General features: G+C 44.7%; 1 protein-coding gene across 5 annotated transcripts; it reads right to left on the reverse strand.

Annotated features, from left to right (window-relative positions):
• Positions 1 to 48,899: 48,899 nt before the first annotated feature.
• Positions 48,900 to 107,307, reverse strand: LOC122930277 (adenosine receptor A3-like). Of its 5 annotated transcripts, none has more exons than XR_006388113.1 (9): positions 107,179 to 107,307; positions 100,924 to 100,967; positions 85,471 to 85,515; positions 80,906 to 80,984; positions 74,703 to 74,794; positions 70,409 to 70,485; positions 67,061 to 68,105; positions 52,198 to 52,234; positions 49,482 to 49,554 (listed from the first exon to the last, which is right to left on the reverse strand). XR_006388113.1 is itself a non-coding variant. In XM_044283525.1 (7 exons), the coding sequence occupies exons 2-7, from the start codon at positions 100,949 to 100,951 to the stop codon at positions 68,052 to 68,054; spliced, it is 381 nt and encodes a 126-aa protein (XP_044139460.1). In that variant the 5' UTR covers positions 100,952 to 100,967; positions 107,179 to 107,307; the 3' UTR covers positions 66,798 to 68,051. The 5 variants fall into 5 exon arrangements, 2 of the variants coding, with proteins under 2 accessions (XP_044139459.1, XP_044139460.1); XR_006388112.1 differs by having other exon boundaries at positions 74,697 to 74,794; XR_006388114.1 differs by lacking the exon at positions 85,471 to 85,515 and having other exon boundaries at positions 74,697 to 74,794.
• Between the last annotated feature and the right edge of the window lie 36,872 nt (positions 107,308 to 144,179).

Here is a 144,179-nt window from a genome sequence, read left to right on the forward strand (position 1 = left end):
ATAAGTAGCAGGTTATGTAGGGCATAGTCCATGGATGTAAGATCGCTTAGTATTTTTTTTTTTTGCGCCGCTCTGTTCGCCCGCTGTGCCCCTGTTCACTTCTCCCGCCTGGTATGCTAATGAATAGCATCAGTAGAGGAAGGAGGAGACTGCCCTGTTTCTCAGTGGGCGTCTCCTTCTCCCTGGCTGTAGCACGGTCCAATCACAGCGGAGATCGTCACAGCCAGGGAGAAGGTGAGCTGTTTTTTCTCCGTGGTTGTGACGCTCTCCGCTGTGATTGGACCACGCTACAGCCAGGGAGAAGGAGACGCCCATTGAGAAACAGGGCAGTCTCCTCCTCCCTGTACTGATACTATTCATTAGCATACCAGGCGGGAGAAGTGAACGGGGGCACAGCGGGCGAATGGAGCAGTGCCCAGAAAAAATAGTAAGCGATCTTACATCCATGGACTATGCCCTACACAACCTGCTACTTATTTCATAATGTCTGGACTCACGAAAGGTCTTCTTTAATTTTTCCTTATACCATGTATCTTTAGCTTCAGGTCAAGGCTGTTGTGTGGTACAGTATCAAATGCTTTTGCTAAATCTACAGTAGATATATCATTTCTGCCACCTGACCGACATCCAGATTTGCATGTACTTCCTCATAGAAACCAATCATGCTGGTTAGGAACAACCTGTTTTGAATGAACCTACAGTATGCTGGTTATCAATTATTAATGTATTCACTGCTATATTATATTGCAACTCATCTTAGAATACCTTTTAAATATTTTATATAATGCAGATATCAAACTGACCTGATGGTAGTTACAGTTGTGTTCCACAAGTTTTAAGACTGACACAAAAATGTTAGTTTTCACAAAGTTTGTGTCACAGGGCGCCGGCGAGGCAATCTTCCTGCGCTTCACCGCCGGCGTCCTGCCTCTCTCCCTGAGCAGCGACGCATGCTGCGTCCTCGTCTCCCAGGTAACAGGGGGCGGAGCGGACCCAACTGCACTCCTGCTGTCTGTGTGGTCGGCGTCCTACGTTCCCTTGGCAACAGTATTAGGCTGAGCACCAAGCTGGCCACTCGGTGCTCGGCTTCTGTGTCTGAGCAGGTCACGTGACACTGGCCACGTCACATGACCTTAGCCTTTCACTATTTATGCAGGCAGCCTGCTGGCCACAGGTTGCCTGTGATTTTGGTCCTGTGCCTAACTGCTATTACTCTGTGCTTCTGCTACTCTGGATTTTGACCCTTGGCTTTTGTTCCTGACCCGACCTCGCCTGCCCTTGTGTACTGACATGACCTCCAGGTTTGACCCTCAGCTTGTACTCTGATCCGTCTGTTAACCCTGCTCGCATACGTTAGTGTTGATCTCTGGAATTTCAGTATTGCTCCTGACACTTTATGTGACTTCTGATCCATCTGCAGGGTTCCCCCCTACTGCCTCTGCCTGGCTATATTCTGTCTCTGTCCGCACTGCCTCTCTGCACTTATAGAGGTTAGGGACTGTCGCCCAGTTACGCCCCATCACCTAGGACAGGTAGTGTAAGTAGGCAGGGACAAAGGCGTGGGTGGCAGCTAGTGGGTGCACTTCCTCTTCCCCACTGCCTAGTGCATGACAGTTTGCTGCTTCAGTTTTTATGGTGGCAATTTGCATTAAAGGGGTATTCTGGTTAGATTAAGTTATCCCGTATCCACAGGACAGGGGATAACTATTAGAGTTTTACCGCTGATGCTCCCACGATCACGAGAATGGGGGCCCGTACTCACTATAGCCCCACTGAAAAGAACAGAGTAGTTAGTTGGGAATACGTGCAGCCGCTCCATTCATTTCTACAGGCATTCCAGAGATAGCCGAGCGCTGTACTCAGATATCTCCAGAACTTTATAGAAATAAATAGAGCAGCTACGCGCATGTGCGCTCCGTTCATTTCAGGGGGCTGCAGAGAGTACGGGGTCCACATTCTAGTTTAACGGTAGGACCCCCACCGATCTAACTTAATCTAACCAGAATACCCCTTTAACTCTAGGTTGTTACGAAGAAGGGTCAGATCAATTGCAATTAATTGCAAGGTCATTCCTTGCCATGAAAATTAATTTAATCACAAAAATCCAATTTCTACCGCATTTCTCCCCTGCAACAAAATGACCTGTAAACATAATTTCAGTGATCTTCTCATTAGCTCAGGAGAAAGTGTTAAAAGGGTTCCATTACTGTTGCATAAAAAACAATGCCATGAATTAAGAATAGTATCAAAACATCCTCCAAGGGCACCTTCTCTCAATGATCCAGGAGCAATTTGGTGATGAACAAGGCTTTTTCCAGCATGATAGAGCACCAAAAAGTGGCGAAAGTGGCTTGGTAAACAAAATATTGAAATTTTGGTCCACGGCCAGGCAACTCCCCAGATCTCAATCACATTGAGAACCTTTAGTCAATCCTCAAAAAGTGGGTGGACAAACAAAAACACAGAAATTGTTATAAACTCCAAGCATTGATTAGGTAAAAATGGGTTGCCATTAGTAAGGATTTGGCCCAGAAGCTAACATCCAGCATGTCAGGGTAAACTGCAGAAGTCTTGAAAAAGAATGGTCAACACTATAAATATTGAGCATTTGCAAAAACTTGATGTATTACCGGATCCGTTTTTCCTGATGACACTGGAAAAACGGATCCGGTATTGCAATGTATTTTTCAGACTGATCAGGCATTTTTCAGACTGATCAGGATCTTATTCAGGCAGTTTTTTTTTCCGGCATAGAGTTCCGTCCTAGGGGCTCTATACCGGAAAAGAACTGATCAGTTTTATCCCTATGTATTCTGAATAAAGAGCAATCCGTTCAGGATGCATCAGGATGTCTTCAGTTCAGTCTTTTTGACTGATCAGGACAGGGACTGGGATAAAACCGCAGCATGCTACTGTTTTATCTCCGGCCAAATAAACTGGCATTTTTTTCCATAGGAATGTATTAGTGCCGGAAAAAAATAAATGCCGGATCCGTTTTTCCGGATGACACCAGATAGACGGATCCGGCATTTCAATGTGTTTGTAAGACGGATCAGGATCCTGATCAGTCTTACAAATGCCATCAGTTGGCATACGTTTTGCTGGATCCGGCAGGCAGTTCACTCTGCCGCAAGTGTGAAATTAGCCTTACATAATTGAAACCCCATTTTAGAAACTGCACCCCTCAAGGTATTTAAAACTGATTTTTACAAACTTTGTTAACCCTTTACGTGTTCCACAAGAAATAAAGGAAAATGGAGGTGAAATGTCAAAATTTTCCTTTTTTTCCCTTATTTTCCATTATAATCAATTTTTCCTGCAATACAGCAAGGCTTAACAATAAAATATACCTCAATATTTATTACCCAGATTCTGCAGTTTACAGAAACACCCAATATGTGGTCGTAAGATGCTGTGTGGTCAAACAGCATTACTTCAAGGTAGGGGTTAAATGATGGGGGGGGGGGGACGATCGCTGTTCCTTGTCATTGCGCCCGTCCCATACAGTGGAAAGTGATTCATGACAAAGTAATTCATAACTAATTGAATTTCTTGATGAAGTTCAGTGAAGCAGCTGCATCAAACTTTTCAAAACTTTGCTCATCCCTATCAACCACAAATAGAGTTACTGTATTCAGGAAAGAATGGGGAGCAAATTGTGAGGTGATATTCTTCTGTTATCCCTTGTAAAAAGAAAGCTTGGACCTAAAGCATCTTTTTCTTGTAAAGAAAAAAATGTAGCTTCATTTTCACAGCCAAGTGTTTCTAAATTCTATAAATGCTTGGGTCAAAGTGCTCACTACACTACTTTGGGTGGTGTAGTGGTGTAGTTTTCAAAATGTGTTAATTTTTTCTGGGATTTTCCACTGTAGGGGTATCTCAGGGTTTCTTCAAATGCAACATGGTGCCCGAAAACCATTCCAGCATAGTTTCCCCTCCAAAAATCATATGGCGCTCCATCTCTTCTGAGCCCTGCCATGTGCCCATACAGCAGTTTACAACCACATATGCAGAGTTTCTGTAAAGTGCAGAATGAGGGTAATAGATATGTGGCATATATCTGGCGCAGATTCTGTCGCATGCCATGTTTCGGCAGAATCTGCAACTTCTTCCCTGCTCATGCCAGGTCTTAAAAAGGGTGTGTGGCATGGACGAGGAAGGGGGCAGGCCCATCTCCTTCATCAATTTCTACGCCTGGTTTAGGAGTAGAAAATGGTCTTAATGTAAGACAACAAAGAAGCTGTCTTACAGTTAGAATTGGCGTTGGATACGCCGAAGTTATGTAGAGGCCAGAACCTCTACATAACTTCACGATGCACCACCAGCACAGGACCTTATTAAGATTGGCGTCTAATACACTGGTCTTAATAAATGTGCCTTTATATTTTTGCATTTGAAAAGTGAGGGCCTGCGTAGCAACTTCATGTGGTATAAATGTATATAGAGTACAAACACTGCAGGCAAGCCATACCATAGCCTCACTCCATTGACTAAGTCAAAGTGCAAAGAACATCTCTGCTATCCTTTAGGAAGACTTGTTTTGCTAACCCTTGATGTGTTACAGGTAAAAAATTGATTAAAATGGAAACTCTACAAAAAAAGTTAACATTTTTACCTTCACCTCCATTTTGCTTGAATTCTTAAGGAACACATTGAGGGTTAACAACATTTCTAAAGTCTTTTTTGAATAAATTAAGGGCAATATATACTGTATAACATATGATGAATGTTAATTAATAACTATTTTATGAGGTATAACTATCTGTCGTAAAAGCAGAGAATTTCAAATTTAGAAAACGTAAAAAATAACCACAAAATTGCTTACTTTTGTGTACTTTTTTTTACTATATGTCTAAACATTAGTGATGAGCGGCATAGGCAATATTCCACGAATTTTGGGCCGAATATTTGCCATAAATTTGCAAATTCGAGAATTCGTGATCTCCAATCATTGTTTACTTATTTGCGAAATCGTCAAAATAATATATTCACAATAATTTTGCGATAAATTTGCGATTAGAGTATTCAACACTATTTGCGAATACGAATATATAGCACTATATTCTAAATATAAGCAAATTCTCGACCTGTGATATTCATGATTAAAATTCGCAATTCAAAAAGTCACGCTCAACACTACTAAACATATCCCAAACCATAAAAACTGAAAGACGAAGGACGAAGGCACGGCGAAGCGTGCGTCGGGGTAGCGACATCCTAGTCCTCACAATCCGGTTGTTTAGTGAGGCTGCCTTGTTACATTGTTCTGTTTGGGATCGTGTCCTTTATCATCTTGGGGCCTGTGTGTACATATGCGTTATTGGTCATTGTGATGGTAACTACTGTTCATTATCATATCACTGCTGATTCATCGTGATATTGTTTTACTCAGCATCTTTTCTATATTGTATTCAACAACTAGTGCGGTCTGTGCAGAGCCGGGATGGTGCTTTTTTTTGTCACTTCCTCCTTTTTTAACGGCATGATGTCTGTTATATATTGTATATGTAATAAATATTGAGGACTGCGATACACCGGCTTCCACAAAATACTGATTGAGAAGTGAGATATACCTACTTCCACAAAATACAGATTAAGGGGTTCTATATACCTGCATACAAAAAATAGTGATTGAGGGGTGCGATATACAAGCTTCCACCAAATACTGATTGAGGCCTGCGATATACCTGCTTCCACAAATACTGCTCCTCTCTAGGGACTTTGGCACAGGGTCATTTTGAAAATCACAGGCAGATGAAGAGGCTGGCCATTCCGCAAGGGTGGTAGGGGTCAGGCAGGTGGACCAGGTTGGAGCCTAAGTGGGAAGTTGGAAAAGGTTTGTGCGATTACGTCAAAGGATGCCTTCCGCTTTTACACCCTCCGCATCCTCTGTATCTGCACCCTCCTCACTCTCTGCTGTGTGCACCCCAAAGACACCACCACCACCATAGCCCCTCCACTCGAGTCAGAGGAATTATTTTTCCATCCATTCCCAGACCTTACTGATGCGCAACGATTCTTGGCATTGGATGAGGAAGAGGAGGTAGCAATGGCCGCCACCCAGCGATCTGACGACAGTACCCAGATCAGCCCAAGATGGGTGGTCCCTGCTGTTGCTGCCTACTCCAAGATCTCTAATGTCAGTGGTGGTGAAGGTGACGATGAAGACATGTCGATGGACGTCACGTGGGTGCCCACAAGAGAGGAAGAGGGGGGGAATTCAGAGGGAGAGACAGAGCAGCAGATAGGGAGGAGAAGGAGGAGAAGCAGGCATAACTCACAGTGCACAGGAGGCAAAAAGCAGACTGCTAACGTATCTGGAGCGAGCCATCCACCATGCATGGTCACATCTTGCGCTCCCAGGACGCCGACACATGACTCCGCAGTGTGGGCTTTTTTTAACGTGTCAGCTGCTGACAATAGTGTTGCCATCTGCAGCCTGTGCTGTCAACGCATAAGTCGCAGTAAGCCCAACACTCACCTAGGGATGACCGCCTTAAGAAGGCACCTGGCCTCCCATCACAAAGCCAAGTGGGAGCAACGCTGTCAGAACCCAAAAAGCCACACTCCCGGCGCTCCACGCCCTGCCTATTCTTCTTCTCCTCTCTCCTCCCATTTGTTCTCCACTCTACCTTCCACCATGTAATTATATTTCCTCAGACCAGCTCACACATATCCGCCACCACCCAAAACAAAGAATGATCTTTGTCTTATTTATATACAGTGGCATGAAAGGCATTTTCTGTCAGGTGAATGCCTAATTTTTAGGGCCTCTACTCCAGTGGCCTATAATAAAATTTCTATCCACTGACTACCTAATGTACCTCCAGCCACATAATCACTTGTTCTTTTCTGTGCGGTGAATGCCTAACTTTTGAGACCTGTACTGGCCTACAGTAAAATTGTTATCCAATGACCGTCTAATATACCTTCAGCCACATAATCACTCATTCTTTTCTGTCAGCTGAATGCCTAATTTTTGGGACCTATACTCCACTGGCCTACAGTAAAATTGTTATTCAGTGACCGTCTAATATACTTCCAGCAACATAATCACTTGTTCTTTTCTGTCCAGTGAATGCATAATTTTTGGGGCCTGTACTCCACTGGCCTACAGTAAAATTGTTATCCACTGACTACCTAATATACCTCCAGCCACATAATCACTTGTTCTTTTCTGTCCGGTGAATGCCTGTTTGTGGCCTTTACTCCACTGGCCTACAGTAAAATTGTTATCCACTGTCCGTCTAATATACCTCCAGCCACATAATCACTAGTTCTTTTTTGTCCATTGAATGCCTAATGTTTGGGGCCTGTACTCCACTGGCCTACAGTAAAATTGTTATTCACTGACCATCTAATATACCTCCAGCCACATAATCACTTGTTCTTTTCTATCTGGTAAATGCCTAATGTTTGGAGCCTGTACTTCACTGGCATACAGTAAAATTGTTATCCACTGACCACCTAATATACCTCCAGCCACATAATCACTTGTTCTTTTCTGTCCGGTGAATGCCTAATGTTTGAGGCCTGTACTCCACTGGCCTGCAGTAAAATAGTTATCCACTGACCGCCTAATATGCCTCCTGCCATATAATCACTTGTTCTTTTCTGTCTGGTGAATGCCTAATGTTTGGGGCCTGTACTCCACTGGCCTGCAGTAAAATTGTTATCCACTGACCGCCTAATATACCTCCTGCCACATAATCACTTGTTCTTTTCTGTCTGGTGAATGCCTAATGTTTGGGGCCTGTACTCCACTGGCCTGCAGTAAAATTGTTATCCACTGACCGCCTAATATACCTCCTGCCACATAATCACTTGTTCTTTTCTGTCAGGTGAATGCCTAATTTTTGGGGCCCGTATTCCCGTGGCCTAAAATAAAATAAAAAAATAGGCTCCAGCATGGCACATTTTTGAGAGTTTCCCTTTAAGACGCATAAAAATGGCCCCTGATTAAAATACATATTTTTTGTGGGAATTTTTGCCATTGATCCCCCAATGGTATGTCACTGTCCATGTTGTGGGACTATTTGTGCACTTCTAGTAAGTATTTTGTTGCTGCAAAGATGACATGAAGGTTTTTCAAATGACTGGGGCCCGCCGCGATAGCGCGGTTCGCGAACATTTGATCGAATGTGAAACGTCCCGGATGATGATGTTCATCCATCACTAAAGATTAGTCCTGCACTTCAGCTGGGAGAGAATTTAGCCCATTGCTTCATACAAAACAGCTTCGACCCTGTTATGTTACTTGGTTTCCTCCATTTAACTGCTCTTTCCATGTCCTTCCACAATTTTTTTTATTGGATTAAGGTCAGGATGTTGACTTGACTATTCTAAAACTTTAACTTTATTTTGCTTTAACCATTCTTTGGTTGACTTGTATGCTTTGGGTTGTTGTCTTTTTGCATGATACACAATTTTTGAGCCCACTACCTCCTGGAGCAGCCCTGAGTAGTTGCCAGCTAACGCACAGGGATCAGAAACCAGTGCGTAGCACCAAAGAATCAGGCAGTACTGTGGATGACAGGGTTCTTCCTGGCTGAGTTCTTGCATATAGGTGAAACTGGTGTGAGATTGAGGCAGGTAGCAAAGGGGCAATTTGGTAAGCAGGCTTGGATCAGGACAAGTGGCATGGAACAGAATTGGTAGTCAGGTAGAAGTTCAGCACATAGGTAGTCAAACACATAATCGCACCTTCACTTGGTCAACTAGAGACTAGGAACTTAAAGCTCAGCCACCCTCCCACAACGAAGGGTGCCTTAAAGGGGTTGTGCACGTTTGGGGTGTTTTTTTTGGCAAACCCCACTTCCTAGGCAAACCTGCGAAGGGAAGCATACTTATCTGCTTCTCGATGCTGGCTTCTGCTCCTTCACTTCATGGCCTATGCTGCTCCGCTCAGGTCCTTGAATGTTTGAAGCCACTGTAGTCAATCACTGGCTTTATTGGTGACCTGCCCCCCTTGCTTCATGTGACAATTTGTCATGACACAAGGATAGCAGGTCACTGCTATGATCAGCAATGAGCTGCAGTGGCCTCAAAACGGATGCATTCAGAGACCCCAGAGGAGCAGCGGAGGCAGAAGAGTGCAGGAGCCGGGATCCAGTGCGGGAAAGCAGCTAAGTATGCTTCCCTTCGCAAGTCTGCCAAGACCCCTCCCCATAATCATGCACAATTCCTTTAAGTACCAAGGGATAGCCAGCCATAGGTTGGGGAAGAATTTGGACATCTGCACGCTAGCCCTCGTGAGCGAGCATGCGCCCTAAGGAAAATACAGAGGGCCAGAACCTGTTAAATTTTTCCTCATCTGTGCAAAAACATTGTGTGAAAATCTAATCTAGATTTAGGTCAAATTTATGCAGAAATAGAGAAAATGTTGAGAGGTTCACTTTAAAACACTACTGCATGTGTGGTCAATAAAAAGAGCTAGCACAAGATTTAGTAATTCCAAGGACCTTAAAAAGGACTATGGAAGATTAATTATGTGTGGAGGAAAGTTGATTTATACATCAATGTAAGGAAGTATTCTTTACAATTACAGTGGTCAAACTATGATATGCCCTACCCCATGAGATATGTAGTAATGGCAGATACCATGTCAGCATTTAAAAGAATGGCTAGATGCTTATCTAATTAGAATTAATTAATAGCTATAAATAATTTAGAATTGATTGATGTATTTTTGAAATAAGAAAGGTTGGATTTAATTTATACAGTATGTGTCTTTTTAACCTGTGTAACCTGTGTTCTCATGTTTGTATTATAAACTCACCATGGTGATGTAAACATTCAGTATACAGCTATGTTCAGTTTTTGTGGTAAATTATAGGCATAAAAGCACATATTTTGAAGCAAGGTTTCCTGTCTTCCTGTATGACTCAAAGCAAATAGAATTGGTGTTTTATTTTTATAGCATAATTTAAAAGGTCTGATGGCTAGATAAGGCGGATATAACAGTTTTCTAAGAAATTGGTTTACTGAAATTAGAAACCAAGTGGTTAAATCTAAAAGTAAGTAAGCAGTCAGGTAAAAGTTTTTTTTTTTATAAGCACCGTTGTGTGATAGATGCAATGGACCCGTGTTGGTTAATAACACAGATTTGTTAGTGCTGTATTGGGTCTAGTTTGGCCCAGCAACTGCCTCCTGACCTTGGCATTCCATTAACACATGATCATTTCCATGCCTACTGAGCCAGCTAGCAACAGCCGCACTGCCACTTCCTCTATTGTATATGCTGTGTGTGTGTGTGTGTGTACGCGGAAAACCATGAAACATAAAAGCAGTTGTAAGTAGGGATGAGCGAACTTCAAGTTTTGAAGTTCGGGTACCGTATATGCTGAATTTCGTTATGGATTCCGTTACCACGGACTATAACGCAATTCCATGAAGGTATGCATAACAGAATGCCTTTACAGACATTCCTCTATGGATTCCATCATAATAGAAGTCTATGGTCAGCATAACGGATCCGTCCGGTTTCTGTTATGCAGGAGAGGACTCTCCTGAATAACTGAAACTGGACGGATCCGTTATGCTGGCCATAGACTTCTATTATGATGGAATCCATAACGCAATTCAGCATATACCCGAACTTCAAAACTTGAAGTTGGCTCATCCCTAGTTGTAAGCCTCATCTTTGACTATAGATTTTTTATGTATGTCTGTGTGGGGCTACGCAGCAATCTTGGATGCAACACCTGTTGTGCAACCAATGATCGCTGAGTACCAATGCAGCCATTAAACTGAATGGGGTCGCAATGTAACTTGCAAGTTTCTGAAACTGCAACCCCAGAATCGCAAAAAGTCCAACACTGCTCGGTTTTTGTGATTCTGGGGTCATTGCAATTTGTGAGTCATGCTGTGTAATTGTTCATTTCAATGGTTTCAATGCCCATGTCACAGTAGGGAACAGTGAACCGCGAACTTCACTGTCCCAACCTACTTGCACAATCCATTCTAAACAATGGTCTGCAACTGGACGGCAGTCCCTACTTAACTAAGTGCAGAGATATAAGCAGGACCAGAGGAAGGATAAAATGACTAACTAACTGACAGATGGGCTCCAGGAAAAATACACAGGGACAATGGAAATCGGAAACAAATGGACCGGGTCAAACCAGGAGGGGCAATAAGAGCCAAAATCAGAAACCAAGAGCAATAAGATACCAAACCCGGGTCAATACCAAGAAGTCACGTCAGGGTCCAAATTGTCAGGCAGGTGTAGATTCAGAAAACCAGGCAATAATTTTGAAGCAAGTCACAGCAATCCAAAATGCCAGAAGACCTTATTCATAGGCAACTGCAGCAGTTTGTTTAAATAAGGCCGCCCTGCTGTCATGTGAAATGTCCAGGATCACCAAACCCGCATGGCGTCATCACATTGGAGGTGCCGGCGTTTGCAGAGATTGGCCAGCGCTCCTGCACATGGAGCCCCAGCCTAGTACCCATGAGAACTGGACGTCAGTGTCCTGCCTGCTAGTGGTTGTGGCTGTCGGCATTCCAGGCATTACAGCCCATTCATGGTCTCGCCATCACTGTCATTGTTCTACTCCCTTTCCTCTACTGCCTTCTTCCGTCACTCAAACAGGTCATGTCCAGCACCTAATCATCAGCTCCACTTCTACCAACCACAAAATTAGATAAACGTGGTCGGCAGATAACCTTTGTCCACCCCTAAACAGCACCTTTATACCAGATTCGAGGCAGAATAAAGGCAGGCTGGGCAGAATTTGCAGCATATGGCACTGAACATTACCCTACATTTACTAATGTCTAGATATTGTTGGAAAAGAAGGTATGCAAATAAGCTCTTAACAAGCTCTGCCTCTATTGCTACCAGATATAAAGTAGCTATCATATAAGTCAATGTTTGACCTTTTAAAAGGCTTTGAGACATGACTTGGATAATAATTAAGCCAGCACCTCATCTGCAGATAGCTGTTTCAGGGTGGTTGCCCTCATCAGTGCAGAGCAGATAATGAGCATTACTAATGGGAGTATGTCCTCAGTCTTTGGCATTCTACTGAGCACTGAAAATGCCTGTGTGTAACAAGTCAGATATGCAGGTTGATGGTCAATGGGGATGGAGCAGTGGTCCTGCGGCACGGCGAAATAGCGGCAGGGCGGTTCCGACAGGGTGAACAGCCTGTCGGATCCGTCCTGCCACTAATGTGAAAGTACCCTTAGAGGAGTAATAGAGTTGATGAACAACAGAGAGCTGAGATATCCCAATGATTCTGCATTGATATCGCTACATGCCAATCCCAAATAATGCTAATTGATAACAGGGTTTTCTCTAACTTCCTATTAAGTAAAAGTCTATATATAAGGAGATATTCCCTTTATTGGATTGGGATTTCAAAACTAAAACAAATGGCCCAGTAAGTTCATCCAGAATTCGAAAGTCCATTGTTTCAGATTTTACAGTGTTCTGTAAGTATCTGGAAGTGAGTATATCAGCCTCATTTCCTCAAATCCTATCAATCAACAGAGAAAAACTCCCTTAAATAATTAACCCAATAGATCTTCTAGAATTTACAATCAATGTTGTTAATCTTTCTCAAATAAATTTTGCCCTATAGGGTGTAGACCCAAACCTACCTTTAATATTTTCTTAATGTTGGCACCAACTTTATCAATAAGTTCCATTGTAGGATACTTCCTCAATATCCCATGTGAAAAGACACCCATATAATATATACAATCATGGGCAAAAGACACCGTTTAATGATTGCAATCCTTCCAGCCATAAACAGGACAGTTTTTTGCACATCACATTTGCTCTGACCCAACTTATGAGTGGAATAATATTTAACATATTAAAGTCATATACAGATCAAGAGACATTTATACCAAGATATTTTATACACCGAACTACTCCAATAACTACAATCTCTCTTGGCTTATACAGTCAGGTCCATAAATATTGGGACATTGACACAATTCTAAATTTTTTGGCTCTATACACCACCACAATGGATTTGAAATGAAACGAACAAATTGTGCTTTAACTGCAGACTGTCAGCTTTAATTTGAGGGTATTTACATCAAAATCGGGTGAATGGTGTAGGAATTACAACAGTTTGCATATGTGCCTCCCACTTGTTAAGGACCAAAAGTAATGGGACAGAATAATAATCATAAATCAAACTTTCACTTTTTAATACTTGGTTGCAAATCCTTTGCAGTCAATTACAGCCTGAAGTCTGGAATGCATAGACATCACCAGACGTTGGGTTTCATCCCTGGTGATGCTCTGCCAGGCCTCTACTGCAACTGCCTTCAGTTCCTTCTTTTTCTTGGGGCATTTTCCCTTCAGTTTTGTCTTCAGCAAGTGAAATGCATGCTCAATCGGATTCATGTCAGGTGATTGACTTGGAAATTGCATAACATTCCACTTTTTTCCCTTAAAAAACTCTTTGGTTGCTTTTGCAGTATGCTTTGGGTTATTGTCCATCTGCACTGTGAAGTGTCGTCCAATGAGTTCTGAAGCATTTGGCTGAATATGAGCAGATAATATTGCCCGAAACACTTCAGAATTCATCCTGCTGCTTTTGTCAACAATCACATCATCAATAAATACAAGAGAACCAGCTCCATTGGCAGCCTTACAAGCCCACGCCATGACACTACCACCACCATGCTTCACTGATGAGGTGGTATGCTTAGGATCATGAGAAGTTCCTTTCCTTCTCCATACTCTTCTCTTCCCATCACTCTGGTACAAGTTGATCTTGGTCTCATCTGTCCATAGGATGTAGTTCCAGAACTGTAAAGGCTTTTTTAGATGTCGTTTGGCAAACTTTAATCTGGCCTTCCTGTTTTTGAGGCTCACCAATGGTTTACATCTTGTGGTGAACCCACTGTATTCACTCTGGTGAAGTCTTCTCTTGATTGTTGACTTTTACATACATACACCTACGTCCTGGAAAGTGTTTTTGATCTGTCCAACTGTTGTGAAGGGTGTTTTCTTCACCAGGGAAAGAATTCTTCGGTCATCCACCAAAGTAGCTGAGCTCACCGGTGCGTCCCTTCTTTTTAAGAATGTTCCAAACAGTTGTTTTGGCCATGCCTAATTTTTTTGCTATCTCTCTGATGGGTTTGTTTTGTTTTTTTCAGCCTAATGATGGCTTGCTTCACTGATAGTGACAGCTCTTTGGATCTCATCTTAGGAGTTGACAGCAACAGATTCCAAATGCAAATGGCACAATTGAAATGAACTCTGGACCTTTCATCTGCTCATTGTAATTGAGATAATGAGGGAATAACACACCTGGCCATGGAACAGCTGAGAAGCCAATTGTCCCATTACTTTTGGTTCCTTAACAAGTGTGAGGCACATATGCAAACTGTTGTAAATTCTACACCGTTCACCTGATTTGGATGTAAATACCCTCAAATTAAAGCTGACAGACTGCTGTTAAAGGACATCTTGTTCGTTTCATTTTAAATCCATTGTGGTGGTGTATAGAGCCAAAAAATTTAGAATTGTGTCAATGTCCCAATATTTATGGACCTGACTGTATATATACCTAGATCATCTACAGGAATACACATGGATTTATTCCAGTTTTTAATCCTGATCTAGTCCCGAAATCACAAAAAATCTCAAAGATTTTCTATCAATTTATGGAAACCCAAAAACAACATAATGTCATATGGAGATAAAATTATTTTTCAAAGAGCTCCCCATAACAAAAACTTTCTGTCGCAGTGTACTACATACTGGCAGGCAACGATTCTAAAGATATTGCAAAAAGCATTAGGGAGAGAGGGCACCCTTGTCTTTTACCCGTGCTGATTTTACAAGCTCTAGATATTTGCCACTAATACTTTAGGAAGAGGATCCATATAACGCAGCCTTACCCAAGAATTAAAACCTGCGCAAAACGCAATGAAGCTGGTAGAATTTCTTGCACTGTTGATGCATTCCAAACCTCTATTAACTTGGGAAGTAAAGAATCCCTATAGTAAGAGCAATATTCAAATGGAAGTCCATTCTGTCTGGGGGGTTTATTCTTCATCATCCAGTCCAAAACCAAACTCGCCTCTTGAAACAATATAAGTGCATCTAACATTTCTTTCTGTTTAATTGTTAATTTGGGCACATTACAGGAGGTGGTATGAGTGGAGAGATTTCCCTTCAGGGACCCTTTGGACCCGGGATTTAAATTTATTAAGGTTCAGATAGCCAAACGGCTAATAGATTCCCGTTTACGGTCTAATTTAAAATATAACGTTTATTTCATATTCTTTAAAAAAATATACGGGAAGACAAAAAAAGAAAAAAGTGTCTTAAAATTAAAGTGCTCTTGTGCTTGGCAGCAATAAGATGTTTTATTTATTAGTAATTACTGCTTTTGTTTGCAGTCTCTTTTCTTAGTGTATCTACCACTCTATCCTGAGGGATTAATTCCTTATCTATTTCCCTACTCCGGTTTGGTAAGGGTATGACGAGATGACTGCTCTCTGTCAGCCCTACACCAGAGTAACTGGAGTGTATATATCTCTATCCCTTTATTCCTCTTAATGGATTGAGTGTTGCTGTAAAACCAAGTGATAAGGGGGGCAACATAGTCATACAAGACAAAAATGACTATGTGGAGATGGTTCTTAGACTCCTCAGAGATAGAAAAACTTATAAAGTCTTGTCTCATGACCCCACAAAAGAATATATGAGTGAACTAAAAAATCTCCTTACAGATGCACGTCAGGCAAATATCATCTCTAAAGATGAATATCAGTATTTGTTTAATAAAAGCCCTACTATCTCCACATTCTATGCCTTACCAAAGGTGCATAAGAATAAGAAACCCATCCTTGGGAGACCGATAGTTTCGGGGAATGAAAACCTGACACAAGCTCTGAGTGAATATGTGGATCAAATATTGAGACCCTTTGTGACCGCCCTACCCTCATATATTAGAGACACTAAGGATTTACTCCTAAAAATTAATGATATCACTGTTACACCTAATACCATTCTAGCAAGTCTAGATGTCGAGTCACTTTATAGTAATATTCAGCACTCACTAGGAATACACGCGGTGGAATATTATTTGAATACAAAAAGTCAAAATTTCCAAAAACATAATGAGTTTGTTTTATTAGCACTTAGATTTATTTTGGAGCACAATTATTTTATGTTTCAGGAACACTTTTATCACCAAATTAATGGGACCGCGATGCGGACGTCATGTGCCCCTACGTATGCAAATTTATTTTTAGGGTGGTGGGAAAATAATTTTGTTTTCACGGATGAGATGTCGTCATATGTCTGCCACATTATTTTCTGGGGCAGATATATTGACGGCATCCTCATATTATGGGATGGCGGTCACGTATTGTTTCAAGAATTCACTCAGAGACTCAATAATAATAATATAGGGATGAGATACACCCAGGGCCGGCCTTAGGTGTTCAGGCGCCCTGTGCGAGATAACCTTGTGGCGCCCCCCCCCCCAAAAAAAAAAAAAACACTGCTTGTTGCTGGCATCATGGCATAGGCTGGCTGACTATCCAACCAAGTAGTTACCAGCCCTCACACCCCAAAGGCCGGTGTAATGTTATACTTCCCTAGTTCGTGAGATTTCCCTACCCTCGTCACTTCCGGTCGCACCGGACATGACGTGAGGAGGTGTGCCGCGCAGGCGCACAACGACAGGTTAGGGAAATTTCACAGCAGAGTGCGCATGCGCCAGGAGCCTCGCCGGCGGTTAGGGTAGGGAAAAACTATGGGCCAATGCGCAGGCGCAGTGATCGGATGGATGTTCTCAGCTGAACACCGGCCGACACTGCGCATGCATCGGGAGCCTCACCAGCGGTTAGGGAAGGGAAAAATTACGTACGGGCCAGTGCTTTTTCCCTACCCTAACCGCTGGTGAGGCTCCCAGCGCATGCGCAGTGTCGGCCGGTGTCCAGCTGAGAAAATTCGTTTCCAATGTAGTATTAATAACTAAACAATTAAATAATAAACATATTGCATTGTCTACTTACCGCCAGGACAATTAGATGATCTGGACTCTGGCTGCAGTCTGGCTCTGGGGACTCCATTGTCACTCTCTTCCCCCCCCCCCCCTCCCTCTCTTGTCACTCTTTCCCCCCCCCCCCTTCCCTTGTCACTCTCATTATCCCCCCTCTCCCTTGTCACTCTCATTATTCGGCCTCTTTCACACGACAGTATGTCCATTTCAGTGTTTTGCGGTCCGTTTTTCACGGATCCGTTGTTCCGTTTTTTGCTTCCGTTGTGGTTCCGTTTCCGTTCCGTTGTTCCGTTCCGTTTTTCCGTATGGCAAATACAGTATACAGTAATTTCATATAAAAAATTGGGCTGGGCATAACTTTTTCAATAGATGGTTCCGCAAAAAACGGAACGGATACGGAAGGCATACGGATGCATTTCCGTATGCATTCCGTTTTTTTGCGGACCCATAGACTTTAATGGAGCCACGGAACGTGATTTGCGGCCAAATATAGGACATGTTCTATCTTTAAACGGAACGGAAAAACGGAAATACGGAAACGGAATGCACACGGAGTACATTCCGTTTTTTTTGCGGAACCATTGAAATGAATGGTTCCGTATACGGACCGTATACGGACCGCAAAAAACGGCCCGCAAAACGGAAAAAAAAAACGGTCGTGTGAAAGAGGCCTTCCACCCGCCCTCCCTTGTCACGCTCATTATTCCCCCCCCATCACTCTCATTATTTCCCCCCCCCATCACTCTCATTATTCCCCCCCATCACTCTCATTATTTCCCCCCCCCATCACTCATTATTTCCCCCCCCATCACTCATTATTTCCCCCCCCATCACTCATTATTTCCCCCCCCCATCACTCATTATTCCCCCCCATCACTCATTATTTCCCCCCCCATCACTCATTATTCCCCCCCCCCATCACTCATTATTCCCCCCCCCATCACTCATTATTCCCCCCCCCATCACTCATTATTCCCCCCCCCATCACTCATTATTCCCCCCCCCCATCACTCATTATTCCCCCCCCCCATCACTCATTATTCCCCCCCCATCACTCATTATTCCCCCCCCATCACTCATTATTCCCCCCATCACTCATTATTCCCCCCCATCACTCATTATTCCCCCCCCCCATCACTCATTATTCCCCCCCCCCCATCACTCATTATCCCCCCCCCCATCACTCATTATTCCCCCCCCCCATCACTCATTATTCCCCCCCCCATCACTCATTATTCCCCCCATCACTCATTATTCCCCCCCCCCATCACTCATTATTCCCCCCCCCCATCACTCTCATTATTTCCCCCCCATCACTCTCATTATTTCCCCCCCCATGTCACTCTCTTTCTTTCCTCCCCCCTTGTCACTCTCTTTCTTTCCTCCCCCCTCCCCCCTTGTCACTCTCTTTCTTTCCTCCCCCCTCCCCCCTTGTCACTCTCTTTCTTTCCTCCCCCCTTGTCACTCTCTTTCTTTCCTCCCCCCTCCCCCCTTGTCACTCTCTTTCTACTCCCACCTGGCTCCACCTCTAGTGTAGCGTGGCCGAGCTCTGTTAGGTCCGCGGTACAGGAGCATTTGTTTCCTGTACCCGGCCGGACTGAAAGGAAGTGCACACTAAGTGAGCACTTCCTGTCAGTCCGGCCGGGTACAGGAAACAAAAGCTCCTGTACCGCGGACCTAACAGAGCTCGGCCACGCTACATTAACAGGCGCAGGATTCTTTAGAGCGGCAAGCGCTCAGCCTCAGCCACTCAGGCGGCGCAGAATGAGGGGCGCCGCCAGCCGCCCCCAACTTATATAAGTAACTTTTTTTTTTTTAAACCGCAACGGGCGCCGGGCGCCCCCTGCTGAATATAGGAGGAGGGGGGGGGGGGGGAGAAAACATAAGTGCCGCCTCGCCTGCCCATATTACATTGCGGGCTGTCGGCCGCCCGGCGCCCCTGTTGCTATGGCGCCCTGTGCGGCCGCACAGCCCGCACACCCCAAAGGCCGGCCCTGGATACACCTTTGAAGTTCAAAAGGAGGAGATAATATTTCTTGATCTCAAAATAAAAAAATCAGAAGAGGGTCATTTGATTACAGAGGTACATAGAAAAGTGACCGCAACAAATAGCTATTTACATTGGAGCAGTTGGCATCCACCTCCCCTGAAATGAGGAATACCAACTGGCCAATACCTGAGGGCACGTAGGAACTGCTCGGATGAAATCTCCTTTGGAAGAGAGAGTGAACAACTATTCCAAAGGTTTAAAAAGAGAGGATATCCGACCAGATCCCTAAAGAAGGCATATAATAGAGCTAAAAGCCTGAATAGAGAAGAACTACTGAAAACAACAATTCACAAAAAAAGTGAAGTATCAGATGTATTGGAACCTATGATGGGTATAATGAAGAGATATGCCGGGTAATCAAAAAATACTGGCATATAATACGATCTGATAGAGATTTAGGGATGGTTTTTACCCCATATCCATCTATAACATACAGAAGAGGCCCGAACCTCAAGGACAAGTTGGTTCATAGTCATCTGGCAGAAGAAAAAATCCAACCTGTTGATAAAAGGGAAAGATATAAGGGATCATCACCATGTGGGAACTGCTCCTTTTGTAAATACATACCTCGCATCAAGAAATTCATGAACCCTGGAGACAAGAAAGAATATGAAATTAGACAATTAATAACATGTAGAACACAAGGAGTTATTTACATAGCTGCCTGTCCATGCCCAAAACTGTATGTGGGTAAGACTATACAGGAGCTGAGACGCCGAATCTCAGGGCATCTAAGCACAATTGAAACAGATAAAGATACCCCTCTGGCTAGACATGTTAAATACATAGATGGGAACCAGAGCTCGATATTAAGATTCTGGGGAATAGAAAAGATATCCATGGGACCAAGAGGTGGTAATCTAGATAAAAAACTGTTACAATGCGAAGCCCAATGGATTGATAGATTGAACACTATGAGTCCCTATGGACTGAATGAAGGTTTTTCATTCGCAGCATTCATCTAGCATGAAATTATATTTGCATAGAAAAAGGAAACCTAGTATACTGAAATACATAGATATATATCTAAATAGATTTAAATACAAGAATCAAAAGGAAGAATTTTAGAAAAAAAGTAAGGCCAATTACCATCTTGGTCAGTATCATCTATAGGATTTCCAGCAGTGTAGTATGCATCTTATAACCTACATATAGGATAAGAAATATAACAAAATAAAAAATAAAATATATATAAAAAAGATTATGAAGAAGATCACTGGACATAGATCATAGATAGGATTGGTACCACTGTAGAAAATCTTTTAGTGATATTCTATCAAGTATAACAGCATTATATGTCATTATAGGTTATTAAGTATAACAGCATTACATACCTTATCAAATAGGATGGATTCGTATCTCCTGTGGTATATAAAATATAACATCAGACATAACAGCAAAAAATATTCTCTTAAAACAGGATTGAAACACAAGACATCCACAAAAAAATTCCTTTTATCTCTTGTTCCCTCTTTTTCTCCCTCCTCCCTCCCCTCTCTATTCAGGGAAATTACCTGATAAAATTTCCACCTATATGTTGGAGCTCCCCTAATCTCTTATGAGAATAAATGGGAGAATAAGTGTAATCTGCCTGGAATTCTCCAGGTTTAATACAGAGATAAATATAACATGACAAAATCGAAAAAAAGAACACATGGAAATTATACATTGGAAAATTCAGGAGTGGGGACATAAAGTACATTGGAGCATGGATTTGGGAGAATTTTGGAAATCTAGAGACTAAGTCGGTGGACATGCGCAGGAGGAACAACTTATGAGGTCTAATCAGAGTATAGACGCGTGCGCCCAGACTTTGAATGTGTAGAAGAAGTGATGAGTAAGAATCAAAACCTCAGGAATTACTAAGTACGGACGCATGCGCATAGGTGCCTTGATCGTGGATTACTTCAGAATCTCATGAATTAAGTCGGTGGGCATGCGCAGTAGGGATAGACCATGAGGAAGCGATATGGAGTGTGGTGCGCAAGTGCCCAGATTTAGTGTCCGTACGAAGAATCTATCCTGGGAGGACATGCGCTGTAATCTGAAAAGGTAGACGGGACAAAGGTACAAGTTGCTACGCAGGCGCATACTCTCTGCAAACATTGGTGAGTCCTCCGACTGACCAAGCACAAAAATGGAATCTATTGGTCTAACTATGTGACTATCATGCGATCGCCGGAAATCCATTGGTAAATAGGAAGGGAAAGATCCACCCATACGATATTTAAATACCAATTCATATGGCGATCTTGTTGATAGTAGCTCCATTGCCCCTGAAGACATCACATCTGTGGTGAAACATGTCGGGGGAGCTGCAAGTTAGGTTTTAAAATATTGCGGTTGTGCTTAGTGTTCGGCTCCCGGTGCGCTGCAGACACTGGGCAAGCCGATACAAACAGCAACACTCAATCCATTAAGGGGAATAAAGGGTTAGAGTTATACACACTCCAGCTACTCTGGTGTAGGGCTGACAGAGAGCAGTCATCTCGTCATACCCCTACCAAACCGGAGTAGGGAAATAGATAAGGAATTAATCCCTCAGGATAGAGTGGTAGATACACTAAGAAAAGAGACTGCAAACAAAAGCAGTAATTACTAATAAATAAAACATATCTTTGCTGCCAAGCACAAGAGCACTTTAATTTTAAGACACTTTTTTCTTTTTTTGTCTTCCCGTATATTTTTTTTTAAGAATATGAAATAAACGTTATATTTTAAATTAGACCGTAAACGGGAATCTATTAGCCGTTTGGCTAGCTGAACCTTAATGAGTGGAGAGAACTACAACTCTTAGCATATCTAGGGTGATATGGGAAATCAGAGGACAATTCAGAGAGGGAATATAAGAGGAAAGGACTACAACTTCCATAGATAAATTCAAATGTCCTCTCGTATAGCACTTTGTGAATTCAAACTAACACCTTTGGTACCCATGAGTGTTGCAATCTGATTAGACTTCATTTGGTTTGCAAAAAGTGTTGCAGCAATTTCCCCAGAATATTTACTTCTGTAAAAAACCAGTGTAAAATAACATATAACCCTCCACATTAATATACTGCATATCCTTATACCGGTTTTGGAAATCCTGTTATTCATTATTTTTATGCACAGTGGGGTCTTGGATGTATTCTTCTTGCTTTGAATGTATTAGCCAAGTTTTACAATTGTTTTCCAGACTACGTTTTAATATAAGCAATTTTCTGAATAAAAATACTTTGCTTTTATGCTTTACCCACTTCCCATACCACAAGTGGAGAAGCTGAGACACCATTTAACTTAAAACAATTCATAGATACATTCATTAATCTCATCTTGTGAAATACTCATTATTGGATTCTATATACCTGTTTCCACAAAATACTGATAGCGGGGATTGATATACCGGCTTCCACCAAATATTTATTGAGGCCTGCAATACAACAACTTCCACCAAATATTGATTAAGGGGTTTGATTTACCAGCTTCCAGCAAATACTCATTAAGGGGTTCTATATACCTTTTTCCACAAAATACTGATAGAGGGGATTGATATACCGGCTTCCACAAAATATTGATTGAGGCCTGCAATATACCAGCTCCCCACAAAATATTGATTAAGGGGTTTGATTTACCAGCTTCCAGCAAATACTCATTAAGGGGTTCTATATACCTGTTTCCACAAAATACTGATAGAGGGGATTTATATACCAGCTTCCACAAAATATTATTTGAGGCCTGCAATATACCTGCTTCCACAAATATTGCTCTTCTATAGGGACTTTGTCACAGGGTCATTTTGAAAATGACAGGCAGAGGAAGAGGCAGGCCATTCCGCAGGGGTGGTAGGGGTTGGGCAGGTGCATCAGGCCGGAGCCTAAGTGGGAAGTTGCAGAAGGTGCGTGCAATTAAGCCAAAGGACGCACCAGAGCCTTCCGCTTCTGCACCCTCCTCATCCTCTGTATCAGCACTCTCCTCACTCTCTACTGTGTGCACCCCCAAAAACACCACCACCACCATAGCCTCTCCACTCGAGTCAGAGGAATTATTTTCCCATCCATTCCCAGACCTTACCGATGGACAGCGATTCTTGGCATCGGATAAGGAAGAGGAGGTAGCAACGGCTGCCACCCAGTGGTCTGACGACAGTAGCCAGATCAGTCCAAGGAGGATGGTCCCCGCTGTTGCTGCCTGCTCCAAGATCTCTAATGTCAGTGGTGGTGAAGGTGATGATGATCACGTGTTGATGGATGTCACGTGGGTGCCCACAAGAGAGGAAGAGGAGCGTAGTTCAGAGGGAGAGACAAAGCAGCAGATAAGGAGAAGAAGGAGGAGAAGCAGACAGAACTTGCAGTGCACAGGAGGCAAAAAGCAGACTGCAAATGTATCTGGAACAAGCCATCCACCATGCACGGTCACAGCTGGCGCTCCCAGGACGCTGGCACATGGCTCTGCAGTGTGGGCTTTTTTCAACATGTCAGCTGCTGACAATAGTGTTGCCATCTGCAGCAGTGGTGGATCCAGAGCCTGGTCTCGGGAGGGGCACTTTCAGATTATTTTCTGTCTGCCGCCACAAAACAATGGTGCTTAAAGAACAGACTACACAGTGTAGTGGTATACTGTATATTGTGTGGCACAGTGTAGGCTATATGTGTATAACATAAACATATTTCATATGAAAACCTACAATTACTTGGCTTGACCCTTGGGGATCTCGGACGCCACTTCAACACTTTGGCCGGGGGCTCGGCGGAGCTGATGTTGTGTTTTATCCTAATGAGATAGATTTCATTATAAAGATTTGGAGAAGGGGCAGAGGAATAGCAGAGAAGGGAGAGGCTGTGCTGCTACTAGGGGGCTCATACCATGGGGGAGTAATAAAGCCCACCATAATGCCCCCCCATAGAAATAATTCTCCTTATAATGTGACAGTGCAAAAAATACCCCCTTGTAATGCCCCCAGTTGAGCTAATGGCCCCATTGTGCCCCCATAATTTGCCAGTATAAATACCCCTATATAGTGCCCCCAGTAAATGCCCCCATAGTGCTCCACATCCTCCTTCCTCCTAGTGCCCCCTATAATGTACCAGTATAAAATGCTCCAGTAGAATCCCTCAGTGTCCATCATAATTTGCAAGTATAAAATACCCCTTCTTAGTGCCCCCCGTAGATGACCCCATAGTACTCCTCTCCCCCTTCCCCATAGTACCCACCATAATGTGTCCCAGTATAAAATTGTACTGTACAGAGCGCCCATATAAAAAAATACCCCTTCTTTGTGGCCTCAGTAGATGCCCCTATAGTGCCCCCAATCATGTGCCAGTATTAACAGCCCCCCATGTGTCAGTATTAATAACAGCCCCCCATGTGTCAGTATTAATAACAGCCCCCTTGTGCCAGTATTAATAACAGCCCCCCCCCCATGTGTCAGTATTAATAACAGACCACCATGTGCCAGTATTAACAGCCCCCCCATGTGCCAGTATTATTAACAGCCCCCTATGTGCCAGTATTAATAACAGCCCCCCATGTGCCAGTATTAATAACAGCCCCCCATGTGCCAGTATTAATAACAGCCCCCCCATGTGCCAGTAATAATTACAGCCACCCCATGTGCCAGTATTAATAACAGCCCGCCCATGTGCCAGTATTAACAGCCCCCCTGTGCCAGTATTAACAGCCCCCCTGTGCCAGTATTAACAGCCCCCCTGTGCCAGTATTAACAGCCCCCCTGTGCCAGTATTAACAGCCCCCCTGTGCCACTATTAACAGACCCCCTGTGCCAGTATTAACAGTCCCACCCCCCCCCCCACCCCCCCCCGCCAGTAAAAGTATTGTACACTACGTGCAGAATTATTAGGCAAATTAGTATTTTGACCACATCATCCTCTTTATGCATGTTGTCTTACTCCAAGCTGTATAGGCTCGAAAGCCTACTACCAATTAAGCATATTAGGTGATGTGCATCTCTGTAATGAGAAGGGGTGTGGTCTAATGACATCAACACCCTATATCAGGTGTGCATAATTATTAGGCAACTTCCTTTCCTTTGGCAAAATGGGTCAAAAGAAGGACTTGACAGGCTCAGAAAAGTCAAAAATAGTGAGATATCTTGCAGAGGGATGCAGCACTCTTAAAATTGCAAAGCTTCTGAAGCGTGATCATCGAACAATCAAGCATTTCATTCAAAATAGTCAACAGGGTCGCAAGAAGCGTGTGGAAAAACCAAGGCGCAAAATAACTGCCCATGAACTGAGAAAAGTCAAGCGTGCAGCTGCCAAGATGCCACTTGCCACCAGTTTGGCCATATTTCAGAGCTGCAACATCACTGGAGTGCCCAAAAGCACAAGGTGTGCAATACTCAGAGACATGGCCAAGGTAAGAAAGGCTGAAAGACGACCACCACTGAACAAGACACACAAGCTGAAACGTCAAGACTGGGCCAAGAAATATCTCAAGACTGATTTTTCTAAGGTTTTATGGACTGATGAAATGAGAGTGAGTCTTGATGGGCCAGATGGCTGGATTGGTAAAGGGCAGAGAGCTCCAGTCCGACTCAGACGCCAGCAAGGTGGAGGTGGAGTACTGGTTTGGGCTGGTATCATCAAAGATGAGCTTGTGGGGCCTTTTTGGGTTGAGGATGGAGTCAAGCTCAACTCCCAGTCCTACTGCCAGTTTCTGGAAGACACCTTCTTCAAGCAGTGGTACAGGAAGAAGTCTGCAAGGTAAGAAAAACATGATTTTCATGCAGGACAATGCTCCATCACACGCGTCCAAGTACTCCACAACGTGGCTGGCAAGAAAGGGTATAAAAGAAAAAAATCTAATGACATGGCCTCCTTGTTCACCTGATCTGAACCCCATTGAGAACCTGTGGTCCATCATCAAATGTGAGATTTACAAGGAGGGAAAACAGTACACCTCTCTGAACAGTGTCTGGGAGGCTGTGGTTGCTGCTGCACGCAATGTTGATGGTGAACAGATCAAAACACTGACAGAATCCATGGATGGCAGGCTTTTGAGTGTACTTGCAAAGAAAGGTGGCTATATTGGTCACTGATTTGTTTTTGTTTTGTTTTTGAATGTCAGAAATGTATATTTGTGAATGTTGAGATGTTATATTGGTTTCACTGGTAAAAATAAATAATTGAAATGGGTATATATTTGTTTTTTGTTAAGTTGCCTAATAATTATGTACAGTAATAGTCACCTGCACACACAGATATCCCCCTAAAATAGCTAAAACTAAAAACTACTTCCAAAAATATTCAGCTTTGATATTAATGAGTTTTTTGGGTTCATTGAGAACATGGTTGTTGTTCAATAATAAAATTAATCCTCAAAAATACAACTTGCCTAATAATTCTGCACTCCCTGTATATATATAAAAAAAACATACTTACCTCCATGTCAGCGATGCGATGCAGGCCTCTTCCGGCCTCTTCCGGCCTGTGTCCCGCGCTGTATGGCTCAGGCGGCGTGATGACGTCATTGCGCCGGCCTCTGATAGGCTGCAGGCACTAGGCCGGCAGCCTATCAGAGGAAGGGAAAGGGACACGCCTCTACTTTCCCTGCAGCAGCACAGCCATCTGTATCTCTGTCCTGAGGACGGCGATACAGATGACTGGAGATGAGCGCTTCCACAATGGAAGTGCTCATCTCCCTGTGCCCCGCCGCCTCCGCCGCCGCCAGCTCGGGGGGGGGCAATTGCCCCGTTGTTCCCCCCCTGTATCCGCCACTGATCTGCAGTCTGTGCTGTTGTGGCGAAACCAACCTCGCCACTGGGTTTTGGAGAGGCCTGTTTAAAGGCCTCTTGCCTCGGGATTATGACCCTGTGGCAAACCCAGCCACTATATACGGTAATTCCTGTACGTATGATGTAAGGGCATATGGGTATACCACTTTAAAGAACCAAGCGTATATATGTTTGTGTAACTTGTCAGCTTGGGAGACAGTTGGGTGGATAGACAGAGGGGAGGAAAATGCTGGGTGTGTTCCATTGTCCCATTGTGCCATAGTCCCATTGTATGTTTAAATGGTGACGTCTGTCCTGTTGTCTCCACATGTGTATTGGCGATTTCCCTTTGTCCTGAGAGATAATTGGATTGCTCTTCGGTTGTCTCCAGGAGGAAACCATGATGCATTGTGGGGATGTGTTGTATCTGTTCTGTGTCGCAGTCTCCCTTCTGGTCCTCTGGGGGGCGTGAACGATTGGTTGCTGTACTTGCATTGTGTGTGTTGTAAGATATTGATTGGTTGGATTTCAAAACCCTGTGGGCAGTACTATGTTTGTTTTTTATGAATAAAAGAGGCTGTACTTGAAGTACAGTCAGACCACTGCAGACGGAGCCTTGTCTCGTTATTGGGGGGATTCCCTGTATGCTGTTAGAGACTGATTGCCAGGAGTGTAAGCTGATTGTATGCTTTTCCTGTTCGTCTGCTAGCAGCTATTCGCGAGGTTCCAGTTTGGAGTGCTATTTTGTATCCAGTTCGGGAGTTTGGTGTTCTGCAGTAGCTGAGCCTGTCTCTCAGAAAGGGGCATATCGCCTAAACGGATTTTAACCCCTTGTCTGCCAAAACGGTCCGTTACAATTGGTGGCAAGCGGCGGGATCGTTCCTACAGCCAGAAGGACAGCTACAGGAGACACCATTTCTGTTGATTCTACAATTTAAGGGCAATCTATATCCCAGTACAGCGACCTTAAAAGCAACAGGATGGAACCAGCAGTGTTATACGAGGAGGAAGACCTGGATGGCCGGGATGCATTAAGGAAAGGCATCTGGTACCAGGCCCTGGATAATGTACAATACCAGCGGGGTGAGAGTCTCCCCAGTGAAGAGCAGCGGTTGCAGAAGCAAGTGGCTCTGCGGATGCCTTTCCTGGGAGAGCAGCCCCTGGAGGAATGGGTGAAGGAACTAGAGCACTGGGTATGGCAGGAGCTATGGCTGGAGGATGCCTACCAGGCGCTCTAGTGGTATATGGCACAGTATATACCCTGGACAGCTGAGCATGACAAGCCAGAGGGAGAGGAGTTTGATGGTCCTGGCTTGTTATGGGAGTCCTTTGCAGAGCCTGGCTTTGGGAGCCCTGCACAGTCCAGACTTCAGGACATTTTCTATGAGAGGGAGGCTAAGCATGAGTGGGATGACCCCCATGAGGTAGAGCAATACCTGGCTCACCTAGCAACCCTGGAGTGGGAACTGGAGCAGGACTACCGAGATCTCTTCCACTCCATTGGGAAGGCTCAGCAGGACAGTAAGGTGACAGACCCAGATCCAGACCCATTCAGCTGGGCAGATATTGTAGAGCGTTACTGGGAAAGACCCCCGGTGGCCGGTAGAGATGGGACCGAGGTCTCTCCACCGGTCCTGCAGGGAATTGGGAGCCCAGTCTCCATTCCCCAGCGGCAGTGTGAAATGCAGGGAGAGGAGAGCAGCGTCCTCCCTCCCCAGCGGCAGACTGAGTTACAGGGGGCAGAGGTAGTTGTTAGTTGCCCCCCAGCAGCAGCATGATTTTTTGGGAATTGGGAGCCCAGTCTCCATTCCCCAGCGGCCGAGTGATGTGCTGGGAATTGGGAGCCCAGTCTCCATTCCCCAGCAGCAGGACACTGTATTGGGAGCAGAGACAGTCGTTCTCCCTCCACAGAGTATGGAAGTATGTATGGGAGAGGAGCTTGCTACCACCTCTCCCCAGCGGCGGATCCGTAATTTACAGGAAATTGGGAGCCCAGTCTCCATTCCCCAGCAGCAGGCTGAGTTACAGGGGGCAGAGACAGTACTATGTTTGTTTTTTATGAATAAAAGAGGCTGTACTTGAAGTACAGTCAGACCACTGCTTGACCCTCAACACGGAGCCTTGTCTCGTTATTGGGGGGATTCCCTGTATGCTGTTAGAGACTGATTGTCAGGAGCGTAAGCTGATTGTATGCTTTTCCTGTTCGTCTGCTAGCAGCTATTCGTGAGGTCCAGTTTGGAGTGCTATTTTGTATCCACTTCGGGAGTTTGGTGTTCTGCAGTAGCTGTGCCTGTCTCTCAGAAAGGGGCATATCGCCTAAACGGATTTTAACCCCTTGTCTGCTGAAACGGTCCGTTACAGCTGTCAACGCATAAGTCGCGGTAAGCCCAACACTCACCTAAGGACGACTGCCTTACGAAGGCACCTGGCCTCCCATCACCGAGCCCAGTGGGAGCAACACAATCAGAACCCACAAAGCCACACTCCTGGCGTTCCACGTCTCGCCTGTTCTCCTTCTCCTCTCTCCTTGTCCACTCCACCTTCCACCGTGCCATCGCCGCGTTCATCTGGCAAAAGGCAGGCTTCCGTGGCCCAAATGTTCGAACGTAAAAAGTTTATTACGCCGGATAATCCTCTTGCCCAAATGGCTGACCACCAGCTTGTCAGAACTTCTAGCCTACCAACTACTGCCATATAAACTGGTGGACTCGGAGGCCATTAGTAAATTTGTGGCCATTGGCACACCGCAAATGAAGGTCCCGGAAGGAAATATTTTTCCAAAAAAGGCATCCCAGAGCTATATGGCCATGTTCAGCGGCAAGTGAATGTATGTCTGGCACACAGTGTCGGTGCTAAGATACATCTGACCACAGACACGTGGTCTAGTAAACACGGGCAGGGAAGGTACATAACTTTTACTGCCTACTGGGTGAACTTTCTGATGGCTGTCAAGCATGCAACCCGTGGCACCCGTGTGGATTTGGTGTTACCGCCACGGATTGCATGCAGGCCTGCCTCTTCCTCTCCTCCTCCTACTCAATCCTCTGTCTCCTCCTCGGCTGTATCCTCCTTTTCCACTGCTCCCGTCCCTTCCGCTGCACCCCCCAGCTCCCCAGAACCTTTTCGACGTGTCAGGTGAGACGTTGTCATGCTGTGCTGCGGCTGTTGTGCCTGGAAGCCAAGAGCCACACCGTTCCTGCACTGTTTTCAGCTCTGCAGTCACAGGCCGATCAGTGGCTAACCCCGCTCAATTTGACAATTGGTAAAGTGGTGTGCGACAACAGTGCCAATCTGCTGAGCGCGCTGAAACAGGGCAAAATTACACACATGCCGTGCATGGCACACGTCCTGAACTTAATCGTGCAGTGATTCGTTGCCAAATACCCCGGGGTCCAGGACGTCTTGCGGCAGGCCACGAAAATCTCAGGCCATTTTAGAAGATCTTACATGGCCATGGCTCGCCTTGCTGACGTTCAGGGGCGACATCACTTGCCCATCAGACGTCTGATTTGTGACTGCCCGACATGCTGGAACTCCACCTTGCATATGCTTGATAGGCTACTCCAGCAGAAACGTGCCGTTAACGACTACCTGTACGAACTCTGCGGCAGAACAGGTTCTGAGGAGCTTTTTTTTTTTTTTTTTTTTACTGCGCCAGTGTCTGCTCATGCACGATGCATGCACACTTCTGCAGCCATTTGATGAGATCACCAAACTGGTCAATCGCAGCTAGGGCACCATCAGTGATATTGTACCTTACGCCTTCTTTCTGGAGCGTGCATTGCGTCGTGTCATTGATCAAGCTGTCGAGGAGCAGGAGTAGGAAGATGAGGAAGTCACAATGCTGAATGAATTCCCAGGGGGAGCTACTCCATCTGAGACAAGTCAGCAGGAGTCTGATGAGGAGTCAGAGGAGGATGGTGCCCGGGGAGGAGGAGGAGCAAGAAGAGCAGGCTTTAAACTTGTCTGGGATCCCTGGTGTTGTCCATGGCTGGGTGTAGGAGACCGAAGACGACATTCTCCCGGGCGATGAGCAGGATCCAGGCCGCTCCACCGCTTCCAATATAGTGCAAATGGGGGCCTTTATGCTTCAGTGTTTGAAGAGGGACCCCAGTATAAAAAGTATAAAGGGAAATGACCAGTACTGGGTGGCAACGTACTTAGACCCCCAGTACAAACAAAATGGTGGACATGTTACCAGCATCACAGAGGGCTGTCAGAATGCAGCATTTCCAGGCCTTTGTGCGAGAGATGCTGCATTCTGCTGTTGCGGGGGCACTGGCAGGGGAATTTCCACCCCCAGAGAAACAGTTGCGAGTACCAATCCTACAGCGTATGCAAGAAGAGGGCGGTTTGAAGATGTGTTTGTCACTTCAGATATGAGATCATTTTTGCAGCCAACCCATCGAGAGTCACCCTCCAGATCCAGCCTCAGGGAATGCCTAGACCGACAGGTGTCCGACTACATCGGGTTAACGGCCGATGTGGATGCCCTGAGAAGCGAGGAACCCCTTGACTACTTGGTGTGCAGGCTTGACCTGTGGCTAGAGTTGGCACAATTTGCCATGGAACTCTTGGCTTGCCCTCATCGAGTTTCCTGTCTGAAAGGACATTCAGCGCAGCATGGGGGATCGTGACCGATAAGCGCACTTGCCTAGTTCACGACAGTGTGGACTACCTCACATTTCTTAAAATGAATGAGGCATGGATCTCGGAGGAATTCAACACCTGTGACGACCACGTTTAATTGAATTTCCTAATGCCAGCCCACACATATCCGCCACAACCCAGAATAAATAATGGTCCCTGTCTTATGTAAATACAGCGGCATAAAAGGCCTTTTCTGTCCAGTGAATGCCTAATGTTTGGGGCCACGGAGGAATTCAACACCTGTGACGACCACGTGTTTTAACTATTGTCATTGTCATTTGTTTTGTTTTTTAAAGAGGGGGGATTTCGTTAGCCATGTTTTTAATCTAATTTTATATTTTTAGTTCTTTTAAACATATGTATTTGACATGTATTTGTACTGGCCTTCAGTAAAATTGACATCCAATGACCATCTAATATACCTCCAGCCACATAATCGCTTGTTCTTTTCTGTACGTTGAATGAATAATTTTTGTGGCCTGTACTCCACTGGCCTGAAGTAAAATTGTTATCCAATGACCGTCTAATATACCTCCAGTCACATAATCACTTGATGTTTTCTGTACGATGAATGCCTAATGTTTGGGGTCTGTACTCCAATGGCCTGCAGTAAAATCGATATTCAGTGACTGTCTAATATACCTCCAGCCACATAATCACTTGTTCTTTTCTGTATGGTGAATTAATCATTTTTGAGGCCTGTTCTCCACTGGCCGGAAGTAAAATTGATATCCAATGACCGTCTAATATACCTCCAGCCACATAATCACTTGTTCTTTTCTGTCCAGTAAATGAATAATTTTTGGGGCCTGTAGTCCACTGGCCTGTAGTAAAATTTATATCCATTGACCGTCTAATATACCTCCAGCTACATAATCACTTGATCTTTTTTGTACGGTGAATGAATAATTTTTGGGGTCTGTAATCAAACTGGCCAACAGTAAAATTGTTATACGGTGACCGCCTAATGTACATTATCAATTGTTCTTTTCTGTATGGTGAATGAATAATTTTTTGGGCCTGTAGTCCACTGGCCTGCAGTAAAATTGATATCCATTGATCGTCTAATATACCTCCAGCCACATAATCACTTGATGTTTTCTGTATGATGAATGTTTGGGGCCTTTACTCCTGTGGCCTAAAATAAAATAAATTTAGGCTCCAGCAGGTCACATTTTTGACAGTTTCCCTTTAAGACACATAAAAATGGCCCCTGATTAAAATGCATATTTTTTTGGTGGGAATTTTTGCCATTGATCCCCCTCTGGTATGTCACTGTCCATGTCGTGGGACGATTTGTTCACTTCTAGTAAGTATTTGGTGGTTGCAAATATGACTTAAAGGTTTTTCAGGTTCGCCTGCAATTAAAGTGAATGGGGCACGCCGCGAACTTGCGGTTCGCGAACATTTGATCGCGTTCGCGCGTCCGCGTTCGTGAATTGTCCCGGCCGATGTTTGTCTATCACTAATTACCATTAAAGGTGTTTTCTGAAATTTTTATACTGATGACTAGAGATGAGCGAATCAAAGCTGACGAAGTGGAATTCTTTCCTAATTTTTGGAATTATTTGATTCGCACCAAATCCAAATTTCCTCATGCTTCATGGTAATGAATCAATTTTTTTTCCTAAAATGGCTGCTGCACATGTTAGGACATGGAGCAAAGAACTCTGGGAATGAGGGATGACCCACAATGCCATGCATGCAGCCAATCAGCAGTCAGTGATGTCACAGCCCTATAAATAGCCTTATCTTCAGAAGTGTGGGACCGCAATGGGGTCGAACGTGGCCCTGCCCTATGCAAATATATTCATGGCTGCATTTGAAGAAGCATATGTCTACACTAATGAGTTATATAGTGAAAATATCTTAACTTGGAAAAGATATATTTTTTGCATATGGGGGGGCCACGTGAGACCCTGTTGGTGTTTATGGATGATTTAAACGTAGCATGTGAGGGTCTACAGTTTACCATGTCATGCGATAGAAACAAAGTTAGCTTTTGGATACATTGGTCATAAAAACCAAGAGAGTCAATTATCCACTGACCTTTACAGGAAGGAGACAGATAGAAATAGTATCTTACACTATTCAAGTGCACACCCCCCATCTTTAAAAAGATCAATACCAAAATCCCAATATCAGCGGGTAAAACAGATTTTTTTGGATCCACTTATACAGGATCAAAGGCTGGGGGAAATGGCCACTATATTTAAAGAACGAGGATACCCTTTAGATGTATTATCTACAATGACCAATCTATTGTGAGAGTAACCCCCAAGAAAAGGGATGATGCTAGGATAGCATTTATACATAAATTTCACCCATTTAATATACAAATTGATAACATTGTTAGAAAACACTGGCATTTGTTGGGCAAGGCCTATCCAGAGGTCCTGGAATTCAGAAGTCCACCCCGTATCTGCAATAGGAAGAACCCTAGTTATAGGGACATGCTAGTTAAAGCAGATATAGGGGGTACCAAAGACCGATTGCACCAAAGTGTATTATGAACACCACATAGAGGTACGTTCCCCTGCCTGCATTGTCTCCAGTGTTCACATATCATAAAGGGCCCTACATTCTACCATCCACATACTGGACGTCCATTTGAAGTAACAGGTTTTTTTTACATGTGGTTTGTTGTACATTGGTGAGACAATTCAGGCAGTGAGGGACAGAATTAACATAAATCTACTATCAGAACTAAAAACCTGCTATTACCCTCACCAAGCCATTTTGAAAAATGTAGACATTCTATTGCCCAGCTGAAATTTCAGGTTTTAGAACAAGTCAATAGACCACGGAGGGGGGGGGGGGGGGTGACATTAAGAAAATTCTGTTACGGAGGGAAGCCTTTTGGATCCACACGTTACACATTACACCCTAGAGGCCTCAATAGGGAATATGAGGTCATGCATTTGTAAAGAAAATAATTCTGTTATGAGTTTACAATATATTTATCATTTATTTTTCAGACGTCGAATATCTGAACATTGTACAAGATTGTCTACAACATGTAATATAGAATATCTATCCAAGTGTCTTTTGTCTTTTGGTTTGTTCACTATTGTATTGATTACACCTGTCTTTTTGTAGCCATTCCCCTTATGGGATGGACCTCTTGTTCCTGTGGGTGGTGCCTGTAGTATATAAGGCTTGTTAAAATTACTTTTGGATATACCTGTTGATGAAGGCACATCGCCGAAACACGTCCTGGTCATAGGACTATTTTCGTTTACATGGAATAAAAGATACCTGACTTGCATCAAGACACGACTGTTGGGATTCCTTTCCTATACTATAAATAGCCTCAGCCATCTTGGATTCAGCCATTTTCAAGTGTACTTACTGCAGGGAGAGACGTTAGCAGGCGCTAGGGACAGTGTTAGAAAAGACTTTAAAACTTTTATTTTGCTCAATAGAAGTTTAGGGAAAGGATAGGGAGGAATTATTCCACACTATATAAGGAGAACAGGGTCCAATAGGGGAGTATACAGCCTGGATGATAGGAACAATCCTATTACACCTTGCTGCACTGACTGCGGATCCAAATTGCCATTATACTGCTGCTCATTTCAGGTTTGCAATGCCTCTGTAATTCCAGCAAACCGTTCTTGTTATTGGGGTCTTATTAGTCTTTGTGCGGTGCAGTTATATATATATGTTCTAAAGCCTTTTTTTGTCGTGTATTAGTGGGGGGGGGGGGAGGGGCTTATTAGCGGTTGTGTGGTGAGGTGAGAAAATCACAGCCCTTTTTGGCATGTATTAGTGGGAGGAAAAAAAGGGGCTTATTAGCCGTTGTGTGGTGTAGTGAGCAAATTATAGCCCTTTTTGGCATGTATAAGTGGGGGGAAAAAATTATTTGCCATTCATGGCCGCAGTTTAAATGTTTTAAAGCCCTTTTTGGCGTGTATTAGTGGGGGGAGGGGGAAGAAGGGGCTTATTAGTCATTGTGTGGTGAAGTGAGAAAATGACAGACTTTTTTGGTGTGTACTAGTGGCAAAAAAAAATTTTATTTGCTGTTCACGGCCGCAGGTATATGTTCTAAAGCCTTTTCTGGTGTGCATTATTACAGAAAAAAAGGGGCTTATTAGCTGTGGTATGTTGAAGTGAGAAAATTAAAGCAGTTTTTGTCGTGTATTAGTGGGGGCAAAAGAAAATGAAAGCCCTTTTTGGCATGTATTAGTGGCAAAAAAAATACTTTATTTGCCATTCACGGCCGCAGTTATGTTCTAAAGCCTATTTTTGGCGTGTATTAGAGGCAAAAAAAAGTATTATTTGCTGTTCACAGCCATTAATACATGCCAAAAAGGGCTGTAATTTTCTCACTTCACCACACAACGTCTAATAAGCCCCTTTTTTCTCCCACTAATACACAACAAAAAAAGGCTTTAGAACATATAACTGTATATGTTCTAAAGCCTTTTTTTGTTGTGTATTAGCGGGAGAAAAAAGGGGCTTATTAGCCGTTGTGTGGTGAAGTGAGAAAATGAAAGCCCTTTTTGGCATGTATTAATTTCCTTTTTATTTACTTATTTGATCTAACAGTATGTCAGACAGAGAAGTGGCAGGCCCTGCACAGGGGAGGGGCAAAGGCCTAAATGTTTCTGGTGCAGGCATAGGTAACAGCAGAATAAGGGAGTCTGGCAACAGGGGTCAATTCGAGAGGCCTGAGCTCCCAGTGTCAGCTAGTGGAAGTGTCTTGACCAGCAACCCAGCGGTTCTTGAATGGTTGACTCGATCTTCGGCTTCGTCACAAGTGACATCAGACACCCCCAGCCAAGAGTCGGTGGGTTTGTCAAACACAACCCTTAGTTGGCATGGTCCAGGAGCAGGCCCTGTGCCCTCACCTGTCCTCAACCTGCCTCTGTCCGTTTCTGTTCCCTCAGCCAGACAAGTATTATATGCTGAGGGCTCAGTTCCACTATACAGCAAGGACGAGCTACTAGAGGACAGTCAGCAGCTACTGCCCAGCAAAGATCCGAGGAGACATCCGCCACTTCTTCCGGAAGGCAGACAAGTTATGATGAGGAGAATGATATGGGAGCTGGTGTTGCGAGCGTAAGGCTCCTGGCTCAGACAGTTGAGGAGAACATCAGTGACGTGCAGACAGTACTCGGTGATGATGTAGCCAATAGCATTTGGGGCTTCATCATCATCGGGAGAAGGGGGTGGCAACTTGCACGTGAGGCAGTGGTGGAGCCAGCAAGTCGGTAGCGTGGCCGGGAGTCAGCAGGGTGGCAGCAGTGTGAGGTCGGGAGCCAAACATGCCCAGTGTAGATTACCCGCTTTGCAGGAGCCTGAAGGCCCGGAAAGTGGTGGTACAGGGGTTCACGGATGCAGTGGAGGTAGCAGCCAGTCAGTGCGGAGTATTGGGGGTAAAATTTTGTTTAGCCGCCGGGGGAGGTGAACATGGACATTTGTCGAATCTGTGGGCAGAACCGTGGCCTGGGAGAACCGTGGCTCCAATGTGGTGGTCCAGCCTGCGGCAGCAACAGCTGCATTACCCAGTGGTATGCACCCGATTTCAGGTAGTCAAGGCTCCATCACCTCAGCCGAAGAAAGCTGTCTGTCTTTCCCATCATCTGCTGGGCCTGATACTCCTGCTCCTCCTTCTCCTAGTCAGTTATTCCATCAGCAATCGATCACCGAAGTGATTTCCAAGAGACAACAGTATGCATGCACTCATCCAATGGCGCAGAACCTGAATGTGCTCCTGGCCAAGTTGCTGGTACTACAGTCCCTCCCTTTCCAAGTGGTGGACTCTGCACCTTTCAGAGAACTGATGGCTTGTGCCGAGTCGAGGTGGAGAGTCCCAATCCGTCATTTCTTTGCCAAAAAGGCAGTACCAGCGCTGCACACACATGTAGAACAGAATGTGGGCCAGTCCTTGAGCCTGTTGGTGTCTGCCAAAGTGCACGGCAGCGCCAACGTGTGGAGCTGTAACTATGGTCAAGGACAATACAGTATATGTCCTTTACGGTCCACTGGGAAAATGTGGTTTCTGCCCAGCCAAACCAGAAACTTGACTCACACAGAGGAGGAACTGCTCAGTGTCCTTCATCAAGAAATCGAATCCTGGCTTTATCTGCGACAACTCAGAATCTGAACCACGGTGACCAACAATGGGAAGAACACAGTGTCGGCGCTGCATCAAGGAGGGCTGAGCCATGCGCCCTGCATGGTGCACGTGTTCAATCTGGTTGTCAGGCGTTTTCTGAAGTCTTCCAAGCACCGCCAAGCACACCCTCCTTGAGCTACAGCGGCAAATCGGCATCCCCTAACATAGGCTGATATTTGTTGGACCGACTGTACGAACAGAGAAAGGCCATAAACGATTTCTTGATGATACAGGTGGACAGAGGTACTCCCCTGTGTAACTTCGATGTTAGCCAGTGGCAGCTCATGCGTGACACCTGCAGTTTGCTCAGGCCTTTGAGGAGGCCACTTTGTCAGTCGCCAGTACTATGGGATGAACAACGTCATTCCACTGATTCATATCCTGGAAAAGATGTTGGTAAATCTGGCTGGTCAGGGGACTGGAGACGTGGCGCCTACATCTCACGGCCATATGAGCCCTGTGGGGCGGAACTGGGGGAGTAGGAGGAAGAGGACATTGGAGCACAAGCAATGTGTAGCAAAATGGGTGTTTTTTCTACACAGGTGACAGGAGAGAAGCAGCAGGAGCAGGCGGAGGAACAAGAGGGAGATGAGGAAGACAAGGCAGATGACGCAGACACACCGTGGCAGTATGCAGTGGTGATGGAGGCAGGGAGTCCCTCCGAGTCATTTGCACAAATGGCCCGATGCATGCACACTTGCTTGCATAGTGACAGCCAAAATGTCACCATTCCGCAAAGGGATGACTACTGGCTCTCCACCATGTTAAGCCCTTACTACAGGTCCAAAATGGCAGTCTTTTTTACACCCGCTGAGAGGGAGGACAAACTGAACTATTATAGAGACATCCTATGTAGTCATGTCATGCCCTGCTCAGGTCATGTGCGGAGGTCTGCTAGGTTAGCAGCACGTGTGTAGCCTTTTGTTATTGTTTTGGAGTTGAGCTGTATCCGCCTCCCTTCAGGTGCACTTGGTGGGGTCCTTGGTATGAGTTTAAATTACGCCCACTCCCAGTGTCCTGTGCGGGTTATAGCTTCTGTCTTGCTCAGAGGAAGGAAGGATTGGCTGTTCCTGCTCAGTACAAGATAAGTTGGTTTTGTTTTTCTTGTGATTGTCTGTCTAGGCTGTTAGAGAGACACCTGCCCCCTCCAGGTCCTGAGGGAGCAGACTGCCTCTTTCCCCCTTACACTATCTTAGGGATTGTAGGGAATCTTCAGCCTAGGCGCAGAGACACGTTCATTCCCACCTTCAGGGTCTGAACGTGGGCAGAGAAGTATAGGGAGAGCTGGTAGGGATTTGTAAGGAAGTGACCTTCATCCCCAGCTTCTTGCCTAGACACTTGTTTGGTTGTATTCTGTGTAACTTGTATCCTGTCCAGCGTGACAAGTCAGTTGTCAGCTGCCTATCTGCGCAATAGTACATCTTCCCGCAGGTCTGACCGGGGGGCCCTCTGCACTCACATTCCACTGCCATGGCTTCGGGGGAGGGGGTGGCAGGAGCAGTACTAGCTCCATCAGCAGCAGCCTAGAGTCTAGAGTCTCTGATGAGCAGCTTTCTTCATCCGCATAGTGAAAAAACTACTCACCAGCAGCTAGACATAGAGCAGGACCTGAACCAGCAGGGGTTGGCATACTTGGTGTGCAACCTGCCATTAAAGATCTGCTGCACTACTGGGCAGCCAAACTGGATTTGTGGCCGCAACTGGCCGAGTTTGCCCTGGCAAAGCTGTCCTGCCCGGCTAGTAGTGTGGCATCAGAGTGGGTGCTTAGCGTGGCAGGGGCTATAGTTACCCCAAAGAGAACTCGCCTGTCCTGTGGAGAAATTGACCTTTGTCAAGATGAATCAGGCGTGGATCAACCGGGAACTCCACCCACCAATGCCTGATGCATCAGATTAGATCATCCGTGCTCACCCAAACCTTGACAAAAGAGACCGGTTTCTTCTGACTACCTGGCTCAGCTACTATTCTGATACTGCCACCCGCGTAATGCTACACATCTGATGCCAAGTGCTCCTTCTTACACCCACCATCATCAGCAGGTACTGTTAGTGCCACCCACCTCCCTACTCTGTCAGCGGGTCACTCTATGGTCTCCTGATGCTGCCACCTCCACACTATGTCACCTTGCCACTCTGTGGTCTCCTGATGCTGCTGCCACCTCCACACTGCATCACCTTGCCACTCTGTTGTCTCCTGATGCTGCTGCCACCTCCACACTATGTCACCTTGCCACTCTGTGGTCTCCTGATGCTGCTGCCACCTTCCTACTCTGTGGTCTTCTGATGCTGCTGCTACCTCAACACTATGTCACCTTGCCACTCTGTGACATCCTTATGCTGCTGTTGCCACCTCCACACTATATCATTGTGCCACTCTGTGGTCTCCTGATGTTGCTGCCACCTCCACACTATGTCACCTTTCCACTCTGTGGTCTCCTGATGCTGCTGCCACCTCCAGACTCTGTCATTGGGCCACTCCGTGGACTTCTCATGCTGTTCCCACCCTCCCCACTTCATGACTGGGTCACTATTTTGCCTTTTTGGCCTGGTTGACAGCATCATTTGCATCAGAAGGAAGGAAAAATGAGACACACAACGCATTCTGTCTGTGTAGCAGCTGTAAGGCCTGTATGGTCCCATCAGAATTGGATTATGATTTGGTAGCCAAAAGCAGTAGTGGGTACAAAACACAGAAGACATGCAAATATTCCATTCACGTGTCATCTCTGTTTTCGATCCACTACTGTTTTTTTTTTTTACATTAGCAATACTGATAGAATACTGACCAAATGCTGACCGAGTTAAGGCGGATGCTCAACAGACAGGATCTGTTTTTTGGGGGGTTATTGTTCTGATGGATCAGAGGGCAAAATAATCTGTGACGTCAACACAAACTTACTGCTGCCACCCTCTCCACTCTGTCAGGGGGTCCCTACTTGTATAAGTGTTTAATAGAACAGGTTCTGTAGACATCTATGGGGAATCAGCTGACAACGGTGTAAAAGAAGTGCTTTCTTTTACGCTATAGTAGGATCTTGGGCCTCTGCAAGGTTCTTTTTACCTGACGCTAACATCGACCTGTTAGGCTGAGTTTTTTGGTCAGTTTTGGCCCCATAACTGCCCAAAGAAGTGAAGTGTACAGTGATTCTAAGAGTGATGCCTGTCATCTGCGTGTCATACTGATTCACAGTATTGTTTCACTACCACAGACGACTCCGCAGGCGTGTTGCTGCAAGGCACAATGTTCTAGACCACTATAAAGCCTCTCTGCAGCCATGAAATAGCTGCTTTTTAACGCGATTCACCACAAATTAATTCGGATCGAATTGAATCTTTTTAGAAAATTTGGTGAAGCGACCGAATTTAATTTTTGAGAAATTCGCTCATCTCTACTGATGACCAATCCTCAGTATCTGATTAGTGGGCAGGGGCGGATTGGGAATTAAAAGCAGCCCTGGAAAAAAAAAAAAAAGTGGCCCTATGTTGTGGGCAGGCCCAGATTGATAGAAGGTGGGGCCAACATGAAATGAGTAGGCAGAGCCAGAAATACCATAGAGTGAACAGTATATCAAGCTGCAATTTTGTATTTGGTTCAGTGCAGCACAGTATACTGCTCCAGAAAAAACTAAAACCTCTCTAGAAGTAACCCCTCTGTAGTGGCCAGTGCCAACTGCTATGTCATGTCCTCCTCCTCCACTTGTCTCTAATTAAGATATGGATAAAGGGGATGAAGAGTTAATACACAGGCAACAGCACAGAGCCAGCCCTACCTTCAGCATTCTGACTGGTCTTTTAGTGTTACTATACCTACAGCGTCACATACCTCTCACATCCAGTGATGTCTCCTCTGATGTAGACATGATTTTCCTCATCTTCTCCGTTATGACCAAACAACACATGATGACATCTTCTAGCCATGTTCCATCTCTGCAGAGTTTGACACACAGACATCTCACATACAGAGTCTTCAAATTTCCATAATCCTCCCCACCATTGTGCCCCAACATTGTTATCCTGCTGCTACTCCAATACTGAGCCTACTTTGTTCCCCAATGCACCCAAATAATATACTGTAAAAGTAATTATGCCCCTATAGAGACCCAGTGACAATAATGCCTGCCCCCAGCAACAACAAAGTGCCACCTATAATTCCCCCAGTAATAATAATAGTGCCCCCAGTGCCACAGTATATCAATGTCACCACAGTGCCACCAATATTAATAATGCCCCAGTATTAAAAATTCCACCTCATGTTATAATAATGCCCCAGTATCAATATTATGTATTGTACTGTGCCCTCGTAATAATAATGCCCCATATTGTGCCTCCAGTAATAATGATGCCCACAGTGCCCTCAATAATAATAATGTCTCCAGTAATGTCCTACCCTTGCCCTCCAGTTATGCCCTCATATCCATATAGTGGCCACAGCAATTTCCCCCTGCCCCCAGTAATGTCCCTATAATGGTCAAAGTATTGCCCCCCCCCCCTCCTCCAGTAATGTCCCTATAGAGCCCCCAATAATTTCCCTATAGCTCCCCAGTAATTCCCCCCCTGCTCCCAGTAATGTCCCTATAATGGTCACAGTAAAGTCCCCCCTGCCCTGAGTAATGTACCTATAATAGTCACAGTAATCACCCCTGCCCCCAGTAATGTCCCTATAATGGTCACAGTAATGCCCCCAGTAATGTACCTATAATGGTCACAGTAATGCCCCCCTCCCCTGTAATGTCCCTATAGCTCCCCCACTAATGCCCCCCGTCCCCAGTAATGTCCCTATGATGATCACCCCTTATCGTCAAATAGCTGGCCCAAAAAAAAATCTCACCCCATACATGTAGCAGCTTCTTCTGGCCTGTGTTATGGAGTAGGAGGGGTAGAAAGGATGACATAGCGTCAATCACGTTGATGCTGGGAGTGGGAGGATCCAAAGGTCCTTTGACATCCAGAAGTTAGAGTGTGATCTCTGTCTTGCTGTCTGGTGTCAAAGGACCTGACAGTAGGAGGTTCTTGGGCGGGCGCATTTATCAGATTCAGGGGCAGGCACAATGGGGCATAATTGTGAGGGCACGGGCCACCGCTGGCCCTGCTGTAATCTTACCATCCATGTGTAAAAGGAAAGTGATGCCAGCCCACAGCATACTGTAGGCAATTGGCCCACCAGAAAACTTCCCGGTGGGGTACATTGCCAATCTGCTGACAGGTCTGACACCCAGGACCCCTGCCGATCAGTTGTGTGAGAAGGCACCAACACTCCTGTGAGCACCACGCGTTCACACAGCTTACCAAGCACATCACCATACATTGTACAGTGGCTCTGCTTGATATCTGGCTTAACCCCATTTAACCCTTTCCTGACATGGTGATTTTACATTTTTGCTTTTTTTGTAAATAATTACTTTCCCTGTCTGCCATGCTTGTAGGTGGTGTTCATGTTTTCCCGCTACCACATGTTAAGTGTAATTATATTGTCATTATTGTCATTTTATGTATTTTCTAGGCCTGTTTTATGTATTTGCTGTAATTTCCATGTGCACCAGCAGGTGGCAGCAGTATGTAGCAGGACCTTAGCTAGTTTAGTATTGCTAGACTGGAATAGTTCATTCCAGTTTAGTTCCCCCCCCCCCCCCCTCTGTGAGCAGAAGTGGGCTGGTCCCATGTCCTGTCTCATGGGGAGGAGAAGGAAGTCTAGTTAGTGTACCAGCCACCCCTGCTGGGGGAAGGTTGTGTTAGCTGGAGCTCCCAGGAAATAGGGATCCCAAACCAGGACCCTGTCTCGGTTGAGACCAGAGGACATTCCCAGTCTGAGCCATCAGCCTCAGCTGGTTGACAAGCAAGCAGCCACCTCAGAAGATAGACAGAGCAAAAGATAGATACCTGCCATATTCTCCAGGCATATGATCAGAAGAGATATTGATCCCTGCCACATATTGCCAATATCTGCTGGGACCCAAGACTATTGCTGTAACTCTTATGGATTTCTGCTGCATTAAGTAAAGACAAGTTGAATTATATCACAAGTCTGGATCTCATTTACTGCTACCAAGTTCCTAAATTACTCCTACTAGCAACACTCATTTTATTGCAAGTCAGCCAGGATCCAGGAGTCCAGCCGTACCAAGGTAGGAGACACCGTTGACACCATACCTACTACACAGAGACATTGTCCCCCTCTAGCATTCCTCACCCGGTACGTGAGTTATTACATCTTAAAGGGCCCTGAGACTATAGCCTGCGCACATTGCACGAACAAAAAACTATTAACTATACCTACACCTGACCCAGTCAGCACTTAGTATAGTGCCAGTGTGCATTGGTCCCAATCCGGCTTATTGCAAGTGTTGGAGAGGAACACTGGTTACAGTGTTGGAGCGGAACAATGCCAGAAGATTCCAGTAGCACATAGGTTAAGAAATGACAAGCTCAGAGTCTTGTCCACAAATGCTCGCAGTTTAGGAAATAAGATCAATGAACTTGAGTCTATAATGGCATCTGAGAATATAGATTTAGTGGCTGTTACTGAGACATGGTTCAATGGGAGTAATGACTGGGATATAACAATACCAGGGTTCTCTCTATATAGGAAAGACGGGGAAGCCAAGAAAGGGGGAGGGGTGGCCCTGTATGTGAAAGATAGCATAAAATCTAATTTAATACAAGTTAGCGAGACCAATTTAGAGTCAGTTTGTGTTACGTTGCAGCTTGATAATCATAAGGTAACTCGTGTAGGTGTGATATATAGACCACCTGGACAAGTCAAAGAATTAGATGATCCACTAGTTGAGGAAATAGCTAAAATGACATTGAAAGGGGAAGTTATCATTATGGGAAACTTTAATTTTCCTGATGTAAACTGGAAAACCAAAATAGCTAGTTCTACCATGAGTACAGATATTCTAAATTCCTTACTGGGATTATCTCTACAGCAAGTAGTTGAGGAGCCAACCCGGAATGAGGCCATTTTATATTTAGTATATACAAATGGGAATTTGGTATCTGATATTACTGTAGGGGAAAGCTTGGGATCTAGTGGTCACCAGTCAGTCTGGTTTACTATAAAGACAGTGACTGAGTCACACCACTCAAAAACAAAAGTTTTAGATTTTAGAAAACTGACTTTTCTAAAATTAGATTAGAGGTATACGAGTCCCTATCAGATTGGAACAGTTTCAATGGAGTCTAGAAGAAATGGGACTACTTAAAAGTGGCACTATTGAAGGCAACAGATAATTGCATTAGGCTAGTCAGTAAAAGCAAAAAAAGGAAAAGACCACTGTGTTACTCAGCAGTGAGTGGCCAAAATAATTAAAAACAAAAAGATAGCATTTAGTAATTATAAATTTAAAAAAAACAGAGGATGACAGGGAAATTTATAAGATTAGGCAGAGAGAGGCCAAGCAAGTTATAAGAGCTTCTACAGCACAGGCAGAAAAGAAATTAGCTCAGTCAGGGAAAAAAAGGCGATAAGGCATTCTTCAGATACATAAATGAAAAAAGGAAACTAAAACAAGGAATTACCAAATTAAAAACAAAAGATGGAAGGTATATGGAAGAATATAAAGAACTAGCTGACTGCCTCAATGAATACTTCTGTTCAGTTTTTACAAAGGAAAATGAAGGAAAAGGACCTCAGTTAGGGAGGAAGACTAATGAATATTTTGATGTATGTGTCTTTACAGAGGAAGAGGTTCTAATTCAGCTGTCTAAAATGAATACAAATAAGTCACAGGGGCCTGATGGGATACACCCAAAGCTATTTAAAGGTGAACTAGCAAAACCATTAATAGATTTATTTAACCAATCACTGGTAACAGAAGTCGTCCCAAAAGATTGGAAATTAGCAAATGTTGTGCCCATTCACAAGAAAGGTAGTAGGGAGGAATCGGGCAACTATAGGCTAGTAAGCCTGACATCAAAAGTGTGGAAATTAATGGAAACCATACTTAAGGAGAGGATTGTGGAACATCCCATGGTTTGAAAGATGAAAAACAGCATGGGTTTACTTCAGGGAGATCATGTCAAACTAATGTTCTAGATTTTTTTGGTTGGGTGACTAAAATAATAGATGCCTCTCCTGGGCTTACAGCCTACAATCTGGGAAAAGAAGCACCCAGCTATATCCTACACATGCCTCTCCCAGGAGAGGCATGTTAGAGAAGTCCCCATCTGATTAGAAGCCACCTTGTCGTCCGGTAGATGGGCCCGACATATTTTTGATCAATTATATGCGCAAAGAGCTTCTAACTGCCCCTGCAGTAAGTATGGCCACCAAGCAGTTATTTTTTATTCAGTATTTGCTTATATGTTTGTGCAATTGACTAGCAGTGTGCTGTTACCTGTAGTTCTACTAATTCCATTGTGTTTCAGCCAAGGTAGCGTGCACCTGCGTTCTCAAATTTACTTATTATGGAGGTGCTGGTTCGTTTGTTTTTCTTCCCTAAAATAATAGATGGCGGAGGTGCAGTAGACATCGCTTATCTAGACTTTAGTAAGGCTTTTGATACTGTCCCACATAGAAGGCTTATCAATAAATTGCAGTCTTTGTGCTTGGACTCCCATATTGTTGAATGGATTAGGCAGTGGCTGAGGGACAGACAACAGAGGGTTGTAGTCAATGGAGTATATTCAGACCATGGTCTTGTTACCAGTGGGGTACCTCAGGGATCTGTTCTGGGACCCATATTGCTTAATATCTTTATCAGTGAAATTGCAGAAGGCCTTGATGGTAAGGTGTGTCTTTTTGCTGATGACACAAAGATTTGTAACAGGGTTGATGTTCCTGGAGGGATACACCAAATGGAAAAGGATTTAGGAAAACTAGAGGAATGGTCAGAAATCTAGCGACTAAAATGTAATGCTGATAAGTGCAAGATAATGCACCTGGGGAGTAAAAACCCAAGAGCAGAATATAAAATTAGTGATACAGTCCTAACCTCAGTATCTGAGGAAAGGGATTTAGGGGTCATTATTTCAGAAGACTTAAAGGTAGGCAGACAATGTCATAGAGCAGCAGGAAATGCTAGCAGAATGCTCGGGTGTATAGGGAAAGGAATTACCAGTAGAAAGAGGGAGGTGCTCATGCCGCTCTACAGAGCACTAATGAGACCTCATTTGGAGTATTGTGCTCAGTACTGGAGACCATATGTCCAGAAGGATATTCATACTTTGGAGAGAGTTCAGAGAAGAGCTACTAAACTAGTACATGGATTGCAGGATAAAACTTACCAGGAAAGATTAAAGGACCTTAACATGTATAGCTTGGAAGAAAGATGAGACAGAGGGAATATGATAGAAACTTTTAAATACATAATTGGAATCAACAAGGTAAAAGAGGAGAGTATATTTAAAAGAAGAAAAACTGCTACAAGAGGACATAGTTTTAAATTAGAGGGGCAAAGGTTTAAAAGTAATATAAGGAAGTATTACTTTACTGAGAGAGTAGTGGATGCATGGAATAGCCTTCCTGCAGAAGTGGTAGCTGCAAATACAGTGAAGGAGTTTAAGCATGCATTGGATAGGCATAAGGCCATCCTTCATATAAGATAGGGCCAGGGGCTATTCATAGTATTCAGTATATTGGGCAGACTAGATGGGCCACATGGTTCTTATCTGCCCACACATTCTATGTGTAACAATGGCAGCTGGCAGCCGCCAGCATGCAGTGCATCCTGCTATGTACCTCAGTCGAACTGCACACAAGGCTCCTCTTCTCGACTGCAGGCTCCGAACACGCTCTCCGGACACGCTGTCCTGTCGTGGGCGGCGACAGCTTCAGTTGCACCTTGTAAGAGCCGCACGCGTCCTGTTTCTTTAAGGGTTAGTGCACGCCCATGATTCCGCCTTCTCCTCAATCCCGGACAGGCACCACCTTTATAAGGCTGCTTCCCCCTTCCTATGATGCCTGAGCAATATTGTAGTTTTCTAAAGCGAAGGTTCCAGCTTGTTGTTCCTGTGTTGATATCCTGTTTCCGACCTTAGCCTGCTTCCGACCTCGTCTCCGCCTGATCCTCCTGTACCTCGCTGCTCTCAAGTGTATGATTCGGATTGTCGACCATGCCTCTGTCTGCTGTTCAGCATCTTTCACCTGCTGCACCTGAGCCATTCAGCTCTGCTGTTCTAAGAGCTCCAGCTCTGCTAAATCACTAACTCAGCCTGCTTCATCTGACTCTGCTGCTGAGCTCCTTCCATCCAGTGACAGCTTGCATTGGGGTGTTCTGCCACTTAACCGGGACCACTCTTGCGGTAGCGACCTGGTGTCTCCCCTGCAGCCAAGACCAGCTTCTGCATCTTGGACCGGGATAAAGAGTGAAAACCAGGGGAACACTTAGATTCCGCTCCCAAGTTTGTGCCAAACCAAATCGGTAAGTGGCACAGCGGGTCCACACCCTTTGCAGCGTTACACTATGTTTCTATGTAATGGACTTAAATTCAAGATACCGTTACTGGGAGACTTAATGCAAGGAAAAGAATTGTGTCAGGAGGCTGTAAGAGATTGAGGTGGTCTGATTGAGTTCCGGACTCTAGTCACCAAAGTTGTGCATTGTGTCATTGACACTACACACAGTGAATTAGGCTGTCACTTTGACACCCAACCCTGTACTGTGCCAGAGAATTGAAGTATCATTTTATTGTTTTTAAAACACCTGAACAGAGTACTGAACCTGAATGGGATCTTTGTTCGTGTCATATTGTAGCATGTAAGCTGATGCCAACATAGATCAGAAGTAGTTGTTTTCATTTTCATTATCTTGCTCAGCTCTGAACTGCACCTTTGTTTCGATACTGCTAGAGCTTGCAGAAGGCAGAACTACCATGTAAAAGACCTCAGTTCCCAGGATTCCTCTCCACTCTCACATGTGTTGCTTCTATTAACAGTTGATTTTTATGCAGTTCTATCACAAGGTTTAAGTTACTGCTGTAATTTACTCATTATCTTCATACACATCAATATGAGACTATTGAGAAACTGTTCTGCTGCCCGACATGAGAAAAGCAATCCCTAAAGATACAGAGAGGGAGGCAAAACAGCAGACAGCAGTGGAGATGCTGTAGGAGGCATTTGATGTGTGACCTCCTGTACATCAACCATAATATAACCATGTGTCCAGTGTATGGGGATGTTACACCAGCAGGAGATAAACATCTGGAGCATGATCATGTAAATACATGTGAAACTGGCTTAAAGATGCATGGAAGACAGTACATTATTGATTGCTCATAATTATATATGTTTTTTCTAATAAATGTTATTGATTGAACCAAATACCCTAGAACAAAATGTTAACAAGAGATTGTTTTTTTAATAAAAATATTCTATTTTATAGTATGCAAAAGAAAAAAAACATTTGAATACAAAACACTAAGATTTTCCGTTTAATGAGTAGATTAATGCAACATACTGTATATTTCATTTTTCAACTGTGTTTTCTGTACTAGAGACTTCAGTTATTACATTGCTGCACGGGATATGTCTTTTAATGATGTGAATGAATGTGGATTTAAATTTCTTTATTTTAAGACTATATATTATCGGATTTATGACAGAACTGAGATGTGACAACACAATGCACAGATACAGAGCAGGTTGGAATGCATTGGTTCGTACAATATTAGGGTAAAAATAGCTGATGCAGTTCAGAATGGATATAGGTAACCAACATAATGCAAACAGACCCATAACAAAGACAAGTGAAATAGTTATTTTAAGTTCCCTGCTATAAGTTGACTTATTTACATGGAGGTTGGAGACACGTTTTCTCATTTGCTGTCTTACAATATAAAAGATCTCCACATACAAAGCCATCATTGTGAACAAAGGAAAGAGGACCCAAACAAAAAAGCAAAAGTACACAAGATAGTCCATGCTCATGACGTTGGGAAAATTGCATATCAGGACATTCCTTTCTTCTTCTCTAAGGTTGGGTCTGTTGTTCCATCCAAACATTGGGACCAGTGCTCCAATTGTAGACATAGTCCAGCAGAAAGAAATACTCAGATGAATCCTCTTTTTAGTGAACACCTTTCTATGTCTGAAACATAAAAAGTAATCATTTGCAATTTCCCTTCAGTAATCTCTTCAGTGTCTCATGACTTGGATTCTTATCCCTTGTCCATGCAGTGCAGATTTGGTGCCATGTTTTTTAAAGGTGTTTTCCCATTATGATGGCATATTGGCATACTGCTTGGATTTTTTCCATGCACAGTAGAGCTCCTGCCCACCCGCAGTAAACTTCAGCACCGACCCATGTAATTTCACCAAGAATAAAAATCCAGCTGCCCGATCTTCATCTCCCTACCATCTGCCATCCGGAAAGAGACCGCAGACCCCCATGCACATTATATGGTAAGCAAGTCCTGATTAAATCAGCTGGTATACATCTTAGGGTGCATTCACACGACTGTATGTATTTTGGGGCCCGCAAAAAGCATGAATGACATTCATGTGACGTCCATGTTGCATCCGTTTTTTTTTGCTGTCCGCAAAACAGACATGAATAGGATGTGTTCTCTCTTTTTTTTTTGTGGGACTGCAGAACAGGCATACGGATATGGACAGCAAGCGCTGTCCTGTCCACATTTTTTGTGTTTCCCTATTAAAATGAATGGATCCACATATAATCCGCAAAAAATGCTGACTAAAAATATGGTCATGTGAATGGGACCTAATGTGTATATGGCCAGTTTAACCACATCAGCTCCCCTAGCTTAAACACCCTCACACCCAGACCACTTTTCACAATTCTGCACTACACTACTTTCACGGTTTATTGCTTGGTCATGCAACTTACCACCCAAATTAATTTTACCTCCTTTTCTTCTCACTAATAGAGCTTTCATTTGGTGGTATTTCATTGCTGCTGACATTTTTACTTTTTTTGTTATTAATCGAAATTTACCTAAATTTTTGAAAAAAATGACATTTTTCACTTTCAGTTGTAAAATTTTTCAAATAAAACTAAATTTCTATATAAATTTTTCTCTAAATTTATTGTTCTACATGTCTTTGATTAAAAAAAAATGCAATAAGTGTAAATTTATTGGTTTAGGTAAAAGTTATAGCGTTTACAAACTATGGTACAAAAATGTGAATTTTCCGCATTTTGAAGCAGCTCTGACTTTCTGAGCACCTGTCATGTTTCCTGAGGTTCTACAATGCCCAGACAGTAGAAAACCCCCACAAATGACCCCATTTCGGAAAGTAGACACCCTAAGGTATTCGCTGATGGGCATAGTGAGTTCATAGAACTTTTTATTTTTTGTCACAAGTTAGCGGAAAATTATGATTTTGTTTATTTTATTTTTTTCTTACAAAGTCTCATATTCCACTAACTTGTGACAAAAAAATGAAATCTTCCATGAACTCACTATGCCCATCACGAAATACCTTGGGGTGTCTTCTTTCCAAAATGGGGTCACTTGTGGGGTAGTTATACTGCCCTGGAATTTTAGGGGCCCTAATGCGTGAGAAGTAGTTTGAAATCAAAATGTGTAAAAAATGCCCTGTGAAATCCTAAAGGTGCTCTTTGGAATGTGGGCCCCTTTGCCCACCTAGGCTGCAAAAAAGTGTCACACATGTGGTATCGCCGTACTCAGGAGAAGTTGGGCAATGTTTTTTGGGGTGTCTGCCATATAGGGTAGGTGATCGGAAATATAACCATACCCTTCTTTCGAAAGTCTGGTACTCTAATCTTTAAAAATGCTTACATTATTTTTATGCAAATGAGGTTTTCAAGCACCATGGGTAGGGCTACTCTTTTGGCTGCTCATTGTCCTGCCATTAATGCTGCCCAGTTTCTTCCCCTTTTGATTGATTGACACAGAATAGAGTGGTCCTGCCACGCATGGTGCACCAAAAACCTTATTTGCATAAAAATTAGAAGCAATATTTTTCAGGATTAGAACATCAGATTTTCAAAAGATAGGTATGGTTGTTTTTTGGGGCACCTACCTTACCCTACATGACAGTATTGTGACACACTCATTTTAAGTCCTCATGCTTATTGTTAAGATATGTCATCAATGTCAGATAGGTGTGGGTCCCCCCTCTGGGACCCACTCCTATCTCCAGAACAAGGCCCCCAAAGTGAAGGAGAGCATACCACCCATGCATTTCTTGCTCTCCAGTTTATCACTGTGGCACTTCTGAAAATAGCCGGGCACACTCATTCGACTATTTTCTGAAGTTCCATAGCAGTGAATAGAGCGTAAGCTGCAGAACAGCTGCCACCTTTCCATTCACCACTGTGGGCCGTAAATAGCCAACTTCCATAGCAGTGAACGGAGAGTGGCTATGCATGTGTGGCTGCTCTGCCTTCACTTCTGAGGCCCCGATCTGGAGAAAGGAGTGAGTCCCAAATAAGAGACCTTCACCTATCTGACATTGTTGGTATATCCATTTCCCAGATGGCAATGCCCCTTTAATAAATTTCAGTGCAGGAATACAGTACAGAGTACAATATTCACTAGTATGCCGTTTTTATGCACCAAAGTGTAAATTTGGCCTTAGAAGATACAGTCATGCAAAATCTGAAACTATAGGGCTGTTTTTCAGATAAGAAGATTAAGATTCGGGTATTTCTGAGAAAACCTTTCGGCATGTATTACATTTCAATAAGAACATTAACAATATTAATTATAATTTGAACATACAGTATATAAAAGGTATATCTTACCTGTTTGGTAACTTAATTCTCACATATCTGTCCATTGCTATAGCAAGCAGAGAAGCAGTAGATGCATTGGTGAATATGATGATTGTGCAACAGAGAAACAAACATGTGTGAAAATATAGATGTATTTTGAGTTCCAAGAGAATGGCTAAAGGTATTACACACACTCCAACTGCCAGGTCAGTCACTGCCAGAGACACAATAAAATAAAATGTGGTATCTTGAAGAGAAGGATTGACCTTCACTGCCCAGATCACAAGGGTATTTCCAAAGATAGCAAGAACCCCAATGACCACCTCCACTGCAATGTAGACAATGGTGAGACTCTGAGCCATTGTTGTTTGATTTGATAAATCTTGATACATTGGAAGAGAAGAAATGATGCACAGGATCCCATAGCATTAACACAATTCTCATTATTTATCTTAGATCTTATCTGAATTCCATTTCAGAAATGACAACTACTGCTAAAAAAAGACACCACTATTTCCTCCCTGGCCAGGTATAGTGTGCAAGTCAATATTTTTTTATATGTCACACATGATCTTTAATAGTCAGATTGTCAGAATGTATTTATTGCACAATGTATCATTTTTATGCACAATTATTGGAAGGAACTTATCTGTCCAGGCTCCAGCGTCACGTTCCTCAGCTTCAGCACGGCCATTGTCCTTGTCTGTCCCTAACCTACAGGCGTTACAATTATCATGGACTCTACACCACTATAATGATGTAAAGAAATATGGGAAATTATACTATAATTTCTAAATTTTTACATTTTTTGCCACTTTTTAAATGTGGCAAGAGAAGTGGGTGTAGTTTAGTAGCAGGGGGCAGGGTCAGTGACAGCCTAACAGATTTATTGTAAATTTACACCAGAAACTAGTATAAATTGCATGGTGTCATATACACCATTTGTCTTAATACATTAATTACCAAATCAGATTTAGCTGATAAACAATTAATAGCACAGACCACACCCTTATTGTCGGAAAACAATAAGATGCGTTGGTTTCTGAATTCACTTTGCCAGATTGTTAAGGATACTAGCACTAGAAAAGGTTCCAAAAAATGTATATTTTTTGTAATTGGTTCATACAACCAATCGTTTGGCCATTTCTCTGCGGACCACTGTTTTCTAAAATTTGTACCATAACCTACTGATGCAGCTGCATCTGTGAATAGCTGTAGTGAGTTGGAATCAATGAAATCCTGTTTCCATATGGATCTACTGTTAAAATCCTCCAAGAAACATAACCATATTTGGATATCGTCTTTTAATTGCTTAGTTAATCGAATACGGTCAAATGGGTGTTTCTTTCCTGCAGTAGCTGCATACATTTGTTTTGAAAATACCCTACCCATTGGAATAACTCTAGATATAACATTTAAAGAACCCAAATCAGATTGTAAATGTTTTAGTGTAGTTTTATTGGACTTCAATAGATTATGTAATAAAATCCTGGAAGAAATTATTTTCTTTTCTGGGATTTTGAACTCCATTCTATTGGAATCAATCTCTATACGTAGGTTACATATTAGGTCTCCTAATTTGCTGGTGACCTCGTCAATCCACCCTAAACACACCCAGAACCAGATAGTCATAGGTTAAATATTTAGTTAAGTACACACCCCCTTCCTCTCATGGCACCCCCTCCACAGAGAGAGCGCTCCAATTTTGTGTGAAGGGAGTGCCATGTGAGGAAGGGGTTGTGTACTTAACTAAATTTTTAACCTATGACTATCTGGCTATCTGGTTCTGGATTTGTTTAGGGTGGATTGACGAGGTCACCAGAAAATTAGGAGACCTAATATGTAACCTACGCCCACAATAACCCCTTATTTAAATCAGGTCCTTTCCCAGGCACAATGTAGCTATCTGGCCCCAGGAACCCTCGTTTTGGTCACACAACTGACAGACTGTGAATGTGTATCAGCAATTCTCTCACATCAAGCGGAGTGTAAAGCCTTACTTATTATTGTTTGAAGACAACATTGGTCGCTGTGGTGCAGGTAACATATTGTCTTACACTGGCCCTTATTATCGAGTGATTGTATGTCCTTACACTGAAACTGTCTATCAGTTATGCTTTATTAGCCGGCGCTTTAGGATATCCGGCACTATGTCTCTGATTAGTGTGCTTTCCAAATGTCATGATTGCTGTCTGACCCCTATAGTTATACTTTAGGAGTGGTTGTGTGCACCTATGGTTCCTGCAGCCCATGTATCATTGTGCTGGCAGCTAATTTAAGTTTCATCTGTGTGATTGGACCCCTGTTTTGACCCCTATAATTATAGTCCCCTGATGAACCCTCCTTCCTTTGGGAGGGGGAAACGCGTTGGCATCTGTGACATTTGGGATCTACGTTACGCAATAGGGTCTTTCTAAGGACAGATTAGTCCTAGGTACGCGGACAGAGTACATCTACCATCAAGGTACATCTCTGGGCTGAGCAGACTGTGGAGGGTAAGAATAACCGTTGATAGCTTCTTCACATAAATTAGGATGTTTTATCCAGGTTTTGGATTTGGATTTTAAGAAATAGTATAATAAAAGTTATGTTTTAGGACATTGCCCTCAGTGATATATAACTTATATTAGCAAGTGTCCTTTTCAATATTGGTATACTCAGTGATTAGTTTCCAAGAGAATTATAACCAGATGGGTTAATAGGTAATAGTCTAAACACTGATTTAATGTCCGTTTTAGACAAAAGCGCATTTGGTGAAGTTAGGGCATGGTCAAAAGAAGCATAATGCACCGTAGAAGAATTTTTTTTCAATTAAATCATTTAAGGAACCATCTTTTGGATAAGATAAATTGTGTATAAGGTGGTAGGTATTTATCTCCTTTTTTGGGACAAATTATGAAAAGGGGGATGAGAAAAAGGGCCGGCCACTCTATTTTCGCATATTTCTTTGTTTATTTTTTCTAAAACCACATTTTCTAATGCCTTGGAAATTCTTTTGTACCCTTCTCCTGACTGATACCTTTTAATAATGAGATCCCTCTGATGTTTTGGAAGCTCTCTGTAGACCATGGCTTTTGCTGTGGGATGCGACTAAGAAAATTTCAGGAAAGACCAACCAGAACAGCTGAACTTTATTTGAGGCCACTTTAAATAATGGCAGGCGTATGCTGACTCCTATTTAACATGATTTTGAATGTGATTGCTTAATTCTGAACACAGCTACATCCCCAGTTATAGGAGGGTGTGCACACTTATGCAACCGCATTATTTTAGTTTTTTTGTTTTCTTCCCTCCACCTAAAAGTTTTCAGTTTGTTTTTCAATTGAGTGGTACAGTTTATAGGTCACATTAAAGGTGGAAAAAGTTCTGAAATGATTTATCTTTTTTTATCTTTGTTTTTTTACAGCACAGAGATCTGACATTTTAACAGGGGTGTGTAGACTTTTTATATCCACTGTATTTAGTGTCAATGCATCGGAACTTACCTCAGGCATTCATACTGTGGGATATTCTCAAATCACGACGGGTAGGTGGGCCCTGAGCACTGGAGTTGGGGAACACTGCCCAAGAGAATGAATGGAGACGCTACACGCATGCTGGAACTGCTGCTCCATCTGGATGCGCTACTGAATGCCCGTTCTCAGAATTGACAGAATTGGGGTTTTGGATATAGGAAGGCCATAGTTCCCACTGTTTTGGTACTTGGTTGGTTGAATACCCACTTAAGTGCCCCCCACACAGTATGATGCCCCTTAAGTGCCCCCACACGCAGTATAATTCCCCCTTAAGTGTACTCCACACAGTATGTGACCCCCACACGGTGTTGTCCATTCTGCCGGATCTCAATACTGGAATTAACAACGCAAGTGTAAACTTAGCCAAAGTCTACGAGAGATGGAAAGTGTAACAATTAGAGATGAGCGAATTTCTCAAAAGTTCGATTCGGCTGCTTCGCCTAATTTTTCGCTCTTAGAATCACTGCACACTTCACTTATTTGGGCAGTTACAGGACAAAAACTGACCAAAAAACTCTAATGTGAACTCAGCCTTACAGGTCAATGTTAGCACCGGGTATAAAGAACCGTGATCCTACTATAGCGTGAAAGAGCGCACTCCTTTTACACCAATTCACTGATTCCACATAGATTTCTATAGAACCCGTTCTATTAAATGCTTATACAAGTAGAGCCCCCGAGTGTAGTGGGTGTCAGCAGTAAGTTTGTGTTTGACGTCACTGATTACTTTGCGCTTCCTCTGATCCTTTGAACAATAACCCCTCAAAAAACGGACAGACGAGTTCTTCTTGGGGTAACTATGGCCCACACCGCACTAAACACCCTCTCTGATGCGACACTACTGGCCGGGAAGGACAGCTTTTCCAGGGTAAACTCTGCCAGTTGCGGCCACAAATGCAGTTTGGCTACCAAGTAGTCCATCGCATCTTCAATGTGGGGTGGCAGGGTACTGTCCAAGTATGCCACCACCTGCTGGTTCAGGTCCTCATCAGGTCTAGCTGCTGCTGCTGGTGAGTAGTTTCTTCACTAGGCGGGTGAAGAAATCTGCTCATCAGTGAATCTACACTCAAGTTGCTGCTGATGGAGCTGGAACTGCTTCTACCTCCCCCTCCCCCCACCACAGCAGCCATGGCGGAGGAATGTGAGCGCAGAGGGCCCCCCGGTCAGACTTGCAAGAGGATGGATGATGGCGCAGATAGGCAGCGGCCAACTCACTACATAGGATGTCTCTATAGTAGTTCAGTTTGTCCTCTCTCTCAGCAGGTGTAAAAAAAGGACCAGTAGCAAGGGTCCAACAAGGTGGAGAGCCAGAAGTCATCCCTCTGCCGAATGGTGACAATTCGGCTGTAACTACGCAAGTGAGCATGCATCGGGCCATTTGTGCAAATGACACGAAGGGATTCCCTTACTCCATCTTCACTGCATACTGCCACGGTGTGTCTGGGTCCCCTGCCACGTCTTCCTCATCGCCCTGTAGCTCCTCCGGTTCCGCCTGCTCCTCGTCTTCTGTCATCTATATACAGTATATAAAAACCACCCATTTCGCTACACATTGCTTTTGCTCCAATGTCCTCCTCCTCCTCCAGTTCAGCCCCTACAGGGATCAAGTGGCCATGAGATCTAGACGCCATGTCTCCAGTCCCCTGAACAGCCAGATTTACCAGCATTTGTTCCAGGACATGAAGCAGTGGAATGACGTTGTTCATCCCGTAGTCCTAGCGACTCACAAATAACGTGGCCTCCTCAAAGGGCCTGAGCAAACGGCAGGTGTCACGCATGAGCTGCCACTGGCTGACATCGAAGTTACACGGGGGAGTACTCCTGCCCGCTTGGATCATCAAGAAATCGTTTATGGCCTTTCTCTGTTCGTATAGTCGGTCCAACATATGGAGGGTGGAATTCCAACGAGTGGAAGCGTCGCATATCAGCCTATGTTAAGGGATGCCGTTCTGACACTACAGCTCAAGTAGGGTGTGCTTTGCGGTGTACGAGTGGCTGAAGTGCATGCAAAGTTTCCATGCCATTGTTAGGATGCCTTACAGATGGGTAGAAGACTTCAGGAATCGCTTGACAACCAGATTGAACACGTGTGCCATGCAGGGTGCATGGCTCAGCCCTCCTTGATGCAGCGCCGACACCATGTTCTTCTCGTTGTCGATGAGCATGGTTCCAACTTTGAGTTGTCACGGAGAAAGCCAGGATTCGAATTCTTGATGAAGGATACGGAGCAGTTCCTCCCCTGTGTGAGTCCGTTCGCCCAGGCAAATGAGGTGCAGAACAGCGTGACACTGCTATGCCCTACACATGTGGTATGCTGGAGGAGCACTGTGAATTTTCCCTGCAGTGGAGGCTGAGGACAAAGTGGAGGATGAGAAATCAGAGGCGGACATTGTTGCAGGACCAACGGCGTGAGAACGTGTAGGCAGAAGCAGCATCACCTGGCTAAGTTGCTGTGTGGCTGTGCATGAACCACATTCATCCAGTGGGCCGTAGAGGACATGTATTGTCCCTGACCGTAGTTACAGCTCCACATGTCGGCGCTGCTGTGCACTTTGACAGACACCTTCTGTTCTACATGTGTGTGCAGGGCTGGTACTGCTTTTTTGGCAAAGAAATGACGGCTTGGGTCTCTCCACCTCGGCTCGGCACAAGCGATCAGTTCTCTGAAAGGTGCACCACTTGGAAAGGGGGGGACTGCAGCACCAGCAACTTGGCCAGGAGCACATTTAGCTTCTGCGCCATTGGATGAGTGCACACATACTGTTGTCTCCTGGCAATCGCTTCGATGATCGATTGCTGATGGAATGACTGACAAGGAGTAGGAGGAGGAGCAGGAGCAGGAGCATCAGAAACAGTATATAATGGGAAGGACAGACATCTCCCTCCGTCTGAGGTGGTGGATCCTTGACTGCCTGAAATCGGGTGCGTGCCACTGGGTGATGCAGCAGTTGCTGCGACAGACTGGACCACCACATCGGAGCCACGGCTATCCAAGCGCACTGTATGGTGGCGATGCATATGGTGATGCAGGGCTGTGATGCCAACATTGGCACCCTGGCCATGCTTGACCTTCTGCCATTCTACAAATGGCCATGTTCACCTCATCCGGCGGCTTAACAAAAAACTGCCACACTGCCCAGTAGGTGATTTCACCCCCAACACTCCACACTGACTGACTGCTACCGCCGCTGCTTCCGTGAACCCCTGCACCACTAATTTCCAGGCAGGTAAGCTCCTGCGAAGCGGGTGGTCTACCCCGGGCATGTTTGGCTCCTGACCTCCCACTGCTGCCACCCTGCTGACTCCCGGCCACGTTAGCGACTTGCTGGCTCCGCCGCTGCCTCACAGGCAAGCTGCCACCCTCTTCTCCCGATGATGGATCGCCTAATTCACCCGGCACCCAAGTGCGATCAGCTACATCATCATCATCGAGTACTGTCTGCATGTCACTGATGTCACTGGAGGAATCGGCGGATGTCTCCTCCACATCTTGGCTGGCCAGTAGCTCCTGACTGTCCTCTAGTAGCTCGTCCTCACTGTATAGTGGAGCTGAGCCCACAGCATATAGTACTTCTCTGGCTGAGGGAACAGAAAAGGACAGAGGCAGGTGGAGTACAGGTAAGGGCACAAGGCCTGCTCCCGGGCCATGCCAACTAAGGGTTGTGCCAGACGAACCCACCGTCTCTTGGCTGGGGGTGTCTGATGTCACTTGCGATGAAGTGGATGACCGAGTCAACTATTCAAGAACTGCTGGGTTGCTGGTCAAGACACGGCCGCTAGAAGACACCGGGAGCTCAGGCCTCTCGCTGTGACTCCTGCTGCCTCGCCCCTTTACTCTGCTGCGACCTGTGCCTGCGCCAGAAACCTTTAGGCCTCTGCCACTCCCTGTGCAGGGCCTGACACTTCTCTGTCTGACATACTGTTAGATCAAATAAATAAAAAATAAAATAAAAAAGAAATTAAAAACACCCCAAAAAAGTCATTTTCTCACCTGACCACACAACGGCTAATAAGCCCTTTTTTCCCCACTAATACACACCAAAAAGGGCTTTAGAACATATAACTGACCAGCTGAACGGCAAATAATATACATTTTCTCACTTCACCACACAACGGCTAATAATCCCTTTTTTCCCCACTATTACAAGCCAAAAATGCTTTAGAACATATAACTGCACAGCACAAGGGCAAATAAGACGTAGAAATAGTTACTTGTCATAAACCCTGTGAATTGCTGTATCAAACAGCACTTGCACCCCAATAACAAGAACGGTTTGCTGGAATTACAGAGCTGTATAATGGCAATTTGGATCCGCAATCAGTGCAGCAAGGAGTAATAGTATTGTTCCTATTACCCAGGCTGTAAACTCCCCTACTGAACCCTGTTCTGCTTCAATACTGTGAAATGATTCCTCCCTATCCCTTCCCTGAACTACTATACAGCAAAATAAAAGTTTTCAAGTCTTTCCTAGCACTGTCCCTAAAACCTGCTGACGTCTCTTCCTGCACTAAGTACATTGGAAAATGGCTGAATCCAAGATGGCTGAGGATATTTATATGGCTGTGACATCACAGAGCTGGCCGGCTGCTGATTGGCTGCATGCATGGCATTGTGGGTGATCCCTCATTCCAAGAGTTCTTTGCTCCATGTCCTAACACGTGCAGCAGCCATTTTAGGAAAAAAAATGTGATTCGTTACCAGGAAGCGTGAGAAAATTCGGTTTTGGTGTGAATCTCATTTTTCCTGAAATTCGGATTGAATTCTACTTCGTCAACTTCCATTCGCTTATCTCTAGTAACTGTGTATCTGTTTGTGCTCCCACTAGAAAGTTCTAGTATAGCCAGAAACTGCATTTTTTTTACAGCATTCATCTGTGGGGGTATATCATGTGATATTTTTATAGATCAGGTTGTCATTGATGCAGCAATTTCTAATATGTCTATGTCGCTGTCACCACAGCATGGGGACTCGATGAGGACAGGGAGGGAGCCCCCCCCCGGGTGGGAGCCCCCCCTCCTCCACTAACTCCATACATGCACTGACCACGGCATACAGAGAATTAAAGCGTCTGCATCAGTGTTTTCACCGATGTTGGCATATACAACAGGGGCATAACTACTGTATGGGGGCACTATGGGAGAATAAATGTTGTGTGGGGGCACCATGGGGGTATAAATACATTGTGGGGCACTATAGAAGCATGACTACTGTGTGGGTGAACTATGGATCACAAATTCTGTCTGGGGAAACTTTTGGGGCATCTTTGCTATTTTCCCTCTTTGACCTTTTCAAAATTTGGGAGATAGATCTACAGTATTGTAAGAAGCACTGTAGCCTACGTTTACCAATCTGTGGTTCTCCAGCTAATGCAAAACTACAACTCTCCAGCTTCCCCAACAGCCTGCAGGCATGATGACATGATGGGAGTTGTTGTTTTGCAACAGCTGGAGAGCCACAGGTTGGTAAACATAAGTCTAAAGTATTAAAAAAGCAATGTAGCAAAATGTGCTTGGTTGGTTGCTATGGGATGAGAGGTAGAATAAGAGGTGTTGCCTCAACAGCTACAGTTACATTAATGTATACATTTAATGCATGCAGCATCATAAATTGGATTTAAATTGGATCATGAAGAGTATATATGCCAAGTTTGGTTGAGATACCTCAAGGCATGTAGGAGCCTATGAAGAATAAATGTACAAACTTTTATTTTATATATATATATATTGTAGGAGAGTCCCCGGAATAATAATGGACGGACGATACGTGCCACCAGAGGTCCTGGCCTCGGTGGAGTAAGAACCGGATCATTGCGGTTACAGCGGCGAATGCTGCTGGCGCAGCGTGTCCGGGCCGGTTCTTACTGTTCCCCACGGCCAGCCCAGGTTTTTGGTGGAGCTGGGCCTTTAAGAACCCAGCCTGCTGATGATGGGGGTGGGGTGTGTCTTGCTGAGCTGGAGATTCCCACAGACAGAGTGAGTGCTGATAAAGGAGAGTCTGGGCGCAGCACACATTGAAGGATAGCCCTGGGACCTGTGGTGCTACAAGCCGAAGGGGCTCTGGCCTGAGGGAGACAAAGGCAGATAGCCTAGAAGCCTGCAGAACTGCTGTGGTCTGTCCAAAACAAGGTGACTCAAACCTGCTGTTTATTTTCTATGGAAGGACTTTTGTTCTATGCACTATGTGGATATGCACCTGTGTGGTCTGCACATTGCCTGTTATGCCGTTGGTGTGAATAAAGTCACAGTGTATCACAAAGACTGTCTATGATTGCCTCAATACTGCCGCCGCTACCGTAGCCTACCACGAGCACATCCCCACAATTGGTGGCTTGGAGCGGGCATTCCTGCAGTGAGGCAGGCCTGAAGCAAAAGTTGTGTTGGACTGCATGTCATATATCAGGCCTGCAAGTTTTATGGTTCCTGACAAGATGGAGGAGGCCATTAAGCACCTGATTCAGAGTAATGTACAGCAGCAACAGGCATTGCAGGCTCAGAGGGAAAGTAATGAGCTACAGCAAAAAAGACATGAGGAGGCTATGTGTGCACAGCAGCAAACAAACACTCTCCTAATGCAGCAGCTGGTAGCCATGCAAGAGTCGGTGCGAACATCCCTGCAAGGAGTTTTAACTGCGACAACCCCGACTGTGTCTACCGCCAGGGACAAAGTCCGATCCGCCCTGAGGAAAATGGGTCCGGGAGATGATATAGAGGCATTCCTGATGGTATTCGAAAGAACTGCGGAGCAAGAGAGGCTGCCGTTGGAGCAGTGGGCCGAGGTGGTGGCGCCTTTTCTGGTGGGGGACGCACAAAAGGCCTATTTTGACCTCAGCTGCGATGAGGCCAAGGACTATGAGAGGCTAAAAGCTGAGGTGTTGGCCAGGTTGGGGGTAAACACCTATGTGCGAGCGCACAGGGTGTATCAGTGGGTGTTTGCTGAGTCCCGACCCGCCCGGTCACAAGCCTATGACTTACTTCACCTAGTAAAAAAATGGCTTCAGCCTGAGATATTGAGCCCTTCTCAGATGGTTGAAAGGGTCGTGGTCGACAGGTTCGTGCGTACCCTCCCGAGAGCCATACAGCGCTGAGTGGGACAAGGCGATCCAGGCAACCTGGAACAACTGGTTAGCCTGGTGGAGAGGTATATGGCCACTCAGGATTTGGGGCGGGACTCAGCGGTACTACCGAAGTCACGTCAGCCCCCGCTGCCGACCCGGGATCCTGAAAAAGGGATCCCACCACATAAGGAGGGGAGTGGATCTCCAGTCCGTGGGAGGAATACCCTGGGGAGGAGGGAGGCTGCGAGGATCAGATGTTGGCATTGTCAGGACTGGGGACATGTGGCATCCAACTGCCCTAGGGCATCCGAACCCATGGACTGCGGGTTCGCTCGCCGGTCCTCTTTTTATGCCCAACCGGTGTATATAGCTGACCCCCTGCTGGCGGCGGACAACCCTGGCAGTGTGTGGAAAGGAGGTACCACATGTCGTCGGGGTGGGGAGACGGCTCCCTTATGCCGCAATATTGGGGAGGGACTTTCCCCTGTTCTGGACTTTGTGGAGGAACGGGTTGCCTACCTATGGGGAAGGAAAATGTCCAGGTCCCGAGCCCGAGGACCCCGAGGCAGGGACCCCAGCTGTAGGGGTCACCGTAGAGGAGGTAGAGTGTAACCCTGACCGGTTTCCCCTAGAAGTATTGGCGGGTGAGACAGTAGAAAGTTCGTCCATCCTGGATCTGGAGGTACCCCGAGAAACCTTCGGGACCGCACAGCTCCAGGATTCGACGTTATTGCGGGCTAGAGAAGGTGTGTCGGTGGTTAATGGTGTTGCCCAGCGTCCCGGCGCCGATACCGTATTTCCTCACCTGGCCTATAACCAGGACCTGTTATATAGGGTAGACAAGGTGAGGCAGGAGGTGGTGGAACAACTGGTGGTGCCCCAGCCTTACCGGCGAATGGTCTTGGAGTTAGCGCATGCGCATGTGTTGGGTGGTCATCTGGGGGTTAAGAAAACGCTGGAGCGAATTCTACAACGGTTCTATTGGCCTGGGATATATGAGGAAGTCCGGAGGTTCTGTCAGTCCTGTCCAGTGTGTCAGCTGACTAGCCCCCAACCTCACTATCGCAGTCCACTGGTACCTATGCCCATTATAGAGGTGCCCTTCGAAAGGATCGCCATGGATCTGGTAGGCCCCATTATTAAGTCAGCCCGAGGTCACCAACACATCCTGGTAGTGTTAGACTATGCCACTCGCTATCCGGAGGCGGTCCCATTGCGCCATACGTCGGCCAAGGTAATAGCTAAAGAGCTCATGAGTATGTTTGCCCGGGTGGGGATACCAAAGGAGATTCTGACGGACCAGGGGACACCCTTTATGTCCAAAATAACAAAGGAATTGTGTAAGCTATTAAATATTAAACACCTGCACACGTCCGTCTACCATCCCCAAACCGATGGGTTAGTAGAACGGTTTAATAAGACCCTGAAGTCCATGCTAAAAAGAGTCGTGGCTAAGGACGGGAGGGATTGGGACTTACTGTTGCCCTATGTTTTGTTTGCGGTACGGGAGGTGCCCCAGGCGTCCACGGGGTTCTCGCCCTTTGAGTTGTTATATGGGCGACATCCCCGTGGGCTACTGGATATCGCTAAGGAAGCATGGGAGCAACAGCCTACGCCTCATAAAAGTGTGATAGAGCACATAGGAAAAATGCAGGACCGAATAGGGGTCGTGTTGCCGATCGTCCGTGAGCACATGGAAGCGGCACAACTGGCCCAGAGTCGGGTATATAACCGAACCGCCCGGGTAAGGACATTTCACCCGGGGGACCGAGTTCTTGTACTCGTGCCCACGGTCGAGAGTAAATTCTTGGCCCGGTGGCAAGGACCCTATGAAGTTAAGGAGAAGGTGGGCCCAGTTGATTACAGGATATACCAGCCAGGGAGGCGGAAGCCCGAACAGGTATATCATGTGAATCTACTAAAACCTTGGAGAGACAGAGAGAATTTGTTTGCAGACAGCCCGCCCTCTGTCGGGACGTCAGGGAGTGACCCGGGGTCACCAGGTGTTCCGGAGAACGCCGCTGGGGTGACGATAGGGGACGGACTGTCGACCAAACAAGCACAAGAGGTGAAAGAATTTGTTAGTCGGAATAGTGACGTATTCTCTGACCTTCCTGGACGTACCACCTTGATCGAGCATGACATTGTCACCGAGCCCCGGGTGAAAGTCCGCCTAAGACCATACCGAGTACCGGAGGCTCGGCGACAGGCCATTTCGCAGGAGGTAAGATCGATGCTACGTCTAGGGGTCATAGAAGAGTCAAAGAGCGAGTGGGCTAGCCCGATTGTCCTTATTCCCAAACCGGATGGTTCATTACGGTTCTGTAATGATTTTAGGAAATTGAATGAGGTATCAAAATTTGACGCCTATCCCATGCCTCGGGTAGACGAGTTGATAGAGCGGCTGGGAAAAGCCCGGTATTTTTCGATCCTAGATCTCACGAAGGGCTACTGGCAGGTACCTCTGACGGAGGCGGCAAAGGAGAAGACGGCCTTTGTCACCCCGGAGGGGCTTTTTCAGTATAGGGTGTTGCCTTTTGGGTTGCATGGCGCTCCGGCTACGTTCTAGCGTCTGATGGATGTCGTCCTCAAGCCCCATCACCAGTATACCTCCGCGTATCTGGATGATATAGTCGTGTTTAGCCCAGACTGGGAGGGTCATTTGTCAAAACTTCAGGCAGTGATAGATTCTCTAAGGAAGGCGGGGTTAACTGCCAACCCAAAAAAATGCTCGGTGGGACTAGAGGAAGCTCGCTATTTGGGGTATGTGATTGGACGCGGAGTCATTAGGCCCCAAGTAAATAAAGTTGAAGCAATCCGGAATTGGCCCAGGCCTCGTACGTCCAAGCAAGTACGGTCATTTTTGGGCCTGATTGGGTACTACATGAGGTTCATTCCCCATTTTGCCACCTTGGCAGCCCCGTTAACCGGCCTCTTGAAGGGTAGAAAGTCGGTGATGGTTCGCTGGGGGGAGAAGGAGGAGGAGGCGTTCTCCCGTTTGAAGTCGGCCCTATGTGAGTCCCCAGTTCTGGTGACGCCCGACTTTAAGCGGGAGTTTGTAGTTCAAACAGATGCCTCGGGAGTAGGACTAGGGGCTGTGCTTTCCCAAGAGCTCAACGGGGAAGAGCACCCCGTGGTTTTTCTAAGCCGCAAGCTTACCCCAGCAGAAACCCGGTATAGCATTGTGGAGAGAGAGTGCCTCGCCATCAAGTGGGCACTCGAGTCTCTCAGATATTACCTTCTGGGGAGAAGGTTCCGTCTGGTGACCGACCACTCCCCTCTCCAGTGGATGAGTCGGGCTAAGGAGGGGAGCGCTCGGGTTACCAGGTGGTTCTTGTCCCTCCAGAACTTTAAGTTCACTGTTGAGCACAGGGCCGGCCGCTTACAGGGGAACGCAGATGCCCTATCCCGGGTACACTGCTGTGCGTGTGTTCACCCCCTCAGGCTTGAACAGTATGTTCAAGCCCTCAGGGGTGAACAAAGGGGGGGGATATGTAGGAGAGTCTCCGGAATAATAATGGACGGACGATACGTGCCACCAGAGGTCCTGGCCTCGGTGGAGTAAGAACCGGATCATTGCGGTTACAGCAGCGAATGCTGCTGGCGCAGCGTGTCCGGGCCGGTTCTTACTGTTCCCCACGGCCAGCCCAGGTTTTTGGTGGAGCTGGGCCTTTAAGAACCCAGCCTGCTGATGATGGGGGTGGGGTGTGTCTTGCTGAGCTGGAGATTCCCACAGACAGAGTGAGTGCTGATAAAGGAGAGTCTGGGCGCAGCACACATTGAAGGATAGCCCTGGGACCTGTGGTGCTACAAGCCGAAGGGGCTCTGGCCTGAGGGAGACAAAGGCAGATAGCCTAGAAGCCTGCAGAACTGCTGTGGTCTGTCCAAAACAAGGTGACTCAAACCTGCTGTTTATTTTCTATGGAAGGACTTTTGTTCTATGCACTATGTGGATATGCACCTGTGTGGTCTGCACATTGCCTGTTATGCCATTGGTGTGAATAAAGTCACAGTGTATCACAAAGACTGTCTATGATTGCCTCAATACTGCCGCCGCTACCGTAGCCTACCACGAGCACATCCCCACAATATATATATACTTTAATTTTACTACAAAATATTTATTTTTCACATATCTTAAAGGGAGGTTAGACGGACAGAAAGCAAACCATTAAACTGTGTTAAGTTAAACCACATCGAGGATTCAAAGATGCCACATTGGTTATTAGTGCAGTAGAGGGAAATACAACCCAAAACAATGTGGAGAACAGTCTCTATGATAGAATATGTAACCTCCATGGTAGAGACAAAATGAACTGTTACCTTATGTAGTGACCGAGTGTAAAAGGCAGTCTATGGTTATCAAGGGGTAGGATCTGAGGGGTGTACTGTGGGCCTCCATTTGTGTAGAAGCTTAGACCCCTTCTTTGCATTCAATAGGATATGAGTAGAACCATCACTGAAGATAATGAACATCCTAGTGAACCTCCAATTGTACACAGTGTTGTAGTGTCACAGAGCTTATGTGGTATAACATGCTTCTTTTTTATTTGAAGTGTGGCTTAAAAGAGATATGAAACAGTCTGCTATGTTTAAATGATTATAAAGCTTCTTGATTTCTTTCCAGGGAACATCAGAGTCACATTCGTATGAAAGAAGTAAACTCTAGACAAACTGTATCCCAAAAAGACCTAAGAGTCTATCCATCTGCTTGATAATGATATCTTGTTGTTTTGATAAACTGATGAAGAAGTGGTTTCAGTTTAGGTGTGGAAATAGATTCAGAGATATACCAATGGAACTGACCATATGGGGCAGGTCTTCATGTCTCCTGTTCTTCAATAAATATCTCAGAAAGCTGTTTTTTTAGAAATCTGAAGAATGACTCCTGGTTAATCGCCCGAAATACATCTATTCTTTGGAGAAGTGGTAGGATAAGTCTCCAGTTTAGATTTCTGCTTTTTAAAAGAGAATTTGGCTTTACAGGGAATATGTGATGGATAACATTATTAGCTCTGAGGCTAAGAGGCTATGTGCTACCAACAGACGTTTCGCAACAGGGTTTTGTGTCCATGAGAATCAGAGCTTTTTATAGATCTGTTGTGCTGGATTTGCAGGCTATTAGAGGAGGTACGCTCCAGGAAGTAGTCAGTCAGGCGTGTTGGTGCTTCCTTTATTCTTTCCTTTTGGGCCATCAGTACTTCTACCCAGTACAGGGAAAAGTGTTTAGCAGCTATTAGGATAAGTTGTATGTCAATGCAAATCATGAGTTTGCTGCCATCCTGGGAGGATCTAGTTAGGCCTTGAAAAGTGGTTAGGTTTTGACAAATCTTAGGGTCGCATATGACACATTTTCATCTATAGTTTCCTGAAATAAAAGAAGACAAGGTTCATGATAAAGCAGGTGGCACAATTTATGTTGACTGGCCCACCAGAGTATCATAGGATTTTCTGGTGGGCCCTGGCACTGAAACCATTGGAACTGTCTTTGGAGCCAATAACTTACCAATAGGGTCTATTTCTTTTAATCACCAGTCTATTAGGCTAGTTTCACATCTGCAGCACATAGATCTGGCTGTTTGATCCGGCAGAAAATGCTGGGAATCAGCCAGACACAAACAGCAGCTTGCAGCGGTCAGATCTGCGCTGGACTTCATTATACTTAATAGGGCCAGAGGGCATTGCGTTTGTACCCAGCAGTGCCGGATCCGGAGAATTCCAGCAGGCTGTTCTGGGAATAAACATCATATATGTGAAACTAGCCTTAGACTTTATTGATGAAACAGGGTTTGGGCCCTGAGAATCATTTTCTCTGGTTGCCCGAGGCTAGTTTGACCCTAGGCACAATTTCTATTACTGAATTTTATTAAAGCTTTATGACATAGTTTCCATTTGATTCATATTAGCCTATATACTTCCCTTTTTCCTCAGCCAGGGGTATGGTCCCCCACACACACAACCACCCACCCCTTGTCCCCCTTAATAGTTGATGGACACCAATAAATACACCATACCCTAGGGGATTTTTGACAATTTAACATGGAAAATGAACACACATCAATCAGAACTTGTCAGGTTATTTTAGTCCCCTAATTTGCTATCATGCTATAATAGAAGACCTTACAAAGTTTTCAACGTTTTTTAATCTGCAGCAAGATCAATAAAATGAACTTCAAAATGGAGCCTGTAATGGCCTGTGAAGGGTAAAAGTAGCTTGGTCGATAGACTTTGGCCGACCATTGTAAGTCACTAGCAGCCTTCTCCAAATCTTGGGCATGTGGGGTTTCCTTGCACACCAGACGTACACAGTTCAGCCAGATGTGATGTACCCAGCTTCATCACTGTCTTGCAAAAATCCTCTTCTAACAAGTTCTGAAAAATTAACACATGTACAGTACAGTAATGAAGCCAGACACAGTACACTTGCTGCACTGTCCATCCCAGAGGAGTACAAGACAACGGCTGGTAGTGACGTGGAGCGGCTGATAGATGTCATTCAAGAAAGGTAGGCAGGGGTGGGTTGCCCATAGACATTACAGTGAAATTTCCTGGTGCACCGATGCCCAGGGGGCCACCAAACCCTCCTCTCTGCTGTTGGCTGGGTACATAATGGGCCAGCTCCTGAATTAAATTGCTGTGGCTCGCATCTCCTAAGCCCACTGCTTCACATCTTAATCAGAGGCAAATGGCGGTGGAGGACAGAAAATGATGGCCATGACAGAAGAGGGACAGCTTTTGGAGCAATATATTGTGCTCCACTGTGGTATATGGTTCAGATAGGATGGTATTTTGCACTATGATTTTGCAGACCCCACCTAGTTGTGGTGCCCCACTTTCAATTTGGGGCCTCTTTTAGGCTACATTCACACGACCGTATGTATTTTGTGGTCCGCAAAAAATACGGATGATGTATGTGTGACATCCGTGTTGCATCTGTTTTCTTTGTGGATCCAATGTAACAATTCCTATCCTTGTCCGCAAAATGGACAAGAATGGGATATGCTCAATATTTTTTACGGGGCTACGGAACGGACATACGGATGCAGAAAGCACATGGTGTGCTGTCCGCATTTTTTGCGGACCCATTGAAATAAATGGGTCCTCATCCAATCCGCAAAGACATCAGAACGGACATGGAAGCAAAATGCGTTCATGTGAATGTAGCCCTAGGTTTTTTCCAGGGCCTCCATAAGTTCCCAGTCTACCCCTGTAGGTAGGTTTGCCTAACTCTTCCTGCAAGCATCAAAAAACAGATGGTTCCTCACGGTAATTAGAATACAATGAACACTAGGTTGATTTTTATTTTTTATTTTTTACTTTGCTGCACACCCTGTCATAGTGTGGATGGTCTAGGTTGCTGTATAAGTCGACACATCAACCTTTAGACCTAAGACTTGAGTAGTATAGTTATATTTTTAAACTTTTTTGTGATAATGTTTCATAATACTATTACACCATATTTTTGTGTAAAAATATTTTCTTTATGACTGCATTATGACATTGAAAATATTTAACCCATCTCTTTGGTCTCAAATGAGTTGAAAGAGGGATTAAGATTGTATAAAATGTATTTTTTGTATGCATTTGTAATTAAAGCAATAAAATGTTTTAAAAAAATATGCGCTCAGTTATACAGTAGCATTATAGTGGGACGATATAGTTAGAGCTTACCAGGCAATGATCACCATTACCATTGGTCATTTCTCTTTCCTGATTTCTGTTTCTTGAACTTCCAGATTTTTTTTTTACTTAAAAGAAAGATAAATTAAGTTTTACACAACAAGTAAAAATAATATATTGTTGCAATGTATTGGTAATAAAAAATAAAAATAAAACAGATTACCAATATGAAATATCTCATCTAAATTAACATCACAGAATGGTGCTCAAACATAACTTTCATTATTTCGTCATAAAATTACCAACAGACTTTATAGCACAACAATGCAGAGCCGAATCCTTGCCAATACTAAATAAGTAGAAGAGTCTTAGGGTATGTGTTAGGGTCATGTTGCTGTTTCGCTGTGGCTGCTCTAATTAAACTAAGGAGACCGCATTGTTTAGTCAGTCTACCTTGCAACCATGACACCACCATGCCGTGAAGTCACATCCTTACTCACGTTGTACTATGTTACATAAAGTTATTCTTTGCACATCACTGCAGGTGGTGAAGGGGCCAGAGTCATCAGTCTCCGCCTGCTATGCCCTATGTAGGAACGACAGGTTTAGTGCAGTGGCCGGTTTTGAGGTGGCCTCAATGCTACGCTGGGTCCCCCGGACACCGTCGAGGTGTCACCACATGTTGCTGCTCTCCGGAAGGGATGGTAAGGTGTGGGGCACCCCAATTGGAAATAAGTCCAGAGAGTCAGGGTCTGTAGTAAACCAGGGTGCCTCTTTACTGGAGGAACTCCGATACAAAACAATACAGGCGAGGCATAGGGCTGGCTTCTCCAGTCTCCTCCCTGGCAGAAGAAGGGTTTGATGCTAAAGAAAGGCCTAACCTAGCTGTCCCTCTTTCTCTTCAGAAGGCTGATACCCTGGTCCAAGGCTGGTGATCCAGGGTCTGTGGCAGTATATCCCTATCTCAGCGTCTTCTTCTGGTTCCTCAATGCTTCAATCAAGATGAAAGAAGAAGTGTCGAATGAAAGCCGGGTCGACGCCAAACGGAGGCCATTCCATGGTTGACTGTACCCCAGAAAGGATGAGGTGCTACATGGGTCGACCTAGAGATTGTAAGGGGGAAGCCATTCCCGAGTCAGAAAAAGACTACATTGGGAGTGGCTGAAATCTGAAGGTTTACAGTGACAGCAGCCAAGAAAGTTATCCAGAGAGAAGATGGTGTATTCTGTGGATGGAGACTTTGGTTACGTTGAAGGGCAGGTCAGAGGTGTCAGTCGCGATGGGTGATTATACCTTATAGTATAAATAGGCGGAGTCATCAATAGATGACTCACGCCTATTTATGAATATTAATTATTGATATTAACCCAAAATATTAATAATTAATATTTCCTTTAACAAGTTTCAACCGTTAAACAACCACATGTGCTAATTCACAAAAAAGTGTCTGGTTATTAAGGCCTTTGCAAGCCTGGCCATTAACGGGTTAACCAATGAGCGCTTTTCCTGCTAATAAGCAGCTTATAGCAGGGCACTGGTCGTTTAGATTTAACTCTGGGACAGCACTGGTAATAACCAGTGAGTGCCGTCCTCTGGAAAGCACTCATTTATGAATAGGAGGCAAGATGGAAGGAAATCTTGCAACTTAAAGGATTTGTCTGGTTTTTGGATGAAACTGGACAACCTTCCCGTTCAAGAAGCAATGAATAATAGGTAAGGGCTTACCTGCCAGAGCCCATGCTGCTGCTCCTGTTCGCCAGCTGGGCTCTATTTACCTGGCTGCAGCAATGACATTGTCAACAACACGTGGCCGCTGCAGCCAATCATTGGCCTCAGCGGTGCACCCAAAGAAGCCAGTGATTGGCTACAGTGGTCACTTGCTGTCAATATAATGTCACAGCTACAGCCAGGTAAAGAGAGCCTGGCCGGGAGGACTGGAGCTGCAGTGTGGGGTCTGGCAATAAGTACTTACCTGTATTTCATTATAGCTTGATGCAGAGAGTTGTCCTGTTTCATCCAGAAATCGGACAACCACTTTAAATCGCAGTATAAGGCTAATTAAAATCCTTATACTGCGATTTTTCAATACATAGGGCTCTTACCCTTTTCTGTTGGCTAGTTTCTTTAAAAACGGCACTTTTATAATATGTAAATTACCTCTCTACCAGCAAGTAGGGCGTCTACTTGCTGGTAGCCGCCGCATCCTCCTTTAAAAAAAACGCCCCCTCCTCCTGCTGATTGACAGGGCGCTCTCCTTCTCCGACTGGCCCTGTCTGCAATTCAAATCCCGCGCCTGCACCTCATTCGGCGCAGGCGCTCTGAGAGAAGGACGCTCGCTTCCTCAGCACTCCCTCAGTGCGCCTGCGCCGATGACGTCACCTCTAAACCCGAAAGAGAAGACGTCATTGGAGCAGGCGCACTGAGGAAGTGCTGAGGAAGCGAGCGTCCTTCTCTAAGAGCGCCTGCGCCGAATGAGATGCAGGTGCAGGATTTGAATTGCAGACAGGGCCAGTCGGAGGAGGAGAGCGCTCACTGGCCCTGTCAATCAGCAGGAGGAGGGGACCTTTTTTTTAAAGGAGGATGCGGCGGCAGAGGTAATTTACATATTATAAAAGTGCTGTTTTTTAATAAACTAGCCAACAGAAAAGGGTAAGAGCCCTATATATTGAAAAATAGCAGTATAAAGATTTTAATTAGCCTAAAAAAAATATATGACTTTTGGGGGGTGACAGAAGCCCTTTAAGCCTGCATGATTTTCAGGTCAATTACGTGGAATGCTCATTCCTAATAACTGGCCTGTATAATCATGCTGCCAATCAGTTGATAAACGAGTAATTACTCATTTGTTGGAAAATTTGCATTTTTCATCAGAATGAAATATACCCGATTATCAGCAGCACATGTCCTAGATAATGAGGGACCAACTGCAGATAATCAATAGATCTGAATGAGGGAGCAATAACTGTAGTAGCAACCATTCCACTCCCTTCACTTTGCATAGGCCTATTACACAGCGTCGATCAACATTTTTTTTCTTGTGGCCCCTTGAAATAGAGCAACGTGACTATGCGGCCCCCAGACTAAAATAGATTGTGCACCCCTAGTGTAAGGACATGATAAATATCCCCCTTAGTTTTTATGATTTACTCAATTTAAGCAGCACTGCATTACTGCCATGTTTCTGACCTCTTTCTTACAAATGCATGCATGAACATTACGCCTCACTCAAACTCAATCTGTGGATGAGTGGTTTTCTTAAAGGGGTTTTCCACCTTTCTTGTGCTTTTTTTCAGACCCCCCCAGCAGGGCTGAACTCACAGTGGTGATCATACTTACCTGATCCCCCTGCTGGGTTCCAGATCCACCACTTCCCCTGTGCACTGCTGGTCTTAGTGTCAGCATCCTGTTTGATGCGGTTTAAGTGACCGCTGCAGCCAACAACTGGCTACATGGGTGACGTGTCACCCATCTGTCAGGTCACTGAGCTATGTGACACATCATGGTCGCGATCAGTCATTCGTTGTCACGTGATCCACATCAAACAGGATGTTGAGGTGGGTAGCTATGGGACCAGCAGTGCAAGAAGGGGATGGATGGAGCTGGAACCCAGCAGTGAGGATCAGGTAAGTATGCTCACCATGGTGGATCCAGCCATACTAGGGGGTCTGAAAAAGCACAAGAAAGGTGGACATCCGCTTTAGGCTACTTTCACACTGGCGTTTCTGGGTCCGCTTGTGAGATCCGTTTCAGGGCTCTCACAAGCGGCCAAAAATGAATCAATTCAGCCCCAATGCTTTCTGAATGATAAGGATCCGATTAGAATGTATCAATTTGGCTGCGTTTGGTCTTGGTTGCGTTTTTTAGGCGGTCACTAAAACGCAGCTTGCCGCATTTTGGTGTCCGCCTGACTATGCAGAGCCAAACGGATCTGTCCTGACTTACAATGTAAGTCAATGGGGACAGATCCGTTTTTCACTGACACAATATGGTGCAATTGAAAACGGATCCATCCCCAATTGACTTTCAATGTAAGTCAAGACGGATCCTTTTTTTTTCAATGAATAATGCAAACGGTCCGTTATGAACGGATTCAAGAGTTTGCATTATCGGTGCAGATCCGTCTGTGCAGATACAAGATGGATCCGCACCGAACGCAGGTGTGAAAGTAGCCTTAGATGACCCACATCTATCACACATTCATGACCTACTCTACTCAATGTTTCTGTCCTAGGAAACCCAAGTGGTACCTGTTGGCCATTATTTACAATCTTTTCCTCAAATACAGAGATTGCTAAGAAAAACTGTATAACACAAGAAGACAGAAAATAGTTTGTCATACCTTTACCTTTAATCCTAATTACACAGAAAACAAGGGCGAAGATGAGAAATGCAACCAATAATCCTCCCAAAAATGCTAAAGCAATATCAACATGACTTCTGCAATGAGAAAGAAGAAAATAATTATTGATAAAAATATTATATGGCTTTACTATTTGCACATTAATGACAAACTCTCCACATTTTATAATGCAGAGGTAAGAACAATTTAACCACTTCTGCACTAGCTGTTCTTATCAATCCATGTGGTATAAATCCATAATATCCATCTATAGAATTCTGTGGTCCCTTACTGTATCTCCATATTACATATTATGGAGATATCTTCACAGCACAAGTCATCCAAATTAAATGTGAAATCTGACAAGGTTACAGCTTGATGTTTTTACATACAGGAAAGCCGCCCCTAATATTAATATTGGCAGTAGACTGAGTTTTGGACAGTGCCTAAGGGCAAAGAGGGGAACACAACCCGCCATACAGAAAATGCACAAATGCGAGGAGTTAACTTTGATTAGACATTTGCCCTGTTATAAATGTAGTGTCCCGGAGCAAGGGTACTTTGGGCTATGGATGTTTATAGATATTTGCCCCTATTGCTACTATGCAGAGCCATCAACTCACATTTTAATGCACTTGGGAAGGTTAACTGACATTAGGATTTATGCTGCTGTGTGCACTTACACTGTTTAGTTGAACTGCATTTTATATGTTTATTGTAATATATCCTGTTCATTTACATTATTGCACTGTATTTGCACTGTACTGTGGAAAGGGTTAATGCACAGGCAGCTAATACTGAGAGACTTTGGGACTTTCCACCTATGAAAAAAATTGAAATCTATATTTACTATAAGGGACAATGCAAAGCTTTGGAGGGAACCGGCACATGTGCTGACTGTCTGGTTTAGCTTTGTTGTTTATGTCTAAAGACCTGTATATGACGGGAAAAGCTGTTTCAATACAAGTCCTAAAGACTTGTATTGAAACTCTATACAGTGTTCCCTCAAGATACAATATTAATTGGTTCCAGGAGGACCATTGTATGTTGAAATCACTGTAAGTTGAGTCATTGATTTCAAAGCCCCAAAATGTCATCCAAGATAAGAGAAAATGAAGATTTCAGAAAAATAAGCAGATAACTAAGACAAATCCTTACATATAACAGTCAGGAATAGCTGCTAACTAGCAACTAATACAGTATTTTACTAGAGAAGTGGCCTTGATTTGTTGGATCCAGGTCTGAGACATTGTATGTTGAGTCTAGTTTCAACTTACGATGGGTCAGAAAAGACCATGTATGTTGAAAATATTGTATCCTGAGGCCATTGAATCTTGAGGGACCACTGTACAAATCTATGTCAGACTGAAATTGCAACAATTTTTCTGCTTAGGCTGTGTTTCTCCCAATAGAAGGTTCTAGTTCAGCAACAATCTGTATATAAAGAGAGCAGTCAGAGACCCTAGTGGTCTGCAGATAGGAAACAGGGTTTTAGTAGAAGAGACTCTGCCAGACTGCATAAGTTACCAGAAGAAGAAGCTGAGACAATCTGTCACAGAATCTGAGTCACCAGTCCTTTGACCAGAGGGCCAGCCAGACAACTGAGCCACAGACCCTGGACACTAGCCTTTAGCCAGGGTACCAGCCTTGTACAAAAGAGAGAGAGGAACAGCTAGCTTAGGCCTTTCCTCAGTACAGAACCTTCTTCTGCCATGGAAAAGACTGGAAAAGCCAGCTCAGGGCCTTGCCTGTATTGAGTTCTTCCAGTAAAGGCTGCTTTCACATGGTCAGTATTTGGTTAGTAATGTCCATCAGTATTTGTGAGTCCAAACCAATAATGAACCCTAGAGAGAAAAGGGGTAATGGACATACACGTATTTGTGCCACTCCTGGTTTTGGCTTCAAAATACTGATGAAAAATACTGAATAAATACTGCAAACCCTAACTCTCTGGGCTTATATTCCATTGTGGTGCACTATGGAGAACCCAGCGTAGCGTTAGGACCGGCTTAAACCTGGCCACTGCATAAATAGCCAGCCATTAGTCTGCAAGAGAGAGATGCCCATAGTGTTCGGTTCTGGCTTACAGAGGGGGTCCCCAGTAAGGTGTATGGAAAGTGTTTACAGTGCAGATTATGTTGGTCCCTCTTGATAGCTGACAGTGGAGTAAAACACTTTGCACCTAAATTAAACCGGTAAGAGCATTTGAGAAACGTTTTTATCCAGCTGCTTGGCATGCCCCCTTTATTATCTCTTTGTCATCTACTTACTACTGGTAGTGGTGGTCAACAAATTGTAATATAAACCCTCTCCCCCTTCAGAAGCCATATCCTCTCCTACCTTTTATTTGCTAATTTGGCGCTGAGTTAGAAGCCACAGTGGTTCGTACGGGAATTATAACTGTCAGTTATAGTCGCTTCCTCTGGGTGACAATTTTTTAAGGAGTATTGACATTTGAGACATTTATGGCACATTGCTAGGATTCATTCCCTTTAGGGCCCCATTCTGGAGATCAGACGTGGTCTCAGAGGTGGGACCAGCACCTATCTGACATATATGGCCTATCCTCCCTTTAAGGAGGAGTTATTGAGGTTACCTGAGAACATTTATAATGCTATGCAGCTAGACAATACATATGATTACTTCATACTTTATACTGTATATAGCTTCTATGGAATATTATAATGTGACATACATCACCAAGCTTTATTCCTATATGTTTATAACCTAGCTTGGTTCTATCACAGAATAATACGAGGGGAAAGCACAATAATGGATATCTCACTGGTTTCATGAACCAAGTTATATTCATCAAGGAAAAGAGTCCTTAGAAGATCTATAGTTATAGTCTATTATTTGAGGCCCACCAGAGGAAATAATTCTACTCCTCGGCAGTCATGAAGGAGATATGTAGGTTCACTTTTAACTTCACAGCACCCTCTGCTGGTAACATATGTACACACACAGGACATACTGTATCAACACTAAGGACAAATAGGTTATTTGTGATATCATCCATAAAAAGTGATTAACTTCAGTAGTCTACCGCAATGACAGCTTCAGAAAGAATAGTGAATAATGAGAATTAGCAATATTATTAAGTCATAGCCTGTACCTCTTTAAGGGAACCTGTCATCGGGGCTGCAAAAAGTTGTGACAGAGCAAATCAAAGATTCCACAGCACTCCAGAATGGGTAGCAATATACTATTGTATATATACTATTGTAATTCTACACTCAAAGATAGTGTTAGACAAAGCAACAGCCAAAGTATTGGCCAAAATTCCCATCTATTCTGCCATACAGAGCTTCCTCAGTGGTGTATCATGTGGCTTGTGGCATGTCCAGAATTTTGGCCAATGCTTTGATTATTGCTTTGACTAACACTATTAGGCTACATTCACATGATCGTGGCATGTTTTGTGGTCCGCAAATTGCAGATACACAAAACACGGATACCGGCCATGGGCATTCCGCATTTTGCGGCCATGGGCTATAACTAATCATGTGGCTATACTTGTTCAGGTCAGTTTATCCATGGCTATTACTTTGATTATGCATTCCGCATTCGGCATTTTGATAGCCGGACCCCTGCTGTATGCACCGGCAAAAACACTGATGCGTGCGATGTGTGGAGGGAGGGAGAGAGATTCCATTCGGGTCTCACGCTGCTGTGACGGGGACCTGATGGCAGGAAGGGCAGCCCGATGCCTTACTTAGGTATCGTGGTTGCCTTCCGTGACAGCCTGTGAGATCCAGACCCCTGGATCTCACAGGCAAGCAAGCTGTAAGTGTATTACACTGGTAATACACTTACAGCCAATGCATCACAATACAGAAGTATTGTGATGCATTGTAAAGGGGATAAGACGCCCAAAAGTCCCAGAGTGGGCCAAAAAATAAAGTGAATGAAAAGTGAAAAAAAATTAAGTTTTACTAAAAAATTAAAAGTTTCAAATAAAAAAAAAATGTAGTTTTCCTATAATAAAGTAAAACATTTTTTCTTTTTAAATAGGGAAAAAAAAGAACAGTAGACATATTAGGTATCGCTGCGTCCGTATCGACCGGCTCTCTAAAAATATCATATGACCTAACCCCTCAGGTGAACACAGTCAAAAAAATAAAATAAAAACTGTGCTAAAGAAAAAAAAGTTTGTCACCTTACATCACTAAGGCTGCAAAGTATTTTGCTGTCTGCAAAAAACGGATCCGCTAAAAATACGGATGACGTCTGTGTGCATTCCGTTTTTTGCGGAACGGAACAGCCGGCCCCTAATAGAACAGTACTATCCTTGTACATTATGTGAACAATAATAGGACATGTTCTATCTTCAAACGGCATGGAAAAATGGAAATACGGAAATGGAAGGCATACGGAGTATCTTCTATTTTTTGGCGGATTCATTGAAATAAATGGTTCTGTACACGGTCTGTATATGGAACGCAAAAAAAAAATGTAAAATTCAAATAAAAACTGTGCTAAAAAACTTTTTTTAATCACCTTGCATCACTAAAAGTGCAACACCAAGCGATCAAAAAGGTGTATGCCCCCCCAAATAGTACCAATCTAACCGTCACCTGATCCTGCATAAAATGAGCCCCTACCAAAGACAATCGCCCCAAAAAAAAATTGTGTTAAATGTAAAAAAAAATTAAAAGTTTACATATTAGGTATTGCCACATCCGTAACAACCTGCCATATAAAAATCCAACAAGCCCAAACTCTCAGGTGAACACAGTAAAAAAGATAAAATAAAAATGGTGTTAAAAAGCAATTTTTTGTCACCTTATATCCCAAAAAGTGGAATAGCAGTGTAAAACTTTAAATAAATAAAAATAAGTATACATATTAGATATTGCTGCATCAGTAAGAACCTGCTGTATAAAAATATCACATGACCTAACCCCTCAGATGAACACCGTATATAAAAAATAAGTGTGAAAAAAAGCCATTTTTTGTCACCTTACATTACAAAAAGTGTAATATCAAGCAATCAAAAAGTCATACACACCCTAAAACAGTACCAATCAAAAATGAGCACCTACATAAGACAGTCACCCAAAAAATAAAAATAACTATGGCTTTTAGATTATGGAGACACAAATAAAATCATTTTTTTCAAAAATGCTTTATTATGTAAAACTGAAACAAACAATCAAAAAAGTTGTTATATTTGGTATTGTCGCATCCGTAACAACCTGCTCTATAAAAATACCACATGATCTAACCTGTCAGATGAAACAACAAAAACGGTGCCAAAACAGCTATTTTTTGTTACCTTGCTATCACGATCGGCGTGACTATCACATACGTGACACAGAGGGAGGGAAAGAGGAAGGCCCTGCCCAAGTGAGAGGGAAGGTGGTGAGCCCTGACTCACCTTGCGGCTGGCACCTGGCTGCCCTGACGTCTCTAGACGGGTTCCTCACCCGTACGCCGATCACGTGCCTAAAACCCTGGCTTTCCCTAAGATGAGCCCTAGATAGTGAACAGGGCGGTGGGAACACTAGTCCGCACCACTAGCTCTAAAGGAAAACACCAAGGGGAGGACAGACAATACAGACTCAACATATAATCCCAGGTGGGCGACAACAGGAGACAACAAAAAGCCCAACAGGGATCCGGAGGGTAGCACTCTGGAACAACAACCAGGATTCACAGCTCCAGTGGGTCAGTATAGAAGTCCAGGCAGGAAGCTCTATAACTGGCAACTAGAGAAGTGTGAGAGGAGAATATAAGGAGGTTGGGAGTGGCAGACAAGAAACAGCTGAGGAGGAGAAGCTACGGATCCCTGAGTGAGACAAAAAGGATTGCAAGGCAAACACAGAAAACAATCACTAAGAAACAACGTGATCTTTAGACATAGAGCGCGCAGCCACCCGCTGCGACTTCCTGACCCCGGGTATAACAGAGTCAGACGTGGCTCTTGACACCCTCGTGACACTTGCCTCACAAAAAGTGTAATATAGAGCCACCAAAACTCATATGTACCCTAAACTTCTTAACTGTAGGCTTAAAGCTCCCTAAATTTATGGTGTGTGGTGCCAAAGGGTCCTTGATCCCTATTTCAAGACCTATTAAAATTGCTATTCGACGATACTTACTCAGTGACAGGAGTGCTCATTGATAAAGCATCGGAAAAAAAACAAAATCTAACTTTTGATATTTTAAATAAAAGGCTGTTCTGATTATTTATCTGCTGTACGTACTTGCAGTCATCTGTATCATCAGATACAGTCACGGTTTGAAATGTTGATGGAACAGTTGTTGTTGTCAAAGGCATTTCTTCTGTGAAAAGATAGATACAATACAGTGAGTTCACTATAATGTGCTTTATGCTTTCGACATCTGTCATTCCGTATTGCCAGATTCATCTAAGCACTACGGAAGAGACATTTTAAAGTTTTAATAATCTCTAATATAGCAATGCTAGCAATTGTGTCCATTAGGTAGGTCTTGGTGCTTATAACTAGGGATGAGCAAATTTTTCGATTCTGCCGGTTCGCCAATTTTTTGTTTTAAATTTGGTTCGATCCGAATAAATTTGCAGCAAATCACGTTAAAAACTGCTATTTCCTGGCTGCAGAGAGCCTTTATAGTGGTGTAGAACACTGTGCCTCGCAGTAAAACGCATAGGGAGTCTGCTGTGGTAGTGAAATAATACTGTGAATCAGTATGACATGCAGATGACAGGCGTCGCTCTTAGAATCACAGCATACTTCACTTATTTGGGATGTCACAGGGCCAAAACTGACCAAAAAACTTAAGTATGAACTCAGCCTTACAGGTCGATGTTAGCACTAACAAGAAGCACACTCCTTTTACACCGTAGTCAGCTGATTCCCCATAGATGTCTACAGAACCTGTTCTATTAAACGCTTATACAAGTAGAACCCCCCCTGACAGAGTGGAGTCGACTGGGTGGCAGCAGTGAGTTTGTGTTGACGTCACTGATTATTTTGCCCTTCCTCTGATCCATCAAAACAATAACCCAAAAAAAACTGAACCCGTCTGTTGAGCAGCCGCCTTCACTTGGTCAGCATTTGGTCAGTAATCCATCAGTATTGCTAATGGCAAAAAAAACTGAGATGACCGAGTCAACCATTCACGAACCGCTGGGTTGCTGATCAAGACATGACTGCTAGATGACACCGGGAGCTTAGGCCTCTCGCTGCGACCCCTGCTGCATCGCCCCCTTACTCTGCTGCGACCTGTGCCTGCGCCAGAAACCTTTAAGACTCTGCCACTCCCCTGTGCAGGGCCGGGCACTCCTCTGTCTGACATACTGTTAGATCAAATAAATAAATAAAAAGGAAATTAAGACACCTCAAAAAAGTCTGTCATTTTCGCACTTCATCACACAATGGCTAATAAGCTCTTTTTTTTCACTAATACACGCCAAAAAGGGTTGTAATTTTCTCACTTCACCACACAATGGCAAATACTTTTTTTGTGCCACTAATACACGTAAAAAAAGGGCTTTAGAACATATATCTGCACTGCTGAACGGCAAATAGGCCTTTATTTGTTTTCACTTATACACTCCACAAAATACTTTAGAACATATAACTGTACCGCTGAACAGCAAATATATTTATCTTTTTTCCACTTATACACTCCACAAAAGGCTTTAGAACATGTAACTGCACCACTGAACGGCAAGTATATTTTTCTTTTTTCCACTTATACACTGCACAAAAGGCTTTAGAACATATAACTGCACCACTGAACGGCAAATATATATATATATATTTTTTCCACTTATACACTCCACAAAAGGTCTTTAGAACCTATAACTGTACCGCTGAACGCCAAATATATTTTTCTTTTGCCACTAATACATGATAAAAAGGGCTTTAGAACATATAACTGCACCGCTGAAAGGCAAATATATTTTTCTTTTTTCCACTTATTGTCACGAGGGTATCGAGAACCACGCCTGACTCCGTTATACCCGGGGTCAGGAAGTCGCAGCGGTTGGCTGCACGCTCTATTTAAGATAGGGCTTTTTTCCTCATGGTAGCTTTCTGGGTTTGCTTTGCAAACCCTTTTGGCTCACTCAGGGATCCGTAGCTCCTTCTCCTCAGCTGTTCCTTGTCCAGCACTCCCAAACCTCCTTATATTCCTCTCTCACACTTCTCTGGTTGCCAGAGATAGAGCTTCCTGCCTGGACATCTATCCTGACCCACTGGAGCTGTGTTGCTGCGTTCTCTGACTGTTGATTCAGAACGCTACCCTCCGGATCCCTGTTGGACCTTTGTGGACAGTTGTTGTCGTCCACCTGGGTGTTTGTGTTTGTCTGTGTTTGTCTGTCCTCTCCCTGGTGTTTCCCTCTTAGTGCAGTGGTGAGGACTAGCGATCCCACCGGCCCGTTCACTATCTAGGGCTCATTTCAGGGAAAGCCAGGGTTTAGGCACGTGATCGCCGCACGGGTGAGGAACCCGTCTAGGGACGTCAGGGCAGTCAGGTGCCAGCCGCAAGGTGAGTTAGGGGTCACCACCTTTCCCTCTCCCTTAGGCAGGGCTTTCCCTGTTTTCCTCCCTGTGCGTGACACCGGTCATTACACTTATACACTCCACAAAAGGCTTGAAAACATACTGTATAACTGCACCACTGAATGGCAAATATATTTTTCTTTTTTTCCACTTATACACTCCACAAAAGGGGTTTAAAACATATACGGTAACTGCACCGCTAAACTGCAAATATATCTTTCTTTTTTCCACTTATACACTCCACAAAAGGGCTTTAGAACATATAACTTCACTGTTGAACGGCAAATAGGCCCTTATTTTTTTCCACTTATATATGACACAAAAGGCTTTAGAACATATAACTGCACTGTGGAACTGCAAATATATTTTAATGTTTTCCTCTTATACACTCAACAAAAGGCTTTAGAACATATAACTGCTCCGCTGAACAGCAATTTTTTTTTACTTTTGCCACTAATACACGACAAAAAGGGCTTTAGAACCTATAACTGCACTGCTGAACGGCAAATATATTTGACTTTTGCTACTAATACGCAACAAAAAAGGCTTTAGAACCTATAACTGCACCGCTGAACGGCAAATATATTTTACTTTTGCCACTAATACACGGCAAAACGGGCTTTAGAACATATAACTGCACCGCTGAACGGCAAATATATTTTACTTTTGCCACTAATACACGGCAAAAAGGGCAGTAGATTTCACACTTGACCACACAATAGCTAATAAGACCTTTTTTTCCCCACTAATGTAAGCCCAAAAATGCTTTAGAACATATAACAGTACCGCACAAGGGCGAAGACGTAGAAATACTGTATTTCCTTGTAATAAACCCTGTTAATGGCTGTATCAAACAGCACTTGCACCCCAATAACAAGAAAAGTTTGCAGGAATTACAGAGCTGTATAATGGCAATTTGAGTCCCCAGTCAGTGCAGCAAGGTTTAATAGGATTGTTCCTTCTACCCAGGCTGTAACCTCCCCTACCAAACCCTGTTCTACATAAATGCTGTGGAATTATTTCTCCCTATCCTTTCCCCACACCTTGAATAATCTTTTCCCTGCACTTGTAAATAATTTTTAGCACAATGAAGTTTTTCCTAGCACTGTCCCTATCGCCTGCTGACGGCTCTACCTGCACTAAGTACACTGGAAAATGGCAGAATCCAAGATGGCTGAGGCTATTTATAGGGCTCTGAAATCACAGGGCTGACTGGCTGATGATTGGCTGCATGCATGTCATTATGGGTGATTCCCCCTTCCCAGAGTTCCCTGCTCCATGTCCTCACACATGCAGCATCCATTTTAGGAAAAAATGTGATTCGTTACCAAGACGCGTAAAGAAATTTGGATTCAGTGCGAATCAAATTTTTCCTAAAATTCGGATCGAATTCCACTTTGTCAACTTCGATTCACTCATCTCTACTTATAACCATTGTAAGTAGGTACAAGGAATCATCGTGGATGATGGGTAAGTGTCACCAAGGTTCCTGGCCTCATGGAGTAAGAGCCGATTTTTATGTGTCAGCAGCAGTTGCTGTTTGACACCTTACTACTTAGTATGGCTGTATAGCTGATCCGGGACAGCTCTTGCTGGGAGTAGTCAAAGTGCTGGGTGGGTGACTACTCCCCATGTTCCAGACTGGGTTTTACCAGGCATAAAAACCAGCCAGCATTGCCAGGTGTGGAGAATTACCTCAGTCTAACAGTGGAGCTCAGGAGGTGTGTGTGCTGGGATCTGAGGCTTGTGCCGTACTGGAGGGCTGAGACCCGTCTGTAAGGGAACCAGGCCCCCTAAAAGCCTGCTATGGACTGCTGGAGGCAGAACTCTCAACAAGGTGATTTTTGCTATGTAGACTTTCCATTGTTTGTGATCTAACACCAAGACTGCAAAGTGACGTTTTGTTTTTGCTTTATGTGTGAATAAACACAGAAGTTTGATTTAAGAACTGGTAATTTGCCCCTGTGCTGCGTTCGCACATCCTGTCTACCAGAGAGAATCCCCACACCATACTAAACTTTGACATTTTATTTAGTTATAGGCACAATTTAATGAAATTTGAGAAATCACACAACATATGTTAAACATGTTCCCTTGCATCGTGTCTGTCATTTCCAAACGACATCCTGGTAAGTACAGTAGACTTAATACTGTGACGCCGTACAAGTTTACATCATAGGACAAAGCAGATAATGAAGCTTAAAGGGAACCTGTCAGCAATATTTATAACTAATGCTAAACTACTGTTGTGCTCTCAAACATGGTTTTAAACCACACACCTCTTGATGGAACAGTTGTTGCTGTTGTTGTCAAAGGCATTTCTTCTGTGAAAAGATAGATACAATACAGTGAGTCCACTGTAATGTGCTTTATGCTTTCGATATCTATCATTCTGGATTGCCAGATTCATCTGCTATGGTTAACCATGTGTCCTCATATGTATTAATTTCCAGATCCTGCAAAGTGTGTATTCATGCAGTACGCAGACCTGCAGGGTATTGCGATGTGAGGCCACGGTTAATAGGCATACGAGGGTTGCTCTGGCTTACTCACAGTTTGAAGGGGGACCCTGGGCAGGCATACAGTAGTGATGGAGAGGCTGGCACAGGGGTCCTCTGGGGCACTCTCTGTATGTAGGGACCAGGCCTGATGTTGGGTGAGGTGCCCTGGATGTTGCAGGTGTTTAATGTGCCTAGGGCAAGGTCCCTTTAAGATTTGTGACGCCAGTGCCTGTAACGGTGGCACACCGATTTATAGTAGTAATAAGTGAGGAACACGATGTTGAGGTGAACCAAACTTCCTTTACTGAAAACAGTTAACTTTATACAGTCTGAGTTCAGTTCCACATGGCAGCAGCAATCAATAGCAGGCTTTTACATAAATAGCAGGTACAATGTTCTTTGCAAGATACTCAGAGGGTAAAAACACTTACAGACCAGGCTGCACCTTTTCCTCAGTAATCCTGTGCACTATTCCTCAGAACTCCTGGCTGTCTCAATCCCAAGGCCCGTATGCCCTAATGCTCGCTTTATCCTTGTTAGAAAACTTCCTCCGGTATATATCCCTTGCTTTAGGTAAATAATCCTTCTGCCCTTCAGCTCCTCTCAGGTTGGCTGGTTACTCTTCTGCTCTGCTCTGCTCTGCACTTTGCTTTGTGGGAATTGCAGGTTTCTCTCAAGAGGTAAACTCTTCTCTTGGTGACTATCTTCTGAGCTAACTCTGGCTCAATATCCTCAGGCAGGCTGGACTCCTTCCACTAGCCTCCTGGTGGCAACTAGAAGCCTGGGCTGTCTAGCTGCATGTCAGGAGGAGGCTCTCAGCTTGTCTCTGGCTAAGGTGCCTTCTCACTTCTGTCTCTCCACAGACTCCTGACTACACAGACTGACTCCTCCCTGTCTGGGCCTAAATATATATACATGGGGCTCCCTATCTCCCTCTAGTGCCTAGGATGCTGAACTACACCCTAATAGGCCTGCTACACACATCACAGGGAAAATACACATAAATACATATTTAAAATGCATTAAAATGGACTGTGAAATACACTGCCACTGTCCCTCAGGAGTAGGAGTACCACGTGGCCCAATTGACCCTTTGTAGTGCCCACATTTACCTAGTGGGACACTACATTCATATTCATATTATGTGACTGCTTAAGTGTAATGTGCCTGGTTCACCAGCAGATGGCGGCAAGCATGGTAGAGCTAGTTTACCTAGAATGGAACCCTTCTTTCGATTCATTTATCTCACTCTAGGGAGGAGTTTAGTCAGTGAGAGGTGAGTGAAGCTTACCCCCTGCTTGGAGAAGGAAGCAGGAGCCATTCCTCATTTATGAGCCTTGCCTAGAACAGCTAGAGCACCTTCAGCTCAGCTGCATCTGACGGTCACAGCTAAAAATCAGGAGTAAAGTTTCCTGGATAAAGTTAGAGACCAGATTACCAAGAAAATTACAGCCTACAGCTACAGCAAAGTTATACAGTAAGCTTGTCAGCACAGCAGAGCCAGAGAGCAACAGGTGTAGCTGCCTGCCGGGAACCAAGACAAAGCCTGAAACTGTTGGAGAAAAGTTTATTCAAGTAAGGCTACTTTCACACCTGCGTTTAGGTGCGGATCCGCACCTGTAATGCAAACGCTTAGATCCGTTCAGAACACATCTGTTTGCATTACCATGAACAAAAAAAACAAAAAAATTATTTTATTTTTTGTTCATGGTAATGCAAACGGATCCGTTTTGACTTTACATTGAAAGTCAATGGGGGGGGCGGATCCGTTTGAAAATTGAGCCATATTGTGTCAACTTCAAACGGATCCGTCCCCATTGACTTACATTGTAAGTCTGGACGGATCCGTTTGCCTCCGCACGGCCAGGCGGACACCCGAACGCTGCAAGTAGCGTTCAGGTTTCCGCCTGCTGAGCGGAGCGGAGGACAAACTGTGCCAGACTGATGCATTCTGAGCGGATCCGCATCCACTCAGAATGCATTAGGGCAGTACGGATCCGTTTGGGGCCGCTTGTGAGAGCCTTCAAACGGAACTCACAAGCGGAGCCCCGAACGCTAGTGTGAAAGTAGCCTTAAGCTGTTATTCAACTTCATCACAAGGTCTAGACTCAATTTATTTCTTCAAATCACTCAATTATTCATCCTATTTGCTCGGCTTCGGATGACAATGCCTGGGTTCCAGGAAATCCAGGTAGGAGCACCGTGACATATGCACAAAACATTAAGGGACATTATAGGCTACCCTACACCACTCTGGCACTCCTACGCCTGGGTACCATCTACCACAGTGTCGCTAAAAAAGGGCCCTGTGCCTCTTTTGCTTTACTGCAACTGGCGTCACGACAAACTATGTATTTTTAAAAACGAAAACCCTGAGGCAGTGCGTCCCCTGTCGATTGCACCTCTAAGCACCATGGAAGAGACATTTTTAAGTTTTAATAATCTCTAATATAGCAGTGATAGCCATTGTGCCCATTATGTAGGTTACAATAAACAAGCTTTATCCCCTTGTTGCTTAAAACCATACTAAACTTTGACACATTGTTTAGTTATAGGCACAATTTAATGAAATTTAAATGAAAGATAAATCCTTTCAGAACTTTTTCCACCTTTAATGTGACATATAAACTGTACAACTCAATTGAAAAACAAACTGAAATCTTTTAGGTAGAGGGAAGAAAAAATATAAAAATAAAATAATATGATTGCATAAGTGTGCACACCCTTAAACTAATACTTTGTTGAAGCACATTTTGATTTGATTACAGCCCTCAGTCTTTTTGGGTATGAGTCTATCAGCATGGTACATTTTGACTTGGCAAGATTTGCCCACTCTTCTTTGCAAAAACACTCCAAATCTGTCCGATTGCGAGGGCATCTCCTATGCACAGCCCTCTTCAGATCATCCCACAGATTTTCAATCGGATTCAGGTCTGGGCTCTGGCTGGGCCATTCCAAAACGTTAATCTTCTTCTGGTGAAGCCATTACTTTGTTGATTTGGATGTATGCTTTGGGTTGTTGTCATGCTGAAAGATGAAGTTCCTCTTCATGTTCAGCTTTCTAGCAGAAGCCTGAAGGTTTTGTGCCAATTTTGACTGGTATTTGGAACTGTTTATAATTCCCTCTAGCTTAACTAAGGCCCCAGTTCCAGCTGAAGAAAAACATCCCCAAAGCATGATGCTGCCGCAACCATGCTTCACTGTGGGTATGGTGTTCTTTTGGTGATGTGCAGTGTTGTTTTGGCACCAAACATGTCTTTTGGAGTTATGGCCAAAAAGTTCAACCTTGGTTTCATCAGACCATAACACCTTTTCTCACATGCTTTTGGGAGACTTCAGATGTGTTTTTGCAAAATGTAGCCTGGCTTGGATGTTTTTCTTGCTTAGAAAAGGCTTTCGTCTTGCCACTCTACCCCATAGCCCAGACATATGAAGATTATGGGAGATTGTTGTCACATGTACCACACAACCAGTACTTGCCAGATATTCCTGCAGCTCCTTTAATGTTGCTGTAGGCCTCTTGGCAGCCTCCCAGACCAGTTTTCTTCTCGTCTTTTCATCAATTTTGGAGGGATGTCCAGTTCTTGGTAATGTCACTGTTGTGCCATATTTTCTCCACTTGATGATGACTGTCTTCACTGTGTTCCATGGTATATCTAATGCCTTGGAAATTCTTTTGTACCCTTCTCCTGACTGATACCTTTTAACAATGAGATCCCTCTGATGCTTTGGAAGCTCTCTGTGGACCATGGCTTTTGCTGTGGGATGCGACTAAGAAAATTTCAGGAAAGACCGACTAGAGCAGCTGAACTTTATTTGGGGTTAATCAGAGGCCCTTTTAATGATGGCAGGTGTATGCTGACTCCTATTTAACATGATTTTGAATGTGATTGCTTAATTCTGAACACAGCTACATCCCAGTTATAAGAGGGTGTGCACACTCATGCAACCACATTATTTTAGTTTTTATTTGTTTTCTTCCCTCCACCCAAAAGATTTTAGTTTGTTTTTCAATTGAGTTGTACAGTTTAAAGGTCACATTAAAGGTGGAAAAAGTTCTGAAATGATTTATCTTTATCTCATTTTTTTACAGCACAGAAACCTGACATTTTAATAGGGGTGTGTAGACTTTTTATATCCACTGTATGTTAAATGTGTTCCCTTGCATCATGTCTGTCATTTCCAAATGACATCCTGGTAAGTACAGTAGACTTAATACTGTGACGCCGTACAAGTTTACATCATAGGACAAAGCAGATAATGAGGTTTAAAGGGAACCTGTCAGCAATATTTATAACTAATGCTAAACTACTGTTGTGCTCTCAAACATGGTTTTAAACCACACACCTCTTGTATCCTTCTGTGCATTTGTAATCACAAGAAAATGAAGGTTATTATACATGCAAATGAGCCACATGGTGCCCACAGGGGTCTGAGGTTTCCAACCTTCCAATGAGCCCAAGCCCGCCTCTTCAATGAGCCCAAGCTCGCCTCTTCAGAGAGTCCAGTACCCCCCCATACACTCCCAACTATGTGCAGCGTCATTGACACCCTTCCCCTCTGCCTGGGCCTGCACACCACAGTACACAGTGTGAACATCGGCCTGACTATATCTAGTGTACATGTGCCGCGCTGCTGGCATTGTCATTGCGGGAGCACCGTGGTCCTGCAGTGACAGAGCCAGCACTCTAATTATGAAAGACCATAGGTCATTAGAAATTGCCCTTTGGGTATCCTTATCCAAACAGGGAGGCAAAAGTTACAAATGAGGGTGCATAAACTTTCTCAGTACTTCTACCTGGTCAAAAGTGCTTATGTGGGAGTGCTGCAGTCCTGCAGTGATGGAGCTAGCAGCATTAAGGCCAATGTCTGCACTATGTACTGTGGTGTGCAGGCCCAGGCAGAGGGGACATCACCGGCAGAAGGAGAAGGCTTTGATGATGTCACTTGGAGTTAAGAGTGCATGGGGGAGGTCCTGGGCTTGGACTCATTGAATAGGTGGGCTTGGGCACTTTGGAAGGTTGGAAACACCCTGCTGGGCACTTTGTGGCTCATTTGCATATAGAACAAACTTCATTTTCTTGCTATCAGAAATGCACAGGATAACAAAGGTATGTCTTAAGCCATGTTTGAGTTCACAACATCACCTTAGCATTAGTTATATAGGCGAAATGTTGCTGACAGATTCCCTTTAAAACTCTAAAGGAAATTACTAAAAAGTTACACTGAACTGCAACTATAACCTCGTTACATAACTCCCTATCCTGAAATTCTGATCTGTTTTGTATTTGAGTCCTGATTCTGATCTGTGTATTTGTCCTGGGGGGGGGGGGGGGGTAGGCTATAACACTGTGTTGCCGTATATGCTGGTTGATTGTGTTCTGTGTGCTGGCTGTGGACTTCTGTGGGTGTATGTGAACTGTTAACTGTGACTTGTAAGCACCTTGTGTTTGATGATGTAAGGGTTAATGTTTCCCCGATCTGAGTGTCAGAACAGCAGGTGGTCAGGTGTCCTAATTAGGGAGATTTCACATCATCTTTTTATTTTCTGTTCCTTCTGCAAGGGTTCCCTTTATTCTTTGACCGTAATTCTGTTTCTTTGGTCAAGTTTGTTTGTGATCTTTGTTCATATCTCTTTTTGTTTGCTTGGGTTCCTACCAAGTAGTCATGTGTGAACAGGTCCCTGCACTTAGCCAGCATAGGGACTGTCAACCAGTTGGGGTATGCCTTTTTATTCAGATCGTCCAAGTAAATAGGGATAGTGGTTGGGTGGGAATTAGGTTTGCACTGGTCCCTGCCTGTATGTCCAGTTTGATTCTGATTATGTTTATGTCTTGTAACTATAGTTGAATAAACCGTTCGTTTTTGGCTATTCTGTATCCTTAAAGGGAACCTGTCATGTGGATATTTGATTATAATCTAACTAATTATATACAATCATTAACTACTAAAAAGTGCCTTAGATGTATTCACTTACTGGTGTGACAGATGGTTACCCCATAATCTACACACAAAGATGCCGCATGCCTGTTTCGAGTCCAGTGTGAGTTCATCGAGTCCAGTGTATATTTAATTCAGAGCTATAGCCACTCCCCTGCCCACCTGCTGCTGATTCCTATGGCAACAAACTGTCACTCAGCAGCAGGTGGGCGGGGAGAGTCAGGAGCTCATGAATATTCATGACTCATCATTATCAGCTGGAGCTTTTCAATACAAGATGTTAGCAGATTGACTGGGTCAATTAAAGAAAGTGACCCGGCATTGTGCTAAGCGAATTAGTCACTTATTTATGTTGCCCTTAGTTAGGACACCATAAAACTGGTGACAGGTTCCCTTTAAGTCTTGTCTGTGAATGCTTATCATATGTTCAGTGGCTCCCCTTTATACCAGCATGTGACACTTGTGGCCAGAGCCATTATCGCTTTCTTCCTCCACTCCAGCTTCTCCTGGGCCACGGCCTCTGTCAGCCATCGGTATTGCTGCAAACGAGATAGTGGGGTGCCGATGTATTTACAATGGAGATGGGGGTCTAAAGAAGGCCTACCTTCAGGCTGTGCAGAGTGCCTGTCAGTACCATATTGACAGTATAAAACACTACACAACAAAAGCAGTACAGTATATTATGGAAGTAATCAGTGGATCACATGGCAAAGTTCCATTCTAGGACTAATAAATAGCAAAAGTAAAAATGAAATAAAGTTTTGGCACAAAATACCACCCCAGCAAAGCCAAACACCTCAACACAACACAATAAACTACCCCAGCAGCATCAAAAAGGTACATAACTACTTGACGCCCCCAGTGTTAATTAATTCTGGGAGTGAGACATCATTAGTTAACTGGCTGGAAGCAGTGAGGAGGGCTCAGGCGGCCCATTGGGACATTGCCCTGTAGAGTCTATGGCCAAACTGCCCATGAACATACATAGCTGCAACAGTCTCTAACAGGGCACACTGGGCTACTCACAGTCAAACGCTCTCTACAGCACCACTCCTTAAAGCGATTGTAAACATGGTTACTATTGAATACGCTACTAATACTTCTGCACAACAGCAGTTTTAATTGTTTGTTTCTCGGGGAGGGGGATCTTATTTTCTTTATTTTTTGGACTGTTTACTTTTAAGAGAAATAATAAAATGAACATTTTTAATCTAATAGTGTAAACAAACAGGATATATAATCTTAGGGTAACTGTTGTACATCTACAATGTACGATATACATCCTAATCAGCTACTTTCTCATTATTGTTTATACAGTCAGGTCCATAAATATTGGGACATCGACACAATTCTAAAATTTTGGGCTCTATACACCACCACAATGGATTTGAAATGAAACAAACAAGATGTGCTTTAACTGCAGACTGTCAGCTTTAATTTGAGGTTATTTACATCCAAATCAGGTGAACAGTGTAGAATTACAACAGTTTGCATATGTGCCTCCCACTTGTTAAGGAACCAAAAGTAATGGGACAATTGGCTTCTCAGCTGTCCCATGGCCAGGTGTGTGTTATTCCCTCATTATCCCAATTACAATGAGCAGATAAAAGGTCCAGAGTTCATTTCAAGTGTGCTATTTGCATTTGGAATCTGTTGCTGTCAACTCTCAAGATGAGATCCAAAGAGCTGTCACTATCAGTGAAGCAAGCCATCATTAGACTAAAAAAAAAAAAAAAATCAGAGAGATATCAAAAACATTAGGTGTGGCCAAAACAACTGTTTGCAACATTCTTAAAAAGAAGGAATGCACCGGTGAGCTCAGCAACACCAAAAGACATGGAAGACCATGGAAAACAACTGTGGTGGATGAGCGAATAATTCTTTCCCTGGTGAAGAAAACATCCTTTACAACAGTTGGCCAGATCAAGAACACTCTCCAGGAGGTAGGTGTATGTGTGTCAAAGTCAACAATCAAGAGAAGACTTCACCAGAATGAATACAGGAGGGTTCACCACAAGATGTAAACCATTGGTGAGCCTCAAAAACAGGAAGGCCAGATTAGAGTTTGCCAAACGACATCTAAAAAAGCCTTCACAGTTCTGGAACAATATCCTATGGACAGTTGAGACCAAGATCAACTGGTACCAGAGTGATGGGAAGAGAAGAGTATGGAGAAGGAAAGGAACTGCTTATGATCCTAAGCACACCACCTCATCAGTGAAGCATGGTGGTGGTAGTGTCATGGTGTGGGCATGTATGGCTGCCAATGGAACTAGTTCTCTTGTATTTATTGATGATGTGACTGCTGACAAAAGCAGCAGGATCAATTCTGAAGTGTTTCGGGCAATATTATCGGCTCATATTCAGCCAAATGCTTCAGAACTCATTGGATGGCGCTTCACAGTGCAGAGGGACAATGACCCAAAGCATACTGCAAAAGCAACCAAAGAGTTTTTTAAGGGAAAGAAGTAAAATGGTATGCAATGGCCAAGTCAATCACCTGACCTGAATCCGACTGAGCATGCATTTCACTTGCTGAAGACAAAACTGAAGGGAAAATGCCCCAAGAACAAGCAGGAACTGAAGACAGTTGCAGTAGAAGCCTGGCAGAGCATCACCAGGGATGAAACCCAGCGTCTGGTGATGGCTATGCGTTCCAGACTTCAGGCTGTAATTTACTGCAAAGGATTTGCAACCAAGTATTAAAAAGTGAAAGTTTGATTTATGATTATTATTATGTCCCATTACTTTTGGTCCCATAACAAGTGGGAGGCACATATGCAAACTGTTGTAGATCCTACACCGTTCACCTGATATGGATGTAAATAACCTCAAATTAAAGATGACAGTCTGCAGTTAAAGCACATCTTTGTTTCATTTCAAATCCATTATGGTGGTGTATAGAGCCAAAAGTGTTAGAATTGTGTCAATGTCCCAATATTTATGGACCTGACTGTATTCAGTCTTTTCATTGAGAAAGATTACAAGCACCAAGTTGTTCTGCACTGAATACATTGAAGTCAGTTAGTACCTGCGAATGTATGGAGTAATAATCTTGGTTGCATGTTTAAATCAAGTGGCAAGAAAATTCACTTGACTCTAGTATCTAGTTCCTGTGACATAAACAGGATATATGTCCCTGGAAGGACACATATTGTGAGTTTTGTCATCATTGCACCATTTCGTCTTAAACTTCCACATTGGGTAAGACAGCTCAGACTGATAGATAACGACTGCATCTGTTCCGATGTCAAGATGGTAGCAGACAAGTTTATAATCTTAGATTCTTCTGATTTACATTATCCTACTTACTATACGTTTTGACTTCTATACAGCTGAAATGTATTCTTAATTTCTACTAAGTATCTACATAAAGATGTAATTGATTTTATAATTATCCTTCTCCCTAGCAAATTTACACTTTTATGATATGCACAATCCATGTATGCGAAAGTATGGCATACTTCTGGTATACTGCCTATTTTGGCAACTGGTTATTTTTTCTTTTGAAATTACATTTTTTGAAAATAAAGCAACAATCTGTCCATTGACTTATGTTTTGAGAAAAGCTAAGTATACTTGCAGTGCTTAATAGCATAACCGGCTATGCTTCTACTTCAAGTTTTTGTGAATAGTGTTGAGCGTGAATATTCTAATCGCAAATTTTTATCGCGAATATCGGCACTTCGAAAACTCGCTAAGATCTAAAATATAGTGCTATATCTTCGTAACCGCAAATATTCTAGTATTTTCCTACCTATCATTAATGAAAAAAAAATTATAGAAGCTATATTATTTTCTTTTTTAAATAATTCATTACCTATAACATACAGTAGACAACATATAACACACAATCACACAAAGACTGTATGCCAAAAGCCGGGTATGTGCAAGCTGACAACCTATCCATGAGACAGATACAGTCAGCATACCTTACAATGGCAGCCTTGTGTGTAATGAGAAGTTCAAGACCAGCTTTCATCTGGCTGAGAGCCAGTAAGCCTCAAAGTTGCTTGATTTGAATTTGATGGCTTGGGGGACCTGCGCCCCTAGATAATTATCATTAGAGTGACAAAAATTGTAAAATGTATTTGGGATGCCAGCTAACTCTTCTCTCACTGCTTAGGAGGACCGCATAAACATTTTCAGTTTTCTAATTGTCCTAACATTTATATTCAGTAACCTTTCTATACTGTTTTGTCATGTAAACTAATTTGCATAAACATGGGCATATGGGAAAGACATGCAAGTTAGCAGAATCTGCCTTGTTTTTCAGCTGAAACACTATTTGCATGTCTTTCCCATATGACCATGTTGTAGTGGCGGGTGTGATTTCATGCTAGGGTGTAGGAAGGCGGGATCAAGGGGCCCAAGTAAATTCTTGCCCATGGTCCAATCAATATTAAAGACGGCCCTGTGTATATATATATATATATATATATATATATATATATATATGGCACTTGATCACATGCTTTACTCTGGAGCACCACATAAATACTGCGCTCTGATTGGGCGGGATCAGGAGTTTCTGGAAAAAACTCAGATGCCAGCAGACTAACTGGTCAGATGCTGTGGTCAATCCTGACCACAGCATGTAAGGGGTTTACAGAGGGAGCAATCTCCCGCTCTCCCCCATCTGGCCCCTGCAATGCGATCTCGGGGTCCTGATGGCTGCTATGGCATCCCAAAGCCTCACACAGGCTTCAGAGCCTACTATTTACAGAAGCCTATAAGACCCAGTCCCCAGGCTGGGTCATCTAGGCAATTGTCAGAATAAGGCCCCCTGCACACGGCCGTGTTTCACAGCCGTGTGCGGGCCGTGGAACCGCGGCCTGGATCCCTCCTGAGAGCAGGAGCGCACGGCGTCACTGGTTGCTATGACGCCGTGCGCTCCCTGCTGCCGGCACAGTACAGTAATACACTGGTATAGATCATACCAGTGTATTACTGTATTACGGCGGCAGCAGGGAGCGCATGGCGTCATAGCAACCAGTGACGCTGTGCGCTCCTGCTCTCAGGAGGGATCCAGGCCGCGGTTCCACGGCCCGCACACGGCTGTGAAACACGGCCGTGTGCAGGGGGCCTAATACTGATAGTATGTTTTGCACTGCATTGTAAAAGGGATCAGACCCCCAAAAGTTGAAGTCCAAAAGTGGAACAAAAACAAAAAGTAAATTATAGTAAGTAATACAATTCTAGTAAAAAAAAAAGTGCCCTTTCCCCTCATCAAGCAATTTACAATGAAAAAAAAAGTGAAAGTAACAGCCGTCTCTATAAAAAAATATCGCATGATCTACCCTGTCAGGTGAATGCTGTAAAAGAATAAAAATAAAAAAGTGCCAGAACAGCCCTTTTTTGCCTCACAAAAACCATAATGTCAAGCAATCAAAAAGCTGCACACACCGCAAAATGGGACCAATGAAAACATCCTCTCAAACAGCAAAAAAATGAACCCTCAAACAAGACTATCTCTGGGAAAAAAAACATATGGATCTCATAAAATGGGGAAAAATAAATAAATAGGAAAATGGTACCAATGAAAATCCTGCAAAAAAATGAGCCTTCATACTAAACCATCATTAAATGCGTTGTGTAAGACATTATGCAAAACGTAAAAAAAAAAAACTTTTAAATTGGTATCTTTGTAATTGTACTGTCCAGCAGAACAAAGTTAACATGACATTTTTCCTGCATTGTATATGCCGCAATAACAAACCCAAAAAGCAGTGATGGAATAGCTGCATTGTTTTCTCCTGCTTCCCAAAATTCTAAATATAAAGTGATCAAAAGGTCATATGTACCCCAATATAAAAATAAATATAAAAGCAACTAATCCTGTAAAAAATAAACCCTCACACATCTCCCTTGTGAGAAAAATAAAAAATGTATGGTTGTCAGAAAAACAGCTGTACTGGCAACCAGAGGCTGTAATCCAATTCAGCAAAGTCAGCACTCCAAAAGCCAAATGGCGCTCCTTCCCTTGTAAGCCATGTCATGAGCCTATACAGCAGTTTACGTCCACATTTATGACATTTCCATACCCAGTAGAACCCACCTGCCAATTTAAGAGACGTGGTGTGTCTCAGATGGCACCAGCTAGGCACAGCATATTGTGCACTGAAATGCCATATCTGTGGAAAAATAGCAATTTACACTTTGCACAGTCCACTGCACATTAACTTCTGCAAACTAAGGCCTCATGCACACGACCGTTGTGTGCATCCGTGGCCGTTGTGCCGTTTTCCGTTTTTTTTCACGGACCCATTGACTTTCAATGGGTCCGTGGAAAAATCGGAAAATGCACCGTTTGGCAGCCGCATCCGTGAGCCGTGTTTCCTGGCCGTGAAAAAAATATGACCTGTCCTATTTTTTTCACGGCCAACGGTTCACGGGCCCATTCAAGTCAATGGGTCCGTGAAAGAACACGGATGCACACAAGATTGGCATCCGTGTCTGTGATCCGTGGCCGTAGGTTTTAGTTTCATACAGACGGATCCGAAGATCCGTCTGCATAAAAGCTTTTTCAGAGCTGAGTTTTCACTTCGTTAAAACTCAGATCCGACAGTATATTCTAACACAGAGGCGTTCCCATGGTGATGGGACGCTTCTAGTTAGAATACACTACAAACTGTGTACAAGACTGCCCCCTGCTGCCTGGCAGCACCCGATCTCTTACAGGGGGATATGATAGTACAATTAACCCCATCAGGTGCGGCACCTGAAGGGGTTAATTGTACTATCATATCCCCCTGTAAGAGATCAGGGCTGCCAGGCAGCAGGGGGCAGACCCCCCCCTCCCCAGTTTGAATATCATTGTGCGGCCCCCCCCTCCCCTGTTGTTAACTCGTTGGTGGCCAGTGTGCGCACCCCCCTCCCTCCCTCTATTGTTTTAATACATTGGGGCCAGTGTGCGCGCGCCCCCCCAACCCCCCCCCTCCCTCCCTCTATTGTTTTAATACATTGGGGCCAGTGTGCGCACCCCCCCAACCCCCCCCCCCTCCCTCCCTCTATTGTAATAATAGCATTGGGGCCAGTGTGCGCACCCCCCCCCCCCCCCCCCCCGATCATCGGTGGCAGCGGAGTAGAAGATTTTCATACTTACCTGGCTGCTGGCTGCTGCGATGTCTGCGTCCGGCCGGGAGCTCCTCCTACTGGTAAGTGACAGCAATGCGCCGCACAGACCTGTCACTTACCAGTAGGAGGAGCTCCCGGCCGGACACAGAGATCGCAGCAGCCAGCAGCCAGGTAAGTATGAATCTTCTACTCCGCTGCCACCGATGATCGGGGGGGGGGGGCACACTGGCCCCAATGCTATTATTACAATAGAGGGAGGGAGGGGGGGGTTGGGGGGGCGCGCACACTGGCCCCAATGCTATTATTACAATAGAGGGAGGGAGGGGCGCGCACACTGGCCCCAATGCTATTATTACAATAGAGGGAGGGAGGGAGGGGGGTGCGCACACTGGCCACCAACGAGTTAACAACAGGGGAGGGGGGGCCCACTGGCCACCAATGAGTTAAAAACAGGGGGGGGGGGGTCTGCCCCCTGCTGCCTGGCAGCACCTGCCAGGCAGCAGGGGGCAGTCATGTACACAGTTTTTTTGTATATTCTAACCTAAAGCGTCTCCATCACCATGGGAACGCCTCTGTGTTAGAATATACTGTCGGAAATGAGTTTCACGATGTAGCTCATATCCGACAGTATATTTTAACATAGAGGCGTTCCCATGGTGATGGGGACGCTACAAGTTAAAATATACCATCGGATTGGAGAAAACTCCAATCCGATGGTATAACAGAACTCCAGACTTTACATTGAAAGTCAATGGGGACGGATCCGTTTGAAATGGCACCATATTGTGTCAACATCAAACGGATCCGTCCCCATTGACTTGCATTGTAATTCAGGACGGATCCGTTTGGCTCCGCACGGCCAGGCGGACACCAAAATGACTTTTTTTTCATGTCCGTGGATCCTCCAAAAATCAAGGAAGACCCACGGACGGAAAAACGGTCACGGATCACGGACCAACGGAACCCCGTTTTGCGGACCGTGAAAAAAAACGTCCGTGTGCATGAGGCCTAAAGCCGAATGCACACAGCCGTGTTTCACGGCTGTGATCGGTCCGTGGTATCCCGGCCTGGATTCCTGCTGAGTGCAGGAGCGCACGGCGTCATTGGTTGCTATGACGCCATGCGCTTCATGCCGCTGCTGCACTACAGTAATACACTCGTATGATTTAACACGGCCGTGTGCATTCGGCTTAACTGTGGTGTCAAAATGCTGACTCCACCCTTAATACCTTGAGGGGTGAAGTTTCAAAATAGGGTAACTTCTCAGTGGTTCCATTTATTTCACCCCACAGATTTTACTGCACAAGCGGTGAAAATAACCACATAGGGCCTCAAACGCACATGGTATTTTGTTACTCCTAAGCAAAAGATTAGGGCCACACTAGAGTGTTTTTAAAGCCAGAAAGCAAAGCATAATAGTAAAAGCTTTGCTGACTTTTCACACTGGCATACGCTGGGCAGTGAAATGGAATATCTGTGAAAAATGTAAATTTTCACTTTGCACTATTATTATTATTATTTATTTTAAAGCACCATTAATTCCATGGTGCTGTACATCCAGCTGGGGTTACACAGAAATAAAAAACCCTGCCCGCAAGAGCTTACAATCTATAATCATCTGATGTGCATTATTTTTTTGCAACACCTGTGGGTTCGAAATGCTCACAAAACTCCTTGCTAAATTCTGAGATAAGTGTGTTTTCTAAAATGGGGTCAATTCTTGGGAGCTCAGCTAGTGTTGTGTAAATCACCAAACTAGGCCTCAAATGCACATGGTGCTCTTTCTCTTCTGAACCCTGCAGTGTTCCCAAACATCTCAAAATTAGGGATCATTTTTCTGATATTACCACAAACTACACATAATTGAAATGCAATGTAATTTTATATTTCAAGGTCTCATTTACAAACAAAATTCAGTGAAACTCCTGTGGGGTCAAAGCACTTCATACATCTCTCAAAAAAATCCTAGAGGGGTGCAGTTTCCAAAATTCGGTTGTTTTTGCTCCTGCTCCCTACAGTATTTGAACAGAGTTTTATGCAAATCGACTTCAGATGTTTCATCCGAAGTCAATTCGCTCATCCCTAATTATAAGTAATGAAAGGTATTTGGTAATGTATTCATAATAATGCAATAATCATTCATTTTATTATATTAATTCCCAGAGAACCCATTTAAAGAAAGGATTTGTATGGTTCACAACACAAGGTGCTTACCTTCAGGTTTAGAAGATCCTGACCCCATTGTTCTACTATTGCTTCTGGGGGAAAAAAAAGATTTGCATCACTGTCAAGCATTGTATCATTTATATATGCTCATATATGTTCATGATTGCTATTTACAAAGCTAAAAATGTGCAAAGGCAATTGTTTTTTTATGTTGGGAAAAGCTAATAAGATATATAATGCTATGATATATAATGTATTTAAGAGGTTATACAACCCCCCTAATGCCCGGGCACCTCATATAGGTTATACTTACGCTGCTCCCTGGCACCCACGTCGCTCCTGCTCCCCGAATTATAGAGGCTGGATAACCCCTTTATGGCTTGAATAATACATGTCGTTTTTGGTGCAGTTTTTTTTTTTTTTTTAAAGCAAAGCAAGATATACACTTAAAAGGAATGGGAAATATAACAATACTTAGGGGGTCATTTATTAAGACCAACATTTTAGACACCTTTAGCTGGCGGTGGATGCGGCGAATGTAGAGGCGTCGGCAATAACTTTGGCGTATCCACTGCTGTCGAAATCTATGTCAGCTCTCTTGCTGGCGTAGAATTAGACACATTTCTATGCCTAAAAGAGCCATATAAAATGATAAATAAGACAGGCCGGCTGGCCCGTCCCCTTCACCTCTCACACCAGTGGGGAAAAGTTGCAAATTACAGCGCAAAAGATATACGCCAAAAAGTGACATATATCTGTTAGTAAATTACCCCCTTAATCTTCTCTATTCTGCTAGATCAAGTTCTGGCTTTGAGGAGGGGGGGGGGGGGGGGGTGATGATTACAAACATCACCAAAAACTGCACAATTAAATAAATCAAAACCTGCATGTGCGGGTCCAGCCTTGAGGAAATGTATAATCGGAAAAGTTTAATAATTTACAACTTAGTCACTTCCACTTAAAGAGGTATTCCGGTTGGTTAAGGTTATTCCCTATCCACAGATGGGGGGGTTCATACCACTGGGACCCTCACCGATCACGAGATTGGGGGCCCCATACCCCTGCAATCCCCTGCAGCTCCCCTGAAAAGAATGGAGTGTCCGGTCACACATGCGGTTGGCCACTCCATTTATTTCTATGGGAGTTCCAGAGATAGTCAAGCTCCAAGTGTCAATATCTGCATTCTGTTCAACTATGTAATTAACATTCTGCAACGGAAGAAAACGCAAATAAACTTTTGTTACAGATTTCATATAGCTGAATGTCTCCATTAATTTCAATAGAGATGTAATGTGCACTGAAATCACACCAAAAATTACCCATCCTATTCTGTTGCGGAAAATCTGAAACAAAATTCTACCACATGTGAGTGCACCAGAAAAGAGGCTAATTATCAAAGTGGGTGACACTGGGAAAGACCTTCAAGCTTAACACCTAGGAAACTCTCCTCTATCCGACACTCCTGTGGGTAATCAAGACTTTTTAGGTGGTGTTTATTAGTCACACAATTTTTCCCCACTATTTTTTGCTGTACAGAAGACTGTGGGAAAACATCTAAAAAAAAACACCACATCCAAAGCATTCTAAGATTTAAAAAGAAAGTAACTGGAACAAAATAATGTAAGGCAACAGAAACAAAGAATTATGTTTTAGCATGTAACATCAACGTGTCTTTTTCTTCCAAAATAAACAAAAGTGACATTGTTTTTTAAAGATGCATTGTGAAACCACCCAATGCAGTTTTCTAACTCACATAATTATACTGGATTCATATATAGTGCTTTCCAGTATTTCACATCTTTTTAATGGCTTTTTAGGTCAAAAACACTGTGGCTAGATGTCAGAAGCACTTCCACAAAAAATATATTCTCTAACCTTTTAGAAAAGAACATGATGTAAACTGTAGTGAAGGTCATTTTCTTACCAGTGACTGTATTTATGAGTATTTGTGAACAGTTAAGCAAGTTGAAGATAAAAGTTATTATTTTGATTCTGTACAATTTTAGAATTAAAAAAGGAAAGGAGTACTGTACCTTGTAAAGGTATGGGAACCCAAGGAGATTTGAGCATTCAGATATCTTTGACCGAGGTCTCAAACCTTAAATAGCCTGTTAGGGTTAAGGCTTTTTCACAATCAGCATAAGGAAAGGCCAGGTGATGCAAATTTCAAAGCTTTATAAATACCCAAACTCCTCTAACCTTGTCCCAAAACACAGCAGCCATGGGTTCTTCCAAGCATCTGCCTAAGACTGGTTGAGGCCCACAAAGCAGGAGAAGGCTATAAGAAGATAGCAAAGCGTTTTCAGGATGTTATTTCCTCAGTTCAAAATAAAATTAAGAAATGGCAGTTAACAGAAACAGTGGAGGTCAAGAGATGGTCTGGAAGACCAAGAAAAATTTCAGAGACAGCTGCTTGTTGGATTGCTAGAAAGGCCAATCAGAACCCCTGCTCGACTGCAGAGCAGACTCTGGAGTTGTGGTTTTACTGTTCTACGACACCTGCACAAATATGGGCTTCATGGAAAAGTCAATAGAAGAAAACCTCTCCTTCATCCTCACTACAAAATTCAACGTCAGAAGTTTGAAAAAGAAAATCTAAATAAGTCTGCTGCATTTTGGTAACAAGTCCCGTGGACCCTTTGGCCACAATGAGCAAAGGTATGTTTAGAGAAAAAAAGGACACAGAATTTCATGAAAAGAACACCTCTATTAAGCATGTGGGTGGATCAATCATACTTTGGGGTTGTGTTGCAGCCAATGGCACGGGGAACATTTCACAGGTAGAGAGAAGAATGGATTCAATGAAATTCCAGCAAATTTGGAAGCAAACATAACACCATATGTAAAAAAAAAGTTGAAAAGTGGATGGCTTCTACAAATGGATAATGATCCTAAACACACCTCAAAACCCAATAGACTACCTCAAAAGACGCAAGATTAAGGTTTTACCATAGTCCTCACAGTCTCCTGGTGGATGGAGACAGCGGTGAGGTAGAGGGCTTATGGGCCCCATCGGATGATGAAGAGTTCGACGATCCCCGCCGTGGCTCGGTGGGAGAGCCGGCAGATGGAGAGGAGTGATGGACCCGGCAGGGAGAGTTGCTCTCTGTGGACGGCAGAAGTGGGAATGCTGGTGGTAGCAGGTGAGACGGCGGGAAGATGCCATAACCCGTGCTGTCTGCTTCTTTATTGAAGAAGAACTCCAACTTGCCCTGTTTTTGGGGAGGTCCCTTCCCTCTAGGCATCTTGAAGAAGTTTTTTAGGGCTGTTGTGGGGGTAATCAAGTCAGCGGGAGGTGAAGGACCACGCTAATAATACGCTGTGTGCCAGTGCTGAAGGATCATGCAGCCATTCTGTTCGGCAGCCAAGCCACGCCCCCGGTCCTCACAGTCTCCTGATCTGAACATCATTGCAAATCTGTGGGTAAACCTTAAAGGGCAGTGCATGCAAGACGGCCCAGGAATCTCACAGAACTGGAAGACTTTGCAAGGAAGAATGGATGAAAATTCCTCATAGAGAATTGAAAGACTCTTGGCTGGTTACAAAAGTGTTTCAAGTTGTGATACTTGCCAAAGGGGGTGCTAATAGGTACTAACCATGCAGGGTGCCCAAAGGTTTGCTTCAGGCCTTTTTCCTTCTGTGTAGTTTTGAAAATGTAAAAGATGAAAATACAAAAAAATTGTTTTTGCTTAAAATAAAAAAAGGGAATGTGTCATTTTAAACTTTATGTCTTTTGGAGATCATTTCATCTTTAACTTCCATAACTGTTCACAGTAGCAGTAATTTTGACCAGGGGTGCCCAAACTCTTGCATGTGCATGTGTGTGACAACATGAAGCCAGTTTCTTTATGTATTCCTATCAAAGCCTGCATGTCTGTCTCATAGGAATGAATAGAGAAGTAACAGACTTCCTTTCCTATGTCAGTTGGAGAGGCAGAGTATTGGTCATATGACACAGCTGAGGATCAGAGGGGAGGTTGTAACTCACAAATACAGTCACTGGTAAGAAAATCTTCACTACAATTTATACCATGTACCTTTCTATTGGGCCAGAGAATAAATATTTTTTGGGAGTGCTTGTTTAAAGGGAGTTTGTCGGCAGGAAATTTACTTTTAGTGTCCTGCTACATGCCAAAATGTGTCTTGCGACAAGAAAGTTGTGCAACTTTTCATGTAATGTATTTTAATTATGTCACAATGAGACATGCTATGAAAAAATCTATATTTTTTTTTGCGTCTGTTGCATCGCAGATGCATGTCGCATGGCAACATCATTGAAATACAATATATGAAATGCTGCACGACATTCATGTAGCCATACACTTTTGTATCGCGCAACTATTCTGCGACTTGCTGTCATGGGACACGTCGCAGTGTAGCTATACCATAAAACTAGGCACAATGCCTTATTGGGTTAGCTCAGCTGAATGTAATGATACCTTTCACTTAGGCTACATCAGTCAAGGTCAGCTATCTGGCAGGCTGTTCTGATAGCCTGTTCCAGCAAAAATGATGGCTGTTGGCCAGATAACGGAATTCCAAAGCCCAAAATTTATGTTTGAAAGCGGCCGGATCACTGCTAGACCCCATTATAGCCTATATGGATCCAACCTGCTGGATACATTCACCAGAGATGTGAATGAAGGCTTAGTGTTCCTTTGCTTTATTCTAGACAAAAAGAGTACTTCTAATCCATTTGCAAATGAGCGGTTAAAGGGCTTGTCTCATCTGGCCATTAATGGCATATCGAGCACATCTGTCTCAAAAACAAGGTCGTGCTGTTAATGGAGAGCACATTGTGCTTGTGCGGCTTTCTGCATTTATTGCTATGGGACCTCTAAAACTGGTGAAGCACTGGCTTGGCTATTTTACCATTTACTGCTAAGAGACTTCCAAAAATAGCCGAGCCAGTGCTCTCCATTCATGGTGGAGCCCTGTTCTTGATGTAGGAGCAGGTCCCTGAGGTGAAGAAGAGAAGTCATATCTAGGGATGAGCGAACTTCTGTTTTCAAGTTCGGGGTACAAGGTTCAGGTTTATCTAAGAATTCCGTTATGGATTCTGCTACCATGAACTATAAGTTATAGTCCGTGGTAGCGGAATCCATAATGGAATTCTTAGATATCCTGAACCCGAACCTTGTACGCCCAACTTGAAAACAGAAGTTCGCTCAACACTACTCCATTTTCCCTCCTTTTATAATCCACTCCTGATTTTGGCTTCCAAAACTGCAAGCAGAAAACGTATTGTGTGGCCTTACCCTAAAGAAAAGAAGGAGGCAGCACAAGTTGTAGGTGATCAAATAGGGAAGAACTTTTAATCCATAGTAATCAATCCAGTAGATGAATCTGGATTGATCACTATGGATTTAAGTATGGACCCAGGTCCACAGTAGGTGTGCACTGATTTTCTGCATATATCGTCTTGGAGACCTGTCCAGTTGGAATTGTAGTGGTTTTCCATTGTAAAAATCAATTACCCAAGTTATTCAACAAAGTCTCGCGTGACTTCGGCTCATCGGAGCCCATACATTTTAATACTGTACGGAGAGATGCATGTTCATACAGTATTAAACCAAATGCTATGGGCAACTAAGCCAGTTTTCCTCTATACCAGTTTTGTCACCCCCTTTGTCTTTCACAGATATTCGCTCTGCTTGAGATGGAGTAATTGATCTCCCTCACCGTCTGCTATTGCTACACAGTGTCACTAAGTGTCATATAAGCAATACAGACCATGTCTGTGACACAATGTCCTCTTTCCACCAGTCTGTTTTCTCCCACTCATACATTTTATAAAAAAATCAATTTTCTGAATATCTCTCAAATGCACAATCCTGCTAATGTGAACGTAAGAACCTGAAGTGAAAAGAAAAGCTATAAAAGTAACAGGAGGACAGCTTCACTTAGGTTTTTAATTGTGTTTTCTACCCTTTTGTGGTGTTAGTGGTGCTTTTTTAATGGTAAAAATGCAAACTCCAGATGTTAGCTGAAAATCTATGACAAATATGAAACGCTTTTTTGCTACCAGCATTTTTGATAATTAGTTGGCTTTTTTGGGTCTATGATGCATTTTGAAAAATGCAGCATGCTGAAGCTTAAGGTGTGTTTTTCTGCCATTTTCACATAAATTTTTAAATAAGGAGAAAAACGCCAGAAATAAATGTGATTCACACAAATCTATAGGCCTTAGAAAATGTATGTCATATAGAAAAAAACGTGAAAAACACCAGTGCAAATTCATCTGTTTAGAGACAATAATGTATATGGCAGTATAGAGGAAAGAAGAGAGCATATGTTTCTTACCGATTAGTGCCTGAAATCCCTTTCCAGAAAATAATCTTGGTAGCTTGAAGATTAAAAGGTCATTTTTGAAGAGAGGAATTTTTACCGCATTAGAAGTGCCTGAAACCAGTGTGTATGTATGTGTATATGACGGTACTTTTTTATATACTTTAGCAACTTCCCATTTCTGCATTACACTCAGTCACTCATGTTTTCCTGTTGTCACTAGTAATCATTTGCATTTGTTTTCTATGCAAATTATTACTTAATCAGACAAGCTTCTATTAACTAACTGGGTTACACATTACACCATGTAACAAAGCAGTTAAAAAAATGACATAAGGGGAGCTACAGGAGTATTCATCTTATATACAGTCAGGTCCATAAATATTGGGACATCAACACAATTCTAACATTTCTGGCTCTATACACCACCACAATGGATTTGAAATGAAACACACAAGATGTGCTTTAACTGCAGACTGTCAGCTTTAATTTGAGGTTATTTACATCCAAATCAGGTGAACGGTGTAGGAATTACAAGTTTGCATATGTGCCTCCCACTTGTTATGGGGCCAAAAGTAATGGTCCCCTAGGGGACAGAGGGGTAAGACTTAACATTTAATAAGGTCAATTCTAAAATAAATAGACACTAGAGGATGAGCCTCTGTAACGTACAACATAAAAAACAGCCCGAAGGCCTAGACTGAACACACAAAAACAGTACGGGAATGATGGTATGGAAAGACAAAAAGGAACGTTCTCACCCGGTTGTAGATGTAGACCAGGGGTTCTCTCGGAGGTTGTTGAGGATAGAAACAGACCTTTGTTGTTGGATCACCGTACTGGATGGTAACAGGCGTAATTGCCCCTTTAAGTAATGGGGTGACGGGGTAGGTTAACCCTAGACATCCCTAAATGGGGGACAGGGGCTAATACGCCCTACCTACCTACACGAGGATCTTGCCCCGCAAGGGGCGTCCCCGTCCGGATACCTGACCCTGTACGGGCAGAATCCCTAATATACCCTATAAGGGTGCTCCCTACGTGTCACGTTTCAATTCGTGAAGGAAAATCATCAGGGGAGAGTATGGAAATGACAAGGCTATGGATGGGGCTTGTATGACCATAAAAGTAGATGGTAAAGGAGGGGATGTAGGGGTCAGTAGTCAAAAAATAGTACAGAGGTGTAGAGTCAGTCAGACAGTGACACCTAAATGACCGCAACAAGGGACCTCCTAGTTAGGGTATAGCTGCACCAGTGGGTACCAACTATAGTTGGTACCCACTGGTGCAGCTATACCCTAACTAGGAGGTCCCTTGTTGCGGTCATTTAGGTGTCACTGTCTGACTGACTCTACACCTCTGTACTATTTTTTGACTACTGACCCCTACATCCCCTCCTTTACCATCTACTTTTATGGTCATACAAGCCCCATCCATAGCCTTGTCATTTCCATACTCTCCCCTGATGATTTTCCTTCACGAATTGAAACGTGACACGTAGGGAGCACCCTTATAGGGTATATTAGGGATTCTGCCCGTACAGGGTCAGGTATCCGGACGGGGACGCCCCTTGCGGGGCAAGATCCTCGTGTAGGTAGGTAGGGCGTATTAGCCCCTGTCCCCCATTTAGGGATGTCTAGGGTTAACCTACCCCGTCACCCCATTACTTAAAGGGGCAATTACGCCTGTTACCATCCAGTACGGTGATCCAACAACAAAGGTCAGTTTCTATCCTCAACAACCTCCAAGAGAACCCCTGGTCTACATCTACAACCGGGTGAGAACGTTCCTTTTTGTCTTTCCATACCATCATTCCCGTACTGTTTTTGTGTGTTCAGTCTAGGCCTTCGGGCTGTTTTTTATGTTGTACGTTACAGAGGCTCTGTCATGGTTCTACCTTCTTACCGTTCCCTTCGTTTGACATGTGCTGGCGGCCATCTTGGTTTCTGGGTTTCTTGTAGCCTCCCACCCTGCGGCTTCTCCTTCCCACTGGGAGGAGCTGGATGCCTAGCTCATATATATAGGAGGTCTGTGGCTTCAGTTCCTTGCTTGGTCCTCCTGTGTTCACATGCTTCTAAGACTGCTGCTGCTTCTGGTTCCTGATCCTGGCCTCGTCTGACTACCCCGTTGGTTCCTGATCCTGGCTTCGTCTGACTACCCTGCTGGTTCCTGATCCAGGCTTCGTCTGACTACCCTTCTGGTTCCTGACCTCTGTCTACGCAAGACCCTGCTTCGGTTTAGCCATCCGTTTGGACTTTTGCTTACAGCTTGATTTTCAATAAAGCCTTCTTATTTCCACTTATCTCTTGTTGCACGTCTGGTTCATGGTTCCATGACATTAGGACCAAGCCATGAATTCTGACGGTACAGGGCCATCCGCGCTACCTACGCTGGTTGCCAGACTTGATCAGCAGGATCACCTGTTGGGTCGGTTCGCTGTGGCGTTGCAAACCCTGCTTGAACGCACGGCTCATTTCGCTTCCGTTGCCGATGGGTCGGTTGTCGCTCCTGGGCCCGCTCCTACTGCCGCTCCGGTTGTTGCGCCAGAATCTACCCCGACACCTGTTGCTGCGCCTGCGGTGTCTCGGGGTATGACCGGTTCTGCCCCCCTTCCACAGCGCTTTGGGGGAGAGCCAACTCAGTGCCGAGGTTTCCTTAACCAGGTGGGCATTTATTTCGAGTTGCTGCCACATGCCTTTCCTACTGAGAGATCAAAGGTGGGCTTCTTGATCTCGCTGCTCTCGGACAAGGCCTTGGCCTGGGCCAGCCCTTTATGGGAGAACAACAATCCGGTGGTTGCCGAGTTTTCCGGTTTTGTTGCTTCTCTTCGGAAGGTATTCGATGTGCCGGCTCGTGCTGCCTCTGCTGCGAAGCTCCTTATGTCCATCAGACAGGGTTCACGATCCGTAGCTGAATACGCCATTGAGTTTCGTACCCTGGCAGCAGAGGTGGGCTGGAATAATGAGGCTCTGGTCGCTGCTTTCTCTCATGGTCTCTCGGATGCCTTGAAGGATGAGGTTGCAGCTAAGGACCTACCAGTGGAGCTCGAGTCTCTTATTTCTTTCCTGATTTTGATTGACACCAGACTCAGGGAGAGACCTTCCTTTAAGGAGAGCCTGCGGAGGTCTTCTAACAGATTGGCGCCTACGTTTGCTGTCCCACCCGTGCCTCCCTCTCCTCCCACGCCTCCTGGGGATGACTTGTCTGGGGGTGAACCCATGCAGCTGGGGTTTGCTCGCCTGTCCGAGGGGGAGAGGGTACTCCGGAGACGCGAGGGCCGATGCATGTACTGTGGTCTCGGTGGGCATTTTCGGTTGGCATGTCCGAACCGTCCGGGAAACGCTCGCACCTGAGATCCTGTCGGGGGCAGATCTTGGGTGGAGTCTCCTCGTCCCCGGTTTCCCTTGTCGACAAACCACTGATCACTGTTGTCCTCTCCTGGGTCGGGGGCTCGGTGACGACCCAGGCGTTGGTGGACTCTGGTGCTGGTGGTTTGTTCATTGATAGTGTGTTCGCTGCCGCCAATTCCATTCCTCTGCAGCCTCGAGGTTCCCCACTGGCTCTTGAGGCGATAGACGGCAGACCCCTTCTGCCGCCACACGTGACTCATGAGACCCTTCCAGTGGGGATAGCCATTGGTGCCGTTCACAGAGAGTCGGTCTGTCTCCAGGTGATTTCGTCTCCACACTACTCGGTGGTCTTGGGGTACCCCTGGCTCCAGAAGCATAATCCGACTTTCGATTGGAGATCGGCCGAGATCCTCTCGTGGTCACCGCAGTGTGGGGCTAGTTGCATCCATGGGCCTGTCAAGTTGCTGTGTACTTCCTCGGACTCTCTGTTGCCTCCTGAATACGAAGAGTACCGGGATGTATTCGATAAGGTGCGCGCGGTTGCCCTACCTCCGCACCGCCCATACGATTGTGCCATAGAGTTACAATCTGGTGCCGTTCCTCCTCGTGGCAAAGTCTATCCACTGTCGGTAGCGGAGAATGAGGCCATGGAGGAGTACGTGAGGGAGGCGCTTTCACGCGGACACATTCGCAAATCCTCGTCCCCGGCAGGGGCTGGATTTTTCTTTGTGAAAAAGAAGGGCGGTGAGTTGAGGCCTTGCATCGATTACAGGGGTCTCAATCGCATCACGATCAAGAACGCTTACCCGATACCCTTGATTTCCGAGCTGTTCGATCGCCTCAAAGGGGCCACGATCTTTACCAAACTCGACCTGAGGGCGGCATATAACCTGGTAAGGATCAAGGCGGGCGATGAGTGGAAGACCGCGTTTAACACCAGGACCGGTCATTATGAATCCTTGGTTATGCCCTTTGGGTTGTGCAATGCGCCCGCAGTCTTCCAGGAATTCATCAACGATGTTTTCCGTGACCTGTTGCAGCAGTGTGTGGTGGTCTATTTGGATGACATCTTGGTATATTCTGAATCCATGGAGGCCCACATTATGGATGTCAGACGAGTGTTGCAACGGTTACGAGAGAACAGGCTGTTCGGTAAGCTTGAGAAATGCGAATTTCACCGATCCCAGGTAACCTTCTTAGGTTACATCATTTCCGCTGAGGGGTTCTCCATGGATCCTGAGAAGGTTTCGGCTGTCTTACAGTGGCCCCAGCCCAGTGGTCTCCGTGCCCTGCAGCGCTTTTTGGGCTTCGCCAATTATTATCGGAAGTTCATCAGAAACTTTTCTATGCTAGCCAAGCCTCTCACGGATCTGACCAGGAAGGGCAGTAATTTCCAGGTCTGGCCGCTCGAGGCCATCCGAGCTTTTGAGGCTCTAAAGTCCGCCTTTGTGTCGGCTCCGATTCTGTCGCATCCCAACCCTGGGTTGCCCTTTGTCCTCGAGGTGGACGCGTCTGAGACGGGAGTAGGCGCCCTTCTGTCTCAGCGTAGAACACCAGAGGGTCCTCTGCTTCCTTGTGGGTTTTACTCCCGGAAACTGTCTTCCGCGGAGTGCAACTATCAGATTGGTGACAGGGAGTTATTGGCCATCGTGCAGGCCCTTAAAGAATGGAGGCACTTGCTCGAGGGTTCGGTGGTTCCGGTTCTCATCCTGACGGACCACAAGAATCTGACCTACCTTTCTGAGGCCAAGAGATTGACACCACGTCAGGCCAGATGGGCTCTGTTCTTGTCACGTTTTAATTACGTGGTCTCCTACCTACCCGGTTCCAAGAACATCAGAGCGGATGCCTTATCACGGCAGTACTCCGAGCTGTCCGGGGAGGAGTCGATTCCGACTTCGGTCATACCTCCGAATCAGATCCTGGCCGCCATTCGCACCAGCCTGACCTCTCCCCTGGGTGAGCAGATTTTGGCGGCTCAATCTGGTGCTCCCTCTGGGAGACCCAACGGCAGGTGTTTTGTGCCTGAGGAGTTGCGCACTCGGTTGTTGCGAACCTACCATAACTCCAAGGCCGCGGGGCATCCTGGAAAGAATCAGCTGTCCTGGGCTGTTTCACATCTGTTCTGGTGGCCTTCTCTACGTTCCGACATCGCCGCATATGTAGCGGCATGCTCCGTTTGTGCCCAGAGTAAGTCCCCTCGGCACCTTCCGTTGGGCCTTTTGCAACCCATAGCCACCGGGGAGCGCCCATGGTCACACCTGGGGATGGATTTCATTGTGGACCTCCCTGCATCCCGAGGCCATACGGTCATTCTCATGATTGTGGATCGGTTTTCCAAAATGTGCCACTGTGTTCCTCTCAAGAAGTTACCCTCTGCACAAGAGTTGGCCACGATTTTCGCCAGGGAGGTCTTCCGGTTGCACGGTTTGCCCAAGGAGATTGTGTCGGATCGGGGGAGTCAGTTTGTGTCCAGGTTCTGGCGCGCCTTTTGCTCCCAGTTGGGGATTCATCTCTCTTTCTCCTCGGCCTACCACCCTCAGTCCAATGGGGCCGCAGAACGATCCAATCAGGCCTTGGAGCAATTCCTTCGTTGCTATGTCTCCGATCACCAAGACAATTGGGTTGACCTCCTGCCTTGGGCTGAGTTTGCCAGGAACACGGCGGTGAACTCTTCCTCTGGGACGTCTCCCTTCATGGCCAATTATGGGTTCCAACCTGCCGTGTTACCGGAGGTATTCTCTCCCCAGGATATTCCGGCTGTGGAGGATCACCTTTCCGTCCTACGTGCTTCTTGGGTACAGATCCAGAGGTCCCTTGAGGTCTCTGCGCAGCGCCAGAGACTCCAGGCTGATCGCAGACGAGCGCCCGCTCCTTCCTACCAGGTCGGAGACCGTGTATGGTTGTCCACCCGCAACCTCAACCTTCGAGTGCCCACTCCCAAGCTGGCGCCTCGCTTTGTTGGTCCCTTCCGAGTGCTTCGCAGGGTAAACCCGGTAGCCTATGCCCTTGCGCTTCCTCCTGGCATGCGGATCTCCAACGTGTTTCATGTCTCCCTGTTGAAGCCATTGGTGTGTAATCGTTTCACTTCCTCGGTTCCTCGGCCCCGTCCGGTCCAAGTGGGCAATCGTGAGGAATATGAGGTGAGCAATATCCTGGACTCACGCCTGGTCCGCGGTCGGTTGCAGTTTTTGGTCCATTGGCGTGGTTATGGTCCAGAGGAGCGTTCCTGGGTTCCCTCCGCAGATGTCCATGCTCCTGCTTTGCTCCGAGCCTTCCACGCACGCTTCCCTCAGAAACCGTAACTTACTCCGCGGAGGAGGGGCCCTTGAGGGGGAGGTACTGTCATGGTTCTACCTTCTTACTGTTCCCTTCGTTTGACATGTGCTGGCGGCCATCTTGGTTTCTGGGTTTCTTGTAGCCTCCCACCCTGCGGCTTCTCCTTCCCACTGGGAGGAGCTGGATGCCTAGCTCATATATATAGGAGGTCTGTGGCTTCAGTTCCTTGCTTGGTCCTCCTGTGTTCACATGCTTCTAAGACTGCTGCTGCTTCTGGTTCCTGATACTGGCCTCGTCTGACTACCCCGTTGGTTCCTGATCCTGGCTTCGTCTGACTACCCTGCTGGTTCCTGATCCAGGCTTCGTCTGACTACCCTTCTGGTTCCTGACCTCTGTCTACGCAAGACCCTGCTTCGGTTTAGCCATCCATTTGGACTTTTGCTTACAGCTTGATTTTCAATAAAGCCTTCTTATTTCCACTTATCTCTTGTTGTACGTCTGGTTCATGGTTCCATGACAGGCTCATCCTCTAGTGTCTATTTATTTTAGAATTGACCTTATTAAATGTTAAGTCTTACCCCTCTGTCCCCTAGGGGATCAGTACATATATCACATTAATTCTTGGGAGTAAACAGGTCCGGTCGTCAAACCTGACCTTCTTGTGTTTTCTTGCCAAAAGTAATGGGACAATTGGCTTCTCAGCTGTTCCATGGCCAGGTGTGTGTGTTATTCCCTCATTAACCCAATTACAATGAGCAGATAAATGGTCCAGAGTTAATTTCAAGTGTGCTATTTGCATTTGGAATCTGTTGCTGTCAACTCTCAAGATGAGATCCAAAGAGCTGTCACCATCAGTGAAGCAAGCCATCATTAGGCTGAAAAAAACAAAACAAACCCATCCGAGAGATAGCAAAAACATTAGGCATGGCCAAAACAACTGTTTGGAACATTCTTAAAAAGAAGGAACGCATCAGTGAGATCAGCAACACCAAAAGACCCAGAAGACCACGGAAAACAACTGTGGTAAATGACCCAAAAATAATTTCCCTGGTGAAGAAAACACCCTTCACAACAGTTGGCCAGATCAAGAACACTCTCGAAGAGGTAGGTGTATGTGTGTCAAAGTCAACAATCAAGAGAAGACTTCACCAGAGTGAATACAGAGGGTTCACCACAAGATATAAACCACTGGTGAGCCTCAAAAACAGGAAGGCCAGATTAGAGTTTGCCAAACGACATCTAAAAAAGCCTTCACAGTTCTGTAACAACATCCTATAAACAGATGAGACCAAGATCAACTTGTACCAGAGTGATGGGAAGAGAAGAGTATGGAGAAGGAAAGGAACTGTTCATGATCCTAAGCATACCACCTCATCAGTGAAGCATGGTGGTGGTAGTGTCATGGTGTGGGCATGTATGGCTGTCAATGGAACTGGTAATCTTGTATTTATTGATGATGTGACTGCTGACAAAAGCAGCAGGATCAATTCTGAAGTGTTTTGGGCAATATTATCTGCTTATATTCAACCAAATGCTTCCGAACTCATTGGACGGCGCTTCACAGTGCAGAGGGACAATGACCCAAAGCATACTGCAAAAGCAAGAGTTTTTTAAGGGAAAGAAGTGGAATATTATGCAATGGCCAAGTCAATCACCTGACCTGAATCCAATTGAGCATGTATTTCACTTGCTGAAGACAAATCTAAAGGGAAAATGCCTCAAGAACAAGCAGGAACTGAAGACAGTTGCAGTAGAGGCCTGGCAGAGCATCACCAGGGATGAAACTCAGCGTCTGATGATGTCTATGGGTTCCAGACTTCAATGCTGTAATTGACTGCAAAGGATTTGCAACCAAGTATTAAAAAGTGAAAGTTTGATTAATGATTATTATTCTGTTCCATTACTTTTGGTCCCTGAACAAGTGGGAGGCACATATGCAAACTGTTGTAATTACTACACCGTTCACCTGATTTGGATGTAAATACCCTCAAATTAAAGCACATCTTGTTCGTTTCATTTCAAATCCATATTACATGACTGTATATAATTAAATTATTATTTTTTTTTACAATGTATGCAAAAAGTACAATACACCACAGTCTATATACATGTCTATTTCAGTAAAGTACTTGCAAACTGATGGCATTTGTCAGACGGATCTGTGCATGTAAATACCGGATCCGTCTCTCAGGTGTCATCCGGAAAAACGGATCCGGTATTAATTGCTTTTTAATCTTTAAAGGTCTGCGCATGCGCAGACTGGAAAGCCGAGTCCGTTTTGCCGGAACACTTAATGCTGGATCCGGCACTAATACACTTCAATGTAAATTAATTCCGGATCCGGCATTCCGGCAAGTGATCAGTATTTTTGACCGGAGAGAAAACTGCAGCATGCTGCAGTATTTTCTCCGTCCAAAAAGCGTAAGAGGGACTGAACTGATGCATCCTGATGCATATTGAATGGAATGCTCTCAATTCAGAATGCATTAGGATAAAGCTGATCAGTTTTTTTTCCGGTATTGAGCCCCTGTGACGGAACTCAATACCGGAAAACAAAAACGCTAGTGTGAAAGTACCCTAAGCATTAATGTTGTTTACTTTTAAAAAGGGTTTAGATGAATTCTTAAAACTGTCCACTGTTCCTGCTGTGACCACATCCTGAGGAAGTCTATTCCACAGCTTCATGGTTCTTACAGTAAAGAAGCTTTGACGTTTCCGGAGACTGAACTTTTTCCTCTCCAGTCGGAGGCAGTGCCCCCTTTTCTTTTAAGCTCATTTTACATGGAACAGTTTTTCACCGTATTTTTTGTTTGACCCATTTATATATTTGTATAGGTTAATCATGTCCCCCCTTAGACGTCTCTTCTCAAGACTAAATAAATTCAATTCTTTTAATCTTTCTTCATAACTAAGACCCTCCATGGCCCTTTATCAGTTTACTCAATCTCCTCTGTACTTTTTCCAGCTGCAGGGCATCCTCTCTATGGACTGGTGCCCAGAACTGAACTGCATATTCCAGATGAGGCCGCACCAACGCTTTGTAAAGTGGTAATATTACATCCCTACCTCGCGCAATCATGCCTCATTTAATGCATGACAATATCCTGGTGGCCTTAGAAGCAGCTGATTAACCATGTATGATGTTATTTAATCTACCATCTACAAGGACACCCAAATCCTTCTCTATAAGTGACTCTCCCAGTGTTACATCCCCTAGGACACATGTAGCACAGAGATTATTACTACCAAGATACATAACCTTACATTTGTCCACATTGAACCTCATTTGCCAAGTTGATGCCCAATCACTCAGAGTGTTCAAGTCAGCTTGTAGTATATGGACATCTTCCATAGACTGTACAGTTCTACATAGCTTAGTATCATCGCAAAAAAAGAAATGGTGCTATTAATCTCATCCTTGATATCATCATTAATAAATAAATTAAATAATATAGGGGCCCAGCACTGAACCTTGGGGCACACCACTTATAACCCGGGACTATTCTGAATAGGAATCATTGATCACAACTCTCTGGACACGGTCCTTCAGCCAGTTTTCAATCCAATCAAAAACTATACTTTCCAAGCCTGTAGACCTTACTTTACCTATTAAACATCTATGAGGGACAGTTTAAAAAGCATTTGCAAAATCTAGAAACACTGCATCCACAGCCGCCCCTCTGTCCAGGCTACTACTCACCTCCTCATAAAAACAAATCAGATTAGTCTGACAACTTCTGTCCTTGGAAAACCCATGTTGATTATCACTAATAATATTATTTACAAACATACATACAAGTTAAACTAACTGGTTATAATTACCTGTGAAGGACCTAGATTCTTTTTTGAATATAAGCACCACGTTTGCCTTGCGCCAATCCCTTGGCGCTGTACCAGTATCTGGAGAATCTTTAAAAATTATAAACAATTTCAATGACTGAACTGAGCTCTTTAACCAGCTCAGCTCCCCTAGCTTGAAGCCCCATAATGACCAGACCACTTTTTACAATTCTGCACTACACTACTTTCACGGTTTATTGCTCGGTCATACAACTTACCACCCAAATGAATTTTACCTTCTTTTCTTCTCACTAATAGAGCTTTCATTTGGTGGTATTTTATTGCTGCTGACATTTTAACTTTTTTTTATATTAATCAAAATTGACCGAAAAATCACTTTCTGTTGTAAATTTTTTTAATTAAAACTACATTTCTATATACATTTTTCTCTAAATGTATTGTTCTACATGTCTTTGATTTTTAAAAAAATGCAATAAGTGTATATTTATTGGTTTGGGTAAAAGTTATAGCGTTTACAAACTATGGTGCAAAAATGTGAATTTACTCACTTTGTTTCCTGAGGTTCTACAATGCCCAGACAGTAGAAACACCCCACAAATGACCCCATTTCGGACAGTAGACACCCTAAGGTATTTGCTGATGGGCATAGTGAGTTCATGGAAGTTTTTATTTTTTGCCACAAGTTAGCGGAAAATGATTTATTTATTTTTTTTCCTTACAAAGTCTCATATTCCACTAACTTGTGACAAAAAATAAAATTTTACATGAACTCACCATACCCCTCACGGAATACCTTGGGGTGTCTTCTTTCTAAAATGGGGTCACTTGTGGGGTATTTAGACTGCCCTGGCATTTTATGGGACCTAAAGCGTGAGAAGTAGTTTGGAATCCAAATGCGTAAAAAATGCCCTGTGAAATCCTAAAGGTGCTCTTTAGAATTTGGGCCCCTTTGCGCACCTAGGCTGCAAAAAAGTGTCACACATGTGGTATCGCTGTACTCAGAAGAAGTAGGGTAATGTGTTTTGTGGTGTATTTTTACATATACCCATGCTGGGTGAGAGAAATATCTCTGTACATTGACAACTTTGTATAAAAAAATTAAAAAGTTGTCATTTAGAGATATTTATCACACACAGTATGGGTATATGTAAAAATACACCCCAAAACACATTGCCCTACTTCTCCTGAGTACAGCGATACCACGTGTGACACTTTTTTGCAGCCTAGTTGCGCAAAGGGGCCCAAATTCCAATGAGTACCTTTTAGGAGGGCATTTGTAGGCATTTGGATTCCAGACTTCTCACGCTTTAGGGCCCCTAAAATGCCAGGGCAGTATAAATACCCTATAAGTGACCCCATTTTGGAAAGAAGACTCCCCAAGGTATTCCGTGAGGGGCATGGCAAGTTCCTAGAATATTATTTTTTTGGGCACAAGTTAGCGGAAAATTTAAATTTATTTTTTCTCTTACAAAATCATTTTCCGCTAACTTGTGCCCAAAAAAAAAATATTCTAGGAACTCGCCATGCCCCTCACGGAATACCTTGGGGTGTCTTCTTTGCAAAATTGAGTCACTTGTGGGGTATTTATACTGCCCTGGCATTTTAGGGGCCCTAAAGCGTGAGAAGAAGTCTGGAATATAAATATCTAAAAATGTTTACGCATTTGGATTCCGTGAGGGGTATGGTGAGTTCATGTGAGATTTTATTTTTTGTCACAAGTTAGTGGAATATGAGACTTTGTAAGAAAAAAAATATATATATTTCCGCTAACTTGTGCCCAAAAAAAAAATATTCTTCTATGAACTTGCCATGCCCCTCAAAAGTGATCTTTATAGTGCCACAGCGATTTTATGGTGTTTTTGCAGTGATCAGAAAGAAAAAAAAATTCTGTCACTGCGGTGGGGCGGACTGAACGCAAGTGTGCGCACAAGATCAGGCCTGATTGGGCGAACACTGCATTTTTTGTAGAGCCTATAGAACATGTCCTATTCTTGTCCGCAATTGCGGACAAGAAAATGCTTTTTCTATATAGTTCTGGCAATGTGCGGATCCGCAAAATACGGAAAGCACATTGCCAGTGTCCGTGTTTTGCGGATCCGCAAAACACATATGGACATCTGAATGGAGCCTTACAGGGGGGTGATCAATGACAGGGGGGTGATCATGGGTTAATAAGGTGTTAATAAGTGACAGGGGGGGGTGTAGTGTAGTGTGGTGCTTGGTGCTACTTATTACAGAGCTTCCTGTGTCCTCTGGTGGTCGATCCAAGCAAAAGGGACCACCAGAGGACCAGGTAGCAGGTATATCAGACGCTGTTAACAAAACAGCGTCTGATATACCTTTCAAGGGTTAAAAAAAAATCGCATCTACAGCCTGCCAATGATCGCCGCTGGCAGGCTGTAGATCAACTAGTTTACCTTCCGATCCTGTGAGCGCGCGTTAACAGGAAATCTCGGGTCTCGAGAGATGACGCGCCGGCGCGTCAACGAGGAATAATCCGGCCGCCCGCAGGACGCAATCCTGCGTTTGGTGGTCGGGTATTGGTTAAGCACTCTTGGGTGTAATCCATCTGGACCTGGAGCCTTGTTCACATTTACCCTATTTAACACTTATCTTGGACCATATCTACAGTTAGCGAATTGAGTATATTACTGAATGTACTAACAGCCCCAGCACCACAGATATGAGCTTCTTTCTCTTCTTTTGTATATACAGAGCTAAAAAAATAATTTAGTAACTCTGCCTTTTCCTTATCTTCAGTGACTACCACCCACATTACCATTATTTAGGTGACCTACCTGCTCAGACCTTGGTTTTTTAGCATTTATATATTTAAAGAATTTTGGGGGATTTGTTTTGCTCTCTTTTGCCACCTGCTGTTCGTTTTGTATTTTTGCTAATTTTATCTCATTTTTACAGATTTTATTAAGCCCTTTGTAATCTTATAACACTACAGCTGACCCCTCAGATTTGTATTTTTTTAATTTTGTCTTTTATTGCCCTTTTTACAGTAGCAGTAAGCCACGGGGGGTTTAATTTTAGCCGTTTATACTTGTTACCTAAAGGAATACATTTTTTAGTTCAATTACTCAATGTGGATTTAAAGCTCTCCCATTTATCCTCAGTATTATTATACTATATTAGGCTACTTTCACACTCGCGTTTTGTGCGGATTCGTCTTGTATCTGCACAGACGGATCCGCACGAATAATGCAAATGCTTGTATCCATTAATATCGGATCCGTTTGCATTATTCATAAAAAACAATTCGGATCCGTCTTGACTTACATTGAAAGTCAATGGGGGACGGATCCGTTTTCAATTGCACCATATTGTGTCAGTGAAAAACTGATCCGTCCCCATTGACTTACATTGTTAGGCCTCATGCACACGACAGTATTTTTTCACGGTCCGCAAAAACGGGGTCCGTAGGTCCGTGACCGTTTTTTCGTCCGTGGGTCTTCCTTGATTTTTGGAGGATCCACGGACATGAAAAAAAAGTCATTTTGGTGTCCGCCTGGCCGTGCGGAGCCAAACGGATACGTCCTGAATTACAATGCGAGTCAATGGGGACGGATCCGTTTGACGTTGACACAATATGGTGCCATTTCAAACGGATCCGTCCCCATTGACTTTCAATGTAAAGTCTGGAGTCCCTTTTATACCATTGGATCGGAGTTTTCTCCAATCCAATGGTATATTTTAACTTGAAGCGTCCCCATCACCATGGAAACACCTCTATGTTAGAATATACTGTCGGATATGAGTTAGATCGTGAAAATTCATTTCCGACAGTATATTCTAACACAGAGGCGTTCCCATGGTGATGGGGACGCTTCTAGTTAGAATACACTACAAACTGTGTACATGACTGCCCCCTGCTGCCTGGCAGCACCCGATCTCTTACAGGGGGCCGTGATCAGCACAATTAACCCCTCAGGTGCCGCACCTGAAGGGTTTAATTGTACTATCATATCCCCCTGTAAGAGATCAGGGCTGCCAGGCAGCAGGGGGCAGACCCCCCCCCTCCCCAGTTTGAATATCATTGGTGGCCAGTGCGCCCCCCCTCCCTCTATTGTAATAATAGGTTGGTGGCACAGTGAGCGCCCCCCATCGCCCCCCCTTCCTCCCTCTATTCTAATAAATCGTTGGTGGCACAGTGTGCGCCCCCCCCGCCCCCCCCCCCCCCTTCCTCCCTCTATTGTAATAAATCGTTGGTGGCACAGTGTGTGCCCCCCCCTTCCTCCCTCTATTGTAATAATTCGTTGGTGGCACAGTGTGCACCCCCCATCGCCCCCCCTCCTCCCTCTATTGTAATAAATCGTTGGTGGCACAGTGTGCGCCCCCCATCGGCCCCCCCTTCCTCCCTGTATTGTAATAATTCGTTGGTGGCACAGTGTGCGCCCCCCTTCGGCCCCCCTTCCTCTACAGGGAGTGCAGAATTATTAGGCAAGTTGTATTTTTGAGGATTAATTTTATTATTGAACCACAGCCATGTTCTCAATGAATCCCAAAAACTCATTAATATCAAAGCTGAATATTTTTGGAAGTAGTTTTTAGTTTGTTTTTAGTTTTAGCTATTTTAGGGGGATATCTGTGTGTGCAGGTGACTATTACTGTACATAATTATTAGGCAACTTAACAAAAAACAAATATATACCCATTTCAATTATTTATTTTTACCAGTGAAACCAATATAACATCTCAACATTCACAAATATACATTTCTGACATTCAAAAACAAAACAAAAACAAATCAGTGACCAATATAGCCACCTTTCTTTGCAAGGACACTCAAAAGCCTGCCATCCATGGATTCTGTCAGTGTTTTGATCTGTTCACCATCAACATTGCGTGCAGCAGCAACCACAGCCTCCCAGACACTGTTCAGAGAGATGTACTGTTTTCCCTCCTTGTAAATCTCACATTTGATGATGGACCACAGGTTCTCAATGGGGTTCAGATCAGGTGAACAAGGAGGCCATGTCATTAGATTTTTTTCTTTTATACCCTTTCTTGCCAGCCACGTTGTGAAGTACTTGGACGCGTGTGATGGAGCATTGTCCTGCATGAAAATCATGTTTTTCTTACCTTGCAGACTTCTTCCTGTACCACTGCTTGAAGAAGGTGTCTTCCAGAAACTGGCAGTAGGACTGGGAGTTGAGCTTGACTCCATCCTCAACCCAAAAAGGCCCCACAAGCTCATCTTTGATGATACCAGCCCAAACCAGTACTCCACCTCCACCTTGCTGGCGTCTGAGTCGGACTGGAGCTCTCTGCCCTTTACCAATCCAGCCATCTGGCCCATCAAGACTCACTCTCATTTCATCAGTCCATAAAACCTTAGAAAAATCAGTCTTGAGATATTTCTTGGCCCAGTCTTGACGTTTCAGCTTGTGTGTCTTGTTCAGTGGTGGTCGTCTTTCAGCCTTTCTTACCTTGGCCATGTCTCTGAGTATTGCACACCTTGTGCTTTTGGGCACTCCAGTGATGTTGCAGCTCTAAAATATGGCCAAACTGGTGGCAAGTGGCATCTTGGCAGCTGCACGCTTGACTTTTCTCAGTTCATGGGCAGTTATTTTGCACCTTGGTTTTTCCACACGCTTCTTGCGACCCTGTTGACTATTTTGAATGAAACGCTTGATTGTTCGATGATCACGCTTCAGAAGCTTTGCAATTTTAAGAGTGCTGCATCCCTCTGCAAGATATCTCACTATTTTTGACTTTTCTGAGCCTGTCAAGTCCTTCTTTTGACCCATTTTGCCAAAGGAAAGGAAGTTGCCTAATAATTATGCACACCTGATATAGGGTGTTGATGTCATTAGACCACACCCCTTCTCATTACAGAGATGCACATCACCTAATATGCTTAATTGGTAGTAGGCTTTCGAGCCTATACAGCTTGGAGTAAGACAACATGCATAAAGAGGATGATGTGGTCAAAATACTCATTTGCCTAATAATTCTGCACGTAGTGTATAGCATTAACAACATTGGTGGCCAGTGTGCGGCCTCCCATCTCCCCCCCCCCCCCCCATCATTGGTGGCAGCGAAGTTCCGATCGGAGTCCCAGTTTAATCGCTGGGGCTCCGATCAGTAACCATGGCAACCAGGAAGCTACTGCAGCCCTGGTTGCCATGGTTACTTAGCAATAGTACAATAGTAAAAGATTCATACTTACCTGGGAGCTGCGATGTCTGTGTCCGGCCGGGAGCGCCTCCTACTGGTAAGTGACAGTTCATTTAGCAATGCGCCGCACAGACCTGTCACTTACCAGTAGGTGGAGCTCCCAGCCGGACACGAACATCGCAGCAGCCAGCAGGTAACTATGAATCTTCTACTATTGTACTATTGCTAAGTAACCATGGCAACCAGGACTGCAGTAGCGTCCAACAAATTATTACGATAGAGGGAGGAAGGGGGGGGCCGGGTGGGCGGGGGGGGGCGCACACTGTGCCACCAACGAATTATTACAATAGAGGGAGGAAGGGGGGGCCGGGGGGGCCGGGGGGGCGCACACTGTGCCACCAACAAATTATTACAATAGAGGGAGGGGGGCCGCACTGGCCACCAATGATATTCAAACTGGGGAGGGGGGGGTCTGCCCCCTGCTGCCTGGCAGCCCTGATCTCTTACAGGGGGATATGATAGTACAATTAACCCCTTCAGGTGCAGCACCTGAAGGGGTTAATTGTGCTGATCACGGCCCCCTGTAAGAGATCGGGTGCTGCCAGGCAGCAGGGGGCAGTCTTGTACACAGTTTCTAGTGTATTCTAACTAGAAGCGTCCCCATCACCATGGGAACACCTCTGTGTTAGAATATACTGTTGGATATGAGTTTTCACGAAGTGAAAACTTAGATCTGAAAAAGCTTTTATGCAGACGGATCTTCGGATCCGTCTGTATGAAAGCAACCTACGGCCACGGATCGTGGACACGGATGCCAATCTTGTGTGCATCCGTGTTCTTTCACAGACCCATTGACTTGAATGGGTCCGTGAACCGTTGTCCGTCAAAAAAATAGGACAAGTCATATTTTTTTGACGGACAGGATACACGGATCACGGTCTCGGCTGCAAAACGGTGCATTTTCCGATTTTTTCCACGAACCCATTGAAAGTCAATGGGTCCGCGAATAAAAACGGAAAACGGCAAAACGGCCACGGATGCACACAATGGTTGTGTGCATGAGGCCTAAGTCTAGATGGATCCGTTAGGCTCCGCATAGTCAGACGGTCACCAAAACACTGCAAGCTGCGTTTTAGTGACCGTCTAAAAAACTTAATGGACACCAAACGCAGACAAATTGATGCATTCTGAACGGATCCTTATCCATTCCGAATGCATTGGGGCTTAACTGATCTGTTTTGGGCCGCTTGTGAGAGCCCTGAAATGGATCTCACAAGCGGACCCAGAAATGCCAGTGTGAAAGTAGCCTTATTAGGTCACATCACCATTTATTTTTCTGTTCTTCTGATCTGTCAGAACAGAAAAACAAAACAAAAAAAACGACCCAAGTAATAATGAAAAAATGGCTGGCTCACAGTAATTTGCTTGTACTTTTACTAAATCTTATACATAATATAAAATCCAATGCATAAAAAAAGGCTTTTACATTTACATAAATAACAAAATTCATACAATCTATTTCATAGACACAGTCCCTTTAAATGCGGAGCTCTCGCATATATAAAAGATAAAAAATGCAAAAAATGCGGTTTCCTTATAATGTCTTTGTTTTGGGCATGTGGTTAGTAGTGTCAGTTTGTATTTAGTTTTGTTAGCTGGATTGCTCAATACTTTTATTGAATGGCAAACTTGTAACACGTCCTCGTGATCTGCTACAATGTGTCCATATCCTTAGATGAGTTATTGCGCAGGTTTACAGTTAGTTTGTATTTCATGCACACATATTGTGTTAGTGAGATGTTTACTCAGTCCACAATTTTCACCAACGGATTCAATAGCCATACATTTCAAACTCATTGGTTTGCGGGCATGAATTCTAAAATGATTGGATAATGTATGTTTCTCATATCCCTTTTTGATGTTATTAATGTGTTCAGCAACTCTTGTTTTAAGGGCCCTCCTTGTTCTCCCCATATATTGTTTTTGACACTGGCATTCTATTAAATAGATGACCAATTTACTATTACATGTGAGCATTTCCTTTATTTGCTATTTAAAATTGTTTGTTGTAGATTTTATTTTACTAGTTTTTCTCTGAAAATTGGTTTGCTTGCAATTTTGACATTGACCACATCTATAGAAGCCATTTAGGGTCATCCAATTATTTAGAGATACTGTATATTCCTGCGTATAAGACTACTTTTTAACACATGAAAATCTTCTCAAAAGTCGGGGGTCGTCTTATACGCCGGGTGTCGTCTCATATGCCGGTATACAGCGTGCTGAAACTTACTTCCTAGACAGACTGGAGAAGCTGTCCTTCTCCAGCTTCAGGGACAGGCGCCCTCTAGCTGAGCCACTGTGTGCTGCATCCCGGCTAGCCGCTCCTGAAGCAGCCCCCTCTCCCTGCTCTCAGTGGTTTTCTCATGCCGGCAGTATCACATTGCGTACTACCGCTCAGATCGTCTTGAAGACAGGGAGGGCTGGGCAGGCAGGGAGAGCTGACCCACCCAATCCAAGCAGGCTTTGTATGCAGTGTGCACAGAAAATACCGGTACATCGCTTACTGTGATTGGCTGGTTGTTGTATACTGGGTTGGATTGGCGATTCTGAGGGAAGGCAGGGGGGGGGGAGCAGGAGCATCTGCACTTCAGCCAATTCTAATGTTGGCGGATCTCTAATGAAGTTTGGTGTGCATCTTATCTGTGGTGAAAAAACTGAGTCTATCTGGGGAGCAGATACATGTAGTGGTGAATACAGTACAACACCAGTACCTGTACATACAGTACAGCACCAGTATCTGTATCGGTTCACACAGTACAGCACCAGTATCTGTACATACAGTAGAGCACCAGTATCTGTACCGGTTCATACAGTACAGCATACAAATGGCTAACAGTCAAGACCCCATCATGGCTCTACCAGAAAGAAGAAAGAAATATGAAGCCAGTTTCAAACTTAAAGTTGTAAACTTTGCCATGGAACATAATAACTGCGCTGCTGCAAGAGAATATGGAGTAACAGAAAAGATGGTTCGGGACTGGAAAGCAAATGAAAAAGCATTAAAGAGTATGCCAAGGGGTAAGTGTGCATTAAGAATTGGCACCCCACATTGGCCAGAACTCGAAAAACATGTAGCAGACATGGTGAATGAGCATCGCCAAAACGGTTATGTAGTGACACAAAATTTTGTTTGCACTTCAGTGAGCCAAATCTAACCCAGATCACAGCAACAGGTTTAAGGCCACTGCATCCTGGTGTACTAGATTCTTGGAAAGGCATAATATGGTACTGAGGCAAAAGACGAAAATTGCACTAAAATTACCTGCAGATCTTGATGCCAAAGTAAATGTTGTTGGAGGGGTAGTCTTATACGGCGAGTATAGCCCAAACCCTATATTTCAACTGGAAAAGTTGGGGGTCGTCTTATACGCCCAGTCGTCTTATACGCCGGAATATACGGTACTTTTGTTTTATTATTCCTAACCGTTGGTGCTATCTGTAGGCCCAAATTGGGTGCCCAAGTGTATATTATTGGGGGCTGGGTAGGGATTACGGGCTCCAGTATTTTATCCTCTTTTAACAGATGTCAATGTTTTTTGGATTACCTATTTTGCTACTTTTGTTTATAATTTACATTAAATGGTAGTACAATCTTACATTTGCTTTCCCCTTGTTTGTGTTTGAGTGAAAAATGAAGTTCCGTCAATCCTTTTCGCTATACTAAGAGATTTATCCAGTACTTCTAATGGATATTGTTTTTCCAAAAATTGGGTTTTCAACAGCTCAGCTTCTTTTTCAAATTGTTCTACCTGTGTACAGTTTCTTTTAAGACGCCGAAATTGGCTCGTTGGATCATTAAGCAGCCATCTTGGTAGATGGCAACTTGTACTTAAAATAAAACTATTTTTGGCCACTTCTTTTTGGTATGTAATACAGATAAATGCTCCATCCCGCATCTCTACTTTTCAATCCCAAAATTCCACCATTTTAGAGTTAATGTTAAGGGTAAATTTTAAATTGAATTGGTTACTATTAATTAAATCTACGAACTCTAGTAATGACTGATGTGAACCCCCTTTCCCCCCACCCATATAATTGAAATGTCATCTATGTATCTACGCCAGAGCACCAGGTTCGAACCCAGTTTGGGGATGATGGTATCCTGTTCCCATGCTGCCATAAATTAGCCTAGCTGGGGGCAAACCTGGTGCCCATGGCGGTCCCTGTCGTCTGTAAATAATACCCAGAACTATAATAAAAATAATTGTGGAAAAGTACAAAATTAACTCCATCTAATATAAACTGTATCTGTTCTTCCCTGAGTTTACCTTCTTGTCTTAAAATTTTGGAAAAGGCATGTACTCCCTGTTTATGGTTAATACATGTGTATAATGAACTGACGTCTAATGTTGCCAGAATCCAATGTGGCTGACACGTTGTAGTCTCCAACAGATTATGATAGTCCTCTATTGGGTCCCTCTCTAGTGGAATATAAGTATTGGTATCTGACAATTGTTTCCTAAATTTCCTACATTCCTCATCGTATTTTTGGTATCTAATCACGGTCGTATTGTGATTTCATGATTCCGTGGTCAGTAGGCCGGGCTCCAGAGTAACTGGTGAGCATCCTCTAGAAGAAAAAAAACTGATCCTGTATTTGAAGCATTCGTTATGCTCATTTATGCACATTTGGCATCTGTTTTAGCCATTTTTGTCTGAGATCTGTTATTTTAGGGTACTTTCACACTAGCGTTATTCTCTTCCGGTATTGAAATCCGGTAAAGGGTCTCAATACCGGAAAAAAACGCATCAGTTTTGTCCTAATGGATTCTGAATGGAAAGTAATCCATTCAGTATGCATCGGGATGTCTTCCGTTCCGTACCTTGTATGGTATTTGACCGGACAAAATTCTGCGGCATGCTGCGGTATTTTCTTCCAGCCAAAATCCTGGAACAATACCGCACTGTCATGGAACCATGAACCAGACGTACAACAAGAGATAAGTGGAAATAAGAAGGCTTTATTGAAAATCAAGCTGTAAGCAAAAGTCCAAACGGATGGCTAAACCGAAGCAGGGTCTTGCGTAGACAGAGGTCAGGAACCAGAAGGGTAGTCAGACGAAGCCTGGATCAGGAACCAGCAGGGTAGTCAGACGAAGCCAGGATCAGGAACCAACGGGGTAGTCAGACGAGGCCAGGATCAGGAACCAGAAGCAGCAGCAGTCTTAGAAGCATGTGAACACAGGAGGACCAAGCAAGGAACTGAAGCCACAGACCTCCTATATATATGAGCTAGGCATCCAGCTCCTCCCAGTGGGAAGGAGAAGCCGCAGGGTGGGAGGCTACAAGAAACCCAGAAACCAAGATGGCCACCAGCACATGTCAAACGAAGGAGAACAGTAAGAAGGTAAGACCATGACAGTACCTCCCCCTCAAGGGCCCCTCCTCCGCGGAGTAAGGAACAGTTTCTGAGGGAAGCGTGCGTGGAAGGCTCGGAGCAAAGCAGGAGCATGGACATCTGCGGAGGGAACCCAGGAACGCTCCTCTGGACCATAACCACGCCAATGGACCAAAAACTGCAACCGACCGCGGACCAGGCGTGAGTCCAGGATATTGCTCACCTCATATTCCTCACGATTGCCCACTTGGACCGGACGGGGCCGAGGAACCGAGGAAGTGAAACGATTACACACCAATGGCTTCAACAGGGAGACATGAAACACGTTGGAGATCCGCATGCCAGGAGGAAGCGCAAGGGCATAGGCTACCGGGTTTACCCTGCGAAGCACTCGGAAGGGACCAACAAAGCGAGGCGCCAGCTTGGGAGTGGGCACTCGAAGGTTGAGGTTGCGGGTGGACAACCATACACGGTCTCCGACCTGGTAGGAAGGAGCGGGCGCTCGTCTGCGATCAGCCTGGAGTCTCTGGCGCTGCGCAGAGACCTCAAGGGACCTCTGGATCTGTACCCAAGAAGCACGTAGGACGGAAAGGTGATCCTCCACAGCCGGAATATCCTGGGGAGAGAATACCTCCGGTAACACGGCAGGTTGGAACCCATAATTGGCCATGAAGGGAGACGTCCCAGAGGAAGAGTTCACCGCCGTGTTCCTGGCAAACTCAGCCCAAGGCAGGAGGTCAACCCAATTGTCTTGGTGATCGGAGACATAGCAACGAAGGAATTGCTCCAAGGCCTGATTGGATCGTTCTGCGGCCCCATTGGACTGAGGGTGGTAGGCCGAGGAGAAAGAGAGATGAATCCCCAACTGGGAGCAAAAGGCGCGCCAGAACCTGGACACAAACTGACTCCCCCGATCCGACACAATCTCCTTGGGCAAACCGTGCAACCGGAAGACCTCCCTGGCGAAAATCGTGGCCAACTCTTGTGCAGAGGGTAACTTCTTGAGAGGAACACAGTGGCACATTTTGGAAAACCAATCCACAATCATGAGAATGACCGTATGGCCTCGGGATGCAGGGAGGTCCACAATGAAATCCATCCCCAGGTGTGACCATGGGCGCTCCCCGGTGGCTATGGGTTGCAAAAGGCCCAACGGAAGGTGCCGAGGGGACTTACTCTGGGCACAAACGGAGCATGCCGCTACATATGCGGCGATGTCGGAACGTAGAGAAGGCCACCAGAACAGACGTGAAACAGCCCAGGACAGCTGATTCTTTCCAGGATGCCCCGCGGCCTTGGAGTTATGGTAGGTTCGCAACAACCGAGTGCGCAACTCCTCAGGCACAAAACACCTGCCGTTGGGTCTCCCAGAGGGAGCACCAGATTGAGCCGCCAAAATCTGCTCACCCAGGGGAGAGGTCAGGCTGGTGCGAATGGCGGCCAGGATCTGATTCGGAGGTATGACCGAAGTCGGAATCGACTCCTCCCCGGACAGCTCGGAGTACTGCCGTGATAAGGCATCCGCTCTGATGTTCTTGGAACCGGGTAGGTAGGAGACCACGTAATTAAAACGTGACAAGAACAGAGCCCATCTGGCCTGACGTGGTGTCAATCTCTTGGCCTCAGAAAGGTAGGTCAGATTCTTGTGGTCCGTCAGGATGAGAACCGGAACCACCGAACCCTCGAGCAAGTGCCTCCATTCTTTAAGGGCCTGCACGATGGCCAATAACTCCCTGTCACCAATCTGATAGTTGCACTCCGCGGAAGACAGTTTCCGGGAGTAAAACCCACAAGGAAGCAGAGGACCCTCTGGTGTTCTACGCTGAGACAGAAGGGCGCCTACTCCCGTCTCAGACGCGTCCACCTCGAGGACAAAGGGCAACCCAGGGTTGGGATGCGACAGAATCGGAGCCGACACAAAGGCGGACTTTAGAGCCTCAAAAGCTCGGATGGCCTCGAGCGGCCAGACCTGGAAATTACTGCCCTTCCTGGTCAGATCCGTGAGAGGCTTGGCTAGCATAGAAAAGTCCCTGATGAACTTCCGATAATAATTGGCGAAGCCCAAAAAGCTCTGCAGGGCACGGAGACCACTGGGCTTGGGCCACTGTAAGACAGCCGAAACCTTCTCAGGATCCATGGAGAACCCCTCAGCGGAAATGATGTAACCTAAGAAGGTTACCTGGGATCGGTGAAATTCGCATTTCTCAAGCTTACCGAACAGCCTGTTCTCTCGTAACCGTTGCAACACTCGTCTGACATCCATAATGTGGGCCTCCATGGATTCAGAATATACCAAGATGTCATCCAAATAGACCACCACACACTGCTGCAACAGGTCACGGAAAACATCGTTGATGAATTCCTGGAAGACTGCGGGTGCATTGCACAACCCAAAGGGCATAACCAAGGATTCATAATGACCGGTCCTGGTGTTAAACGCGGTCTTCCACTCATCGCCCGCCTTGATCCTTACCAGGTTATATGCCGCCCTCAGGTCGAGTTTGGTAAAGACCGTGGCCCCTTTGAGGCGATCGAACAGCTCGGAAATCAAGGGTATCGGGTAAGCGTTCTTGATCGTGATGCGATTGAGACCCCTGTAATCGATGCAAGGCCTCAACTCACCGCCCTTCTTTTTCACAAAGAAAAATCCAGCCCCTGCCGGGGACGAGGATTTGCGAATGTGTCCGCGTGAAAGCGCCTCCCTCACGTACTCCTCCATGGCCTCATTCTCCGCTACCGACAGTGGATAGACTTTGCCACGAGGAGGAACGGCACCAGATTGTAACTCTATGGCACAATCGTATGGGCGGTGCGGAGGTAGGGCAACCGCGCGCACCTTATCGAATACATCCCGGTACTCTTCGTATTCAGGAGGCAACAGAGAGTCCGAGGAAGTACACAGCAACTTGACAGGCCCATGGATGCAACTAGCCCCACACTGCGGTGACCACGAGAGGATCTCGGCCGATCTCCAATCGAAAGTCGGATTATGCTTCTGGAGTCAGGGGTACCCCAAGACCACTGAGTAGTGTGGAGACGAAATCACCTGGAGACAGACCGACTCTCTGTGAACGGCACCAATGGCTATCCCCACTGGAAGGGTCTCATGAGTCACGTGTGGCGGCAGAAGGGGTCTGCCGTCTATCGCCTCAAGAGCCAGTGGGGAACCTCGAGGCTGCAGAGGAATGGAATTGGCGGCAGTGAACACACTATCAATGAACAAACCACCAGCACCAGAGTCCACCAACACCTGGGTCGTCACCGAGCCCCCGACCCAGGAGAGGACAACAGTGATCAGTGGTTTGTCAACACGGGAAACCGGGGACGAGGAGACTCCACCCAAGATCTGCCCCCGACAGGATCTCAGGTGCGAGCGTTTCCCGGACGGTTCGGACATGCCAACCAAAAATGCCCACCGAGACCACAGTACATGCATCGGCCCTCGCGTCTCCGGAGTACCCTCTCCCCCTCGGACAGGCGAGCAAACCCCAGCTGCATGGGTTCACCCCCAGACAAGTCATCCCCAGGAGGCGTGGGAGGAGAGGGAGGCACGGGTGGGACAGCAAACGTAGGCGCCAATCTGTTAGAAGACCTCCGCAGGCTCTCCTTAAAGGAAGGTCTCTCCCTGAGTCTGGTGTCAATCAAAATCAGGAAAGAAATAAGAGACTCGAGCTCCACTGGTAGGTCCTTAGCTGCAACCTCATCCTTCAAGGCATCCGAGAGACCATGAGAGAAAGCAGCGACCAGAGCCTCATTATTCCAGCCCACCTCTGCTGCCAGGGTACGAAACTCAATGGCGTATTCAGCTACGGATCGTGAACCCTGTCTGATGGACATAAGGAGCTTCGCAGCAGAGGCAGCACGAGCCGGCACATCGAATACCTTCCGAAGAGAAGCAACAAAACCGGAAAACTCGGCAACCACCGGATTGTTGTTCTCCCATAAAGGGCTGGCCCAGGCCAAGGCCTTGTCCGAGAGCAGCGAGATCAAGAAGCCCACCTTTGATCTCTCAGTAGGAAAGGCATGTGGCAGCAACTCGAAATAAATGCCCACCTGGTTAAGGAAACCTCGGCACTGAGTTGGCTCTCCCCCAAAGCGCTGTGGAAGGGGGGCAGAACCGGTCATACCCCGAGACACCGCAGGCGCAGCAACAGGTGTCGGGGTAGACTCTGGCGCAACAACCGGAGCGGCAGTAGGAGCGGGCCCAGGAGCGACAACCGACCCATCGGCAACGGAAGCGAAATGAGCCGTGCGTTCAAGCAGGGTTTGCAACGCCACAGCGAACCGACCCAACAGGTGATCCTGCTGATCAAGTCTGGCAACCAGCGTAGGTAGCGAGGATGGCCCTGTACCGTCAGAATTCATGGCTTGGTCCTAATGTCATGGAACCATGAACCAGACGTACAACAAGAGATAAGTGGAAATAAGAAGGCTTTATTGAAAATCAAGCTGTAAGCAAAAGTCCAAACGGATGGCTAAACCGAAGCAGGGTCTTGCGTAGACAGAGGTCAGGAACCAGAAGGGTAGTCAGACGAAGCCTGGATCAGGAACCAGCAGGGTAGTCAGACGAAGCCAGGATCAGGAACCAACGGGGTAGTCAGACGAGGCCAGGATCAGGAACCAGAAGCAGCAGCAGTCTTAGAAGCATGTGAACACAGGAGGACCAAGCAAGGAACTGAAGCCACAGACCTCCTATATATATGAGCTAGGCATCCAGCTCCTCCCAGTGGGAAGGAGAAGCCGCAGGGTGGGAGGCTACAAGAAACCCAGAAACCAAGATGGCCGCCAGCACATGTCAAACGAAGGAGAACAGTAAGAAGGTAAGACCATGACACGCACTTGCCGGATCCGGCTTTAATTTCCATAGAGATGTATTAATGCCAGTTCTGGTACCAAGTGTTCCGGAAAATGCCGCATCACCGGATACGGTTTTCTGATCTGCGCATGCGCCAGAACATAGGAGGAGCTACTTTTGCTTTCGATCTTTGAATACCGGATCCATTATTGCGGATGATACAGGATCCGTCTAACAGATCCGGAAAAACAAGCTTTCTGTTGCCTGAACTGCCTGCTGGAATAAAAAAAAACGCTAGTGTGAAAGTACCCTTAGATGGAAAAAAGTCCTGCATGCAGAAAAAACTGGCGAATAACACAACATCTCCTAGCAGCCTTCAGTGAAAACAGACTGTATCCAGATGCAATCCGTGTTCTGTCAGTTTTTTTCACTGGCACTTTGAATGAATCTGTCCGCAATGTTCCCTCTAAGACTTTGCAGTTGCTGAGCGGAGCAGTTAGGATGCCTTCACGCTGCAGATTTTGTTGCAAAATTGTCAGCGAGTCCGCAACTGAAAATCAGTTCCATTAATTTAAATGGGGTGGCAAGCAAATGGATTTCTGCAAGCCCTATTCAGGTTAACTGATTTTCAGTCGCGGGAAATTGTGCAACAAAGGGTAGCTGGGTGATACATCGTGAAATGTGGGTAATCTGTTAATAAGAGTGCATTCCCACAGGGTAAACCTGTGTGTCAATCATTTAAAGGGGTATTCCCTTCTCTGACTTCTCTGTGGACATACCATAAAAGTCTGATAGACGCAGACTCTATCTTGAGAATAGAGCTTCATTTGCCTTCTGCAGTCTATAGAGAGGTGGCTCCACATTCATGGCTCTATTCACTTCTATGGGAGAATGGGACCCATGGTGGGACCTGCATCTATCGGACTACCTGCGGCACTATATAATACCACAGATAACAAAGGGAGAACTCTCTGAGTGCAGATAATGTAGCTAGGCATACCTCCCAACTTTTAAAAAGACCAAGGAGGGACATTATTAGCATATTAGCAATTTCTTTTTACACTAAGGCTAGTTTCACACTAGCAGCTGGGGACTCCGGCAGGCTGTTCCGGCGGGTGAACAGCCTGTCGGATCCGTCCTGCCACTAGTTCACGTGTGCCCCCGGACTGCAGCTCCGTCCACATTGACTATATTGGGAGCAGGGGCGGAGTACCGGCGGCAGCATGGCAGCGCACGCCGAGTGGCGGCCGGACTAAAAGTACTGCATGCATGTCTGGGGGCACACGTGAACTAGCGGAAGGACGGATCCGACAGGCTGGTCACCTGCAGGAACAGCCTGCCGGAGTCCCCTGCTAGTGTGAAAGTACCATAAGCCACGCCGCTTAATGTCTATCTGTAAACACCCGAATCCCACCATGTCCCCTTTTGTGCACCAACAAAGTAATTATGCCCCCTTACAGTAGAATGCCTCCTTTTAGTGTCCCCAGACAGTTAAATGTCCCCTTACAGAAGTTCTGGCCCCTGAGTTGTTAATAAAATAAAACTCACCTCGAACCATTCCCCTGGTGAATAGAGCACACTGACATCATTGTGCCTGCTGTGCTGGGCACAAGAGCGCAGGGATTTGGGAATCATCATTATTCCCTGGCACCGACACTCTTTTATTCAGCTCTGCAGGCTGGCAGCTGAATGGTGATGGCTTCACCATTGCACCCAACTGTCTCTGCATCCTAAAGATTGGTTGGGAGGTATGGATAGTACATAGGGAAAATAATCGCATTCCTAATACAGAATGCATAGTACAATAGGGCTGGAGGGGTTAAAAAAAAAAAATAATAATAATAATAATAATAACTCACCTTAATCCACTTACTCGCGCAGCCCGGCTTCTCTTCTGTCTTCTTCTTTGCTGTGCACAGGAAAAGGACCTGTGGTGATGATCCATCACCAAATTGGGTGTTTTTATATTTTTCCCGTTACGCCATTTGGCGTATGCCATTAATATTGTTATATTTTAATAGTATGAGCATTTTCGCACGTGGCGATGCCCATGATGTTTATTTTTTTATAGTTTAAGTATTTTTATTTTAAGGAAAGGGGGCGATTTAAACTTTTTTTTTTTTTTTTTTTTTAAATCACCTTGGGTGACAATAACTGGAAATCATTAGATTTCCTATTGTGTTCATTGATGTCTATATAGACACCATTGAACACTTCATTTGCACTATACCAATGCAATGCTGCCAACCTAGTGGCCTGTATTGGTATAATCATCTAATAGGCACTGAAGCCTGCTTGAGGATTCAACCTATTAGATCAATGTAACAGGTTCCCCAATCTCAGCACAACTTCCTCTTCCGGACTGCGCAGATGCCGTGGTCACATTTGACCACCGCATCTTATGGCTGATCACATACATATGCCGTGGGTCTCTGCTATATAAAATAGCAGAAACCCGGCGGCTATAGCGCCCGCTGCACGTGCGAGCGGGCTCCATGTTTGGGGACCGGACATCCGCCGCACATGTACAGCGGAGGTCCTTAAAGGGTTAAGTTATACATGCAAACCCTATTTAGTTATAATATTAGTGCATTACATTGGAGATATTCCATTGGACATGTCCAGACCTGTTCGGAGGCACTCAGGCTGATGTCAGCAGTAAGTATATAAGGCAAGCTAGACATATTTTGACAAAGTGATCTGTTATAGTTCTATCAGTTTTGAAACTTAAATGTGTTAATGAGCCAGACAATTTCTATCATTTTTGGCTCTATACACCACCACAATGGATTTGAAATGAAACAAACAAGATATGCTTTAACTGCAGACTGTCAGCTTTAATTTGAGGGTATTTACATCCAAATTATGTAAACGGTGTAGGAATTACAACAGTTTGCATATGTGCCTCCCACTTGTTAAGGAACCAAAAGTAATGGGACAGAATCATAATCATTAATCAAACTTTCACTTTTTAATACTTGGTTGCAAATCCTTTACAGTCATTTACAGCCTGAAGTCTGGAACGCATAGACATCACCAGACACTGGGTTTCATCCCTGGTGATGCTCTGCCAGGCCTCTACTGCAACTGTCTTCTGTCTTGCAACTCTACTGCAACTTGGGGCATTTTCCCTTCAGTTTTGTCTTTAGCAAGTGAAATGCATGCTCAATCAGATTCAGGTCAGTTGATTGACATGGCTATTGCATAACATTCCACTTCTTTTCCTTAAAAAACTCTTTGGTTGCTTTTGCAGTATGCTTTGGGTCATTGTCCATCTGCACTGTGAAGCGCCGTCCAGTGAGTTCTGAAGCATTTGGCTGAATATGAGTAGATAATATTGCCAAAACACTTTAGAATTCATCCTGCTGCTTTTGGCAGTAGTAACATCAATAAATACAAGAGAACCAGTTCTATTGGCATCCATACATGCCGACGTCATGACACTACCACCACCATGCTTCACTGATGAGGTGGTATGCTTAGGATCATGAGCAGTTCCTTTCCTTCTCCATACTCTTCTCTTCCCATCACTCTGGTACAAGTTGATCTTGGTCTCATCTGTCCATAGGATGTTGTTCCAGAACTGTGAAGGCTTTTGTTAGATGTCGTTTGGCAATTTGGCAAACTCTAATCTGGCCTTCCTGTTTTTGAGGCTCACCAATGGTTTACATCTTGTGGTGAACCCTCTGTATTCACTCTGGTGAAGTCTTCTCTTGATTGTTGACTTTGACACACATACACCTACCTCCTGGAGAGTGTTCTTGATCTGGCCAACTGTTGTGAAGGGGGTTTTCTTTACCAGGGAAATAATTCTTTGGTCATCCATCACAGTTGTTTTCCGTGGTCTTCCGGGTCTTTTGGTGTTGCTGAGCTCACCGGTGCGTTCTTTCTTTTTAAGAATGTTCCACACAGTTGTTTTGGCCACGCCTAATGTTTTGGCTATCTCTCTGATGGGTTTGTTTTGTATTTTTTAGCCTAATGATGGCTTGCTTCATTGATAGTGACAGCTCTTTGGATCTCATCTTGAGAGTTGACAGCAACAGATTCCAAATGCAAATAGCACAAAAACTCTGGACCTTTTATCTGCTCATTGTAATTGGGATAATGAGGGGATAACACACACCTGGCCATGGGACTGCTGAGAGGCCAATTGTCCCATTACTTTTGGTTCCTTAACAAGTGGGAGGCACAAATGCAAACTGTTGTAACTCCTACACCGTTCACCTGATTTGGATGTAAATACCCTCAAATTAAAGATGACAGTCTGCAGTTAAAGCACATCTTGTTAGTTTCATATCAGATCCATTGTGGTGGTGTATAGAGCGGGTGTCGATGTCCCAATATTTATGGACCTGACTGTATGTGGCAAATACAGAATCTGACAAAGCGAGTGCGTCTTGCAGCTTGGGATGCATTTGTGCTAGTAGTACAGAACTTCCTTGGGAACAGACGAGCTGCAAACTATGCTGAATTAGTAGACAACATGCTTACAGCATATAAACAATTTGGCTGCCGAATGTCATTGAAAGTGCATTTCTTACATTCTCATCTTGAGTTTTTCCCACCCAATTTGGGACACGTAAGTCACGAACATGGAGAGCGGTTCCATAAAGATATTTCTACAATGGAGAACAGGTATCAAGGCCGCTGGAATCCCAACATGATGGGGGACTACTGCTGGTTTTTGCAACAGGAAAATATGACCATTCACAAACGCAAAAGCAGATGCCTGAAGCACTTTTAACAGTACAGATGCTGCCAGGCAGCAGGGGGCAGACTCCCCCCCCCCCCCTCCTGTATTTAACTTATTGGTGGCCCCCCCCCTCCCTCCCCAGTATTAATTGTAACCAGTGCGGCCCCCCTCCCTCTATATTCATCGGTGGCCAGTGCGGATTCCCAGTATTAAATATGACCAGTGCGGCCTCCCCCTCCCTCCCTCCCCAGTATTAAATATGACCAGTGCGGCCCCCCTCCCTCTATATTCATTGGTGGCCGGCCAGTGCGGATTCCAAGTATTGTGACCAGTGCGGCCTCCCCTCTCCCCCCCCTAATTAAAATCCCCCCCCCCCCCCATCATTGGTGGCAGCGGAGAGTACCGATCGGAGTCCCAGTTTAAATCGCTGGGGCTCCGATCGGTTACCATGGCAGCCAAGACGCTATTGCAGTCTTGGCTGCCATGGTTACTTGGCAATAAATACAAGCATTATACTTAGCTGAAGAGCTGCGATGTCTGTGACCGGCTGGGAGCTCCTCCTACTGGTAAGTGAAAGGTCTGTGCGGCGCATTGCCTATAGCACAGACCTGTCACTTACCAGTAGGAGGAGCGCCCGGCTGGTCAGACATCGCAGCTCTTTAGGTAAGTATAATGCTTGTATTTATTGCCAAGTAACCATGGCAGCCAAGACTGCAATAGCGTCTTGGCTGCCATAATAACCGATCGGAGCCCCAGCGATTTAAACTGGGAGGTTTATTTTAATTAGGGGGGGGGGGGGAGGGGAGGCCGCACTGGTCATAATACTTGGAATCCGCACTGGCCACCAATAAATATAGAGGGAGGGGAAGGCCGCACTGGTCATATTTAATACTGGGAATCTGCACTGGCCACCGATGAATATAGAGGGAGGGGGGCCGCACTGGCTACAATTAATACTGGGGAGGGAGGGGGGGCCGCACTGGCCACCAATAAGTTAATTACAGGAGGAGGGGGGTCTGCCCCCTGCTGCCTGGCAGCATCTGCCAGGCAGCAGGGGGCAGTCATGTACACAGTTATCAGTATATTCTAACATGAAGCGTCCCCATCACCATGGGAACGCCTGTGTTAGAATATACTGTCGGATCTGAGTTTTACGATGTAGCTCAAATCCGATGGTATATTCTAACATAGAGGCGTTCCCATGGTGATGGGGACGCTTCAAGTTAAAATATACCATCGGATCGGAGAAAACTCCGATCTGATGGTATATTAATAGGGACTCCTGACTTTACATTGAAAGTCAATGGGGGACGGATCCGTTTGAAATTGCACCATATTGTGTCAACGTCAAACGGATCCGTCCCCATTGACTTGCATTGTAAGTCTGGACGGATCCGTTTGGCTCCGCACGGCCAGGCGGACACGAAAACGCTGCAAGCTGCGTTCGGGTGTCCGCCTGCTGAGCGGAGCGGAGGCCAAACGGTGCCAAACTGATGCATTCTGAGTGGATCCGCATCCACTCAGAATGCATTGGGGCCGTACGAATGCGCTCGGGGCCGCTTGTGAGAGCCTTCAAACGGAACTCACAAGCGGAGCCCCGAACGCTAGTGTGAAAGTAGCCTAAGACTTTTAAACTGAAAAACTAGACTTTTTGAAATTTTGTTATTCCATTACATCTTCATACACTGTTTACTACGCAAACTTTGAGGTAGATCAGGTAATTGTTGGAGTAAAACTCATTCTGTTCAAAATTATTCAATGCTTTCCAAGTGCTTAATTCATTTAGGCATACTTATGCATAGCAACATTTCATGACGGGTTAATACAATCGGATTTGTAATCCCCACACTCGACTTAGTATAGGACAAATAGTTTTTGCCCAGTAGCAGATGAAAAGGTGTTTTTATTTTTTTGCATGGGGGTATTAACACCAGCCTTTTGCTGTAAGGAGTCTATAATACAAGCAATTGGGTGAATGCTAAAGATAAAGTGATGACTAACCAGAGTGCTTCCTATAAAACTAGACAAATGTATCTGTACAGTGTAGATAAGTAAAAATAGGGAAATGTCAACGTGCTCAACAAAAGGCAATACTTATACATCTATCATACTGCCAAGATGACTTTTATTTAGGTGTATGTAGTTTTTCACAGTGTTCTTTGCTGGGTTTTTTTTATGCTGTAGTTTTGAAACTACAACTTCATGTGTGCACACTTGTTCATCTGTTCTCAGTACTCCCGTTTTTGCATTATGCTCTAGCCATGCTTATTTCTGGTGTTTTTCCCCTAGGGATTAAGTATAGGTGTTGAACAATAACAGTAACATAGTTTATAGGGCTGAAAAAAGACATTTGTCCATCCAGTTCAGCCTGTTATCCCGCAAGTTGATCCAGAGGAAGGTAATTTTCCTAATTTTAGGGGGAAAATTCCTTCCCGATTCCAATCAGGCAATCAGAATACCTCCCTGGATCAACGATCCCTCTCTAGTAGCTATAGCCTGTAATATTATTACACTCCAGAAATACATCCAGGTCCCTCTTGAATTCCTTTATTGTACTCACCATCACCACCTCCTCAGGCAGAGAGTTCCATAGTCTCACTGCTCTTACCGTAAAGAATCCTTTTCTATGTTTGTGTACAAACCTTCTTTCCTCCAGACGCAGAATATGTCCCCTCGTCATAGTCTTGAGGATAAATAGATGATGGGATAGATCTCTGTACTGACCCCTGATATATTTATACATAGTAATTAGATCTCCCCTCAGTCGTCTTTTTTCTAAAGGAATAACCCTAATGTTGATAATCTTTCAGGGTACTGTAATCCCCCCATTCCAGTTATTACTTTAGTTGCCCTCTTCTGGACCCTCTCCAGTTCTGCTATGTCTGCCTTGTTTACAGGAGCCCAGAACTGTACACAGTACTCCATGTGTGGTCTGACTAATGATTTGTAAAGTGGTAGGACTATGTTCTCATCACGGGCATCTATGCCCCTTATGATGCAACCCATTTCCTTATTGGCCTTGGCAGTAGCTGCCTGACCCTGGTTTTCACAGTTAAAGGCCTCATGCACACGACCGTTGTGTGGATCCGTGGCCGTTGTGCCGTTTTCAGTTTTTTTTCGCGGACCCATTGACTTTTAATGGGTCCGTGGAAAAATCGGAAAATGCACCGTTTTGCAGCCGAGGCCGTGATCCGTGTATCCTGTCCGTCAAAAAAATATGACCTGTCCTATTTTTTTGACGGACAACGGTTCACGGACCCATTCAAGTCAATGGGTCCGTGAAAGAACACGGATGCACACAAGATTGGCATCCGTGTCCGTGATCCGTGGCCGTAGGTTGCTTTCATACAGACGGATCCGAAGATCCGTCTGCATAAAAGCTTTTTCAGATCTACGTTTTCACTTCGTGAAAACTCATATCCGACAGTATATTCTAACACAGAAGCGTTCCCATGGTGATGGGGACGCTTCTAGTTAGAATACACTACAAACTTTGTACAAGACTGCCCCCTGCTGCCTGGCAGCACCCGATCTCTTACAGGGGGATATGATAGCACAATTAACCCCTCAGGTGCGGCACCGGAAGGGGTTAATTGTACTATCATATTCCCCTGTAAGAGATCAGGGCTGCCAGGCAGCAGGGGGCAGACCCCCCCCTCCCCAGTTTGAATATCGTTGGTGGCACAGTGTGCGCCCCCCATCGGGCCCCCCCTTCCTCCCTTTATTGTTAGAAATTGTTGGTGGCACAGTGTGCGCCCACCATCGGCCCCCCTCTCTCTATAGCAGTAACAACATTGGTGGCAGTGTGCGGCCTCCCATCTCCCTCCCCCCCATCATTGGTGGCAGCGGAGTTCCGATCGGAGTCCCAGTTTAATCGCTGGGGCTCCGATCGGTAACCATGGCAACCAGGAAGCTACTGCAGTCCTGGTCGCCATGGTTACTTAGCAATAGTACAATAGTAGAAGATTCATAGTTACCTGCTTGCTGCTGCGATGTTTGTGTCCGGCCGGGAGCTCCACCTACTGGTAAGTGACAGGTCTGTGCGGCGCATTGCTAAAGAACTGTCACTTACCAGTAGGAGGAGCTCCCGGCCGGTCACAGACATCGCAGCAGCAAGCAGGTAAGTATGAATCTTCTACAATTGTACTATTGCTACTGTGCCACCAACGATTTATTACAATAGAGGGAGGGAGGGGGGGCGATGGTGGGCGCACACTGTGCCACCAACGATTTATAACACCTGAGATGTTAATTGTGCTGATCACGGCCCCCTGTAAGAGATCGGGTGCTGCCAGGCAGCAGGGGGCAGTCATGTACACAGTTTGTAGTATATTCTAACTAGAAGCGTCCCCATCACCATGGGAACGCCTCTGTGTTAGAATATACTGTCGGAAATGAGTTTCACGATGTAGCTCATATCCGACAGTATATTCTAACATAGAGGCGTTCCCATGGTGATGGGGACGCTTCAAGTTATGTTCGGGTGTCCGCCTGGCCGTGCGGAGGCAAGCGGATCCGTCCAGACTTATAATGTAAGTCAATGGGGACGGATCCGTTTGAAGATGACACACTGTGGCTCAATTTTCAAACGGATCCGTCCCCCATTGACTTTCAATGTAAAGTCTGGACGAATCCGTCTGAGGCTACTTTCACACTTAGAAATGTTTTAACAATATAATGCAGACAGATCCGCTCTGAACGGAGCCATCGTCTGCATTATATGAACGCAAGTGTGAAAGTAAAGGGACTCCTGACTTTACATTGAAAGTCAATGGGGACGGATCCGTTTGAAGATGACACACTGTGGCTCAATTTTCAAACGGATCCGTCCCCCATTGACTTTCAATGTAAAGTCTGGACGGATCCGTCTGAGGCTACTTTCACACTTAGAAATGTTTTAACAATATAATGCAGACGGATCCGCTCTGAACGGAGCCACCGTCTGCATTATATGAACACAAGTGTGAAAGTAAAGGGACTCCTGACTTTACATCGAAAGTCAATGGGGATGGATCCGTTTGCAATTGCACCATATTGTGTCAACGTCAAACGGATCCGTCCCCATTGACTTGCATTGTAATTCAGGACGGATCCGTTTGGCTCCGCACGGCCAGGCGGACACCAAAACGACTTTTTTTTCATGTCCGTGGATCCTCCAAAAATCAAGGAAGACCCACGGATGAAAAAACGGTCACGGATCACGGACCCACGGACCCCGTTTTTGCGGACCGTGAAAAAAAACTGTCGTGTGCATGAGGCCAAAGGCTATGTATACCTTCAGAGGCAATTTTCTTATGATTGCATTGTCCTCATTTTTTGTTAAAAAAACAATTTTTACAATTGGCCTTTATAAAAAAATATTGAGCTTTTCTGTCACAAAGGGTTAACTGTTTTTCTAGCTATGTGACTGGTACTTTCTCTTTGTGCTGGTCATCTAATAAACTTTATCTCTAAACTAATGAGAGGCCATAAACACTTTTTGAAGCCACATTCTTTTTTTTTTTAAACATACTTTTTATAAATTTTCCATATAATTATCAGTCGTACATATCTTGCATAAGATTACAT

This window comes from Bufo gargarizans, chromosome 3, assembly GCF_014858855.1.
Source record: "Bufo gargarizans isolate SCDJY-AF-19 chromosome 3, ASM1485885v1, whole genome shotgun sequence".
NCBI lineage: Eukaryota > Metazoa > Chordata > Amphibia > Anura > Bufonidae > Bufo > Bufo gargarizans.

Excerpts from the sequence above, each read along its gene's own strand:
- LOC122930277 (XM_044283524.1), bottom strand. The coding sequence starts at position 52,559 with ATGTATCAAGATTTATCAAATCAAACAACAATGGCTCAGAGTCTCACC. Across the intron at positions 49,555-52,197 it reads AGAATTAAGTTACCAAACAG|ACATAGAAAGGTGTTCACTA; the intron begins GTAAGATATACC and ends TTTATGTTTCAG.